Genomic DNA, 140,932 nt, shown 5'->3' on the forward strand with positions numbered 1-140,932 from the left:
ATCAGTTTGGGGAGGATTGATACTTTTATATGATTTAGTCTTCTTAATCATAGACAATCTTCCTTTCTATTGTGTTTGCAAGGAAACAGCACTGGTCCCAAGAGCCAAGATGTGGAAACAGCCTCGGTGTCCATCAGTGGACAAATGCATAAAGAAGATGTGGTGTGTACGCACAACAGAATATTACTCAACCACGAGAAAGAAGACAGTCCTACCACTTGTGACAACATGGATGGAACTTGAGGGTGTTATGCTGAGTGAAACCAACCAGACAAATACAGTGTGATGTCACCTGTATTTGGAATCTAAACAAACTGAGCTTAGAGAGACAGCAGAACGATGGTTATCAGAGGGTCTGTGGGGGGACGGCGGCGATGCAGGTCAGAGGGTATGAACTCATTTGAAGGTGAGCAGTCCTGCAGATTTGATGCACAGCATTGTGGTTATAGTCAACGATACCGGATCGGATACTTCAAGGTTCCCGAGACTAGCTGCTAACTAACCCTACCTATAAAAGAAGTTGAGTACTTTAGGAATTTGAGGGAAAAATTTTGAAAAAAAATTTACTGTCCACTAGAAAAGATCCAAGTTGATCAAGTGTGAACATGCTTAAAAATGAAACCATTTCATATCATTACGAGAAAATAGAGCTTAATTTCTACATTGTCTTATATATGTAAGGCTTTCATAACTATAACTCAAAACATGCAAGCCATAAAATAAAAGGCTGATCAACTCAAAATATATAAAAATGCTTTGCATGGCAATAATAATATTAAAAAAAGCAAATTCCAACAACAAATGAAGATGGTGGACATGTTATTCGCACTTCCAGCGATCAAGAAAGGACTAATGTCCTCACATTTAAGGAGCTAAGGGAAATGGGGAGGTGAGGACCTTGGGGAGAAGCCTCGTGTGCATTTCTCGCTCTGCCGTGTCAGCCTGCGGTCTCCTCCACACACTCGTGAAATGTTCGCGTCACAGAATACAGAGCGAAAAGCCGTGGGATATGGGAATAAAGACAGCCCGGTAGCTTAACATAAGGTTTTAACCAATCTTCCTTGCTTTGGACAAGTGCAAATAATTGAATAAGCACATGTAGGAATCATACAATATTAAAAATTCTTTGATAAATGATACCCACAAAGAGAGAGCATATGTTATCTAGCCATCAAGGATGGCCAGAGCCGTCCTGTCTTCAGCACCAGAGTAAATCTCAGAGAAATGCAAATAAAACACGAATAAAAACATTTTGTGGGTTCTATCTATCATTTGCTCACCATGGAATGAAATGTGCAAATAGCCAGGGTTTAGAGCAAGCACCGATGCCCACAAAGCAACATCCCGGAATGTCAGCCCCAGCCCTTGCAGGAGAGCTTGAAGTGACAGGATTAAACTCAATGAGGCTGGAACACAGGGTGTGTAAGTTAAAGGGGATATGGATATTTATTCAAATCACACAGGGGATTGTAAGTGCTTTTTACCTACAAAGCACTGGAACACAGAAGCGGAATCGCGAGGTGACGATTCACCGACTCACTGTCAGGAACCCCGTCACCCCCTGGGAGTGCGGAGCTCGGGGACTGGGGGTGAGCACGGAGCGGGAGAAGCAGCAGCAGGAGACTGGCCGGGTGGGAGATTCCAGAAAGCTCTTCAGGAAGCTGACTTTCCATCAGACCAGTAACAGTGAAAAGACAAGGAAAACTGTGGACCACCGAGTCCCTACAGAGGAAAGATAATTTGCAAAAAGAATTTGTCTCTCTTTCTCTAAATAGATAAATCTTTTTTTTTTTTTTAAGAATCTGTCCCATTCGACAAAAGAAAGGCAATTCAGGAACAGCCTTGTTAACCCTCCTGTTTGATTATTCCATGTCTTGTAAATAAAATCCCACGAGCCCTATGTATTCATAAGGTTAATTAACCCTCGCAGCCACTTCGTATTTGAAATGCCAGCTGTATCCTCCCCTTGTATGAAATGAAATAGAACAGCAGAGTGATTTGCCCAGGACCACACAGCCTCGAATGGCTGAGCCAGAGTTTGGACAATGTTAGTCCGGTTTCAAAGCCCCCCCGCCCCCCAGCCACATCTGCGTAAGAACCAGGGACACACATAACAAAGCCTCGCTCCAGGAGAGACAGACAGACGGATGTCTATGGACGGACTCTGAGGCTGGCTCTGGCAGAGGGACAGCGCCACGGCGGCCTTGCAGATGATGCCTGGGGTCTGCAGGTGCCTGGGAAGCCCCAGTCCCCGCACGCTGGAGCTGGGCCCCATGCAGACTGGGCGTTTGTTCTGCAAGCCCGTGAAAGCTGCACGCGATTATGAGAAATGGGCCGTTTGCTACAGCAGCTTCTGCCCGGGGTGCGGGGGCGGAAGGGGCTGGGTTTTCCTGCGTGTGCCTTACGGAGCACCCAGCTCAGAGGAGGGATGTCATTTGCCCATGTCCACCCCAGGCTCTGTGGGAAGGGGGCCCCCACACTGTGAGCGGAGCCCGGCATCTCCACTGGGTCTACACCAGCTGCCCCTGGGTCCCTCCCCACCTTGGCTTCCTCCGATAACACCCCCTGGAGCGGTTCCATCTGCGGCTTTCCCCTGATGCTCCCCAGGGTTGATGCTGTTCACCATGGAGGATACGGACATCAAGGAGCGGGGGGCAGAGACACAGAGACCACTCATGGGAAGGGTCACGGCGATTGAGGCCTGGGCCATGAGGAGAAGCCCATGGACTCTTCCAGGCTGGGCTCCCTGTGTTCTGGTCACCCCTGTGGAGACAAAGGGGGCATGCCCCACGGGGAAGCTTCCCCCAGACCGTGGGCTCACTGGGGTGGGGTGGGGTGAGGTGGGGGACACGAGGTGCGTGGACGCCAGCAATGGTCCCCCAGCAGTGATCTGGGGCCTCAGACCTCCTCCCGTCCCCATGTTCTTGGGCTAGATCAGCCTCTGCTGTTTGGTGCCCTCTTTAGGAAAAACGGAAAATTAACTGCATATCCGAGTGGGTAAGGGCATCCCCTCTGCCAAGAGCTCCCCTGATTTGTCATCCGTCCTATACCCCTCCCCATCCCAAAGCCTCCACCTGTTGTGGGTGCAGCCCTGGGCCTGTACAGACTGGTCATTTTGTAACTGGGGCAATGCTGGAGCCCCATGGGTTGGGGTTTGAGCTCTCTTCTTGGACAGGCTCCGCTCTGGGGACCTTCGTGGTGTCTCTTGCAAACGCATGCCTGTGGCATCCCCGCTGAGCCCCAGACGGCGGTGCAAGGGCGGCGGGCGAGGCTCGGCCGGGGTCACAGGCGCTGAGCTCCGGCCCATGCCGGCGTCTGAGCAGGCAAAGGAGAGTGCTGGCTGCCAGGGCGGGCACTTCCCTGCAGCGGGGGCGTGTTTGCAGTCGTCCCCACGGACGGCAGGCCCGGACCTGGGAAGCAGAGAGGCATGCCTCTCTCCAGGTGCAGGAGACTCAGGTCGTGGGCACACAGGTGTTCTTGACCACTGTGTCCCCAACACGTCACAGGGGGTGGGGCTCAGTCTGGGGAGCGTCCGACTCTTGGTTTCAGCTCAGGTCATGATCTCAGGGTCGTGGGATCCAGGCCCGTGTCCAGCTCTGCAGCCAGTGTGGAGTCTTGCTTGAGATTCTCTCTCCATCTCCCTCTGTCCCTCTCGCTCAGGCGCTCTCTCTCTCTCAAATAAATAAATAGTTCAAAAAGACGACGGCAGAGGGCATGGGCATAGCCGACTACTAACAACACAGTGAAGAAGCAAGAGCCGGGGACAGAGGCCTTCAGAAGCCCTGACACCCTGTCCCCTGCCTCCGGCGCCCCGGTCTGGAGGCTCACCGGGTCCTGTGATCATCTCCCTTCGGCGAAGCTCGTCCACGGATGTTCAGTTCTCTCCACGCCACGGAAGATGCCTGAGATGCTCAGGGAGCACCATCTGTCCTATAAACTTCTTTTTGGCGCAAGAGGATGGACCTGCGAATAGATCAGGAGGGGTCTCTGCCTCGTGTGAGTTTACGTAGTGGTAACCGCTAAGAAGGGAAACAAAAGGGTCGGAAGCAGACCCGAGGGACTCAGCAACACCACTCTGGGGTATTTATCCAAAGAAAACGAAAACCCCAACCCAGAGAGGTCTCAGCATCTCTGTTTCGCGGAGGCACCACTCACAAGAGCCGGCCATGGGAGCGATGGCTGAACATTGAGGATGTGGTGAACACACAACGGTGTATCATTCAGCCGTAGGAAAGAACGAGATCTTGCCGCTTGCGATGTTACAGGGTCAGTGATGCCAAGTGAATGAAGTCGGACAGAGAAAGACAAATACCGTCTGATTTCACTCGTAGGTGGGACCAAACAGACAACACAAAACACAAACTGAGTCACAAATACAGAGAACACATGGGTGGCTCCCCGGGGTGGGCAGAACCATGAAGGGGACCAACGGAGGCACAAGTCCCAGGGATGCAAAGTACAGCCCAGGGAACAGAGTCGGTAATACCCGAGTAACTTAAGGTCCCATAATGTGTAGAGATATCGAATCACTCTGATGCACACCCAAAACCAACAGGCCCTTGTATGTCAATTACACTTCCATTTTTGAAAATAAAAAGAGAAGTGAGAGAGAGAGAGATCGAGCTCTGGTGACCCATGCGGGCCGACCCAGGCAGAGCTGACCTCACCGAAGACTTTGGCCCGGGATCAACCTAAGAAATATACTATTTCTCGTCCCGTAAGGGTCCGTGTGTGTTCGAGCTGGGTCTCCCGGTTGCTCAGGACGACCCCAAGAAAGCACACGTGTGACCAGTGTCTCCGGCCAGTGGACTGCAGGTGGCCGGGGTGGACGCCAGGGAGCCAGGCCGCGTGGTCGTCCCGGTTCCTGGGCGCTGGCGCTGCGACCCCGCCTTGGTGGTCGGGCTGTCTGTGGGACTCAGCGCAGTGACCACAGGGACCCGCCCGGTGGGCTCTCACGTTTTATCCAAATGTTCTGTCTGTGTGCACGGGGAAGAGCTCTCAGATTAGATTTGAGGAACTTAGATGAGATTAGATTTAGGAACTTAGATTAGATTTTAAAACGCTGACGGGACTTCTGCCGGGTGCCACACAGCTGGGCGTAAGGGATGCCGGGTTTTCAAAGTCAGACCCTGCCCTTAGTAGCCTAGTAGGGGACACATGGGGACAATGCAGTTTGAATTCTATGTGAGGGTGTTCTCCAAAGTGCAGACTGTAACCCACTGGGGGTTCATGGAATCAATTTATTGGATCAAGAACTGCATTGAAAAATAATGGGAAACGAAAGAAAAATAACCATGAGACAGTAGGCGTGACTCTGAATGCAGTGGAATGATCAGGAAGGGGCGCCAGAATGTGTCTGAATGACCGGGCTGAGGCGTTCCACCTATTTGAAAGTGCTGGTGGTCAGACTTTAAGATTCAGTTCATTAAGTACAACCCTGAGGTGCACACACATGGGTACTGCCCAGATCCTCCCGGGATGAAGGGGTGTCTCCCTGACCTGCTGAAAGCCCCCAGCTGTCAGGCCCTGGCACACAGACTCAGTTGGGGAGAGTGCCGCCCCCCAGGTCATGCCCGTCTCCAGGCAGCCTGCATGGGACCCTGGGGGTAGAGGTCTGGCCCTCTTGCTCCAATCAAGGCGTTGCTGAAGGGCTGCCCAGCTTCTGAGCTGCCTACCCATAGCTGTGGCCTCCATGGAGACTGCAGAATATTCCAGCTCTCCTGCTGCCAAGCCTCCTTCCTTCCTCTCCTCTTAAGTTCCTTCCTTTCCCCAGGGGCACCCCTGACGGACCTCCTACACGTTGCCCTCTGACACGTAGCCTGCTTCCCCGGCGACCCTAGTGGGTCAGCGAGCTAGAGCTGGGACGGGGTCTGGAGCAGGGTCGCCCACTGTCTGCTGGCGACACAGAGTCAGAGGCCCCAGCCAGCTGGGGAGCATGATGGGGAGACCTCCCGGCCGTGGGTGAGGCGCTGGACGGGATGCGTGGCTGGTGTGGTGCGTCAGGTGTCTGAGAAACGTAGGGAGGATGAATCCGTACACGGTGGGGCAGCAGGCGGCCTGACCTGCAGCAAGTCCAAAGGTGACTGACCTTGGCATGGCCAGGGGCAAAAGAAGGGGGTGCCCACAAGGTCACTACCCAGTCCACAATCCAGAGACAGCAAGGCTTGGGTCCTTCAGCACCTTCACTATTAGCATTAACCTCTTGATTTGATTTCAACTGCAATGATTTTAACTGCATCGCATGTGACATCGGATCTCCAGGTTGAAGAGTTTCCTTCTATTCCTTATTATCGTTCAAATTGTAAGTCAGTGTTCTGTTCCACCAAATAAGCATCTCGGCGTCTTGCAGATATGACCACCTGTTGTTTTCCCGTCATGGCTTAATATGGTGAATTATGCTACTATATTTCCTGTTTAGACAGCTACTATAAAACCAAAGTTTGATTTTGTCTTGGTTCAAATGAAAGGAAAGGAGAGGAAAATGAGTACTAAGTCTGTACGCGTGCATTTTAAAAATGCTGGATTGGTCTACGCTGTCCGTTTCCCGGCTTCGTCCACGAGAGGGCCCCAGAGAAATGACACCCCCAGAACAGGGACATCTGCACCTGATCGGGGCTGTTGATACCATTCCCCAGTGAAAGGGACCAGCCGCTCCTGGGTGGACGTCTGATTCTGGAATCGAAGCAGGAAATACCCAAGATGAGCCTGGGGCACCTTCAAGCGCCAGAAAGTCAGAACACGTGAAACCAGGAATCCACACTGACGGGTCTGTTGGAGTGACCTGGAGGCAGCCGACAGGACGCCCGGTGACCAGAGCTGGGACAATTAGAGCAACGAAATGCAGACTACAGAATCAGGTTGTGATCCAAGTATAAGTATTCACAAGTTCCCCGATACAGATAAATTAGTGGAATAAAGAAACGAGTGGGGGAGAAGACCCGAATCTCCAGGTGGAGGAGTTCCGAGCAGTGTGTGTGGACTCTCCACTCACAGGCGTGGGTGCTCAGCGACTTCCTTCCCGACGGCGCAGCGTACGCAGCAGGGGAGAGAGTGACGGTGTGGTGGGGGCCTGACGCGCACCCCGCCAGGTGAGCAAGGCCAGCGTCACGGGGACGCGTCAGGTGGGGAGCTCGGGCCCCGACGCGCTGGGGTGGGAGGGCGCTTCACCCTGGGGTCCTCCTCCCAAGCCCACAGCCCAGTCTGACTGTGGCACACACACCGGACAGACCCCAACTGAGGGGCGTCCTAGGGCGTGCCTGACCCGTCTGCCTCGGAACTGTCCAGGTCATCAAGAACAAGGACAGTCTGGGAAGCTGTTGCAGCCGAAAGCAGCCTGAGGGGACGGGATGTCTAAACGGACGGGGGGTCCTGGCACAGGAGGGGGACACTGAGGAAAAACTAAGGAAATCGAATAAACTAATGGACTTTGGTTAGTAATGAGTAATCATCAGTACCAGCTTATTAATTCTAACAAGAGATTAATAGTGGGGGAAGCGGCAGGGGGGCTACGGGAACTCTTTACGGTCTTGTCACCTTTTCTCCCAAACCTAAAACTGTTCTAAAATAGAAAGCTCATTTACTTTTAAAAAAGTTTCCGGATGAGAGGTGCATCATTCTCCTGATATGAGATTGTGAGACGTTTAGATTCTAGTGCCTACGGGGGCCCCAGGGACAAAAAGATCCAATTAAGCGGAGAAAGTTCCTTAAACATCGGAGGCCAAGGGAAGCCGGTTCTCCGTCCCTCCGACGGCAGTGGGTCCCAGAGAGGGACTGCGCAGGGGACCACCAGGGCACACTGGGGATGAGAACAGGACCTTGAACCGCCTGGGAAAGCCATCAGATCACGCCTGGTGTCTATGAAAGCACCAAGACCCGCAGAAAGGCGAGTTGGGAGTGAAAGCTCATTTGCGGGTAGAGATGCCGAGGGCGCCAGGGCTGCGCTCCGGCGCTGTGCACTGCGCTCGTCCCGAGAACTCCACGCCTGCGTGCTGCGTGCTGCCTCGACAGGCATTTCCCAGATGTGTGTGTGTGTTGCTGGTCTCACTGCTGCACATTTGGGACCACGGGCACTACTATTTAATATTTTTCCTTAAATCAACTTGCTTTTTTTCCCTCTTAGCTCCATTCTGAGCAACAGAATGTCATGGGTTCCTTGTGCTGATTATATTATTATGTATGTATCGCACACATTAAAATAAATACCTAACCAAACCCACCATTAAAAAATGCACAAAGGGGTGTCTGGGTGGCTCAATGGGTTAAGCGTCTGACTCTTGATCTCAGCTCAGGTCTCGATCTCAGGGTCCTGAGTTCAAGCCCCATGTTGGGCTCCATGCTGGGCGTGGGGTCTACTTAAAAAAAATGAATACAGGCTCTCATTCTGTCTACACCAAGAGGCAGAAACAATCCACAGTTTTGTCCTGAGCGATTCAGTACCAAGTTCTTCCTCAAGGATTCAGGGTTCATTCACCATGATGTTTCCTGTCTTCCATCAACAGCGCTGTGAACCCTGCCATTTATTTCATCGGGAGGCAGAAACCGAGGGCACCCCTCACGGGGGTCTCCAGGGAACCCTGGGTGAGGAGGCAGGGCAGGGGAGTGGCACCCGCCCTGCCGAACAGAGAGGACAGCCCCCCTGCCGGGTGGCAAGTTCCCAAGTGGGCCCGACGATCTCCTGGCAGAAGTCACGCCTCCCGGTCAGCAAGCAGCAGCACCCCAACCAAGTCAGGCACCTGCAGGGTAAGTCCCGTCACAGCCTCCCCTTCACATAGAAACCGTGGACAAATTGCTGGAGCAGACTTCCCATGTGAAATGCACATCTTTGGGTCTTTTCAGCCTATTGTCAAATCACCCTTTGGAAAGCTCGTCAGGGGGCTGGTAGGGTCACACTTGCCAACCGTGGAGAGTCAGTGGTTTCAACCTTTGTCTTAAAATTCTGCTCGTTTTCAGTCTTGCACAAGTAATGCTGCTAAAATTCTTCTGGGTGTAGGTTGGCCCCTTGGAAATGGGGTGTCCTGGGGGGGATCGGAGGGGGAGACAAACCATGAGAGACTATGGACTCTGAAAAACAAACTGAGGGTTCTAGAGGGGAGGGGTGTAGGGGGATGGGTTAGCCCGGTGATGGGTATTAAGGAGGGCACGTTCTGCGTGGAGCACTGGGTATTAGACGAGAACAATGAATCATGGAGCACTACATCAAAAACTAATGATGTATGGTATGGTGACTAACATAATAAAATTAAAAAAAAAAGAAATGGGGTGTCCCTTCAGCTTTGCCCATTTTTCTGGCATGTTCTAGGATCTTACTACAGGTTTTCTTCCTAGACTTCTAAGGGGTTCACCCCACTGGATGCAACATGCAACGTTTTCCAAAATTCTAGTTTTGTCTTTAGGATTCCAGTGAAATGAATCTTTGTTGACGGAGTTCTGTCTGGAAGGACAACATGAAGCCAGTCACGAGTCTGGCTGCTTCGATAAACCCTTTGTGCAATGAGCCTTGTCTTCCGAGGCCCCTCAGATTGCTTTTGTTGTCAAAACTTGCAGGACCGTCCGGAGGGGAGGAGAAAGGCTCTAGGGGGTCTTGGGGCTCAGGAGTGTCCCCGGGACACAAGGAGGTCCCTGAGATTCTGAGCCAGCTCTGTGTTTGCCACGAGGCCTCATTCTCTTCTCCAAGAAACAGGTTGGGGCTTGTCTGTGCCTGGTCTGAAGACAGCCAGGATCCCTCAGAGAGACACTTTTGGCTGCCAGGAAGCTGCTGGCTTCTCATTAGCTGAGCTCTGGCGACAACCCCATAACTGGGGGTCACCGTCCCGTAGCTGGGGGGACACTACCCTATAATGAGGCACTCTACCCTATAACTGGGGGGACACTATTCTGTAGCTGGGGGGAACAACCCTATTACCAGGGGGATACTATCCTGTAATGAGGGGGACACTGTCTTAAACTGGGTCACCGCCCTGTAGCTGGGGGGACACTACCCTATAACTGGGAACAATAACTGGGGGTCACCACTCTATAGCTGGGGGGACATACGCTGTAACTAGGGGGACACTACCCTGTAGCCGGGGGGGGCCTGACGATGTCATGTGGTGTGCCTGCTCCCTCCCCAGGGAGTCAGCGAGGGCACCGTCCTGCCCGGGACACCCGTGGGGTGATGAGGCCTGCACTGTGTCCCCCTTGCTGACGGTCATCTCAGGGGGCGAAGTGGCACGAGGGTCCCCGCCTCAGCTGCTGGACCCCACGTTCACATCTCGTCTGTCACCACCCCCCTGGGCCAACGCTGGGGGGCCGCCGACAGGGTCAGGGAGAGCTGTCTGTGGGTCTGCACTGTCGGCTCCGCCAGCAACCAGCCTTCGAGGAGGGAGACCGCCCTCGGCGTCCCCAGGGCCATGTCGGCTCACAGAGGAGCTTTGACTGTTGGGTCTTTATTTCTGGACCCTCCCAGGTGGAGCACTGAATTTTCCTCCAAGAGTAAACTGCTTCTTGGCTTTAGGAAAAGCACCCTGACGGTGTCTCGGAAACACTGGGAATGAGCCACGGTTCTGGGGCTGGGAAGCCGGAGATCGGGGTGCTGGCGTGCTCCGGTGAGGCCCTGGCAGGGGGCTCTCTGGGGCCTCTTTCATAAGGCCGGGAACCTGCTCTCTGGGGTCACCTCCCCAAGGCCCCACCTCCTCACGCCATCACCTTGGGGATTAGGATTTCAACATCTGATTTTGGGGGGACTCAGACATTCAGACCGTAGCAACGGGCTTCTGGGTCTCTGAGGCCAAGGCTTTTTGGGAATGAGCAGTAAATGGCTTTGCTTCCCTGTGTAAAAGGTTGTCTTCAGGTTGGCTTAAGTCACGAAATAATGGGCCTCTGGGGCTGGGGGGATGAATGGCTGTTTTGCTCCTGGGTCTGCGGGGGGCCCTGGATTCCAGGAATGGACACCATCTTATGGGGGCAGCCTTTGGGGAAGGAGAGAGATGTGTCGCTCCCTCTGCTTGGGCCCACACCTTCGGCGCAGCCTGATTCATATTTAGCGGGCCTTTTGCTGTCACTGTGGGAAGGTGAGGGAAAGGTCTACCCACAGGCTTTGCAGGCCCATAGCCCATGGCAGCACCCCTGGGAACGGTCGCCTCAGACAGGAAGGCTGTGTGTTGTCTGGGGACCCACCACCCACTCTCCATGCCTCTCTAACACCTCCTGGTCCTCTGTGGGGGCCCCTGTGCTGTAGCTAACTGGTTTGGGGATGGGCGTGTGACCCAGCAGGAAAATACACACACTAATTTCCTGCTGGATTTACACCAGGGATTTCGTAGGGCTGGGGCCGTAGTGCCCCAATGTGGAGCATGAAGAGGCAGAGGAGCTGAGCAGGGCAGGGGGAGGAGAGAACCAAGTTCTAAGGACATGTGCATACCCTGGATCCAGCCAGACCTGAAGCCATCACAAGCCCTGCACTGTCCCACATGTTAACCAATAAATTTCTTTTCTCGCTTACAAGTTTCTTTTCTTTGGTAAGGCTTTTGGGCAGGGAAAGCAGCACAGACCCCAAACTGACTGTGCCCTCTCCCCAGCAGTGGGGGGGACTGTGAGTGTGGCCAATCCCATCTCAGCTTCCCTCTGCACCAGGGAGGCTGCGATCCCCTGGGGCTTAGCCCCCAAGAGAGGATCCTAGGAACTGAGGGGGGCTTAGGAGGGGATGAAAGAGGAGGCTCCTCATCCCCACCCACCACATACATAGACTCTGCTCCCAGAAATCACATTCTCTTTACTTGAGCCTACTTGTAAGGACCGAGAATGAACAGATCCCTGTCCCGTGAGATGTGAAACAAGATGCTGGCACGCTGCTCCAGGCAGGGGTGGCTGAGCCCCTGCTCACGGTCACTGGTGAGGCCCACCTCACATATGGGACCCTTGCGGGAGGGGCCCTCCAGGGAGGAGCCGGCGTCAGTCAACACCATCCAGGTCCTGACGACCTCTGCTCTCGAGCTGGAGAACCTGGACGGACAAGACACGCGAATGTCTATGCTGTCAAAACACACTGGTTTGCACCGAGCAACGGTGGTGGTCACAGGACTGGATGAGCAGCCCGTGAGGCAGTCCCCACGATGCTTGAGGACACGGGAAGGATGCAGAGCATGTGCACTGGTCAAGTCTGGGAGGACGTGCCTCAGCACATCACGGCTGTCCCTGCTAGACGCAGAGACCACAGCAGATTGTATCTCTGCCTACGTGTGTCTTCTGAGGGGTCTACCTCTGCACGGCCTCCGAACCCCACTCCTGATTTGGGGGAACCCATTGCTGAGTGCGGGTGAGGGAGCCAAGCCCCACCTCTCACTGATATCTCGTCTGGAGGTGGGCTGTCCTGGGCACCCCTGGAAACCAGCAGTGTCCCCGCACTCTGCCCACCAGATGCCAATGACACAGACCCCACCCCAGACGCCATCCCCGAGAATATCTCCAGACAAGGCCTGCTGCCCCTGGGGGTGACCCCTCCCCCGAGAACCACGGCCCGGATGTGTAGTCTGACTCGGGGTCCATCCCCCAGATCCACGTCATCTACAGAGACGCCTCCCTCGGCCACCAGACAGATGGAGCGTCCATCCGTCCCGCCGTGATCGCCGGCGCAACTCTGCACGCGTCCCAGCTTGTCACGGTCAGTGTATCGAGGGCCCCCCACTGGCCGGCTTCCCTCCCATGGCCTATGACTACCTGCCCCAGGAAGGGCGGTCCCACGTGCCCCGTGGCCTGGCTCCAGCCCTTGGCCTTGGGAAGGGAAGGCGGGACTTGCTTTTCTAAACTGAACCTGCTAATCCTTCCTTCGCTGTATTATTAACTAGCAAAGGAAAGGGCAGCCGGGGGGATGAGGAGACGAGAGCCTGTCTGGATCCTGGAGTTGTCTGGAAGCGACGGCAACGGGCCCCGCATCCACACGGCTGCTCGCTGAGTGACACGGCACAAAGAGCACACACTTGGCCCTTCGCGGACATGAGGACAGTAAACACCATCGCCGCAAACAGAAAGCTTTCCGGTCCTCAGCGGAAGCGAGCCGGTGTTTCCCCCACAGACGCCGGACACGGGGAAGAGCCGCCTGCGCCCCACTTACCGCATCCTCTATGCACCGGAACTGCCAGGGCCAGCCGGCGCGGTACAGAAATGGCCGCAGGTCGAACCTGTTGTCGTCGGGGCCGTAGCTCTCCGCGTGGTACGCGGGTGTGAGCGTGGTCATTTTGTGTCTGTTCGCAGCGTACTTGGAGAAAAAGCGCCTCACTCCGTCGGCCACCTGGTGGGCGAGGACACGCGGGGCTGAGGCCCGCATCACACCGCACAGCTACCAGCCCTGCGCGCCAGCCTCCCCCAGGGCAGCGGTGGACGGATGTGCGCCCGGGCGGCTGGCTGGGCCGTCCCGCGTGGGTTCCCGCCCCAGCGCCCCAGGACACCGCGTCAGCGGACCCAAGCGGGGTGCGCAGGAAGACGCACGGCATGAGGCTTCCAGGCGGTTCTGTGGGGACCACCGTGTGAGCCCCAACGGGCCCGACTGCGAGCCAGACAGCAGGCAGGGGCCCCAGTCGGAGGAGCCGACGATGGGGTGCTGTGTCGCGGGCGACAGAGCGCCTCCGTTCCAGGCCAGGGCGCACCGAGTCGCTCCTGGCAGCCAGACTACCCCCGCGGGCACTGTGTCTGTGGCCCCCTCTGCCGAGCGCCGCACGTGCCGTACCTGCCGCGGGGAACACACGTCTCTCCACATGGTGACGAGCTTGCAGAACATGCTGTAGGGCCCGGCCTTGGCGATCTTCCGGAGCCTGCCGTAGACGGACAGCTCCGTGTACGTCATGCCCATGTCCCCCTGCGGAGAGGGAGAGGCAGCAGGCCAGCACTGGAGGACAGCTTGCAGCCCCAGTGCCCACGGACCTGAGACCTGGGGGTGGGCAGGTCCCCACGGGGCCACGAGCAGGAGCATGGGCTCACTCCCCCTCACCGCCTGGTGCCACGGAGCCGGCATTAGGAGAAAGGACCAGCCTGGTTTTGAGGGCTGTGACAGACTGAGCTCTGTCCATGCTCCAAACCCCAGAACCCGCAAACTGTGGGTTTATTTGGGAAAACAAAGGTCTCTGTGGATGTAATTAAGTGAAAGATCTTGAGATGAGACGGCCCTGGATGTGGGGGCTTTTATACGAGACGGAACAGAACGCCCGGGGAGAAACTGCATGATGACAGGGTGGGGGGGCGTGGCCGAAGCCCAGGTAGCCCCGGGGAGCTGGACAGAGGACCCTCCCCTGGAGTGTCCCGCCAGGAGCGTGGCCTGTAGACGACCTGATTTCGGCCTCTGGGCCTCCAGAATGGTGAGAAGGTACGGGCCTCTCGTTTAAGGTGCCAGCCGGTGGGTTTGGCTCCAGCAGGCCCAGGAGGCCGAAGCCAGGACCAAGGCCAGGCAGGGCCCCCCTGCAGACTGGCCCTGCTCCCCGCCCCAGGGAGCCCGCTGTTCCTAAGGACAGACGGCTCAGCACAGATACCTGGGTCACACTGGCCACGGAACGCCCCAGGCCGGCTCAAAAGAGCCAGCCTCACACTGAGGCTCACACAAGCCCCTTTTGCATTTCTCAGTATTTGCTCTAATCCCCCCTCAGCTCCCACTGTGCCCCAGAATATACAGCCAGAGCCACATGAGAGAGTCAGATGGTGACGCTGACATTTCACGGCACGGCAGGACGGCCCTCACCTCCAACCAGGACCCCCTGTGACCAGGCCCTCCTCCCTACTCCCCATTGCCCACCCTGGCCTTCCCTCAGGCCTCAGCTCCAATGTCACCTCCTTGGGGTGGCCTGTCCTGACCCCTATCGGAGGGACACGGCCACCTTCGGGTCACCCGGGTCAATGTGTGGGCAGCACTAGGAGCCATCTGGGGCCCTCATGGTTACTTCCCGCTTGTGTGTCCCAGGGCCTCACATAAAAATGGCAGGCCCAGCTGGCTCACTGCTGAGCCCCAGTGCCTAGCGGGTCATGCCACGGACCTCCTTTACCGCTTTCCTCTGCGTGAGGTGAATATTTTCTAGTGCAACATTTAATTCCCTAGCTTCAACAATAATAGTTGGAGATTTAATACCCCACTTTCAATAATGCACAAAACTAGACCAAAAAACCAACAAGGGGAGAGAAAACTCGAAACCTACAAACTGACTAGACCTAACCGATCTCTCTAGAACATTCCACCCACAACTGCAGAGCAAACATTCTCCTCGAGGCACACGAAACATTCTGCAGGACAGACCAGATGACAGGCCATAAAACTGGCCTCCGTGAATTTCAGAACACTGGAGAAGTCTGCTCTCCGACCATAAAGAAATAGGATCACAAATTCAGTGACAGGTGGAAATCTCAGGAACTCACGAACATGTGGGAATCAAACTGCACGCTCTCAAGTAACTGACAGGTGAGAAGAGAAATCACGAGGAAAATTAGAACGTGCCTGGAGATACGCGAAAATGAAGACGTGGCATCTCTGTGTGGGGCCCAGGGGTGTGGCGGTAAGGGCGGAATTTTTTAAAAAAGAAGACCTCACTTTCCACCTTATGCCACATGGGGAGAAGTGCAAACTGACCCTCGAACATGTGGCAGGGACAAGAAAGAGAAGACAGAAAGGAGCTGCAAAGTCAGGTGCTTCTAGACATGGGCAGCGAACCACCCAAAAGTGAAACTTGGAAAACAATTCCATTTACGGGAGAACAAAGAAGGTAACATGCTTAGAAATAAATAACAAAACAAGTGCACGCTCACGCTCTGAAAGCTACAAAACGTCGAGACAGTAAGAGGCCCGAAGCGAAGACGGTGACATGCCACGTCCAGGGCTCAGAATACCTCATGTTCTCAGGGGGCAACACCTGCCAAATCGAGCTACAGACTCAGCGCACCTGCCGTGGAAATCCCAGGTGGCGCCGTGTGTGCGGCAGAAAATGACACCCTGATCTCAGAATTCATATGGAAATTCCGAGGGCCCAGAACAGCCAAAATTACGTTGAGAGAGAGTGACAAAGTGGGAGGACGCCCACTTGCCGATATCAAAACTTCCCACCAAGCTGCGGTGACTGAGTGAGTGCGGTTCTGGGACAGGGATGGACACACAGGTCAGTGGAACAGTCTGGAGATGGATCCACACCCTTACAGCCAACTGACTTCCACCAGGATGGCGAGACACTCCGCGGGAGAGCTGTCTCTTCAACAAGACGGCCAAGTGGGATCCCTTCCTCACACCACACACAAAACTACCCCCACCAGGTCGCGGCCTTAAATACAAGACTAAATCTACAAACTCTTGGGATGAGCACAAGTAAATCTCTGTGTCCAAAGGCGCTGGAGGCAGAACGGTCAGTTGTCACAGACTCTGCAACGGCTCACGGCCACTCCAGCCTCGACCACGGAAGCTGCACACCCCAGCCTATGGCCCCGACCGGCCCTCATCGCTTGCAAGCCAGCATGGGATGCCAGGGTCAAGAGTGATTCTTGTGAGATCGCGCCCCTGCTACCTGCAAGAGACTTGCCCCACTCACCCCTCCGCCCGGGGGTCAGCCTCAAGAAGGCCGAATCGAAACGTCCAAGGTCAGCAGCGGGACAGGCGCTGAACCCTGGGCTCCCTGGTTGCTTGGGGCAGAAAGGAGGCCATGAAAGAGCCCAGCATGGACATGAGGAAGCAGGGAGATGGGGAACGGTGACAAAGCCACCAGCACTACCTCATCTGTCTGGGACACCCGTCCATCGGTCAAGGGCTCCAGCTCTGCGGTGGCTGGTGCTGCCAGGATGCTGCGGCCAAGACACACGGAGGTTAGCCGTGGTGGCTACTACAGAGCTCGTGAGTGTGGGGAGAAACCCCCAAACCAACTGTCCCAGGCGCAACGACTGGTCTCCAGCAATGCCCCTGTCAACCCCGAGCTGGGGCTGGGCTTTCCTGGGGAGACAGACGTGGATGTCGGGGGGCTTTGTGACCTGGGGAAAGAACTGACGGCAGGGGCTACCCCACGGGCAGGTCATGTGTTCTTGTGGGGCCGTCCTGGGCGATGCAGGCCACCTAGGGGCACCTACCCACTAGATGCCATGAGCACACTGCTACCATCACCTACAAGGTCTAAAGACATCGCCCAAAGTCCCTGGGGGGCCCAGGGGAGCACTGACGCGAAGGGGGCTGCCAGGTCACGGCACCCCAAGTGCCCGCTGAAGGGCGGGACCGTTTCCAACAGGCAGGAGGGAGCTGTGGAAGGGGCCGATGCTGGGTGCAGCTGTGGTCTTGCGGGCGGCACTCACCCCTGCAGGGCAGGGAGCTGGAAGCGCTCCAGGCAGAACTGGACGAAGGTCTTCAGGTCCGTCTTGCTGATGCCACCGATGGGGTTGATGTCCGCACTAGAGCAGTCATATTTGGTCAGGTAGCCGAGGAGACTATGGGGAGAGAACACAGGATTTCCACATGGCTAACCTGAGGGGCTGCAGATCCTGCCTGGGGTCCGAGCCCTTGTCAACACCCGCAGCCAGAGCTCGGCCAGCTGGAGGGTCTCAGACACGCCTGGCACAGCCGGAGCCGTCCGCAAAGGGGCCGAGGCGGCAGATGACCAAGGGGAGGTATTTGGCACTCCTCAGAAGGCGTGGGAGCCGGGAGACAGACCTGGGAATGCCTGGCGTCCAGCTGGGAGCAGCATGTCTGAAGGCCAGGGCTGGCAGAATGGGGGGCTGAGGGCTGAGCCCATGGTGGCCGGGCCACCTCCCCATGCCTGTGAGTTCCTCCTCCCAGATACCTCCTGCAGGGGGCTGAAGAGTGGCCTCCGAACACACCCACAACCTCTACCCAGAACCTGTGAACATGGGACCCCAAGGCCAATGGGGCTGCAGATGGGATTAAGGTGAAGACCTCGAGGTGAGGCTCTCATCCTGGACTGTCAGGTGGCCCTAAATGCACTCACAAGCATCCTTACGGGTCTAGGAGGAAGGTGGGCGGCAGGGCCGGAAGGTGCTGTGAGCCGGGAGGAAGGTAGAGATGCTGCCCCGCAGGCTCTGCTGGGGGAGGGAGGGACCCCGAGCTCCAGAAGGAACCAGCCCTGCCAACAACTTGAGTTTAGCCCAGTGAGATCCATACTGAACTGGGTTCGTACCGAATGGCGAAAGGACACTGTGCTTGGGCCACTGACTCCCTGGTCGTTCGCTACCCACACCGTCCAGGGGACGCCTCCCTCTACACCCACCTCTGGACAGCAGTTCTCCACCACATCCCCAGGCCCCCCCACCGCCCCCACCCTCCCACAAGGTGATTCCCGACCCCGCCATGTGTCCCTGAGCCCCCTTGCTGGTGGCCTTCCAAGGCCCAGCCTCTGCCTGTGTCGCCCAAGCCCACACTTCGACACCAGCACCAAAACAGCTGCTCGTTCTGCCTGATATCCGGCGCCCGGTCTGGCTGAAAACACACCTGTCCCATGAGCATGGGGCCCCCTCCACCCTCACAACTGACCTCCTGCTGCTTGAGAGAAAGACCCAGGTCTCGTTCCTCCTCCAGACTCCTGCCACAGAGCAGGGCCTCGGGCGTAAGACCCCCAGAGCACCCAACAGAGGAGCAGGCAAACCTGGTGCCGCCTTGAGTGGGGCTCCTCCCATCCACCCCGAGGTGGTCGCTCCACCGCTCCCCCTCCTGTTGAAGGGGCGGCTGAGTGGGGACAGGGTCTGCTGGCCAGAGGGGACGATGGGCTCCATCCCACCGTGTGCCTCCTCCAGCCTGCTCCGAGAAGCACCGGGAGCTGACAATGTTCGGCTGGGACAGTGCGCTAACAGGCAGGTTCACGGGCTCCAACAGCCGGCCCCCTCCACTCCCGTGAGCACAGGTAACGCCTGACGGCTGCCACCTTCCTGTCCTCCCTCGGCCCATGTGCCCCTGCCCCCCAAGCCGAACCTCTCGGGGCCGCGTCCACTCCCCTCCTGCTCTCTCTCGAGCTTCGCCGCCAGCTCCCTGCCCTGGCCTCTCCAGTAAAAAGCCGCCAGTGCTCCCCACCCCCCACCTGAGTGACAAGCACCAGCCACCCCGAAACAGCCCCTCTGCCCGGCTCTGGGCGCCTGTCCTCCTGGTTCCAAGCGCACCAGCTGGGTGCTCAGCGGCAGCTTCCTCGTATCGGAATCTGGGCCCCCCAACCCACTCCCTTCTCTGTCAACATTCAGTCCCACAGGCCCAGCTGCCCTCGTAGCTTTAAATGGCATTTCGCCGTCTGCAGACTTCCAGATTTGGGGGTGCGGCTCACACCGGGGCTCCAGAATCCCCGTATGACTGCCCACCACACACCTCCGTGGGCGTGCCTGGAAGACGTGTCAAAGCCGACGTTCCCGGCACTGGACCCTGAGCTCCCCACCCGCTTCCTGCGCCTCCACATCTGGCCAAACGCCAGTCCGTCCTTCTGGCGGCTCGGGTTGGCCTGGGCATCCTCACCCCACGTCTGGTCCACCAGCAAATCCTGTCGGTTCTCCCTGTGATGCCAAAATACACCAGGAGCCAAGCACGCCTTGCCGTCCCCCGGCCCCACCCCCCAGGCAGCGTGAACTGGTTGGTGCTAAGCACTGCTCTCCTTCTGGGAGTGAAAGCCTGGTCCATGCCAGGGGGATGGTGCCCATGTGACCAGCCCCCGGCGCAACCCCTGGGCACGGAGTCTCTGACATGCTTCCGTGCTGTCACAGGTGTGGCCGGGGGAGGAAGCACATTGGTGACGCTCCCCTGGGAGATGATTCTGGAAGCCTGGGCCTGGTTTTCTCCATGTGCCTTCCACTCTACAACCTTTGGCTGTAATCAACCACAGCCATGAGTATGGCCCGATGCTTCGTCCGTCTCCCAGCGGATCACGGGACACGGGGTGACGGCTCATTCCTGCAGGCTCCACTGCACCAGGACGCGGAGTCTGTGGCTTACCCGGCCTCTGCCGCGTGCTCACTCCTCCTCACCTCTCCTTGCGGCTCCTCAGCTCCCGCGTCCCTCTCTCTCTGCCACCCTCGCCCGGCTCCCATGCTCCACACGCATATGCAGCTGGACACGGCTGGCTGCAAAGTGCAACCCCACCTCCGGGGCGTCCTTAGGGCTGGCGCTGCCCGCCTGGTTCCCTGACCTGTCTCGCTCGCTCGTCACCACTCCCCTCAAATGCCCACCACCCGCCCCGCACCCCCGCTCGGCTGGTGACTGCTTCCTGCCTCGAGAGGGCAGTCGCAGCCCCAACCCTATACCCCCCCCCCCCCCCCCCGCATCTGGGCCGTCCGCTCTGCGGCCTCCTGCTGCTCCGTGGACACACTAGCTGGGCTCCCAATAAAGCCGGCCCCTCGCCTGGCCGCCCGCTCCCACCTCGTGACGGCACAGCAGCTGTCCACCCACGTCCCCCTTCCTCATCAGCAACGGCTAGACCTCTCTCATCAAACCTTAAGAAAACACCTTCCCCTGTCTCACTGCTCCTGCCAGCTTCCACCCTGCACCTCCCCTCTCCTGCAGGTGAAACTTCTAGAAAGAGCCGACCCGCGGTCCTCACCCACCACTCTCCTCCAACCTGTCCCAGCTGGGCTCCCGGGACCTCCCTCGGACAAGATGGGGCTTGCAGACAGGTGACAACCGCTCTCTGTCCCGGTGGGCTCTCACCACAGGACATTTGCACAGGCTGTTCTCCTGGCTGCATTTCCCCTCCTCCTTTACAAACCAACTTTTCAGAGAGGCCTTCCCTGGCCACCCTACTTACAAGCCCAAATGCCCAAACTCTCCCCGCGCCTACCCTGGTTTTCTCTGTACGCTTTCCACTTCCTACATACGTGATTAATTTTCCTATTACCTGTCTCCTTCCACTAGAATAAAATGGGAATTAGTTTGCTGTTTTTTTCACAGCATCAAGAAGAGCACCTGACATGGGGCACACGTTTTATCAATTCCTTGAGTGAGCAAATCAGAACGCGACGGAACCAAAGTTAGGATGAGAAGTAACATTTAAACGAGAACCAGCACAGCAGAGACTCAGACTGGAGGCTCTACCCCGGTATGTGAGCAACGGAGGGATCGTAGACAGGGACGCAGCGAGGACAGTCGTCCCAGCGGGGACAGGAAACAAAGACAACAGGGGAAGCACAACTGAAAAGTTTCTGCAGCTGTAGACAGACTTCTATGTCCCCGTAAGAGAGGCCTAGCTTTTAGCCTGGCTTTAAGCACCCAGAAGCCCATTCCCACCCTGGAATAAAAAAATCACTGTTATTTTTTGCTTAAATATTAAATTCCAGAAGACAACGGATAAAAATTGTGATGGGAAATATTGCAATAAAATAATTATGGTAGTGGCACCGTATCAAACATGACAAGTCAAACTCGTGTTCAAAAGCAAACAAAACAGAACACACCAATATTCTCAACTACATCAGGTTCGGGATATGCACCAGCCGTCACACCCCACCTGAAAAATCCTTTCCTTACAGAAACACCAGAGGTAACAAAAAAAGCAATGGAAATTGACAAAATGTGAACGAGAATGGGGAGAATTTTTTACCAGCTAAAGGGTGCTAATTTCAAATTGTCATAAGTAGGAAATAGGATCCAAAAGTACAATAATATTTAACAGAAAACACGTTTGCAGACGTGCAAGGACCTAGAAAGATTTAAGACACTCATGATACAGCTAGAAAGATGGATGGATGGATGACAGATGAGTGGACAGACTGATGGACAGATGGGTGGGTGAGTGGGACAATGGATGGACGGATGGGTGGGTGGGTGGATGGACAGATGGACGGATGGACGGATAGATGGATGAATGGATAGGTGGGTGGATGGACAGATGGACGGATGGACGGATGGATGGATGGACTGATGCACAGATGAATAGATGAATAAATGACAGATACATTTCTTGGCCCCCTCTGCTAACAAGGCCCGCCGGAGAGAAACGGAGAAACCAAGGCTGGAGGAGTCCTCCCAGCTTCCGCTGCTCACCCTAACAGTCAGCTGAAATTTATCTAGAGAACAATAGAGAGACTCTGAGTTTTTTCGACCAGTGAGCAATACAAGAAAGTATTTCAAATCCACATCAGAGATGAGATATCTGCTTGGGAGTGAAAATTGGACAGAGCAAGGACCTAGGACGCAGAGGAACTGCCCAGGAGAGAGATGGGTGAAACCAAGAGAGGTGGGGTGGGGAGACAGATTCCAGACCCAGTGCAAAGGAAGAGCCCCAAGGCGGGTGCAGCTGGTCTGAGCCGGGCCGGTGGCTGGGGAGCCAGAAGGAAACGGTGCTGACCTGTCTCCACATCCGAGTCATCGGGAAGGTTTGAAGTAATGACGTGGCCTGTGCTGCGGGGTGATGTGACCCTCACAATGTGTGTCTTGCAGACGCAGTGAGAACGGGCGGGGGCCTGGAAACACCGTCTTGGGGAGCACGCACCCTTGGAGATCTGGGGTGCTCGGGAGTCGGGCACACGCACCTCTCATCCACGTTGGCCGATCCGAGCACCAGCAGTCCACCGTGAGCACCCCGGGCCCAGAGGCTCAGCTGAGCGAAGAGATAGGCCACGACCATCCTTAGCCGAGCCTGGGGGACACGACAGGAAACGTCACCCTATGCTGGACATGGGAGGACACACGCACACTGGCCCCTGCCCCCCATACAGCTCCAGGGAAAGGGGCTCCAAGTAGCGTAGATTTCTAGCGTCCAGAGAAAGCAGGGTCCTCCGGGCCTGACCGCTGCCACGACACTCAGGAACGCGTGGCGGGCGGCACCGCATCCCAGACAGACGGACCCGGAGCCGGGGAGCCGAGAGAGCTCCGGGCGGGATGGGGCTGCAAAGAAATCTCGGCCCCTTTTTGCACCCCCTTCACAGCCAGCGTTTCTGGAGGAGGGAAGGCCGCTGTGACCAAAAGAAAAGGGAGAGAGATGGGACAGCGCACAGCAGCTGGAGCCCAGGGTCCCTCTTTTCCTCCACCAACCAGCCAGGGTCTGGCTCCCCTGCGGGAGCCCCAGAGCTGGGGTGTGTGGAGCCACTCCCTGAAGATGCAGAACCCTCACACCTGCGTGTGCACGTCTCCCCCACCAGCTCTAACGCACACGCTTGTGCACTCACACGCAAGCACACAAGCTTCCACCCAGGCAGCACTCTTGGACAACCCTGCGTCCTCTAGTTCTTGCACACTCACACACGGGTGCACGCACACCCTCAGCCTTGTCCATGAGGCCCCGGGCTCCCTGCGGCTCCCGCGCGGGGACAAGGGCCTGGCTGGGAGGCTCACCTGCACATTCTGCAGGGCCAGGTTCTCCCTGCTGCTTCCTCCGTGAACCGCGAACAGAGGCCTTTTACCCGTCACCAGGCTGAAGATGCCCATGACGGCCTTCACCGCTGGGTCGATGTTGAGACCGATGTGGTGGCTGCCGGGGAAAGGGCAGGGTGGGTGTGCACGGGTGTGTGCGTGCACATGTGGTAAAACACACGTAACCCCGGATTCACCATTCCAGCTGTGTGAAAGCGCATGCTCGGGGTGAGCTCACGGTGCTATGCAGCCAGCATCTCTATCCGGTTCCAGAACGCGCCTGTGCCCCAGGGAGCCCGGTGCCCGTCTGCACCCGCCCTGCTCTCTGTCCCTGTAGGGTTGCCTATTCTGGGCATTCCCGTGGTCCCTGATGCTTAGCGCCTGGCGGATTTCACCGAGCATCACATTTTCCAGGGTTGTCAAGAGGTAGCAGGTGTCAGAGGGTCCTTCCTTTCTGAGGCTGACAGATACCCCATTCTCTGCCCAGAACTCATCTCGTTTACTCATCCATCCGTCACCCAACAGCTCGAGCTGCTTCTGCGCTCGGGCTACTGCGTGAGCCTGGGCACAAATGTCTGTTTGAGCCCGTTTTCAGCTCCTTGGGGGACGCGGCCAGGAGCAGCACGGCTTGGGGGCTTTAGTTGAGCTCGGCACAGGCAACGGGCAGCTCTGCACTGTTCCCCAAGCGGCAGAAGAAACGAAGAGCCCGAATGGACCGAGGCGCCCCATCGGGAGAGAGGCCGCCCCTCCCCCTTCCCCAGGTACAGGAAGCCCGCTGGGTGGGAGAGGGTAGCGGCCAGCACAGAGCCTGCACACTCCCCAGAGTGGTGAGCGGGGTCCCGGGCTCCTACACGGGGGCGCCCACGAGCCCTGCTGGCTGGCGCCTAGGATGCAAGGATGAAGGGAAGGACGGGTGGCAATCAGACACAGCTAGGCTCTGGGTGGAACGGAAATGGTCTCCCTAAAACCTGGTTCACGAGAGACCGTAGCAACCTGCTCAACCCTGGACACGCATCTAAGCATGAGTGTGGGCTTGGGCGGGGCCTCAGGTGGCGCGGGTCCCGCTGCAGCAGCCCCCCAGTGCCGGCCACCCCCTCTACCTTCCGATCTGCCGGGCCAGCTCCCGGGCTCTGTCACACGTCTCCTGGGACGAGTTCTCACTGGCCATGTAGCAGGTGGTCAGCACACGCCCGCAAAGCTCCCGGGGGTCCTGGGGGGTGTAGCTGAGCTGGTCCACGATGACCCGGACGTCAGCCAGCACCTCCTGGTCTGAAAACCACCAGACGGCGGGTAGCAGGTAGCGGCCCCTGGCTGTGCACGGGGCTCAGAGCCCAGTCCCTCCCTTCACTCAGGCAGTGTCTCCACCTACAGAACCTCTCCCTCGTGTTTCTGGCGGGCACGCCAAGGGGATGTTTGACACAGGGTGCACGGGGGAGGATTCTGACCCGGGTTTGCCTGAGCCCGAGGCCGGGGCCACACTGCCAGCGCCCAGCAGCAGGCGGAAGGCTTGATGGACACGGCCACATGGGCCCGAGCCCCAAGAAGGGGCTTTAATGGCCTGCTGTCCCCAGGTCCTGCTGGGACATCTGAGCACATCTGCAGAGCCTCCTTCCCCCATGATGGCCAGGACCCGGGGTTCTCCTCAGCCCAGTCCCCACCCCTGGAACCTTGCTTAGACCAGCGGACGCCACCTACTTCCGTGCTTCACGGCCTCGCAGACCTGGTGGCACATGGAGTAGACGAGGCAGGCGGTGGCTGCGCTGTCCACCCCGCCGCTCAGGGGCAAGAAAAACCCGGCCTGGAACGGGCCAACCAAAGGCAGGTGTGAGCAGAGCCTCGGAGGAGCAACTTAGCCCAAACTTAGCCCAGCTCCACCCACAGACGGTGGAGGGGAACAAAGATGCGCCACACATTTCAGACGGGTTTTCCAGAAGGAAAAGAGCCCTCTCGCCGTGAAGGGCTGTAAAGGGCATCTAGGACTCGCTCTGCCCAGTACAGACATCAGGTGCACGGGACCAGCAGGCGATGCTGTCTCATCACTCTGAGTGTCATCAGACAGGACTCCAGAGATGGAGCCAAATCTCCGTGTGCCCTCTGGCCTCTGCCTCACATAGACTAAGCTCCTGATGGACGCAGCATGAAAAAAAGAAAATCCCTAGGCTGCCATGGAATCAACCACAAGCACTGGACATCTTACCTGCCGGCTGCGTCTCAGAAAGTCCCAGAGCCAGCACGCGGGTCCGAGGCTGGAGAGCAAGGGGACACGTGAGGTCTGGGAGCCGCTGACCCGGTCTGCAGTTTACCTGGGGGCAGGGGCCCAGGCAGGAGCAGCACCAAGCAGAACTGCCAGGGGGAGGGGCCCTCCCGATTCACCAAGTCTCTGTGTTAAGCGCTTCACGGGAATTAATGCATTTTTGTCTCCCAATGGCCCTGCGAGGTAGGTGATTATCTTTTGGCCCCATTTTGAAACAGAAAAACTAAGACACGAAAAGGAAAGGACAAGCAGGGCCTCTGTGCCCAAGGCCCCAGCACCAGGACGCGGCAGGGCTGGGTGAAGAAGCCAGGCCGACTGGCTGCGCCCCCGACGCCCTCAACCCTGATGCCGCACGGCCTCCTCCTCACTGAATGGCCACCCCGGGCAGGTTCTGGGAACCAGCCGCCCACAATGCTCCGGCCCCTGCCCCCTGGCATGGTGCCCCGGGACCAGCACCACCCCCTCCCTCCCTGTGGGCAGAGGCCGCCCACCTGATCTCCTCCGCGGGACTGTGGTACTTCCACTCGACGGGCTCTGACGGCGGCTCCAGCAGGTCCTCGTGGCACGAGAGGGCGAAGTCCACCTTCACGCGGGGGTAGGGGCTCACCTTGCTGGCCTGCTGACGGAGATTTGCGACAACATGACGCCCCCGCAGCAGCAAGCCCCTGGGAACGGGCCTCGGAGCCTCAGTGGTGCCGTGGCTCCAAGCGGGATGGCTGGAGTCAGAAAGACAGATAGGACCCAGTGTTGGAAGCCTCGGACGTGGGGGGGCCTCTGCTGCGGATGGTCTGACAGGCCCTCCCAGACGAACGCACGGGGTGGCCGTGTGGCCCAGCAGCTCCCCTCCCAGGTGCACACCCGAGAGAAACCGTCCTCACGAGACCTCGTACACACGTTTGGAGAGCATCATTCATCACATAAAACAGACACGGTCCCCGTGTCCTCAGCGGCGGCTGGATCATCACCGTGTAGCACGCCCGTTCCGTGGGCCATTGTTTGGCTGTAAAAAGGCACGAAGCCCTGACAGCTGCTGGACAGGGACCCTGCGGACGTTGTGCTCAGTGACAGAAGCCAGATGAAATTTCATGTACGTGCAACGCCCACAACCCAGAGACCAAAGGCAGGCTGGTGGCTGTGCGGGGCAGGAGGGGGCTGCAGAGCGAGGCTAGCCGCTCTGAGTTTCTTTTGTGCTGACGTGCGGACGGCTGCACAACCCCATGAGGATGCCCGAAACCACTGCACCGCGGTGTGGCACGGGAATAACAGCTCAATAACGCAATCAGTAAATAAAGAATTTAAGAAGAGTCCCCGGGGCGTTGTCAGGCACCAGCGTGTGTCCCTACGAACTCACCGCCAGGTTGCGAGACGAAATCTCCGCCCTGTAGCTTCGGACGTCCTCCAAATCCAACGTTGCGGTGAGGACTTCCTAGAGAAGGGGTTTCAAAGAGAAAGCGTGTCTCCTGTTTCTCCCACTCGCACATGTGATTTGGCTGTTCTCATGGGTGTGCCAAATTGCACAGAGTCACGCCTTCTAAGGCAGGACTGGGGACCTGTGGGCTCCCAGGGGCCCAGGGAGAGGGGACAGCCAGTGTTGTTGCTGACCCAAAGCCCTTCCCTCTCGCTGTTGCCCCCAGAGCCCCCAGTGAACTCAGACACGTGGCAGCCTCAATCATGGCACAGGACCCGATTCTGCCGCGGGCTTCTGCCGCGGACTTCTGAGACAGCTTCTCCCCTCTTAAAACGACTCTCGGGAACAAGGGCCCCTTTTCTGCTTCACTCGTGGCTGTGTGGAGATGAGATGGCCAGAGCTGCTGCAGCCACCCTGTGACCAGGAGGAGAGGCAAGCCCAGATCCAAGCCCACACAGAGGAAGGCCGGGTTGGAGTACGGCAGAGAGGTGGAGCCACAGACCCGGCGATCTGCGCCAGGGGCCTGGATGTGCTGCCTGTGTGATCGCGGCGACACGTCCCTGCCTTCGCAGCCAGATGAGACAGGAGTATTACGAATAAAAAATACCACAAGACAGAAAAAGAATAAACTTTTAAAAAACAGTAAAAAAGAAAAAGTTTGAACTCATTTATATTATTCCTATCTTCATAAAAAATACTCCTAGCCAACTTATGTCACTAGAATATTGTGTCATTGCATGCAAGTCGGGGGCAGCAGGAGCTAGTCCTGTGCACCACTGCGTGACACAGGACACTCCTGCTAACAGGCCTGTGGGCATCTGCCGCTGTCAACACCGGGCCCGACCCAGGCTGGACACTTCCACAGAGAGAAGCAGAAAATGGAGCTCATCTGTCCTTCGGTCCTCCTGTCATTTCCCAAAGTGATGGGCCACCAAGGTGAGCTACCGTACTTTCCATGTGAAAAAGCCAAGGGAAGAGTGAAGCCACAAAAAAACAAAAACCAAAAACTCTGGCTTGAATCTTTTTCATGAGAAGAAGGTCCCATTCCACTTTTCCCCAAAACAGGTTAGCATCAACATAAACGCCTGACCGAGGCATCCACGGTGCCAGCCAGCCCACGAGGTTCAGAAGACCCCGAGGAGCATGTCCTAGGGCACGGTCTGCAACTCTGCCGCTCTGTGCGACGGCTCTGTGCGCCACGCGATCTCTTCTGATCATTTTGGGCGGATCACGGAGGACGTGGCAGGACAGCATGGCCCGAGGATGGTGATGCTCTCTCTCCCTGAACGCTCGGACAAAATCAGATAATTCCAGCCTGCGAGCCCCCTCGGGGAAAAGGGTGGCAACGGTCCTCGGGTTTTCGTGTGCTTACGGATCACCTGGGTATGTGCTTAAATTGCAGATCCCCAAGTATCCAGCCCTGAGGCCTGGCTGGGGCCCAGAGCCTGCAGGGACCCACACGCCTGCTTCTCCTGGTGCAGGTGACCCCAGTCCACTGCCAATCAGTCCTGGGCAAGGTGCCCGCGGCTCTGACATGCGGCCCAGTGTCCGGGCCACATCGACCCGGCCTGAAGACAGCTGAGCATTCCGACGTGGGGGCAGGGTGGTGTCAGGCCTACAGCTGACATGCACACGCCTGGACACGTGGGCAAGAGCGAGTGGGTCTCAAGTGGCCTCACCGAGCTCCCCTCTGCTCCCCTCCTGTGGATGAGGCCCCCCACCAAACGCCCCTCCTCGCTGTGAGGACCGGTGCCTGCTTATTCCCGAGGCGGCTCCAGCTCCACGTCCTCCCGGGGGACCCAGGGGTCCCTTGCTCTGCTGTCACCACACAGCCTGCTCCCCCTGGCGCAGTCACTCCCAGGGGCGTGCGTGAGCTCACTCTTACCACGTCGTCCAGGGAGAACTGGGCCCCCTGCGCAAAAATGCGGCCGTTCATCGCGATCAGGGCGCAGCCGTCGTAGTAGAGCCGGTCCCCGTCACAGCCCTTCTGATTGGCCAGCAGGTAGATCCCCCCGTTCTGAAAACGCGAGTGGCAGCGGGATGTCACCTGCCCTTCCTCGGCCCTCCCGCCACACCATAAATAGCGCCCCTGCAGGGAAACTGCCTGCACGCAGCGGGGACCTGGGGGTGTGAGCCCGTGGCCACTGGACGCCGCGAACCAGGTGCCCTGCTCTACAGGCAGGGGTAGGAGCACCTGCCTCCCTGGGGTGCGGCCAGGGTTAAAGGAGGTCAGGCAGGTGGGGCCCCAGAAGAGGAGCCCGTGCACGTTTGCTGAGCACGGGCCACAACTACGGGCACCGATGCCCACCACGCATCCTTGCCGCCTGGGCTCTGGGGACTCGGGCGTGTGGGACGCGGCGCCAGCTCGCAGCATGCACGCTCCAGCCTCGTGGCCCAACACCTACCTTGGTGGTGGCCATGGTCACCAGATCCACCCTGGCGTGGGCTTTGCGCAGCACGTGGTGGCTGCCCGAGGCGTTGGTGAAGATCTCCACGCCGTCCAGACCCATGTCCACATGCGGGCTGTGGGCAGAGGCGGTTGACAGGAAGTGACAGGCTGCGCGCCCTGCCCTGCCCTCCCAGCCCCGATGTCTCCACAGCCCAAGGCCACGCCGCCAGGGCTGCCATGCACATGGGGCCGAGGCTGACCTGTGGGGCGTCCAGAGCTCCTCGCAGATCTCGCTCCCGATGCAGGTGTCCCAGGTGGCCAGTACTGCGTCTCCAAAGGGCACCGTCTCCTGCAGTCGGAGGACAAAGTGCACGAGATCCCTCGGCCATGGTCCGTCCGGGCTGCGCCCTGACCTCGCTGCCTTTCTTCTCCTCCCAGCCCCAGCGTGGGAGCATTCCCAGCCCGGGCAGCCCGGCACCACAGGGAAGCTCACTAGCCGGATGCTGTGCTCTGCATGGCTGCAGGGCTCACTGTGGCTGTGACAAACTGTCACTCCACTCTTCAAGTTTCCTTGGCACAAATCCCCACGGTCATCTTCGTTATTAAGAGTAAAGGGTCTCAGGGCGCCTGGGTGGCTCAGTCGTTAAGCGTCTGCCTTCGGCTCAGGTCATGATCCCAGGGTCCTGGGATTGAGTCCCGCATGGGGCTCCCTGCTCGGCGGGAAGCCTGCTTCTCCCTCTCCCACTCCCCCTGCTTGTGTTCCCTCTCTTGCTGTGTCTCTGTCAAATAAATAAAATCTTAAAGCAAAAAAAAAAAGAGTAAATGGTCTCATTTAGCTGGCCGTGGCACCGTGCACTTTTTTGCGTCACCCACACTCTCACCAGTCTGACCAGGTGGTCCCACCCCTGTGCCTGGAAGGACCTGAGGCTCATTTAAGAAACCTGAGCAAAGTCACCCAGCTCCCGAGTGGCAGGGCCAGAGTGCAAGTGTGTCCATCAGTAAGAACCACATTTACAAGCCACGCATGGCGGGAGCTCCCCGGGCAGGGGCAGAGCCACCCCGGGCTGCCAGACAGTCTGAGGAGGCCCTGAGCCTACCACGCGCTGACGGGTCACGTGGGTGTGGGATGCTGCGGCGGCACGCTGACGCTCTGGTACAGGCCAGCCTCGGTCCAACTTGGCTACCTCCCTTCATCCCAGTGTTACAGAAGTGCCATCCCCTTGTTCAGCCAAGAAATAATCCCGAGGCCTGGAACACATCCTAGAACACTTGGCTTGGGCTCCCTGATGTGTGAGTTCGACACCCTTTACTGCTGACGGTGAGAGCCACAGTGTAAACCTGGCCCTTTCTTCTCTGATGCGTCCTGCTCCGGACAAGCTCACTGTTCGCTGTGGCTGTGAGGAGAGCCCTAACCCAGGACCCTCGTTGGCCGCCATGGGACTGCGGCGCCCCTGCACCCCTGGCAAACGTGAGCACATGGGCACGGCTGGAATCCACAAATCGTGAGAAAGCTCAGAGCAACAGGCTGGTAAACCATATATCCGAAGCCACGCTCACTGACTACCCCCCGGCCTGAACTGTCCACATGGAGCGGGTCCTGGGCTGTCCTTGCCTTGTTCCTGGACACACCCCTGAACCTTAATCCCGTTACCCGGGCCTTCAATCAACTACCAGGCAAAACCCTTCCAACTGCAGACTCTGTCCCACGTCAGCCTAGTGCATCTCCACTGGGATGGGTTTTAGGACATACTGCGATCCCAGAAGAATGAAATGGGGAGCATCCTACTGTCAGGACCGTCGCAGACACGTCTGTTTCAGACACACACACACACACACACAGTCTGTTCTGGGTCACGACGATTTCAAAGCGTGCTCACTGCTGCAGTTCATGGTCAAATGAGTTTCCAGGTCACTTCGGAGGTGACCAGACCTGGCTGGGAGTCCCTGCCCAAACCTCAGCCGTGCCATCCCTGACTGTCTGCGCAGGAGGCGCCGAGCCCAAGCTGGCCTCTGGAAGGGCCTCGCTCACGAATCAAAGCTCGTGCCAGAAACACAGTCCAGCTCCCGAGCAGAGGTAGCCTCCATCCGGGGGCCAGGGCGGCCACTGTCCTCCAGGGAAAAGGCAGGAGGAAGCCACCGATGGCCAAGAGGCAAATGGAGCCAGGCCCTGGTGGGAATCCGGGGAGAGGAACCGTGCTCCAGCGCAGGTCCGTCCCTAAGCTCCAGCTGCATCCCTGCGAACCCCTCCACCGGAGAGATTCTGTAAATCGCCACGAGCTACCTGGAGTGTAGTCATTAGGGGTACAGAGAACTCGGTGTTGTGGGCTCAACTGTGTCCTGCTCAGATTCCTATGTTGGAGCCCTGACCCCCAGCACCTCAGAACCTGACCGTATCTGGAGCTGGGGCCTTTACAGAGGTGATCGAGGTGACACGGGGTCACCGGGGTGGCCCTGATCCCATGTGACCGGAGTCCTTACCAGAAAAGGACATCAGGACCCAGACCTGCACGGAGGGACGACCCCGTGAGGACCCAGGGAGAGCACGCCGTCCACACACGAGGACAGAGGCCTCGGGAGGACCCCGCCCTGCCCGCGCCTGCACCTCGGGCGTCGGCCTCTGGGACTGAGAGTTATCTGCTATTCAACAACGTCCCCTCCATCTGAGGTGCTTTTTTATGGCAACCTGAGCAAATTAATATACCTGGCGACCAGCATGGGAACTGAGGCAGAACTAGAGAAGTCAGGGCCCCCCTAGAGCACCCTCTCTGTGCCCCGGCTTCCAACCACCTGTGGGAAGTGGAGAGAACAGGGTTCCAGCTGTCACCCCAGCAGCTTCCCGTAGGAAGAGGGTGGACGCGGCCCCCAGATCAGGCTGGACGATCACAGCTCTGAAGGCCGGGCCAGCCAGGTCCAAAACACATGACAGATGTCCAATGCTGGTTCTTCAGACTGAATAGGGAACCACGTAAAGTCTTCCTAAAGTTTTGTAACTAGAACCCCTCCCCCTGCCCAAACTTGGCTTCTTGGGTGGTCCCTTGGCCCGGGCAGCAGTCCCAGCAAGAAAGAGCCCGCTGGGTTGCCTGGGTCGCTCAGTCGTTGAGCGTCTGCCTTCGGCTCAGGTAATGGTCCCAGGGTCCTGGGATCGAGCCCCGCATCAGGCTCCCTGCTCAGTGGGAAGCCTGCTTCTCCCTCTCTCTCTCCCCCTGCTTGTGTTCCCTCTCTCGCTGTGTCTCTTTCTGTCAAATAAACAAAATCTTAAAAAAAAAAAAGAAAGAGCCTGCTAAGGTGGGGTGGGGACCCCTCCCCCAGCTCCCCGGGGTACCCCAGCTCCCCTGGTATCCCAGCAGGTGAGCCGGAGGAGAGAGAGAGGCACGAACAGGCAGAGCATCACTGACGTAAGAGAAAGGAGGCGCCCAGCACGCCCCGGGGTTCCAGCCTCCCTACTTGCACAGGAATCTCTCCCCTTGTTTGGTTTTATTCCTTCACCAGTCAGGGTGGGTTCTGGGGCCTTGACCCGAACGGTCCTGCCCCACATGGTGCCCTGTTAGCCTAGAACAGTGACATCTGGCTGGAAAATGAGATCTACTCCCAGACACTCACCTGCTTTGTCACGTCCTGTATCATCCGGGGGAGAAAATACTCCTCTGTTTGCCTGGGGAGGGAAACACCACAGACCTGAGGACGAGCATCTTGGAAAGCAGGACAGATGGCATCCCAATGCGAGCAAATGCCAACACGGGAGCTTTGAACCCACGAATCGGCAGAGGGCTGTCAGCTGCTCACACGTGCCTCAACTATCCCTTCAGAGAAAGGGAAGTATGTAGGGTGAACACAGAAAGCTCCGGTGCACTTTCCTTGTGGACACCATGGTGCCCAGGGGGCTCCGACTGACTCGGCTTCCCCGCGCCTTGCTGTCCAGAGCTCCTGAGACACGTCACAGGCATTCTCTACAGGGTGGTCACGTTTCCCCAGGGAGAAATCCAGCTGGAATTCCTGATCAAAGTTTCTGAGTCCAAAAGATCACACTGCATTAACCCAACGCACAACTGCAAACCCATGTTATCACCGAGATGATAGTCTCCCGACGGCACAAGACGGACAGAGTCTGATACACAACTTCGGTACAAGGCCTCCCAAGGGGCTACGCGGAGAGCTAGAATGTAAGAAATAACAGGGTTCACAGATCCGACCTCAAATAGGCTGTTACAAGACGCACCACTAAAACGTTTATTTACGTATATTTCTTTTTTCTTTCTGAGAAATGCACAAGAACCTTCCAGGATGACTTTAGCAGCTTTTACTTAAATTGTAACGCTCAGAAATTGGAGGGTGCTGCCTTCTCTCCTGAGCTAAGGACGGGGACAGGGACACTCGACGCTGCTGACCTCCAAGCCGCCCTGCCATCCCACAGTGAACTCTCTATCCACCGTGGGCAGGTTTGTTCTCGGCGATGTCACTATGTCAAAATTCTCTTTAAGGGGAAGACCCCCCACCCCCCACCAAGGTTCCTCCTTTCCTCTCCTTCCCCTCCACCCCCACCAAGACCCACTGAGTACCAGACGAAAGCAACACCACCAGGAGATGGTATGGGCTCACCTCCATGACCACTCTCTGCTCCAAAGCCAGTGAGCACCTCGTAGGTGGCCGGTGAGCTTTTCCAGGGTTCATCAAGAGCCAAAATATCATGAGTAAAAGTCCCGCACTGTAGCCTGTCACCCAAAGCCTAGCTCAGGCTGGTCCGACTTCCTCCCACGGTCCCCACACCTGACTCCTCTGCATGGCCTGAGCCTTTCTCTAGCTGGATGCCCTTTCTTCCCAGCCAACATCCTATGGAAAAAACCTCACTGCGGACTCCTGCCAAGAAACCAGTTTTGGCCATGCTGATTGCAAGCCTTCTCTACCCCCAAGGAGCTACAAGAGCCCCTGTGATCTCTGTCTCACTGTGCTTAAATTTGGGGGTACATCTAAAAACATAAGGGAAATGAGCAGATTCTTAAATTTCCTGCAGTCAAGACCCAGGTTATTTTTTTCTGTTGTCTTAGGAGACCTGAACTGTCATGTGGTCATTACCGAGGTGGGGACAAAGTAACATGCCCAGTTATGGAAACCACACTGGCACAGCGCCCAGAGGGTAAAAATCTCTCGTTTCCACGGTGCCTAAGTGTGAGCTGGCTGCTCCAGCTCGGTGCCCGCCACCACCCCTTCCAGGGGCACAATCAGGAGAGCGACCGTCTGAGGGAGCCACCATGAGGCCCACACACCACACGACAGAGATGGGCGATCCCAGACTCCCAGGAAATTCAGAGACAACATGCCCCAATAAAAGATCTCAAAGAAGAGACGATCAGACAGTGGAAAAAGAAAAAGCAAGCCTGCAAACGGTGAAAAGGATCTGAAAAACTGCAAACGTGCACAGATCTGAAGAACGGAGCCTCCTGCGAGCACGGCACAGAGGACAGATTTAGGGGAATGAACCCCAAGGGAAAATACAGGTACGTGGGCAGAGAGCAGACGAAAGACTGGGGCCTGTGATGGCCGACATCGAAGGCTCCTGGACAAGAAGAGCAAAGAACAAAGGCCTCTGAAAATGTTCCCAAAATTAAAGTCCCGACAGTAGGAGCACCTGGGTGGCTCAGATGGTTAAGCGTCTGCCTTCGGCTCAGGTCATGACCCCAGGGTCCTGGGATGGAGCCCTGCATCAGCTCCCTGCTCAGCAGAGAGTCTGCTTCTCCCCCTGCCCCTCCCCCTGCTCGTACAATCTTGCTTTCTCTCGAATAAATAAATCAATCTTTAAAAAAATTAAAGTCCTGATGGTCAGGTCAAAACCACTGGGCACACATGGTTAGGACAGCAGAGGCCCAGCACGGACGAAGCCCTGCCCGCGGAGGAATGGCCCCGCTGGCAGCTTCGCACCCTTATGGCCGGCGGTCGGTGCACCTGCTCTCGGCCTTGACGTGACTCACACTGTCCCCACTCTGTCCACACCCTGCTGCTTGCTGTGGATGTCCCGCCTCACCCCTGCCTCATCCCTGTGAGGTGCCCACAGGCTCAAGGCACACGGCGGGGGCGGGGGGGCGCTGCCCTCTACAAGACCCCTTAAAGCGGCGCCCTCACCAGGACCTGGCACTCTCCAACCTTTTAATTTTACCGCTTGGGGGGCACAGGAAGAAATCTCACCACGGTGCCTGTTGATATCGGCCTGATTTCTAGCAATATCCAACATCGATTCACACGTTTGTTTTTTGTTTCTATCAAATTTCTCCTTTGCTCTTTGTACCTTTATTTTTCTGTTTGAGTTTCTCTGAATATTTTTTCTGTTTTTATTGATTCAGGAGTCATTTAAATCCCTGAGCAATAACCTTTGGGCATTCGGCAAATATTTGCTGGGTCCCCACCACCTGCCAGCACCCTTCTCAGAACCGAGGAAACCACAAGGACACGGATGCCATGTCAACACCTGCCACGCACCACGCTCAGCGCTTTACACACAGACTCTGTCATCCCCACAACCACAGCCCTACGGGATCACCGCCGTGACTGTCCCCAAGGCGCAGAGAGATCGGGTCGCTCTGCTGGCCCGAAGTGGCCCAGCTGAGTGGCAGAGGCAGGTCTGACCTCCCAACTCCAGAGATACCTGCTCTGTAAGGGCTGCAAACTAGCCCCTGTGCGGGTCAGTCAAGGAGGGTGCTCAAAAAAGGTGCTTTACATACGAAAGCATGAGAAAATGAGAAACAGCTCTCAAAATGAAAAATAAGATAGCTAAATTTAAATTTCAGTAGAGACAGAGAGTAAGATGATGGAACCTTCTAGAATGTGGGAAAGAAAAGCTAAGACGACTAGAGAAATGGTCCAGGAAATCGAATCCCCGGTCAAGAGGCGTTCCAGAAACAGAAAATAGAACAGAAACTCGCCCAGAAAGGACAGCCTTTCCCAAAACTAAGGGACCAGGGTCTCTGCGTCAGAGGGCCACAGAGGGCCTCACACGAGGGCCCAAAGACCCACACCAAGGCCCATATAACAAAATTTTAAAAGACCAAAGATGAAGAGAAGCTTCTCCACGTGCCCAGAAGAAAAGAAAATCATCACATGAGAGTGAAGACTCCGAGTAGCGCCAGGCTTCTCCCCAGCAAGAGCACAAGCCAAAGGCAATCCTATACATGATACGTTTAAAACCATGCAGAAAAGTTATTTTTAACCTAGGATTTTTTTTTTTAATTCTGCAAAACTATTCATCACGTGTACGAGTCCAACAAAGACGTCTGCAAGCAGGCAAGATGTTAAAAAGTTCACCTTTGGTGGATCGTTGCTTAGAAAGTAGGACGTTATGATTTATCATAAGAAATATATTTGGTCTTCCTGGCACTGAGCTCCTAAAGCCCTTGGATTTTCCGGAGATAAGAGCCGTAAAGGTGTTTTTACGTTAACGGTGCCAGTGGGAAAGGCCCTCTGGTTGCCAGGGGAGCCAAGCCAGGGATCAGGAAGTTAGAGCTTTTGGATCCACCTCCAGACCTGGGGAGGGAGCCAGACTGGGGGTTGAGTTCAGTGGCCAAAGGCCAATGATTTCATGAATCATGCCTTGTAACGAAGCCTCCAGAAAACTGCAAAGAATGAGGTTTGGGGAGTTCTTGGGTTGGCGACCATGTGGAGACCCGGGGAGAGCAGCGCACCTCCAGAGCCCGCCCCGTGCATCTCTCCCACTTGGCTGTCCTGATTATAACCTCTTAGAGTAAACTGTGATCTGGAAGTCAACCTCAGAAGGGGGTGGTGGGAACCTCGGGAATATACTAGAAGCCACATGCCAGCAAATGAGCAACTCGTCAGAGACAGTGATGCAGGGGGCTGGTCAGCCCAGGACAGCGAGACGTCCCACAGAACTGTGCAGGAAGAGGGTGGCGAAAGTACAGAAAACCCCGAAGTTTTCCTACACACAACTATGCAGCATTTGAGGACACAACATCGAAAGCTGAACCTGCAGCAGCACCAGTACCACATAAACACCGGGAATCCCAGCGAGAACAGCGGACAGGTTTCGCGCCCAGGGGTGACCATGCCCCCAGGGGACATTTGCCAAAGTCAGGAGACATCCAAGGCTGTCACAGACTACCTACGGGGGAGGCCAGGGAGGCTGCCGCACCACTTGCCATGCAAAGGACAGCCCGAGGCCGCGGTGGACACCCTGGAGTACAGGATGACTCCGGACATGAGATGCCCGATGCGCCACGGTGGATGAGCTTTCTGTAATCAATTGGCCGTACTGTAACCATCAGCCTCAAGACAGCTGTACCTAAAATGTCAGGAACTTGCCCCCAATTCTCACGTAACTCCCCCAGGATGCGGACCACGACACTGCCCAGGGAAGACATGAAACAAGCATTCACAGAGAGGCCACAACCCGTGCTTCCCTGCTCGGGGCACCGGGGACTCACCGGTTCCGTGACCATGGGGTGAACCAGCGCAGTTCCCGATAGTTGCCTTCATTGGCCAAGGCCATTTTGGGTCTGATGAGCAGGATCTTCCTACAGGGAGGAAAACAGAACGGCTCCTGAGATGAACACCCAGTCACAAGGGGCAGCCCACAGGTCCACCCTCCCCTGACGGTGGATGATGACTGAGCTGCCAAGACCCAGCAGGTGTGCTGAGCTGTGCGGGCAGCTGACATCCGGGATCCACCAGGAGAGCAGGACACACCACCCTCCCCTGAACGGCAGCAGCCGTACCCTGGGGTCTCTCTCCTTCTAATACCCGAAGGTGACCGTGGTGGGCAGAGGCCAGGAGAAGCAGTGACACTTGGGTCACCTGCCTGTATGTCGGCCCTCACTAAGGACCGGACATTGCCGGAAGCTGCCTCCTAGCACGTGGCTCCCAGGGAGCATGGGTTTCAGCGACCTTGTGGTTCCCAGGGAGCATGCAGTTCCAGCGACCATGCGGTTCCCATGGACCACGCCGCAGAGCAGCAGAGCCTGGGGGAGGTGGTGCGCCGCGCACTCTCTCCCGACCGCCACCTACCTGTTGAGAAATATCACCCTGCAGTTGTAGCGGACATTCCGGTGCATGACAGGCCTGTGGAGAGAGGGGGCACACACGTGTCTGTGAACAGCAAAATCCTATGTCCGTTTTAGTACGAAGCCTCCTCGAGCCCTGGAGGAGAAGCAGAAGTCTCCCCTCTAGTTTTCTCAGAGGGTTTCTGCCCTGGAATAGGCTCTAAAGCAGGAGAGACTCTTCCAGTGGAGCGCAATCATTCCCTCAGGGCTCTTCCTCTCTCCTGGAACGTTCTCAGACCTTCCAGTGGCTGCCGCCCCATCTGCACGCAGCCCTGTCACCGTGTCACCTCTCCGGCCCCAGCGCCTTCCTGGTTCTCCTTCAGAGCACCTCCTGACCTGTGGCCTGCACCCCTTCCATTTGCCCACCGCTCTGTCTGGACCCCTCCCACAGACATCGCGCTTCACATCTCCCCCCTTGTGTCCTCTGCAGGAAGCGGGGCGCCCCACTATGGGGAAGCTGGCCAGGTATCAAGGACGTCACGATAAAATTACTGTTTTGTTTAGAATCTTATTATGTGTCCAAATAAATATTAGATGTGAAAATAAAATATCTTTATAAGTATGACTTGATGTTTTAAGAATAAAAACCAGAAAAATAAAAATAGGATTATAGGGCGCCTGGGTGGCTGAGTCGGTTGAGCGTCTGATGCTTGATTTCGGCCTGGGTCATGGTCTCGGGCCCCGCACCCGACTCCCAGCTCAGCGAGGTGTCTGCTTCTCTCCCTGTCCCTCTGCCCCACCTCCTTCTCCCTCTCTCAAATAAACAAATAAATCTTTTTAAAAAGTAGGATTATAAACTCCAAGCCAACAGAAGAGAGCGGAGCACAGAAAAGCAACCAAAAAGAAGGGAAACCCAGAGGGAGACAAGAGGGCCCGGGCAGGCCTACGCCCCTGCGGCAGCTGAATCAGGAGGCGCAGGCACGTCCACGTCCTAATTCCTGGAGCCAGGAATTGTAGTGTAAGCCCCTCACATGGCGACAGGGGCTTTGCACACCCTGAGATGGGGAGATTATTCTGGACTACCTGGGTCGCTCAACATAGTCACCAGGTCCTTACACGGGGAGGCGGGGGTCAGAGGGGGAGCAGAGGTGTGGGGGACCACTGCCGGCTCTGAAGGTGGACCAGGGGTCCCAAGGGACGCAGGGGCCTCGCCAAGCAGGATTGCCCCCCAAGAGCCTCTAGGACCCAGCCTGGCTGAACCATTTTTCAGACGACTTCTGATGTCCACAAACATAAGACAAAAAACTTGTGTTGCTTTTGTGTCTTACGTTTGTAGTCATTTGTCACAGCAGCGATAGGAAACATCCAAAATCATGATAAACATGAATAAACTGGGTTAAAAATCCCATCTGTGACCTGTATCTCTGAACCAAATAATACGTATGTTAAAAAAGAAAAGAAAAGAAAAGAAAATAGCAGGAGGGGAAGAATGAAGGGGGGAAATCGGAGGGGGAGACAAACCATGAGAGACGATGGACTCTGAGAAACAAACTGAGGGTTCTAGGGGGGAGCGGGTGGGGGGATGGGTTAGCCCGGTGATGGGTAGGTATTAAGGAGGGCACGTTCTGCGTGGAGCACTGGGTGTTATACACAAACAATGAATCATGGAACACTACATCAAGAACTAATGATGTAATGTATGGTGGTTAACAGAACATAATCAAATTAAAAAAAGAAGAAGAAAAAATCCTGTCTGTGAGCTGCTGGAATGAGGCCCCAATAAACACATGTCACAGCGACGTGGAAGGACGTGGTGGGCACACGCAAGGCTGCGCTAAGAGGAAAGCAAACATGGCTCTACTTCCGTCACAGGCAGAACCGGACCTGGAGATATAAACAGGAACGACACACAAACCCACTGAGGGGCTCTGGCTTTGCAAGGATGGCCCACACACAGGACAGTAGCGGAATCCCACCCGTATGAGCTGCGCCTGGGGACCCGCCCGCTACGTACCCACGCCGTACACTCCTGCCCGTGGGGACCCGCCTGCTATGTGCCCACGCCGTACACTCCTGCCCGTGGGGACCTGCCCGCTACGTACCCACGCCGTACACTCCTGCCCGTGGGGACCTGCCCGCTACGTACCCACGCCGTACACTCCTGCCCGTGGGGACCCGCCCGCTACGTACCCACGCCGTACACTCCTGCCCGTGGGGACCCGCCCGCTACGTACCCACGCCGTACACTCCTGCGCCTGGGGACCCTGCCCCTATACCTATGCCCTACACCCATGTGCCTATCGGCCCTGCCCCCTATACCCACTCCATATACACCTACACCTGCGGACCCCACCCCCTATGCTCACGCCTACCTGCACCTGTGGAACCCACCCCTACGCACCTGTGCCCTGGACCCCACCCCCTAAGTGCCCGCGCCATATGGAACCTGCCCCCTACATACCCGCACCGTATACACCTGCTCCTCTGGACCCCGACGCCTACGTACCCGGCCGCTACACACCTGTGCCTGTGGACCCCACCCCTACGTACCTACGCCATGTACAACTTCACCTACGGAAACTGCACCATCTGGAACCATATGGTCTGCGTGTTGATGTGGAGTGATGTGGTGTCATCCCAAGAATTACCATTAAGTGAAGAAAGTTCCCTATGTGTGACGGGGTAAACACTATGCTCCCACTATGCACAGTGTGCTCCCACACGGGCAGGAGCTTCTCGGGGAACCTGTAAAAGCTGCTTCCTAGAGCTGCCTCCGTTGGGGGACTTAGGGGTCTACAGGCTGGGGGGCGTACAAAACCCACTTTTCAACGTAAGACCTTTTGTATCTTTGAACCGTGCAGATCCCGCATCCCTGAAGGTAGGATAGCTCGCACCCTGAACCTTCCTTGTTTCCTGAGCTTGCCTTCCCGGATGTGCGCGTTGGCACTTACAGTCCCACGTCACAGATGATATCCTGAGTGACCGGAGATTCCAGAAGGGCAGCCAGGACTTGGAGCGAATGCAAGAGGGTGTCCGACTCGTAGTAATGATCCCAACACCCGTAGCCACTGCAGAGGAAGGGAGCAGGCGGGTGAGCCCCAGAGACACACTGGGGGAGTGGGGAGGGGCGGCAGGGGCCCACGGGCCACTGGGGTCAGAACGTGCAGGGGTGCAACCAGCGATTCCACTGTGCAGCCAGAGTTAGGATCACAGCTACAAAAGAGGACGCATTTCCCCAGAAACGAAGAAACCTCTGTCCCTAGGCTCTTTTTTCCTAGCGTTAAGTTACAACAAGAGATTATCTCTTGTGTCAACGTGTCTGCCTGTGGACTTTTTTTAACTTTTAAGGTAGCCAAAATCACATTGATCTACAAAGCTGAACCTACAGAAACATGTTCCTCAGACACGGAAGATCATTAATATCATTCCATTATCACTCACAGAGCGACTCCTAGCTTTTGCTGTGGTTTTTGCTGGTAGCAGACTGGATGGCGTCCCCCAAAAAGCTGTGTCCACCTCCTAACCGCCGGAGCCCGTGAATGTGACCGTACTGGGGAAAGGGTCTTCACAGAGGTTATTAAGGATCTAAAGATGAGATGAGCCTGAATGACCTAGGCAGGTGCTGAATCCAACAGGAGGAGGAGGAGACACGGAGGGGGCCGCGTGAGGACGGAGCTAGGCAGGACGAGCCACAGGACGAGGGGTGGGAGCGGAAGCCAGAGGAGGCAGGACGGATCCTCCCCTGGAGCTTCTGGAGGAAGCCTCTGGCCTCCGGGACTGTGAGAGAGTCAGTTCCAGCTGTTTGAGGCCACCCAGCTTGCCGATCCTGTAACTAACACCCTCCGCCTCATAAAATGACAGGTCCGGATTTGGGGGCCAGGTGTGGGGAGAGCACGGCACAGAGAAAGGGGTAAGGACCTAACCTGGAGGCGTCTGGACAGCGATTATGCCAGGGGGACCGGGCTGCTGAGGGCAGCCCTGCAGTGGGAAGAACAGACAAAACACAAACACCAAGCCAGGACCCCAGGGGCAGAGCTCGTTTACACACCCCAGGACCCCAGGGGCAGAGCAGTGTCTTGAAGAGCAGGCCAAGTGAGGGTGCAAACGCTCTTGGCTACCACGGGACACACAGCCCGAGCTGAAGTCGGGATCCCAAAGACAGAAGTCCGGCTCCCGAGGAAAAGGACGGGAGTGGCCTCAAGGGCGAGCACAAAGACTCCTGGGAGGTGAGACTTTCTGTTTACACGAAGCCCAGAATCCAAAGCAGGGACATGGCCTGAGGAGGAACTTCTGATCCCACAAATGGCCAGGACCTGTACACACGTGGGAACCCAGAGGGCAGCTGACATCTGTCACAAAAGAACCGTAGCTCCTAAGACACTTGCTTCTTTCTGAATACGGGACAAGGAGGAACTGGCTTCCCGATCACCTCGAACGGGCAGAGCGGAAGTGATCACCCACACCCACTTGTGGGGAGATGCCGAGACCAGTAAGTGAAACATGCTTGTGACCAAACGTGAGAGGGAGGGCCTGGGGAGGGTGGTGGCCAGCAGACGCGGCTTGGGTATCAGTCCAGCTGCCGAGTCCCTGCTCCTCTAGTGACCCGACACCGGACTCCAGGCCGGCCCAGCCTGGCCGGGCACTCTGGCTCAGAGGCATTAAGCGGGCCCACTCGCGGGCTTCCGATGCCCCTCAACAGGCCCACACGTCTGCACCTCTGCATGCCCACCCCCCTCCCCGTGTTTCCGCTGTGGGGAGCTGATGCGGACACCTCCACCTGCCCGCCCTGCGGGGTCTGTGTGTTCCGCTCTCACCATATCTCCAGTTCTGGTCCTAGCCTGTATCTTGCTCCTTTGCGTTTGGCAATTTCAATACCTGAGAGAGAGAGAGAGAGAGGAGCAATTTCAGCACCTACACCGTGGTCAGAGGCAGATAAAACACTGCTGTAATAGGTGCGATAAAAAGCCAAACCACAAACAAAAGCACTCAGTGATCTCCCTGACCCCATGCAGCCAAGGACGGGCTCTCCCAGAGACCCTGCTTACACAGGCAGGAAATAAGACACAGGGCCTGCAGGGCTGACCTTAGCACTGGGGAGGAAGCATCCACACCCTGGTAGTTCATTAACGGGCAGATGTGGAAGACCGTGTGCAGGGAGAGGGCAGGACTCGAAGGACCACAGCCTACAGCGGCACTGGCAACCTCTGGTTTGGGGCAGCAGGGCCCAACCGTGCACCTGTGGAGGAGAGGCCACCTGAACAGAGACAGCTCTGGCCACTGACTGCCTCGCTCTAACTAGATATGCTCTGTGCTCTGATAAGATGTAAGCAGACTGAGATTGAAACAAAGAGGCTGAAGGTCTCGGGTACATGGCTAAAAAGATGCCCTCTCTTGCATCCTCCTGTTCTTACTGCAAACTCTTGCAGGGAGCAGCTCAGAACAAGACGGCATGGGGTGAGCACACCTGCAGGGTTGCCACTCTAGCTGTAGGTCTGAGTAGTTGGACCTTTCATGTTCACAGACGGGCTGGTGCCAAGGCTCACTATATGGGCCACCCCCCCCCGCAACAACCACACCCTAGTCTCTAAGATTGCAGGCTCACCCCTTACTCTGCTTCCCTCTAGGGGCTGGCTTCTCCCAAAGTCTACCCATCAGGACAGTCTCTAGGCACCAGACACGGTAACAGCACTCCCGTCTGTCTTAAAGTCTGACTTGCTTCAAGCTCACATGCTCCTTGCTTGCTGACCTAAGTCCCTGGATCTGTAGCAGAACTAACCTACTCTCCTTGAGATTTGCAGACCACTGGCCTCACGGAGTGAAGGACCTGACTCTCCCAGACGATGAGCTCTGACAGCATTCGAGAACAGCTGGGGGGGGTGGGGGTGGCAATGCCAGTGAGTCCGTTCAGGGTCATGTCCACATCTGACTGCCATCTGGGCACCTGCTTCTCCTGCATGCAGCCCCCCTCCCTCTTCCTGCACCGTCCCCTTTGAAACCCTCAGGCTCCCTCTGGATGGGAAAGATGGACTTTGACACTTTAGTTCACCATCTTCCCAGGTTGCCTGGTTCCTGAATAAAGCAACTTTTTCTTTACTCCCCATCACTTGTGTTGATGGCAAGCTGCGGAAACTGAGTTAGGAACCAGTTCTCTGGTAACAAGACCACCTTCCGTGGGACACTTCTTCACGACATCCTCGCTGGTGGTTGACCACCCTCTTCCCTTAAATGCCTCTAAACATGCACAACTCAGCACCTCTCAGGCATCTCAGCCCTAGCTAAGCCACACTGGACCCCAGAGGTATCTGAGGACAGATAAGCCTCAGCCTCTCGTCTCCATCTCTGCCTCTGCAGCCACGCTTTTCCTACCACGAGTGTATACCATGGGTCCCACCAGGAACAGTAAACCACCCCCAATTCGGGGGGGGGGCCTGGGCACTTACGGGGGGGGTTGTCATTACGCATCATCTTATCTGTCCCCAAGCCCAGGGCTGCGACTTTCCACAGAGCAAGGATGTGTGTGCATCACAAGCAAGCAGGGGCCGGCCGGCCTGGACCTTCGCCCCCCCCCCACCCCATGACCCTGCCACCCGGGCCCCACTTGCCCCACCCCGTGCCCCCGCTCCCCCCACCCCGCGTCCCCCCTCACGCCCTGTCCCCCCCCAACCCCGCTCCCCCCCACCCCGGCCCCACTTGCCCCACCCCGTGCCCCCGCTCCCCCCACCCCGCGTCCCCACTCACGCCCTGTCCCCCCCCAACCCCGCTCCCCCCCACCCCGGCCCCACTTGCCCCACCCCGTGCCCCCGCTCCCCCCACCCCGCGTCCCCACTCACGCCCTGTCCCCCCCCGAACCCCGCTCCCCCCCCCGGACTCCCCACACCCCGTCCCACCAGCCTGTCCAGGCCTCTTCTCCCACTCCCCCCACCCCGCCGCCCCGAGACTCACTCTTTAAAATCCTCTGCAAATTGCCCTCGAAGTCCAGGGCCCATTGGTTGAGCGCGCAGGCGGCCACGGTCACCTTCCGGCCCATCCTGGCCGCGGTGGCCTGGGCTCTTCCGGGTCCTCCCGCGGGGTCTGGCCGGCCTTGGGCCGCAGAGCCCGCGGAGCCGCGGCCGCGCCTGCGCAGGAGGGAGGCCCGTCCCCTCCGCCCCACCGCGAAGCCGGGAGGGGTTCCTGCAGCCCCGCCACCGACCGCGGGGGACGGCGGCCAGCCCCGCAGCGAGCGCAACTCCACTCTTTTATTCCACACTTCCCCACAAACTGCACCCAACCTGCTCCTTCAACTTGGCTGTTTGCCCTCGTAATGTTAGATCCGTCGTTTTCATTCTCTTTCTGCAGTTGGGTGCTGCATTGCGGGAGTAGAGCACGCGCTCTCGGCTCAGCGCCGGAGGGCGTCCTCGGCCCCGCGCCCACGCGCGCGCGCGCTGGCTCTGGTTCCTTTCCGAGAGCCGGCCCCTGCGCGGCCGCGCCTCGTTTCCCTAGGCCTGCGAGTCCCGCCGCCGGGCGGAGTGCCGCTGTGCTCTTGCCACATTTCTCACCCGGAGCGCTCGTTCGATCTACTGCGGCAGGCTTTCGCTTTTTCTTAAAGCTCATTCTTTCGTCCATTTAGGGTAGGAATCCATTTTTTTTTTTCCGTATGAATAAGTAACTCTGTCATTGAACAGTCCGTCTTCTCCCGACTTGCGATGCTGCTTTTGTCATAAACATTTTCACATTTAAAATACTTTTTCCCCGTCTCTAAAGTAATGCTTGTTCTTGATGGACAATTGGAAGAAGGAAAGGGAGGGGAGGGGAAGGGGGGAGGGGAGGGGAGGGGAGGGGAGTGAAGGCGGGGGCAGTGCTCCAGATTAAGGCTAAGGAGCCCTGACACCTGACGCACAGAGTGGTTTCCCGATTGGATCCTGACTTTTAATAAACAGCTATAAAGGACATGAATGGGACGATGGGGGAAAACTGAATATGAACAATATATTAGATAATAGCATTGGGTTGATACAAAATTTCCAAAGTGTAATGTATTTTATTTTGGTAACGCAAGAGGTGGTTGCTTAAGTATCTAGGAAGAAGACATCACCTGCGGCTAATTAATGGTTCAGGGAAAAAAGTGGGGGGTGGATACAGAGAGAGAGGGAGGTAAAGAAATTAAACGTGGGAAACTTAGCAGCTGCTGAATCTAGGTATATGGGTGCTCACTTTAGTATATATTCAACTGGTTTGTGTGTTTTGACATTTTTCAAAATAAAAAACTGCAGAAAAAATGTTTCTCTGTGAGGGACACAGAGCTGTGCCAATCAGATCCCTATGCAAACAAGACCTTTGTCCCAAATGTTGGGAGTGGGGCCAGCAGACACCTTCAATTGCCCACCCCTCCAGGGGCTGCTTGGGTTGTACAGCTGCCCTGCCCAATGTCATGTCCTTGCAAGGGTGGCCCTGTCCAGTAGCTGGTCTCCGGAGGCAGGAGTATGTATGTGGCTTGGGCATTCCTGCCAAGCGGGACAACTGTCGTGGGTTCCTATCTGCCCCATTGTGTTGGCCCCAGTTGGGCTTGCATGGCAGTTCAACTTCTCCCTCTTTCCAGCGCTGCTGCTCCTTCCCCCCCCCCATCTCTGCACAGGTGTGATCCTGACCCGAAACTCCATCTCCCTCACTTCTGGGGGAACCAGACCTGCCAGGCCTCCTAGCAGAGCCCTCCCTGACACCCCCAAATCAAACTGCTCTAATCCTCTGCACAGCACCTTCACCATCTGACACTCTACCTATTTGATTGTTGTTTATTGATTATTGCTCTCGCCCCGCCCCTAGTAGACGTGACCCCTAGGAGCAGGGATGTTGTCCGTTTGTGGGTTGCTGTGGACCCAGGGCCTGACACATCAGATGCTCAGCAAGTGTTTGCTGCGCTCCTTGGAAGCCCTATTTGCAGAAAGAGGAAACTGGGGCGCAGGGGAAGCAACTTGCCCGCGGCCATTGGGTGGATGGAGCGCCGGCCCTCGCGCGTGCTCCGCGGGGCTTAGCGTGGGTGCGGGGTGCCGCTCCGGCAGCCAGCGGTCCGCGGGGCGGGCCCTCGGCCGTCAATCCCGCGCCCCAGCGCCGCCGAGTGGTGCGTTTGGTGGTCCGGAGTCAGCTCAGGGGGTGGGGCGAGGCGTGCGAGCAATCGCCGGGCGCAGGGACGCCGGCCTATCAGGACCCGCCTCCAATTGGTCGTCTATCGCATCACGTCATGCTGGGGGCGGAGCTTCGGGGCGGCCCCTCTAGGCCCCCGGCGCGGGGGTGGGGGGCGGCAGCAGGCCAGGAGTTGGGGACGCAGGTGGGTGCGGAGCCAGACGCTCAGGTGAGCCGGCGCGGTGCGCGCAGGTTAGGGGCGCCCAGGTGAGCCGGCGCGGTGCGTGCAGGTGGGGGGCGCCCAGGTGAGCGGCCGGCGGTGGTCTATTCTCAGAAGCGCCCCGGTCTGAGGACCGGTGCCCTCTTTGGCCCATTCTGCAGCTCCTTAGGTAAAGAGAAAGGAACTGGGCCCCACCGGGCGCCACTTTGGGTGCCCAGATGTGAGACACGGGCAGCGAGGGAGTGGGCTGCTCAGTGAAGCGTAAAAGACCTTTTGTGTACTCTTGGTGGGAGCAGAAAATGACGCGCTCTTTCTGAGCGCAATTTGGCGAATTTCTTTTTAATAAAATGTTGTGTATTCTCTCAAAAAATATATATGGATGGTTGGGGGAGGGGGAGCTGGAAACGTGGGGCATGGAGAGGCCTGGTAGTGAAATTCAGATAACTATGATGATAACAGGTAATTTTTCTGAGGGCTGTGCCAGGTACTATTCGAATACGGAAACATTTCTTGGAACCTTATCTGAACAGCCGGGGCGGGGGCGGGGGGGGGGGGGGTCTGGTTTGGGAATTTGTGAATCCAAGAGTAGTAGGGACTGAAGAATACAGACCTGCCAAAGTCAACCTGAGATGAAAAAGAATGATAAACATCAGAATCGGTGAGGGGGTGGGCAGCTGCTTTCCTGGCTGTGAAGACAGTTCTAGAGGCCAGGTAAACCTACCTGTCCACCCAACATCTACCTTTAGGAGTTTATCCCTGGACATATTCAGACAGCTATGTAAACATGCAGATGCAAGAACTCCCATCATGACTTGCTGTATATACATGCAAAAACCAGAAACACCTAATGACTATCAGTAAGAGGATCGGATAAGTCATGATGCACTAATACGGTGGGATACGTGGCAACTGTTAAAACGAATGGACTCAACATGGAGACAAGTCCCCTGGCATGCCACAGCCAAAGGGGCAGGAGGGAGATAAGGCTGTCATTAAAAAGACTACTTGAAAAGCTACACACCCAAACCTTAAACAGGGATGGGGATACAGCTGTTCTTTTCCTATTTTCCGGAAAACAGACTTATGTAATAAAATGATTTAGCAATAACGAAAAGGGTTTTTAAACAGCTCCTGGAGTCCTAAGACCCACAATTCTGGGGACATTTGTGGCTGAATGGGGGTCGGGAGGTCACCTATGCATCCCCCCCACCATTCCCAAAGCATGATGGGACTGATCTTTGGGGTGATTCTTGGTTTACCTGCAGCTTCTCTACAACCCAGCCCCCCCCAGCCCCGCCCCCTGACCCTGGGCCTTCTGCAGTTGTCACTCCCTCAACTCACAGGTACAGTTCACAAGCCTCACTTCCAAATGTAGGGGCTGCTTTGGAGATGTGTGGCTCCCCCAAGCTCTTGGCGCCAGGAGGCTCTGGCCTGGCTTACCTCGAGAGGACTGAGGGCCCACAGGGACCCAGCAGAGCCACTCCTGGGGCGCTTTCCAAGGCCTTCAGAAGTGGGCATGTGCCCTAGGTGGGAAGAAATGCCCAGAGACACTGAGCCCTGATTCTAAAGGGTAAGCTGCAGCTTTGACCGTGGCTCCAGGGTTCTGCGCTCCCAAAGCTGCAAATATATGCTCACTGTAACGCAAGTTTAGAATTCAAATGTAGAGGTCCTTGCCTTTCTTCTTTCTCCAGTCCACCCCCAGAAGTCATTAACCTCCATCCCCAGGGGCCCGAGTGAGCAGAGAGCGCACTCCACCTTGCTCACGTCAACCTCCTCATCTGTAAAAGGGACGTCGTAATGCTTACTCTCCGGTGTCTGTGCAAGAACTCAGTAAGATATTGGGCACTTGGAACTCCGTAGATGCTCAGTAAACAGCCACTGTCTGTAAAGGTTGAATCATCGAGGGATGGCCCCAACAGTATCTTGTGTTCTAATATCTTGCAATCCCCACATCAAGGCATGGAGCCCGATTCCCTTCCCCTTGAAAGGAGGTGGACTTGGGACTCCCTGTAGCCGATAGAATGTGCTGGAAGTGCTGTCACTTGTCTCCTCAGGCCCTCAGAAGGGGCGGTACAACTCCGTGGGGTCTGCTGGAACCATCGCTGGTTCCCTGAACCTCTCTCCATGGCGCTGAGCCACCAGGCTGTGAGGACGCCCTAGCTGGCCCACAAGGAGAGGCCGCATGAAGACAGCCGCTCTGGCACACCCCAACCTGTAACGGCCTAGCCAGTCTCCCCAGACTCCTAATCACAGAAGCAATGAGAAAGGATGAAAAGACTGTTGTTTTAAGCCACCAGGTAGCAGCATGGTTAGGTGCAGGGGGTAACCAGAACTCTCTGGGGCTGGCTTTGGGGTTGCATGGCCCTTAGACCTCTGCTAGTCTGAACCTCACCCTGACGCCCTGCATGAGCCCAGCTAAGCCTTTCTGAGGCCTGAGGGTGCTGAGGATCCTTTTGGCGATAACTGGCTCTCTTTTAGGTGAACTCCGATGGGGTCAGGGAGGGCTCTGAGCACTTGGTGCCATGACCTCATTTCCTTGAGTAAGCAGGTGACGGCTGCTTGTGGATGAGGAAACAGGCCTAGCAGGTGGTCCCACAACTTGGATTCCAAGTGGGCAGCAGGAATCTGTGCTGCTGAGAACTCAGAGCCTTGGTGGTGACCTTGGGGCCTCCAGGACATTCCCTGTGCCAGTCCCCAGATGCCTCTGCCATGCTCCTGGGTGTCTAGAGCATCCCCAAACTTCTAAAATTTCAGTGTGCCAAAAAGCTGCTAAGGGGTGTAAGTCATCTGTTGTGTGGGTCTCCGCCTGTAGATAGTGATACTGTGGTCTGGGAATGCCTGAAGCACCCTCCTGGGCTTGTATTACTGGGGCAGCCCCCTCCCTCCCAGGGCCATCATGGCTAGCCCAGCCCTAGTGGTCCTTATGATTGCAGGGTGCACCTCAGCAACAACCATTGGGGAGCTCTGACGAGCAGGGTTTATTACTCACAGGTCCTGGAGGCCACACAGAATGCTCAGAGCCACAGTGAGGTCATGGGGAGAGAGGGTGTGTGTGGGCCTGGGGCTCTGCCTTCATGGGGGTCAAGGGTAGGGGTCTGGGGTTTCATGGGTTCACTCTATTGGCCAGTTTAAAGCATAAGAGTGGGAATAAGGGCACGGCAAGAACGGAGGTCGCTGCGGTGGTCAGCTGTCTTGGTCACCTAGGGCTTTCTGAAAGGGGACTTACAGGTGGGAGTAGCCTGGTTCCTTCTCTGGTTGTTTGGCTGGTAGCTGCGTCAAGCAGCTCGTGGTATGTTCATTTGAGATGGACGTCTTTGCCGTGAATGCCTTGGCAATCAGAAGCTTAGGGTCAGGCACTTCTACTATGTCATCCTCAAACCCTTGGGGCCATGTCCCTTTGGCTTTGGCCTGTGGAACTCAAAGACCAGTCGAGGGAGCTGAGCAGGCGGTCAGAAAGCCTCATCCCCTTCCCTGGCTGGTCTTCGTCCCCAGGTATGGGACACTAACTCTCCCTCACCCAGCTTTAACAACCACTGCAGATCCTCACATGTGTAGGCATTCATGACCCAAGATACTTAGGAAGGTCACCGGGTCCCGCAGAGTCTGCAGAGAGCCAGGCTCCAAGCCCAGATCACTCTCGATGCTGCTCCATGTTCTTAGGCTCTCACTGGCTCCCAGAATGTACCAATGGAATGTGCGAACTCCAGGGGGCTTGATTCAGGCTGGTGGCACAAACAAGCTTCTAGAAATGTTTCAGATGCATATGTGGCTGCTTGGTGTAAGTCTTCAAAGAAAATACCTTTCTGTTCATTGCTACTCATCAGGTCTGCATCTGCCTATGCTAAGGCTCATGTCCAAGGTGATGCTGCCATGCAGACTTGTGTTCAATCCCTCCATTATCATTAAATACTTACTATTTGCCAGACACTGTGTGTGCTAGGCGAAGAAGCGGGGTGGTAATATTCCCTCCCCCCCCCCCGCCATGGGGTGTCTTCCGCTTTTGAACCCTAAGCTCTTGGGCTTGCACTTCTCACTTGGTTCCAACAGTAGGCCTTGAATAAATGCCATTTGGGTCCTTATCTGCCTTCAATCCTGAAATGTCAGCTCCCTGAACGTCTTCATCATTTTTGTGTCCCTGCAGGACTTTCTTAGTGGGTTGAGGAGGATCAAGTGGGCCTTTTGAATTAAGAGAATCCAGAGATTTTAGAGAGGCCCGATCAAGAAGGAACACTTCCATTCTGCTGTGAAACCCCTAGACAAGACATTGGAGGTAAGCGTGTCTTAGCACCATTGGTCATGGGCATAGACAGTGACTTTTTAGCTTGAAAAAGTAAAGACAGCTGGTACATCAACTCCTGTCTGTGAGTCTTAGGAATAAAATAAAATATACCCCGAACACCTCCCTCTCCCCTGGCTACTTGTTTCCGAGGATATAACCTACCCGTTTATTACAAGATTCAGTGCTCATGACAGAGGAGACTCCTGGGTGAATGAACTCTGTAATCTCAAAATATTTATTTGGGCTTGTTTGAATCTGTAGAAGATACACTTTTTCCCTTCAGCAGCATTTTCTGTTTGGCTTTTTACACTTAGTTCTGAGCCTATACATATCTGGCCCTTTTCCAGTTTTCTGCCAGGTTCAGTGAAAGTGACTCCCACGCACCAAGCTCTGTATTCTGTTTCGGGGCTGTAGAGATGGATGGTCCATAAGGAACTCTTCATCCTGCTTTGTACATCATAGGCAGACATTCCATAAACTTACCTGTGAAAATTAAATTAAGTGATGTGGCTACAGTTCCCACACTACAAATGAAAATGTCTTTTGTCGCTGAAATTTTTTTTAATGAATGTACATTTGTGTTAAAGTAACTCATGTTCACATTTTTAAACAAGTCAGTGGCTTTTAAGACTTACACGTAAAATAAACAGTTCCCCACTTCATCCCATAGTTTTAATTCCCAGAAACAAATACTTTTCATTATTTTAGTGACTTTTGTATTGTTGTTTTTACCTGCTTATTTTTAAATAATTTGCTTTTGTCACGCTAAGCTTTATGTATCCTACACATCTAGTAGTCAGTCGATAGCCAGGTATTACATTGTTATGAGGAAGTTGCTATTAATTACTGTTAAGCCAAGTAATGCACTATAATTATGGTTTGGGTTTTTTTCCCCCTTGTATGACTTTTTATGGTTCCTGGAGTTAATGGTTGCCTCACTTTCCATTCACTAAGGTTTCTTTCTTTCTTTCTTTCTTTTTTTCCATTTACTAAGGTTTCTATGCATCTTTCACTATTTTTTTTTCCCCTGAATGCTGTAATACAGCTGTCATACTATCAATAATTTTTCACAGTCTAACACAATAAAATTCATCATTTCTATTCTCCCTCCCACCAAAGCCATTCCTTTAGTACCAGTGTGGACTGGTTACTGTCTGGTGCACTGCACAGCTCTCATCCCCTTGTCCTTTCATTGGGCTTTCTTTCAGCAGCTCTTTTGGATCCTGTGTCATCTCCTCTGAATAATAGTTAATCTGGGAATAGAATTCTAGGCTGCAAAACAGTTTTCCTCAGAGTTTTTAAAGTTTTCCATCGTTGTCTTCTAAAATCCAACTTACTGCTAGTATGATTCTTAATTCTGGATTTTTCTCTAAAAGCGTTTAATACTGTGTTTTCTTATCATTGATATTTGGAAAACTTCACAATTAGAACTTGTTCTGGAAGTGTAGATGTCACTGCTTCCCCCATAGACAAGTTCAGTTATTCCTCCTTTTTTTTGTAGAGTGATTATTTATTGAATTCACTGTATGTACCAGACTGTGTTCTAGGACTTGGTAGTAGAGCAATGAATGGGACACATGATTCCTGCCCTTGGGGAGCTTACATTCTAATGGAGGGAGACAGACAATAGACATGCATTCAAATTAAAAAAAAAAAGCATTCTACATGATGAAAAGAGTTATTAAGAAAGTAGCAGGGAGAGTGACTTGGCAGGGGGTCTCGGGTGCAGGCAATGTGAATTGGCTGACTGGCTTGTACATTGGTTCAAGATGAATGGCTATAGGGGAGAGGGAGAATGGAAATGATCCATTACTGTGTTAGAGTATCTAGAAAAATTGCTGAAATGTATGATAGCTCTGTTAGAGTATTCAGAAAAAAAATTAGGACATGCATAGAAACCTTAGCAAATGGAAAAAGTGGGGCACTAATTAACTCTAGGAAAAATAAAAAGTCATACTAAGGAGGGGACATTTTACAAAAGACCTGAATGAGGAGACCTGCAAAGCATGTTCTAAGCAGAAGTAACAGGTATCATGAATGAAATGAACCATATTCAAGGATCGTTAAAGATCCTGGGCGCCTGGATTAGAAGGTGTGAGGAGAGAGTGGGGAGGACAGGAGGCAGGAGCAGATTGCAAGAGGTTTCTGAAACATGGATGGCCTGGTTCACATGGTAAGAGGGCATTCTGCCACCATCTGAAGACTGACTCAAGAGATGTCGGAGGGCCAGGTAGGAGAGACTGAAGCACAGTCCCTCATCTCTTCCCTGTCTGGAGTCAGGACGAGGTCATGAGTAGGTGAGTGAAAGAGACCAGTCCTGCAGAGTCTATGAGTAGTGGCAGGTGTGGCAGGGAGATGTGGTGGCTCTTCTTCATGGGACGATCTGAGCGGGATGTATCTCCTTCCCTCAGGGCCCAATGGCTGCAAAATCCCTACACGATGCTTCCAAAACCAAGAGCCCAGACTGCATCGCCAACAGCAGGGCCGCGACTCAAGGACAGTGGGGCCGGGCCTGGTAAGAATCTTGGCAGCCTTCCCAGCTAGAAAATAAGGTGAGGTCTTAGAGGTTGCCAGCCTCTGGGATTTTAGAGACCTATTAAATAAAATTTTTATCATCAAGACTAGTGAAAGGTAAGCAGTTAACCATTTTATAATGTGAGGAATTGAAGAAGAAATGAAACACTGACTAAAACAGGCTGGTCCTGGCTGTGAAGCTCACAGTTGTCTCTGTCCTTCTTGGGCCAGAGAGTGTAGGGACTTGGGAGGGGGTGGGCAGCCCCGTTGCCCAGAACCGGGAAGCCTCTGGCCTTGTGGGTGACAGGCTCTGGGCTTTCTGTGGGTGCCCACGGATCTGTCAACCTCCGTGCGACTCGTGGTAGAGCACACACGTGTAGTGGCTCTTCCAGGCAATGGGGAGGCCTCTGTGCCAAGAGCGGACAGCTGTCTCTGAGGCCCTGGCTACTTTGAACAACGGGGCCTGTACAGAAAGCGTTGTCTGCAAGGTCCCAGGGCCAGGCAGGCCCCGTGTGACTGCCTGCTGTCTGCTGCTGCAGGGAGGTGGACTGGTTTTCGCTGGCGAGCGTCATCGCTCTGCTGTTCTTCGCGCCCTTCATTGTGTACTACTTCATCATGGCGTGTGACCAGTACAGCTGCTCTCTGACGGCCCCCGTGCTGGACGTCGCCACTGGGCGTGCTCGGCTCTCAGACATCTGGGCCAAGACTCCATCCGTGACGAAGAAAGCAGCGCAGCTCTACACCCTGTGGGTCACGTTCCAGGTCAGCCCTCCCTGGCTAATGTCGTTGGGGCACAGTGGGCGCCAAGCGCCCCTCTTGTTGGGATGGCCGTTTGTCTGGGAAACGGAGCCCCGGCTTAGGTTGGCATTCTGCTTCCCAGGACCCCGCAGGGCATTACCTGGAGCCTGACCTACTTAGCTCTGTCTTCTGATAGAAGGCACCTGGCGGCATCACGGTGTCTGACCCACATGCGGGGTGAGGCGCCCCGCAGTTCAGGACCCCGCGCAGCCTTGCAGGGGCATGCATAGTAGGATGGAGCAAGACGCTGTGGGAGGCCGTGAGGCAGGGCTGGCCCCGAGAAGCCCTGTGCCCAACAGGAAGCTTCCAGCCCATGGGAAGGAGCATTCCAGCCCCCAGAGGGATGCTCTCCATTACAGGAGACACCACTCGGCAAAGCCACGGCCCGTGTCCCCAGCAGGTGGCTGCATGCTCCCAGCCAAGTGTTGTGACCCCACTGGCCTTTGAGACCAGAGGGAGTTCACCAGGAAGGGGCTGTTTGCACCAAGAACCTGGTGAACAGGCAGGGTTATTTATTACCCGAATCCAGGGAGACCGAGCCGGGAGAAGCCCCCAGCTCTACCCTGGGTTTCCTCCCTGGAGGAAGGCTCCCACCTTTAGTAGCAGTTTCTTCTCAGGGTCCTGGCTTCTGGGCTCCAGGGTCCCTCTCACTTCCGGTCTCTTGGCCCCTTTGGGTGAAAAACGAGATGGGGCAGCCTGAGTCACAATAGCCTAAGAGTAGAAATGTCAGTGGATGAGTGGCTAAAACAAAGCCTGGTCCATCCCTGCGGCGGAACGTTACTCAGCCATGACCGGGGTGGGGACTCACGTGTGCTCTGGCAGGGATGGACCTTGAGGACGTTCGCTGAGTGAAAGAAGCCACGCACAGAAGGCCACGTGGTGCATGATTCCATTTATATGAAACTCCCGGAATAGAAAAAGTAGAAAACGGGTTAATAGTTGTTGGGGGCCAGTACGGGGAGGGGAACAGGGAGCGACTGCTAAATGGGGGTGGGGTTCCCTTTGGGGGTGATGGCCCTGTTCTGGAGCTGGATGGTGGCGGCGGTTGCACGACCTTGTGAATGCACTAAATGACCCGGGAAGGGTCTAAAAGGGCGATCGTATGGCATGTGAATTCTCTCACTTTTTAAAATGGCCGCAGAAATGTGCGTGGGAAGGATTCGTGCGCTGTCCTGGGGGGAGACTGCTTTGCTGCTTTAGGCAGTAATGAGCTTCCTGCTCGGGGCACCACCGCCCTCAGAGTCCCACCAGGCCTGCGGTCAGGGCTCCCAGAGCCACGAACTCTTCTGGAAGGACTAACCGACCAAAAATCAGGATTTCTGCCGTTCGTGTGGTGCTTTTGTGTGAGTCAGGTCAATGAACAAAGGCAAGGTTGGGTGAAAGAGCCAAGCCCTCTAGGCGGCGGGTCACGCAGCCTTCAATCTCCACTGCAGGTGCTTTTGTACGTGGCGCTTCCTGACTTCTGCCATAAGTTCTTGCCGGGCTACGTGGGAGGCGTTCAAGAGGGCGCCGTGACCCCCGCAGGTAACCTGAGCCCGCGCGCATCCCTTCTCTTCTCCCTGCCTCATTGTCTCATGGGGCCCGTGTAGCCCTGTGCCGATTCCACCCCCCGAGTGTGCTCCCCAACAAAATGAAAGTGAACTTCGCTCGGGCATTGCTGCCGCCCGGGCCCTGCTGGTGTCCAGGGCAGCCCGGGCCTGAGGCGGCCCGGAGGCTGAAGATCACGTTCTTCAGCAAACAGGGCACTGAGCGGCCCCGACCCCACAGCTGGATGACGTAACCCGGCTGCTGGAGCACCTCCCCACCGAGAACGCGGCAGCGGCCACTTGCATCCAGGCTGGGGGACTAGGGGGCACTGCAGAGCTGCCTGCGGTCACCAAGAAGCCAGGAGGAGCCCTGCAGGTGGAATCGGCCCTGTCCCTGCCTGCAGAGGGCTCCCGGGGCAGCGGGAGGATGGGGTGCTTCCCGACAAGTACTGTGGGGGCATCCTCACTCTCTTGCAAACTGCAGCCTGGTGACCTGGCCTGTGCTCGGCCGAGGAGAATCAGAACCAGAGGACTAGTCAGTGCCCTTTGCTTCTTCCCAGGACCCCGAAAGCAGGAGCAGTTGATCCTGGAGCCAACAGTATCACTGTGCTCCTGGCATTTTGACCAGGGGCCCAAGTTAGGGCAGAGGCTGACCAGCTTCAGAACTGCAACCTGGTGTCCCCAGACAGGCCTGGAGCAGGCAGGGCCTGGGCCAGCTGCTGTTTCAGTCGGGAAAACACTTTGATTTTTGCATCTTCCCTCCACAGGGGTTGTCAACAAGTATGAAATCAATGGCCTGCAAGCGTGGCTCATCACGCACCTTCTCTGGTTTGCAAACTCTCACTTCCAGTCCTGGTTCTCTCCCACCATCATCTTCGACAACTGGATACCACTGCTGTGGTGCGCCAACATCCTCGGCTATGCTGTTTCCACCTTTGCCATGATCAAGGGCTACTTCTTCCCCACCAATGCCAAAGACTGGTACGTTCTTCGGAAGCTGGTCAAGCTAAAGTGGAACGTGGATGCTTCCACTCCTTTCTCTACGACCTTGGGATAGGAGGTCGTAAAGCTCTGAGGACTGAGAATCCTTGATGGAGATGCCTAACGGATCTTGTTTGATTCTGGGGAACAACCTTTCTAAATGTCTAGGGGGCTTTTTCTGCCTTAGGAAGAATGCAGTGGACGATGGCCGAGTCCATCTTTGGCCGAGTCATCACCGGTAGGGCTGTCGTGGGAGAGGCCGCCCATTGCCTCCATCGCTGGCACATGAGTGTGGCCTACAACGGTCTTAGTGAGGAGTCTTGTTATCTCAGTGGCTTTAATGTAAGAGCTTCCCAGGGAGAGCCCGACTGGTGGGTGGCGTCTCATGGAAGCTTTAGGTTAGATAGTTGTGAGCCCCCCAGCTAGCCATCTCCTCATCTAGCTCTTTATCCATCCACCCCCCCCACCCATCCATCCGACTCATCCATCCACCCATCCACCCTTCCCTCTAACCCATTTATCCATCCATCCATCTACCTATCTACCGTTCATCTACCTACCTACCTACCCATTCACTTAACCCATCCACCAACCCAATCTACCCACCCATCCACTCACCCACCCACCTGTCCATCCTTCCAACCATCCACCCACCCATCCATCTGTCCATCCACCTACCTCCCCACCCATCCACACACCTACCCATCCACCCACCATGTAACCCACCCACCCATCCACCCATCCACCCACCTACGCATCTATGCATCCGTCCACCTAACTGCCCACCCATCCACCCATCTTCCCATCCACCCATTCATCCCACCCACCCATCCGCCTTTCCAGCCCCCATCCTTCATCCCTGCCTCCCTGAATCCCTCCATCCATCTCTCCCTCCACCAACAGATGTTGATTTGGTTCCTCCTGTAGATGGGTGTAGGTGGTCATGAATAAGATTCTTGTGCTTGGGCCCTATATTTTAGTCTCAGATACATTTAGGGCCCCAAGTAAAGACAAAATGTGTTTCCTTTAACTCTTGCTCTTGGAAAATGTCTTTGGATGATGGTGCTTTGTGACTTGTGTGGTAATTAGGTAATGAGGCTGGTCTTCTGTGGCTCATGTGAGTCATTTTCAGTGCTTTATAATCAGTGACCTGTTGTAGACTTTGTGTATTTTGCTCTTTCTTACTTACTATAACTGAGGGAAATGGACATGAAAATGTTCTTCTCACGAACACAGAAATCCCTGTGTGTCTACAATTTCTACCTGAGGAAGGTCTCCACGTTAGTCATCTTGGCTGATTGTCTGGTCACCCCTGGAGAGGGCCTTGGGGTCAGGAACCAGGGCAATGGATGTCCAGCAGGGTTTCATGGTGGGCCCTGGAGCCGGGCACCTGGCTCTGAGCATGCTGCTTTTACTCACTCTCTGCCTGTGCAAGATTTATCATTTCAATTGCGCGTGGGGGCCCGAGCACCCTGTGAGTCACCTCCAGCCGCGTGCAAACGAAGATCTTCATGCAGTTAAGCCAGTTGTGCGGCTCACCTGGGCCATGCCTCAGGGGACCTGGAGGAGGGTGGGGAGAAGCCTGGCTGTTCAAGGGAAGACTCCCCACCCAGCCTGGGAAGCAGCTCAGGGTGACTCTTGCGGAGCCGGAGCTGAGTGCCAAGTGAGAGCCAGCGAGGCCATGGGAAATGGAGGGCCCGGCGTGTTGTCTGCCTGCGCCTCTGCAGCTGATGCTGATGCCAGGGCCGGGCTCGGCACTGTGTCCACGCACGCACCGGCCCTGTGGTATGGGACGCGCTCCCTGGCTAAATGTATGTGTTGTTTCTATTTTCAAGCAAATTCACAGGCAATTTCTTTTACAACTACATGATGGGCATTGAGTTTAATCCCCGAATTGGGAAGTGGTTTGACTTCAAGCTGTTCTTCAACGGACGCCCCGGGATCGTCGCCTGGACCCTCATCAACTTGTCCTTTGCGGCCAAGCAACAGGAGCTCTACGGCCAGGTGACCAACGCCATGGTCCTGGTCAACGTCCTGCAGGTAGCGGCCAAAGGGATGCAGGTGCCGATGCTTGCCGGGGGCCGGGAAAACCTGGAGGCCAGATCGGTTTTGAGAAACGTTAGCCCGCTGCATTTAGAAGGCAGTCGGCCCCCTTCCCGGGCATCTCTGGGGAGGGGGTGAGTGAGCACGTGGGGATGGATCCTGTCACTGCGGGTCAGGTGCTGCGCTCACCCTGGGGACTCATTTGGCCCAGGGCCTCTTTCCCAGGGGACACGTGTTAACAGCCCAAGCCTGTCCGGGGTCCTGCCCATATTCACAATTTATGGTCTCTGAAGTGTTTTTCCCACACAGTCCCCGTGGCTCTCAGGTGGGAAGGAGGAACAGTGATTCATCTGCACCTTTTCCCGTCTGCGTAGGACACCGGTCACTGGCCGTGCTGGCCACGCTATGGGTGTCTCGGTGCTGCAGGGGCAGCTGGGGGGGGGGCACAGCCTGGGGGACCTGCGGGTGAAGGGCCTCCGGGCCGGCGTGGACTCTGGCATGCAGGGCTCCTTCCCTGTGGGCTGTCCCGAGCCGTTCTGCTGGGAGCGACCTTGCTCTTCTTGGAGCTCCACAGCCTTGGCGTCACCTTCCGGGGCTTTGCTGGGTGCCCCACTTCTCCAGACTCTCTGAGGATAAGGGCCCCCTTACCTAACCCCCATACCGCCCCGTGTCCCAGGCGTGGCGGAAACGTGGGAGCCACCCAGTGGAGCAGGTGCCACCTCCTCGTCTACAAGACTGTGGTTTTCCAGCCGGCCCCGCGGGTGCCCCCTGGTCGGTACATGGCTCTTCCTGTTTTGCAGGCCATCTACGTGCTGGACTTCTTCTGGAATGAAGCCTGGTACCTGAAAACCATCGACATCTGCCACGACCACTTTGGGTGGTACTTGGGCTGGGGGGACTGCGTCTGGCTGCCATACCTGTACACCCTGCAGGTGAGGGGCCGGGGTGCGGGACGCGGCCCCACAGAACATTTGGCCACTTGGTCCCTGCGCATGTGCGGGGCTGCCCTCAGGAGACGCAGTTGAGCATATGCTGAGCGCTGCACACGTGGTGTGCTTGGGGGCCCCGGGGGGCTGGAGGAGGGAGGCTGCTCCCTGTTTCCAGGAAGAAAGGAGGCTTGGTGGATTAGTCAGCTTGGGCTCCGTGACAAATACAATAGACGGGGGGGGAGCTGGGGCGACAGACACCCGGGATGCGGGCGTGGGAGGGAGGGGTCCTTCCGAGGCCTCGCTCCTCGTGTGTGGACGGCCGCCCTCCCCCTGGGTCCTCACGGGGTCGTCCCTGCGTGCGGGTCTGTGTCCCGATTCCCTCTTCCTGTAAGGACTCCGGTCACACGGGATCAGGGCCACCCCATGACCCCATTTTACCTTGATTACCCTCTAAAGACCCCATCTCCAGATACGGACCCATTCTGGGGTTGTGGGGGTTAGGGCTCCAATATATGAATTTGGGGGACACAGCTCAGCATGTGACTCTGAAAGAAAAAGGTGATATGGTGTAGACTTTGGGTAAAAAGGAGTGATTTGGCTGAACTGGGTGGATGGAGGCGGGTATTTATATTCATATCAAATCTTAATGGTTGAAGGATGAGAGGTTTTGTCTCTTCCCTTTATTCCTCAAATACTTGATGAGGGTCTGCACGGCACCAGGCATGTGCTGGAGATGCAGGAGCAGAGGAGACCTGCGTGGGCTCTTGCCCCCTCGGGCTCACGGCTGCTGCAAAAGGCCAGGGAACGGGCAACTTGGTGCAGGGAGGGGGTGCTGGGGGGAACTGGGGGTGCCGGCTCCCAAGAGAGGGCCCGGGAGGAGCCCCCGGCCTGCCTCGGGCAGTTGGCAAATGCCTCCAGAGCTAACCACAGCCGGGCTGAGAGCAGAGTGGGGAGGCCGGGGGAGAGAACATTCCAGACAGGTGGGCTGACACCTGCTGAGCCTTACTGGCGAGAAAACTCGGGATGGAGGACAACGGGCCAGGGCGCGGAGGGGAAGGCTCAGAGGGGGCTCAGAGTCCTCAGGAGAGGCCTGGCTTGCCCCACGAAATTCAGGTATCGAAGTGCTGGCCTGGGGAGCCACAGGGACCTGGGTTCACACCAGTTAGGGGAGGCGGCCTTGAGCACAACCCCAGACATCTCTGAAAAACTAGGGCAGCGCCCCCTCAGTCGGGGCTGGGCAGAGCCACAGGGGCACCGAGCTCGGTCCTCATGCTGTTGGCAACTGCAGGCCCTCCCTCAGGTGTCCCGCGACATGGGGGGGCGGCTAGTGGGGGGCAGAGCGGGGTCGGACCTCGGGCCATGCTCCCCATCTCCCTGCAGGGCCTGTACCTGGTCTACCACCCGGTGCAGCTGTCCACCCCCCATGCCGTGGGCGTCCTGCTGCTTGGCCTGCTAGGCTACTACATTTTCCGGATGGCCAACCATCAGAAGGACCTGTTCCGCCGCACCGACGGCCGCTGCCTGATCTGGGGCAGGAAGCCCAAGGTCATCGAGTGCACGTACACGTCGGCCGACGGGCAGAAGCACCACAGCAAGCTCCTGGTGTCGGGCTTCTGGGGCGTGGCCCGCCACCTCAACTACACGGGCGACCTGATGGGCAGCCTGGCGTACTGCCTGGCCTGTGGCGGGGGCCACCTGCTGCCCTATTTCTACCTCGTCTACATGGCCATCCTGCTGACCCACCGCTGTGTCCGGGATGAGCACCGCTGTGCCAACAAGTACGGCAGCAACTGGGAGCGCTACACCGCGGCCGTACCCCACCGCCTGCTGCCCGGGGTCTTCTGAAGCCCCCCGCCCCCGGGAGAAGCGCCCAGGGTCTGGGAAGAGCATGAGAGTTGGCTCTGCTGGGGCTCCCCGCCCCCCCACCCCGGGGAGCTTCGTCGGAAATGGAAAGAGCGTGGCGCTTGGCGTGTCCTCTTTCCTCGTCCCCGGGGGTGGTCCCGAGGGTTTATGCCACCAGCAGAGACGACGGTCTCTGTGCGGCGACCCACGGGCAGCCCGTGATGCCCGCGTTTGTCCTGTGTGTTGGGAGCCCGAGCGGCCGGACGCACTGGTGTCCCACATGGAACGGACACCTTTGGCTCGCTGTCACTTACCCTCACGACGTAAGGGGGGCCGTGGATACGAGAGGTGCTGCAGTTATCAGCTTATTGCCTTGGCTCCAGAGGCGCTCTTCTTTACCCGCTCTGCGATTGTGGACCGGATCCTGTAGACATCTCTCCTTGGCTGATGTTAAATTTGAGGGACTCTGCACGGAGGAGGGAGGGGGCTTCTCTTTCTAGTTTCAGTGATGTTGCATTCTCTGCTGCTCACAGCCGTGAGGGAACGGCCAAGGCGCGTGTCGACAGCACGCGGACGTCCCAGCACTGGCCGCGGCGCCCGGTGTCCGACCCCCTGGGATCCGGCCACTGGCCTCGGCCTGCCTGCCCTTGGCAGGGTTTCCTCCTGCTTGCCTGGTGACCGCCCATGTTGGCTCCGGCAACCCAGCACACCTGTGCACCATCCGGGGGGCCTCCAAAAAGAGCTGAATCCCAGCCTCGGGGAGGGGATGCCTTTCAGGTGAATTTTTTTACCCTGGGCATTTGCCCACAACCCTAGGATTTTCTTGAAAGCTCTCTTTAAACATTACTGCCTTAGTAGATCCGATAATTTTTTATATTAAACTTCCCCTGTTCAAACTTCTGTGTGGATTTCTGTCTCCCGATGGGGCCTGACCGTACACAGGGGCTCGGTTTCTGGTACATAGAAGGGGCACCCAAGACGCATTTAATGAGCTGCTCGGGCACCGCTTCAGAGCTGTGGATACTCACCAGGGGGATTTCAGGGACTGGTGCCAGCCTGGCTCCACCACCAGCCCTCTGGGGGCTATTGTGTTGGGAGCGGGCGTCTATTCCATGCACTCGAGGAAGAAATCCCAGCCTGCCTGCCTGAAGGAGTGAACAGAGATGCTGGGCAGCAGGTGCCGGCCTTGCCTTCTGCCTGGAGAAACTGGACAGGAGGGGGCTACAGGCGGGGGGGAGGTGTTTGGTGCCGGGCAGGGTCTCCCCTGCTTCCAGTAGGAACTGGCTGAATGGGCAGGTGACCTCCCGAACAGCCCAGTGGATGAGAGCAAGCACGGGCCCCACCCAGGCTGGCTTGGAGAGTGGTTATCCACGCTGCCGCTCACCCTGCCCGTTCATTTCAGCCCCCAGGCTGACAGGGTCCCAGGCATCTGTGTTTGTCACAAGTCCCATGACTGATTTGAATACCGACTAGCCTGGGGAGCCACTGTCCTGGAGGGCCCTGAGTGGAGTGGACCCCTCCTTCTCTCAGACATGGAGTGAATTCATTTCGAGGAGGCCGGGGTGGGCTGGTTGTGAGCTTTTGCCCTGGCTCTGCCGTGGAACAGCTGTGTGACCTAGATCAGGTGACTTACCCTCTCTGTGCCTTGGCTTTCCCATTTGAAAAGTAGCGGCAATCATTATTTTCCTGCCTTGCTTTGGGAGGGCTTCTCAGGCTGAATTTGTAGAAGAGTTCTGGGCTCAAACCTTGGCTCTGTCTCTGTCCACGAGCCCAGTGTTGTGTGTTTGTGTTAGCACTTCTGAGCTGGACTGCAGGTAGATCCTTCTGCAGCACCCTCAGCAAATGCAAGGCCAGGCTTGCCCTCACTTTGTGCAGAAGAGGGCCCGGCTCTGGCAAGCCCAGGGTTAGCCCAGGAGCCCCACCTCCGTGCACAGTGAGATCGGATCATGGGGGCCTCTGTGAGGCGCTGGTTACAAAGTATGGGAAATTCTCAGGGAAGTTGTGAAGCCACAGACCCTGGGCCTTCGGGAACGCGGCCTGCCTTCTGCCTCCTCAGGAGAGGGGCTGCTTGGACCCCCAGAGCCAGGTGGGCTGAAGGCTCGTGGCCGGTGGTGCCACGCTGGGAAAGGCTGCTTCTGTCCCTTGGGCCTCTCCAGGTGTCAGCCGCCTCCAGGACAGGGCTGGTGCAGGAACCCGTGGCCATGTTCAGAGGGGCCATTGTCCAGGAGGATCTGAAACGTGGCACATCCCCCTCCCCACGGGGCCTTGGAAGACAACGGCCCCTCTCCCGGAACCCACCTTACTCGTTCCAGCAGTGTGCGGGGAAATGTTACCACCAGCCTGCTTTCTGATCTTTAGGCAGAGAATGGTCCCTGTGAGCGCTCGCTCTGCCCCCTGAGGGCTGGCAGGCTGCTGGCCCTGTTTCGGGAGGCTGATTCTGCCAAGAAACAGGCTCAGGGTTTAAAGCAACTCATCCCCAGCGACACAACCAGCAAGAGGTAGAGGGATGTTCGTTCGCAATCCTGCTGTAACCAATGGCCACACGCTTGGGAGCTGACGACAATACCACTTTATTTTCTCACGGTTCTAGAGTGAAGAATTCAAACGAGTCTTAGGAGACTCAAGGCGTCAGCGGGGCCATGCTCCCCGGGAGGCTCCTGGCGGGGGGGGGTTCCTGTTACTTCTTCCAGCTCCTGGTGCTCCTGGCTCATGGCCCGGTCCCTCCAGCCCCTGCCTCTTACCCTGCAGCCGTGTGTGTCCTGCCTCACGTGGCCATCTGTGATTACACGGGGCCATGTGGATCATCTCCGGCCTCAGGGTCATTGAGGTAATCATGCTGCCAATGTGCCTTGCGCCCTGTGAGGAGACATTCCCGGGTTCTGCAGATCAAGACGTGGACATCTTTGGGGGCCCCCTACTCAGGCACCCCACCCTCTGTCATGTCTTGCTCACTTTTTCTCCTTTATTCACTCCTAAGGCAATAATCCTGTTGTTAAATTAAACCTCATCGACAGAAGGGGGACACGGATTTCTTTTTTTTTTTTTTTTAAGATTTTATTTATGGGCGCCTGGGTGGCTCAGTTGGTTAAGCGACTGCCTTCGGCTCAGGTCATGGTGATGGAGTCCCGCATCGGGCTCCCCGCTCGGCGGGGAGTCTGCTTCCCCACAGGAAGGTCGTGGCCTGCCGTGGAAGGCGTCCCGTGGGTCTCAGAAGCACCGGCAGCAGGTGCCCCAGGGCTGTCCCCCGCGTGGGCTCGCGGGTCCTCCTTTGGTGCCCGGGCCTCCCTTGCTGCAGGGGCGCTGAGGGGCGGGGCCGGCCGTGACTGCAGGCCCGCTGGTGGGCAGGGCGGCCCCCTCCTCCCAGGGGCCAGAGCCGGGGTGGAGGGGAGGCTGCTGGGGTGGGCAGGCTGGACGGGACGGGTCTGCAGGGCAACGCCAGGGCAGGCCGAGCCCTGCTGGCAAGGGAGGCGGACAGGGTGAGAACAGGCGCCTTCCCGCGGCCGCCGTGCTGAAGACGGACGAGAAAATGTTGCCCGCGCCCGCGCTTCTGCTCCCAGAGCAAGTTCCCACAGATCCCCGCACCTCCAGTGCAGGTCCGGAAATGAGTCCGTAAACAGATGTCCTTCCCGAGCGGCCCGAGTGCCTCTTCTGCCCGCTGACTCTGTGCTGGGCCTCGGACCGCGCGACAGAGCGCGCTGGCCCTGTATGGCCGGGGTCGTGCATTCCTGGAGCCCTCCGGCTCTTCCAGAGGGCAGTCCCGCTGATTTTCAAAGCCAGACATTATGGGGGCTCATCTTCCCCAGATCCCCAGAGGGGTCCCCAGAGTGGGGCTTGAACCCTTCGAGGGAGGACCTCAATGCCGAGACATCCCCCCGCCCGCAGGTCCCCGTGCTGAGGGTTTGGTTGCTAAGAGCCTGCATCTCTGCCCCCGCTACGCTTCTGGAAGTGGCTTCCTCTGCATGTCTTCCGCTGTGGCCGAGCTGTTCTGCTGGCCGTCGGGTTCCTCCCGGAGAGACTGGCTCTACACATGCGGGTTGCTGCAGCTTCGGTGCATCCGTGGGAGGAGGTGAGCTCAGCGTCTTCCTCCTCCACCGCCTTCCCACTCAGCCTGGAACTTACAAGTACTATTAATAAGAAAAATTTTCCATGAAATGCGTGCAGGGAAGACATAGATGCACCCGGGTGCTAACACTGCTGAGAGCTGTGTGGTGGGGCGCTGGATTGATCTCATCGTTGGTTTCTCTGTATCTGTATTCAATGTTAGTTTTCAGGAAGCCCTCGGCGGGGCTCATTACAGATCAGGAATGCTGCATGTGGCTGGGACAGAGAGGAAAGGAAATTCGGGGAGGGGGTCTGGTTTCCACCCCAGAGATGTGCTGCCAGCAGCCCATGGGGCTTGGCTTCCATGCCGCTGTGCACGGGGAGAAGGCTGCTCCAGGAGGGACAGCGGCCCAGGCGTGGGTTTGTCTGCTTCTTGCATCTCCCTTTCTTGCCTGTGGGAAGGCTCTGTTGGAAGCGGGTCAGGAGGAGAAAGGCCAGCCCACGACCCAGCATTGTGGAGTAGAGCATTACACGCAAAATTAAGAAGTGAGTGCAGCGTGACCAGGGGACCTACGAGAATGTGCCCAACACCATTAGTCATCAGAAAAATGCCAACACAACCCCCATGAGCCAGGTCACCTCCCCCAGAAGCAAAGATTCCAGGGGCCTAGAGACCACGCGCTGGTGCATGTGGGGAGCAGGGGGCCCGTCCTCACATGGGATGGGGTGCAGGGGGTCCGGTCCCTGGGGAAAGCGTCTGGCAGCATCTCTCAGAGCCAAGCGTACGTGTGCCCCGGGAGCCGTCCGCGCGCTCCTGCTCTGGATTGCTCTCCCGGGGACAAAAGGTTTATGCTCCCCAAAAGACACACACAAGAGCGATCACGGCGGCGCTGTTCATGAACCGGAAAAACACAAATGGAAACAACCCAGGCGTCTGTCAACAGTGGAAGGGACGAGCCGAGGCTCAGCCGGGCAACAGAAGAGTGCCCAAGAGTGGAGAGAAGCCACACACCCACACAGCCGCCCAGACGTGATGACGCTCACCGTGCAGGAAGCCAGCCTCCAGGGCATACGCCGTATGGTTCCATCTCCTTGAACTCCAAGGAAAGGCTCGACTTACCGCACCGGCGACCGAAGAGCGGAGACCTCCAGGGCCGGGCAGCGGGGTGCTCGATGTGGAAGGGGACCGGGCAGAACTTTCCGGGGCCTGGGATACTCTGTGTCTTGATCCAATTGCACAGGTGCGGGCGAGCATAGAACTCACGGCCCGGCACCCTTAAAGCGAACGCACTTTATCGTATGTACGTTACATCTTTTCATGAAGAAAGGGGAGAAGCCGGGCGCACCTCCGCTCGGGCCAGCAGAGGAGGGGGCAGCTGTGGGCTGGAACACACAGCTGGGCAGGGGGCAGCGGCCGCAGCCACTTTCTGTGCAGAGGGAGCCGGCAGCAGGACAGAGGGTCCCCGCGCAGACGGACAGAAGGGTGGCCCAGAGCCCGTGCTCCCATGGTGTGCACCACTTCCTCCAAGTCCTTTCCGTGACTCATGCTGTCCTCACACCAACCCCGGGAGAGCCGCCGGATGCTCTGCATTTCTGCCTCTCCCGTGGGAGGACACGCCGCTCCGAGTCTGAGTGCTTTTGTCCAGGCTGAGGCGAGAGGTGAGAGCGGGGTTGGGAGCTGTGAGCTGTGCCCCCCGCGCCAGAACGCCTGCACGTAACTGCCAGCCGTGAGCTCTCCCCACCTGCACGTAACTGCCAGCCGTGAGCTCTCCCCACCTGCACGTAACTGCCAGCCGTGAGCTCTCCCCACCCACCCCCGCCCGGCTTCTGTGTATAGCCTTTTATCTATTCTGGAATTTCCGGTCCCTGGGGAAAGCGTCTGGCGTGGAATTCTGTTTCCAAGCCCCCAGCGCTTGGAGCCGCAAATCGAAAGGGAAGGGGGACTTCTCCCGTCGGGTTCTGGGCCCCGGGGATGGGAGTCAGCAGCCAGGGGGCCATTCTGGGGTGTTTGTGGACATGGCAACGGGATCCTCAACACACAGAAGCAAGGCTGTTAAGCTGCTCACCCCCACTGTGTCCCCTGTGTCTGCGTGCCGACGGACAGAAGCAACGTCACCGCGCCTCTAGGTACATACGGAGTCCAGGTGTCCCGGCCCCCTTATTAGTTCAGCTCCGCCGCTAGGATCTCCACGCTGGGCCATGCCCGCGCCTGTCTGCACCCGGGCTGCACAGTCCTTTCCATCAGGGTGCCCGCCGAGCTGGCCTACAGCCTCTTCTGTCCTTGGCTTGTCCAGGCCAGGACACTGGGCCCTCCTCCAGCGTGTCACCTTCCCCTGCCGAGCAGCTCTGCCCAGCAGTCAGGCTCTCTGTCCAGCTCCCAGGGTTCTCCATCCCAGGCGGAGGCCGCTAGGGGTCAGGCTGGCGACTGGGGTCCCTGCTGTCCTGTGGCAGGACGGCTTCCCGGAGGCCACTAGCTGCAGAGCAACCAGGAGAGAGGACGCAGGGACAGTAGGAAGGCGCACATAACAGCCAAAGGTGGCGCGTGGGGCCGTGTCAGGCTGCGACTGCTGTCCGGGGGCAGGGCCAAGGCCAGGAGCGCATTACAGCACAGTGCCATTGTGGTGCGTCATGATGGCCTGGGACGCCAGGGCAAGCTTCCCTGACACCGGCCCGGCGTCCTCGGCTAGGAAGGCAGGCAGCTTCATACCTTCCCGTAGAGGTGCTTGTGTGTTTATTAATGGTGTGATCTAGGAGGTGACCGGGGAGCCCGATTGGGTGGAGCACTTGTTCCCCAGTGAAGGGGGGGCAGGGAGGCCAGTGGGGGGGCACGGTGCTGGCTTTCATGCAGCATTTTGTTTGAGCAGCTCTGCTGTGGTCGCGATGCCTTCACTGCTTAATTAAGGTCTATTGGGCTCCTCTTCGTTTTTCGATAGGAAGAGAAAAATGTCACTGAGCATAACCAACAGTCGCTGAACAAACGCAAAACCCCATGAGACTCGGGCCCACAGATGCCACACCTCTTCCCAGGGAACGCAAAAGTAAGAGGGAGGACGCTCACTCCCAGGGCTTCAGAGAATCCCAAGCTATGTGCACTTTGGGAGTTATGTTTCTCTTGTTTGAAAATCAACAGTTTTGTGTTTTCTACTGATGCTTCTTTCCACCTTCTTCCTCCAACTTTTAAAAAAGACTTCCTGGGGCCCCTGGGTGGCTCTGTCAGTGAAGCATCCGACTCTTGATCTGGGCTCAGGTCTTGAGCTCAGGGTCATGAGTTTAAGCCCCACACTGGGCTCCACGTTGGGTGTGGAGCTTGCTTAAAAAAAAAAACAACCCAAAAATACTTCTTTCCGGGTGGGAATTGAACCAAATGACTTTTGTACTTCTGCGACCCCGTTCACTCTAAAGTCATTTGGGATTGGAAATTTCTGTGGGTGTGTGCGCAGGTCCCAGAGTCGGGGATTCCCAGCAGGACACCTGGGACAGTGGCTGGGCCTCTGTCACCATGACTAACACGGACCGACAAGCCCACGCAGACACTAGGGTTCAGTGACAGATGCGGCTCACACCACAGTGGCCCCTGGAAAATGAAACTACGTTGGAATTTCCTCCCAAAGACACATTTGAAATTCACAAGTGTTTGCATTTGTGCCAGGGACAGCCAGGGCAGCCCTCTGGAGGCGAGGAGATCCCTTGAGGTCTAAGCCCTCGATGGGGCGGATTTTGCCAATATTCGCTTCCCTGTCGCCTCCTATGGGCACTGGGCCAGGCCGCAATTGAAACCTCACCACTGACACGCCGGACAGAAGATGAATTTCGCCTCCTGCATCATCCGGACATGCTTGTGGTGGTGGAGGTGGGGCCAGCAGAGGGGGAGGTCTGTGCCCGGAGAGAGGGGCGAACCTTCAGTCTGGACCCTGGGCTCGGGGGTTGATGCCCTGAAACAGTGAGTGAGGAGCTGCCTTGGGTGGAAAATGCTGGTAACTGGTATGACTCTCGTCCGAACTGAAAAGTCCAGAGCTCTCCAAATTTGAAAATACTGGGAATCTTTTCCAGCCAGAAATAACGTCTGGCACACAGTAGGTCTGCAGCAATTTTTTCGAATGAATGGATCGATGGGCAGCGACATCCACACGGGAAGCATCCTTCCAGGCTGACCGCGGCTCACTGTTGCAGGTGTCTCTGTCAACCCACTCAACCGGGAGCAGGTGAGCTTTTTCTGAAAAGAGCAGCTAGAAAATCCTTTAGGCTTCGTGGGTGGTAGAATCTCTGTCAACTACCCAACTCTGCCATCATAGTGAGAAAGCAACCACAGACAGTATGTCAACAAGTGGGCATGGCTGTGTCCCAATAAAACTTTATTTACTGAAACAGAGAGTGGGGCCAGATTTGGCCCGTGGGCCATAGCATGTGGACCCCTGCCCTACACAGCCTCGTGGCTTCTACAGGACCGAGACCACATCCCTGTACTCCCTCAGGACGCAGAACTGGATTTTTTCGTTAAATACAACAGGATTAAAACCACCTCTCCCGTTTACCACTACATTTAAAACAAATTTAAAAATATTCGTAAGTGATGTGATGAGCAGTAGGTGTTATATGCAACTAATGAATCGTTGAACATTACATCAAAAACTAATGATGTACTGTATGTTGGCTGATTGAATTTAAATTCAAGAAAAGAAAGAAAACGCTTCTATCTTCATGAAAGAAGATGTTGGTTGAAAGACAGTGTCTACAAAATGTTCTTTCTCACAGTTAAGTATATGGAACTTTCCTTACATGTCCACACATATATTTGAAAATGCTTCTATCTTAATAAAACAAGATGTTAGTTGAAAAAAAATAAAAATATTCGTCAAGTGACTATGTATTGTTTTAGGGCTAAATCGAAAAGCGGGAAATACGAACTTCGCTTCAGAAGGGATAGCATGTGAAACCGTTACCTTTCTGGATCTTGGACTTGAGAGCCAGATCCGTGAGAGCTGTGGTCTGGTGAGCAGCCACCAGGGGACACCGAGGGCACCCAGGAAATTGGGCTGCTTGGCACGAAGAGAGAAAGAAGAAACGAAGAAATGAAGAAACGAAGGGTAAAATCTAGAGTCCCAGAGGCATGCCCCGTCCTGGTTGGGTTATGTGTGATCTGCGGCCAGGACCTGGGATCCTGGGTGGATGAGACTGAGTAGAAGCTTTCTTCTGACTCCACACTCCCTGGAAAGCTGTGGGGCTGACATGTATTACTCCTGCAAATAAACATGTATTTATTATACATGTTTAAATAAACATAAATAAAAAATAAAAATTTTTTTAAAGATTTTATTTATTTATTTGAGAGAGAGAGAAAGAGCGGATGAGTGGTGGGGAGGGGCAGAAGGAGAGGGAGAAGCAAACACCTCATGGAGCAGGGAGCCTGATAACTCAGGGCTCGATCCCACGACCCTGGGATCATGACCTGAGCCGAAGGTAGATGCTTAATGGACTGAGCCACTCAGGCGCCCCTGAACGCATCATTTTAAATGTTAACCTGAGGTCCTCTGGAAGCTCGACATCCTCGACATCCTAGGGGAACAAGCCAATGACCCTTCAGGCCATGTTATTTAAATAATTGACCAACATTTGTTTGGGGGAGAGGATGCGTGCTCGGAGGGGCACATGGTGGGGCTGAGCCTCACCTGGGTCTCCCCTAAATTTGGCTCCGGCCCCACCCTGCGTACCCCATGAAGTCCTCCAGGTAAGGGGGCATCTTTCTCCTCATAGGGCAGCTTGTCATCCCTCTGTTGTTATCAAACACACCCCTTGGCTCAAATGAACATAAACCCCCTACAGAAGAATCTGGAATACTATATAGTGGTTAAAAACTAACCACGGGGGCTCCTGGGTGGCCCCATCGGTTGAGCGTCCCCCTCTTGGTTTCGGCTCAGATCTGATCTCCGGCCTGTGGAATCATGCCCTGCGAGGGAGTCAGGCTTCATGGTTCGGATGGGAGACATGACATCTGACAGCGTGATGGTGGAGATGGGGTCCAGGAACGCAGTGGCGTAGAGCCGAAGACTCCCTGAGGCGTACTGGATCCGGCGGGACGCCCACGCACTGGGGGCTCAGATGTGCCAGGGCCCCAGGCTGGCGGGAACCGCACCTGCTTCCCCACACTGGCTGGAACTGCCTTTGGACCTGTGGGACCACTGGACTCGGGTCTTCGGTTCTTTCCATGTGAAAACTAGGGAAAATCTAGACAAACCGAGGCAAGTTGGTTACTTCATGCAGACTTTGTTACTGAAATATGCAGGCTTGGGTTTGTTCGGACTGATTTTGTACCACGAAAGCACTCCAAGCCTCTTGTATGCCTTTTATAAATGGTCCGTTCATTCCAGAGGGTTCCGGGGAAGGTTCGACTTCAGTCTCCTCAGCCACCAAATCACTCCCATGACACCTCTGTTCGGTCAGGCTCCCGGGGGCTGCAGGTTTTGCTGGGTGATTCTGAGCTAGTCCTGAATCTTGCTGAGGGCAGATTAAGTTAGGGTAATAAGGCTGCAAGGGAATTACGGCTTTCCAAGGGGCTGGGCGGTGAGAATGAAAGAAAATGCTTTTTAGGCTGGGGAATCAACAGTCACACCCCACTTCTGGAATCAAAGGTGGTTGCGCTGTGGTGTCTTATCCTGAAGCAGTGGGCATCAGAATCACCTGGACGGCTTCTTAAAACGAGATCGCTGGCCTGCATCCCCAGCATTTCTGATTCCGTAGATGTGGGGTGAGGACCAAGGACTGCGTTTCCAATGAGTGAAGTAAATGCTGCTAGTCTGGGGGCCACACTTTCAGAACTAATGTCATAGTGTTGAGGGAATTAAGTCCTGACTAGGGGGTTGTCGAACTTTTTCTATACGTGGTCACATAGTAAACATGTTAGGCTTTGTCTCAACTACTTAGCTCTGCTGTGGTGGTCCCCAGAGTAGCCGCAGGGGGTATGTAAGTGAATGAGCATGGCTGTGCGCCAACAAAACTTTATTTACAAAATAGTCAGTGGGCCAGATTCAGCTTAGGGGCTGTAGTTTGCCAACCCCTGGTTTAGACCATCACTATGTGACTTCTGATAATATCCTTGGCTTCTCTGTGTTCTCCGTGTGCTATGTACTGGTGAGCAGGTGGGACTTTGAGCCAGTCGACAGCAGGCCACAGAGGGTGTGGGAAGGACCATTTATTTAGAATACAGAGGAAGTGTAGCAGAGTGTATCAGTCACCGGTTGCTGCATAACAAGTGTGCCAAGACTTGGCGGCTTACAGCAGCAACTGTCTCATTATTATTCATTAGTCTGTGGGTCGGCTGGGTGCGTGTTCTGGTCTGGCCTCTCTGGTGCACTGGGGGCCACCTGGTGGGTCACCTGTTGCTGGGTGATTGAAGATGGCATCCTGCACCTGTCTGGCAGGTGGTTGGCAGTTGGCTGGCTGCCTCAGTCTCTTGCTCATGGTAGTCTTAGGACAGCAAGAGGGGGCTCACAGTTCTTCTTGATGGATGCTACCCGCCTCCATCACATGCTGCTGGTCACAGGAGTCACAAATCCAGCCCAAATTTAAGAGCAGGAAAATAGGCTCACCTTTTTAACAAGAGAAGCTGCAGAGAACTGATGGCTGTTTGCAGTTTAGCGCTCAGATGGAGAGGTGGGATATAGGGATTCAAGCTGCGTGGGACTGAGTTTCTCTGCAGCTCTCAGGAGCTGGAGATCTTACCTTACTCCCCTGTGCCCACCTCCTCATCGACAGGTTGAGAGTGGTGACCCCCAGCCCCACAGGGGTGCTGGGGGGCCTATGTGAGCTCACTTAGACCTGCGTCCTGCACGGGCAAGTCCTCTCCGTGTGGCGGCTGGTGTTAACATCTCAACGAACCGAACAGATGCGATAGATGTGGGGGCATAAGGAATTGAAGACACTCGAGACCATCTGAAACATGCTTCTCATGTACTTCTCCAAGGACTGCCCCGCTCAGCCCAGACTCTGGGCTTTGGCTTGTCTGCTCCCTTGTCTGGAATCTGGCCAGATCTTCCAAAGCCAACTCACAATGTTGCCTCCTATTTATAGTCCTTATCATATGAGTTAAAGTGTTTAAAAAAAAAAAAAAAGAACACGAATATGTTTCTGCTGTAAGCTGGGAACTCCTTGAGAGAGGATCCAGGGTCTGGCCCCAAGCCTGAAGTTGTGTCTGTGAGAACAGCCAATCATAACCCCGTGAAGTCATCCGGGGCGTGTTTCTCTCCACTTTTTGTTAGACACCTTGGAAGCCAGTCAGGGTGATTTCCCACTAAAGGAAGGACTGTTAATGGGAAGTGTGTAAGCATTGCATGTTCTGGTCCCTTCCAGCTCTATGTGGCCTCTCGCTGGGACACCGCCGCAGGGAGTTTGATGTCGTTTTCATAAGAAAAAGAGACAGTAGCCACACTCTGCCCAACCTATCTGTTTCCCATGAGGACGAATCCTGTCCCGAGGCGTCAGGGATGATTCGGCTCCATGGGGGGGTGGGGAGGAAGGAGGGCTCCGCCGAGCTTCTCCTGCACCTGCTAAAGTAATGTTCTGAGTCGGGGTCCCATACGCATGTATGGGACTGAATTATGTATTATTACAAAAGGGAGCTGAGATTCTAGAAACTGTGCAGAGAAGCAGACCCATCGCTCCTCTTCTGTAAGGACCGTCTTGAGACAGATTCCTTTTTAACAAATGGACTAGGTGAAGACGTGGTCGTCTGAGCTCAGATGTGCAAGAAATGTGAGGATAGAAATGATCATGTCTGTCTGTGCATCTATCCATGTATCTGCGTATCTCTGTGCACATCTATAGTCTATCCATCCTGCGGCTCACACAAGTCCCTCCAAATATTTCAGCCTACTGACCTGTCTTCCATTCTAGACCACTCCCCACCCCCTACACACTCACCCACCCCATCCTCCTTCATCTGGGAAATTGAAATTACTCAAAATATCCTGAGCTTAAGTCCTTGATGTTCTCATCATGGTCACTGTCCAGCTGTGTATGGCACTTTACAGTTTATAAAACATAAGCCTTTACACGAATGCTCTTCTCTGAGGTCACACCCCTCAAGCAGACAAAGGACCCATCAGGCTCACCAAGTCACAGGCAGGAAGAACCTCTCCTCCTACATCCACAGTGGAGGGAGGCGGGTGGTCAGGCCCAGGGCGCCCGATGGAGGTGCCCCACGTTGCAGTTCATACCACATCAGTCTGACTTGATAAAGGAAGTCCATGGCTTGGCTCAGAACCCATATCACTTGTCGCAGGGAGTTGGACATTATAAGCTATGTAACTGCTCAGAGAGTCGCCTTCAAGAACCAGAGCCATGCTGATTGGTCTCCAGGCCCTGTCGCTCCAGGCTGCCCACTTTATCTGCCCACTTTTCACCTTTATTTAAGGAAATGCAGGGCTCATTCACTTGAACAGCTGGACTCTCCTGCTGGGCCTGGGGTCAGGATATGGGGTCAAGAGCCCGTCCTCCCCAGTGCCTGAGCTGAAGGTGGACCCCCTCGGGCAGCTCCGCATACTCCCTGGGGGACTGCACGAAACATCTCACCCCAGGAAACTTGCTTGTGGCGATTATGGTTTCGAAATTTAATGTGCAATAGCTTTATGTGACATGTTGATTTCCAGATCACAACTGATTACGTAATGATAATTGTTATTGTTGGTTGAACAAGTCCTAGGGACCAGGCATGGTGCTTGCTTAACCCAGCACCCATGAGGCATGTGTCACTGTCCATGTGCGCCAGACAGAAAACCGAGCTCACCAGTAAATGCTCACGGGTTTAGCCCAAACCCACGTGGCTGGAGCACCCGTGCACTTGTGACCGGGCCCACTCTCAGTTCAGCGCGCCTCTCCTGGTCAAGTGATCTCTGCAGGTACGTGCGCTGACTCTGGCCCTCGCCGGAATATCATCGGCTCCCCAGCCAGCGGTAGGCTCAGCTGGTCATGCCGAGGAGATCCACATTCATCTTGGTCATCTTGATGTCTCGCTTTTAATTTGCAAGTGTTGAAACTCCAAGAAGGGACTTGCAGGGATCACAGCGCCTGACCCCAGCCCGCCATCAGCTCCTGTCCCCAACGTGTTGCCGCAAGGCCCACAGGCGCCGCACGCCCCATGCCGTTTACCTGAGTTATGTTTGGACTTAGGTTTGAGTGGCTTAGCTACTCGCGGGTGAGCAACAGTTCATCAAGAAGAGTAAAACAAAGGAAAAAGGAAGGGAGGGAGGGAGGGAAGGAAGAAAGGAGGGCCGCCACCCCCAGGAATGCATGCGTTGGAGCTTCTCTGCTGAGCCTCGTGTGTGCAGAGCTAAAATCTTCGGGCAAAGTTAAAAGAAAATGTCCAATTGAATGAAAAAGGAGCGTGTTCCTTCCAACAGTGTATAACAAGTGACGGGAAGAGAAATAAGGCAGAATGAAGGGATTCATAGTGACCACTCTGGAAAGCCCTCTCTGGGCTGGGGGCCACGTCTCAGCCGCAGTCTGAGGATGAGAAGGGCCCGGAAAGACGGGGATGCGGCCCCTTTCTCACAGCAGTGAGGGCCCCTTCTGTTAGTGTCCCGTGGCTGCAGTAAGAAATTGCCACACGCTGGGGGGCTTAAAACAGCAAGAGTGCACTCTGTCCCGGTCCCAGGGGCTGGCAGCCCGAGATGAAGGTGAGGGCAGGGCTGGTTACGTCTGGGGGCGGGAGGAAAATCTGCTCCGGGTTTCTCTCCCAGCTTCCGGCTGTTGTCAGCAATTTTGGGCATGCCCGGACTCGTGGACACATCACTCCAGCGATGCTCTGTCTCCACATGACCTTCTCCTGTCTGTGTCCAATTTCTTCCTCTTAAAAAAGACCCCAGTCATTGGATGAGGGCCTGCCCTTACGCATGACCTCCTTTAAACCTGATTACACCTGTAAGGACCTTATTTCCAAAGGTGCCAGGAGTCAGGATGCCAACATGCCTTCTCTTGGGGGGACACTAACCCACAACATCCCTCATGGGCCCTTTCCCTCCGCAACCACCCCACACTTGAATACCGTTGCTGCCGTGGGTTTTGGAGAGGTCAAGCACCCCGTCCCAAGCCACCAGCCTCCAGCTCCCCAGTGGCGTGTGACCGACGAGCGCCTGGTGGACAGCGTGGGCGGGGCCAGCTGCTTGTACCATGCCCATGCCGGTGCGACCCTGGGGTCCCGTGGAAAGGGGAGGCCAGTCTGCCAGGGCCCGAGCGTTCCCCAGGCGGGCATGGTCAAATCGTAGTAGGCTGGTGCGGGGCTCTGCACTCACAGAAAGCATCCACGTGGTACCTGGTGACTCGGGAATGCGGAAAATGTCGAGAAAAATGTCCAATATGAAACCACAGATGAAACGTCTCCTCTGTAATAGGCGTAACGTGTGTGCATGGTGAGAAAAAAAAAAACCACGAATATGTTTCTGCTATAAGCTGGGAACTCCTTGAGAGAGGATCCAGGGTCTGGCCAAGTCGTGTCTGCAAGAACAGCAAATCACAACCCCGCGAAGTCTCCGCTGCCCCTGATGAGGCTGTCCTCAGAGCACGGGAGAGAAAGTGACCTCTCTGTGGTTCGTAAGGACTGCAAGGGCAAATACCCTGCGTTCACGATGGCCATCTGCGATTCGTAGGGTCTGGGGAGCGCTTTATCTCCCCCCAGAGTGTGCTCTATTTTCCATGATGAATATATATACACAGACGTTCTCTACCCAAAAAATAATGAAAACCGCCTTAAAGGGACGAAATGTGATGATAAAGATCTCGTTAAAATGCAATATTCAAAAGAGAAAATGGATTGGTTTATTCTGAGGGTAATTAATTTAAAAAAAATCACATATAATAGATCTGCACTAATTTTCAAAATATAACAAGGCAGCTGCAGGTGGTGGGGCTGTGGGTGATCGTGACTTTCTTCTCTGTGTTTTCTCATGTTTTCCAAACCTACAGAGACATAAAGGAGATATCTGGAAGCAAAGGGAGGGGAGGGATGAGGGTCACCCTGGGGCCAGGAGGCCAGCAGGGTCTGCGGGTGGGATTTAAGGGGGGCTCAGGGGGAGCCCGGCAGTGACCACCAGGGCCACCGGCTCCTCCCGGGGTCTCCCTGTCCAAAGTCTCTGGCTCAGTGAATGGGCAAGAGGACCCCCTGTGAAGCAAGTCACGGGCCGTGCCAGAAACCAGTAGAGGCTGAGTCCTAGCAGGAGCATTTTCGCCCAGGAGCTGGCCCCCCAGGCCCGCCTTCTCCAGGCAGCCATGCACGCACGGTCATGGAAACCTGCCCTCAGCACCCAGACAGTGGCTCGACCCTGGCACCCCCCCACCCCCTCTAGGTTCGGGGAGCCACCTGTACTGCCCTGAGTGCCGAGCCCGTGTCTCCCCCGGCACAGCCCCTGCCCCTTGCTCGAGCACCTTGCAAATGGCATGAATAACCACGTTGTGTCTCCTGCAGCCCCATCCGGGTCACGCACGACACGATGAACGTGCCCCTCGTCTGTGACTATGGCTCAGGCTTCAGCAAGGTGGGCTTTTCGGGCACAAAGGCCCCTCTGGCCATGTTCCCCACCATCCTCGGGAAACTTCGGCACGACCTGAGTGGCTTCGACCTCAGGTGTGCACAGCGCTGCTGTGGGCGTGGGCGTCCCGATGTCCACCTGAGGCCCCGCGTTCTGTTCTCTGGGGTGCGGCCCCAGGAGTGGGATTGCTGGCTCATATGGCAAGTTGGTGTCTAAGAAATTCAGATTTTTGTGTCCAGATGTTAGGGTAACTCACTCTTCTAGAAAGCCTATGCAGACTAAACCACGTCTGCAGGCCGGATGCTGCGCTCCTCCTCTGGGCCTTCCTTGGGGGCGGCAGATAGGACGGGCTCCAGCTCCGCCGGCCAGACCCGCATGGCCTTTGCAAGGTGGTCGCCCGCCTCCTTCCTGGGGGCCTTGCCACGTCCCCGCGCCTCTCCCAGCCAAAGCAGCTGTGAGCTCACAACTCAGCTCAACTCGTTGGGTTGACATGAGCCTGGTGGCCCTACGAGGTAGATCCCACAGTGGCCCTTTCCCCTAAAGAGGAACCGACAGCTTGAGAGGGGACTTGTGCATATCCCTGTGTGAGCAAGTGATAGAGGCTGGACCTGCCGAGTTCAGGGCCCTGGTGCGGGGTCACTGTCCTTGGGGAGTTTACCCATCCGTGACAGGGAGCGGCATGGTCACGTGGAGAACCCCAAATATCACGGGGCCCCAGGGGGCCTACGCCTGGGCCCTGCATCACTTGGAGCAAATTAATGGCAGCGTTTCTAACCATGCAGCTCGGGTTAAGACGGACATTCCGAACTGTGACATGTTGGGAGGCCGAAAGCGAGCCTCCCTGCCCCTCTCTAAGTGGGTAAGAGCAGGTGCCTGGCCCCTTGGCTAGCTGATGGGCCTGTTTCTTTGAGAGAGCAGAGCTTAGTGCTGAAAAGTGGGTCTGCGGGGCCAGGAGACCCACATCCAAACACCAGCCCTGCCTCAGCACTCGGGTGACTTTGGGCAAGTTGCCTCTAGAGCTCAGTTTCCTCTTGCACGTAACGGGGTTAACGGAAGCATGCGTGCCCGTTTGGCCGTCACTTCAGTGAGGTGGCGATGGAGACGATGCTGAGGGTGGTGACCGTGATGAGTGTGAGTGTCCTGGGATGGCCGTAACGGGTGACCGCGGGCTGATGGCTTAAAACAACAGAAACTTATTCTGTCCCAGTTCTAGAGGCTGGAAGTCCTCAATCCAGGCGTGGGCAGGGCCTGTGGCGCTGGTGGGAGAGTCCTCCCTGCTCCTCCAGCTGCTGGGGGCTCCTGGTGCCCCTGGGCTCGTGGCCACGTCGCCTGTAGCTTCTGCTCAGCCTCCACGCGGTCCCTCCTCTTCTGGTCTCTGTCCCCACTCTTACAAGGACACTTGTCACTGGGTTTAACCCTCCTTCCCCCCAATAATCCAGGATCTTATCTCAATAGCTTTAAATTCACCACATCTGCAAAGACCTTATTTCCGAACAGTCACCTCCACAAAGGTTCCAGGGGTTGGATGTGGACACAACTTTTGGGGGCCACCCTTCAACCCACTACAGCTGGGTTCTGCCTGTTGTACACAGGCCCCAACTTCGTCTGGCTCTGTGACTCTTGGGCTGGGACACCCACATCAAATGCTTCCCGACAGATGCCGCGAATCTGGGCCACTAGGGGCAGATTGGGAGGTAGCAGGAGGGGGCAGGTCTTCCTTGCTGGGTTCTTGCCCCGTTCACACCCACAGGCAGTGCCAAGGGTCTGCGCGCTCCCAACCCTCCCACCCTCCTGCCCCTCCCCCACCCTCCCCCACCGTCCGCGCGGCGCCCTCTTCAGCTCCGTGTGGGCTCCTCTGAGCTCTCCCTGCTGCCCCTTGTTCTCCACCCCATGATCCTGGGGTCCTACTCTCTGCACCTCAGTGCTCCCTGCTGGCTCGTTCAGACTCCCCACATTGTGTCACCAAAGCCCCACATTCGGTCCTTCTGTTTGAAATCCTTGGCATGGCATATCTTGTCCCAAGAGAGTGGTAACTGGTCCTACAAGGCAAAAGCTGGATGTTGCACCACAGGGGTAGTCCACGGCCCCAGGGGAGGAAAAAAATCCCTGTTAACTGTACAAGGAGTGGGAAGCAGGATTATATATGAAATAGGTTACACACATGATAAAGCATAAAATCACAGTGAGAACGATCAAATTCCTCACCAGAATAGAAATGGGGACCACAGTGAATGTCCACAACCCACCTGAACCTCAGCGCATGGGGTTTTCTGGCTTTGGGTCCCTCGAGTCCCTCGGCCACCACCCTCCCAGGCCTTGGGCCGCAGGAGGTAAGTTTCCATCCCTAAGAGGAGTCCACACCTGACAGGACGCTCCGCGTGGACTCCCAATCTCCACGGCCCCTCCCGTGCGCTTTGGTCTGGTGGCAGGCTGGCCACAAGACCCCTCGTGGGAGGCCCCGTGGCCGCAGAGAGGCAGGCCCGCAGTCCATCACGAGCCCGGTGCCTCCCGGCAGGGCGACGCTGTTCCTCCCCGCCCGGCGGGCCTGCCTTGTCCCCCACCCTCACACACGAGGATTTGGCTGAGCAGGACAGTGTCAGAGGCAGGGCGGCATGGACGGTCCTCGGCGTCAGCCTGTCCTTTCAGGTTATGAAATGCGTTCCCCTTGGCGTCCTCCTTAACTCCCTGCCCCGGCAGCACCATCGTGGGGTATGTGGGACGGAAGACGTCATTCCATGGGACGGAGAGGAGATGGAGCTCAGCGGAGACGGGCAGCTTGCCCCGGGTCTCCTGGCTCGCGCTTCTCCCCCAGTCCAAACCCCTCTGCCTGAAAGACAAACGCCCACCACGTAGCGCTCTGTGCGCGTGAGCTGTGGCGGCCTCGAGAATGGGCCCTTCTCTGAAATGCGTTGCACCATGACGGCCGGGCTCAATTGCAGCCCGACGCCAAGGCCACGCTTCCTACAGACGGCTCTTCGCCAACAAATAAGCATGGCAGGGACACCCCAACAGACCCATTTCTGGGAAACGTGGGGCTCCTTTCATGAGCGACTGGTTAAAGTCCCCAGCAGCCATGCCGACCTGCACGGCGTGCTGGGACACCCCCCCTGCCCTCTCTCCTGTGCCCAGGCTCGGACCTGCACGCCATCCTGCTGCCTGTCCCTGCCCGGACAGGCTCCCTCCCCATTACCTTCACACAGGTGTATTCCCTGATACGATCCACACACTTTTCATCCTGGGTTGGTGTCGGCTTCTTGGTGGACACAGACTTACATGAGGCCCGACCGTCGAATCCCTTCTGAATGACGGAATAAATGGTTTCCTGGGCCGTGAAAGTAGCCAGGTTCATCTTCCTAAAGAATCACAAATTCAATTAACCTGTAGACCCTCCTTCTGCCGATTTTCCAGAGCACACGGAGAAGCCGGTGCCCCTCCCGTCCCCTTCCCTTCCTCCACCGCCTCTCTGTCTCTCTCTTTCTTGCCCTCAGGTGACTCATCTGCGAAGTGGACAAGGCCAGTGTCCTCGGGAGCCTCTTACCTTGCAGATCATTCGCTAAAACCTCTTAGCAGCATCTTGAAATCGGGTACAAGCTTGAGGACGCCATCGCTGCCAGCACTGTGACCTGAAATTGTCCCCCAGCAGCACATCATGGCTCCTGGCCCCTGCTCACCAGGCGCCAACGCATGGGAGCCGAGTGGAGGGGAGTCCCTCTTGAGAGCAGATCTGTCCTGGCCTGTGTCTTTCAGAATCCGTTGGTGGGGATGCAAGAAGAAGACTGGTTCATCGGAGACGAGGCTCAGAAAAAGCGAGGGGAACTTAACCTGCAATATCCCATCTCCCGGGCGACCATCACTAACTGGGACAACATGGAGAAGGTAGGCTCAGGTTTTGCTGGGGCGGCTGGGGGGCGGGGAACGTGCTCACGGGGCGTTTAGTGGCGTACCTGCCAGCCAGGCACCTGGGGTGGGAGGTGCCCCAGCCTCCAGGGCTCTCCGGGAGTCTCTTAGCACTCGGTCCCTATAGGCACTATGTCCCGTTCCTAACCACATGGGTTGTAGAGTCAGACACCTGAGCCTGAATCCTGTCTTTATGACTTATTATCTGTGTCATTTTGGACAAGTAACCCGCCTCCCTGGCCCTCCGTTTCCTTATCTGTAAGAAAGGGGTCTAATTTTTCCTTGCACATCGCACTGGTGTGAGGATTAAAGGAATGATGGACAAGAAGTCCCTACTCAGCTCCACACTTACGATGGCCATTTAAAAACAGCAACAACAACAGAAGATGACACGTGTTGGCCTTGGGACCTCATGCATGGCTGGCAGGAACGTAAAATGGTGCAGCCGCTGTGGAAAACAGCATGGTGGTTCCTCAAAAGTTTAAAAAACTGAAAAGAAGGACAGGAAGAGAGATCTGCACACCCATGTTCAGTGCGGCATTGTTTGCGAGATCTGGAAACAAGCAAGGTGCCCATCAGCAGATGGGTAGGTACGCAAAACGTGCCGTATACCTATGGTGGACTATCACTCAGGCTTGAAAAGGAAGGACATTCGGACACACCCACGACAACCCGACTGGACCTTGAAGACAGGATGCTCCGTGAAATAAGCCAGACAGAAAAAGGACAAACACTGTATGATTCCACCCTTAGTTGGCAGATTCACAGAAACAGAAAGTAGGACGGTGGGTGCTGGGGGAGTGGCAATGGGAGTTAGTGTTTAAGGGGGACAGAGTTCTAGTGGAGGGCAATACAAAAAATTTCTGGAGACGGGTGGTGGTGGTGGTTGCACAGCAATGTGAATGCACTTAATGCCACTAAGATTGATCAATTTCATGGTATATATATTTTACTATAAGAATAAAATTCTTTAGTCCAGCACAGTACGGATGTAATGAATGTGGCTATTTGGACCACTCTGTCTTAGTAATTTTTTTCTAAGGATTTTATTCACTTGACAGAGAGAGACACAGCGAGAGAGGGAACACAAGCAGGGGGAGTGGGAGAGGGAGGAGCAGGCTTCCCGCGGAGCAGGGAGCCTGATGCGGGGCTCGATCCCAGGAACCCGGGATCATGACCTGAGCCGAAGGCAGACGCCCAATGACTGAGCCACCCAGGCGCCCCTGTCTTAGTAACTGAAGGTTCTGATCAGGTCCTCCATATATGGCTGGAGCTTGCATGCTGCCTAGGAAGATGGATTAATTATCGGTGCTGCATAACAAACCACTCCAAAACTTAGAGGCTTAAAACACCGATGGCCACAGTTTTTGTGGGTCAGGCATTTGGAAGTGGCTCAGCTGGGTGGTTCTGGCTTAAGGGTCTCTTGTGAGGCAGCAGTCAGTCGGCTGGGGCCGTACCATCTGAAGGCTCGACTGGGACTGGAGGAGACATTTCCAAGGCAGCACTCCGTGTGGCCGGGAAGGTGGTGCTTCTTGGGGACTTTCTGCGGGGCCATTCAGATGTCCTCACGGCATGGTGGTTAGCCTCCCCCAGAGTGAACAATCACGGGGGCCAACATGAAGGCTGCAACACAGCTTTATGATGCAGCCTTGAAAGCCACATGCCCTCACTTTTGCCATACTCTGTAGGTTGCATGATCCAGTCCTGGTTCAGTGTGGGAAAGGTCTGCACCGGGCATGGATGCCAGGAGGTGTGCATCCCTGGGGGCCATCTTAGAGGGTGGTTGTGGGAGTGTCCCTCACAGACATTCTTCCTATCTGCACAGCTGAGGTGTTGGCTCTGGGTCTGGCTGTAGCCCTCCATTAGTGTGTCACAGGGGATGCAGAAACTGAAGCAGTGTAGGCAGGTCTCTGGAGTGTGTAGCCCATCAGCTTACAGGACCCAGGCTACCTCCCGGGCTGTGGCTTCCACCCTCCCCTTACCTCCCCTGTGCAGTCACTGAGCCCCAGTGGAGCTGACTTCCAGTGTGTCTTCGGCTGGTTCCAGCTCTTGATTCAGTTCCTGCCCGGTCACCAGGACCATTGCACCAATCCTCCCCCGTGGTGCCCGCCCTCCTACCTCGCCCTTCCAGTTCACCCCCACATGGCCTACTGAGTGCCTCTCCTACATCTGATCATGCCACTTCCCTGCTCCTGTCCGTCAGTGGCTGGACATCCAGCCACGAGCCCACCTGTCTGGCTTTTGCTGTTTGCTGGGCGCCATGTTGCTTTGTGCTTCCATGGCCTTGCACCGGTGCCCCCTTTCCTGAGACGCTTCCTCCACTGAACTTCCCCCAGGGAGTGTGTGGCTCACTTTTGTTTTCGGTTCTCCATGGAGCCTCTCTCCCCAGAGGCAGGCAGGACCTTTATCCAGAGTAAGTAACCATTGCTTCTTGAGCAACGTACTGTGCACCAAGCACTCTGCTGGGTGCTATGGCCTAAACTGTGTCCCCCAGTTTCCTATGTTGGAGCCCTGACCCCCAGCACCTCAGATTGTGACCATATTTTGGAGATGGGGTCTTAAAAGATGCAATTAAAGTAAAATGAGGTCACTAGGGTGGGATCTTATATGCTCTGACCGGGGTCCTTATAAGAAAAGGACATCAGGACACAGACCCGCACGCAGGGACGACCCCGTGAGGACCCAGGGAGAGCATGGCCGTCCACACAAAAGGAGACAGGCCTTGGGAGAACCCAGCCTGGCTGACTTCCTGCCTCTGGGGCTGGGAGACAATAAATCCTATATTTTAAGCCACTCGTGGTGGCCACAGGAAACAAACACACTAGGCTTTCTACAAATGTCGTATTTGGTCCTCGATGATGTCCTCATGATCTCTAGGAGGAAGGGAACATTCTCCATTTTACAGATGAGGAAACAGCCCATAAAGTCAAGTCGCTTGTTTGGCACTGTCCTGCCTCGGGGCTCAAGTCCACCCTCCATCAGACGAGGACCATGCCTCAGGCATCTTCATTTGCTCCCCTCCCTGACACAAGGCCGGTACACAAATGGAGGATCTGTGTCCTGTCCGCAGCCATGCTGTCTTTCCTGCTGTGAATCACATAGTGAATCACACAGTTGCATCTGCTACTGCACAAGCCACTTTGCGGTGTAGACAGGATCAGTCCCCGTTGCAGGAGATCGGCCGTGGCTCACGGTGTCACCGTATCGCCCTCTCTTGCCACAGATTTGGCATCACTCCTTCTACCAGGTGCTCCGCATCGCCCCAGAGCAGCATCCTCTGATGGTGACCGAACTGCCTTTAAACATAATATCAAACAAAGAGAAGACGTCACAGGTAAGGGGCCAGGTGGTGGGCGATAGGGTCGGGGAACGGAGCACGGGGAGGGTGGCTGCTCTGGCCTCCTTCTTGAGCCTTGGGAAGGCCCTCAGGGCATCACCTCTTTGCTGAGTGAGATGCCGACACAGCAGAGATCTGTCCCCTTTGATGTTAGCGGTGAGCATGATGGCTACCACGGAAGAGCACACCAAGGGGTCAGCGGGGGGCGAGGTGTTTAATGTGACTTATTCAGTTAGACCTGACAGCCGGGCTATGGGCAGGGCAATTCAAGTCCCTGGGCACAGATGAAGACAGGGGAGAGTCTAGGAGCAGAAGTAGTTGGAATAAAGTCACAGGGCAGGTGGCTGGGAGGCCCGCTGGGTCCTCAAGACCTGACCCCACAGACTCATCCTCAGTCCTGCTACATGTGGGGCCTGTTTGGAGGTCCAACCCTGACTCGAGAGCTCCCAGCTTCCCCCTGGGCCTGCCCCCCAGGAAGGAGTTGGTGGTGAGTGCAGATCGGATTGACCAGGTTGAACTGGATCAAACTGGTTCTCAGAGGCCATCAAGGACAGACTGGTGGAGAAAAGAGCGTGTCTCCCCGGAGGCGGCAGAGTCTTCCTTAGGGCTGGAGGGGGTCCAGGTGGGGAGGGGGCTGCAGGGGCTGCCGCTGGCTGTCCAGGTTCCAGGTACAACTAATGAGGACATCCATGAGCTAATTAAGCAAGCAACAAGTTTCTACCACCTGGCTCAGAGCCCCTGGAGCCCAGTGGCGTCTCCTGCAGTGAGCAGTGACCCAAAGGGCAAGCCAGCAGCCTGCGCTACCACCTGCACATGGTGGAGGCCTGCTCCGTGGCCCAGAAACTGAGCTCCAGCAATCAGAGCACAGGTGTGAGCTGTGCCTCATTGAAAATAGAGCCCTGAGGGGGCCGATGAATCTTCCTCTGCACGTGGACAGGGAAATCACAGAAGTGGGCCACAGCTGGGGTCCACGCGGACAGGGGCACAAAGCCCACGGCCTTGAAATGGCAGGTATCCGGTCTGAAGACAGCAGGTGCTCGTCAGGGACCCAGTGAGCTGGGGAGACAAGAGAGAAGCAGGGTCGTCCTCCGCTCGAGGGGAATGTGCCACCCTCAGAGTGTCTTAGGGTTCTCCAGAGCAATGGGATGGACACACACACACACACACAGATCTGCTTTAAGGAATTGGTTCATGTGATTATGGGCGCTGACAAGTCCCAGGATCTGCAGGGTGAGTCAGCAGGCTGGAACCTTTTGTTCTAGTCAGATCTTCCTTCAACTGATTGGACAAGGTCCGCCCACCCTGGGAAGGGTAATGGACATTACTCAGTGTATCCATTTAAATGTTACTATTACCCAAAAACACCCTCATTGACACCCTCAGAATGATGATTGGCCAAATGTCTGGGATCCCCATGTCCCAGTCAAACTGACACCTAAAATTAACCCTCACACAAAATATTGCACCGGCCACCCAGCCTGTCTCCAGCACTGGCCCACTGCCTGCCTGCCTTTCTGCCCTGGCTCTCTCTGAATTCACCCTCTAACTACATCGAGATCCCAGCAGGAAAACAAAGGGACCCTCACGTCGGGCAATTCTGGTGAGACTTTATTGAAGAGCTTACGTACCAAGGTGAGCCCAAGTTTTAAAACAGCTATAGGAGAAGGTGCAGAGCTCTGGGCCGGTAATGGGGAGCCGTTGCCCCCTAAACCTGGCAGAGCATGGGTGGTTCGCAGCCCTGAGAGGGCCTCTGCCAGGAGCTGTGGCCTTGGAGGGACCCGCAGGGAGGGAGCAGGGGCATCCCATCTCCCGCCTCCCTCAGACCTCCTTCTGGGGTCCCCATGGGTAGAACCCAGTGGGTCGCCCAGGGAAGGGGAGCCTCTGGCTACAGGCCAGGGCAGAGAGTGCTCAAGAAAGGTGGAAGCTTCTGCAGGCAGATGGAAGGCAGCCTTCTGGAAGCTGGAACAGACTGAGAAGTGCAGGGCGGACTTCTCCCAGAATAAGCCTGTGCGTTAGCAGGATGTCGGGGGCCAGGTCCCAGCAGAGAAGCCAGTGGGGGGAGCAGCCCAGGGTGCAGGGAGGAGCCGGACTCTGGCCCTGGCTCCCCCAGCATGTGTGACCTTGGGTGGATTCCTTGTCCTCGTGGTGTCTTAATTTCCCCCTCAGAAGGATGATAATGGTCGCATGCTGGGGGGTGTCACGGAAACGAGATGAGTCAATGCCATGAAGTGCGGGTCACCTTGCTTAGAGCCTGATGAGCATTCAGTAAATGCTGCCTCAGTGTTCTCATCTGTAAGGTGGGAGTTTGACCACAGGATTCCTGAAGACCCTTCCGAGCTCTGTGACCTCATGCCAGGCCAGGGGAGCGGAGGTTGGTTTTTGTTCTTGTGTTTTCAGGGGGTGGGGTCTCTAGTTGGATCACAAAGGCTGTTCTCCCACCTGGAGTCCATGCCCCACCTCCTCCACCAGGATGCCAATTCCGGGGGCACCGGAGAGTGACACAGAGTCACAGACGCTGCTGTGCCCACCCCCCTGTCCTTCAAGGTGGTGCCTGCATCCAGGCACCTGGCTGTCCACATGTCACATTGCAAATGCACGTCTGGGTGGTCTCAGCCTGGGGACTGGTGCAAATAGGCGTGAACCAGTCTTCGCATGAACACGTGTTTTTTCTTCTCTTGGGTAAATCCTAAAGCCCCCACAGATGGCTGCCCCTAGACAGGTGTGTTGTGACCCTCGTGGCGAGTCACACACTCAGGGGTGGACCCAGCTCTGTGCAATTTTGTTGTCTAAAGGGCTGTCTTTACTGGGTTTTGAGGTCTTTGCTAGAGGCCAGTTGGTTCTCTTCTTGAGCAGCCCACACCCCAGCCTCTGCCCTTATAGTCCCGTCCCACTCCAGGGCCATGGTACACCTGCCCTATTTGCCCCAGACCTGGGTACCAAACAACAAGGGACAGCCCCATGCCTGGGAGCCAATCCACAGGGATCCCTCCAAACCCAGCTAACCACCCCACTGGCCATCCATAAGATGCCCCCAACAGCTCCAGCTGGCTGTCACCTTGTCCCCAGGTACAACCCTCTGGTGGCCCCGTCTGGCAGACTTGGAGCTGTACCTGACGGAGTTTGCCATTCGGTTGTCCGAGGGACTGAGTGTTGGTCCCCCCATCCAAAGAAACTCGAAATCTTGTGGACCCCAGTGTCACCATCTTGCAGGAGAATCATTCCCTCGCTCAGCCACCTTCGTGGGGGCAGTGCCCAGCCTCCCACCCCTGCCACCTGACAATTCTCCCTATAACATTCTTGTCCACTGGTCTCCCGTGTGGACGAGGTACGGTCAATGTCCATACCTCGGGGTGGGGCGCCATGGGCAGCCAAAGCAAGGATGTGTCTCCCCTGTCCGCGTCTTCCACCCTGTGGACAGTCAGTACCTAGGACAGTGTTCTTGACCAAGCCATGTCTGGACTAAGTGTCTGGCATGCAGTTAACACATAGTAACTGATAGCTTTCGTGGTTTGTATCATAAAACAAGTAAATCATCCCAAGTCCAAGTGTTGGGATTCGCGTAAAGTCTGCCTATCCTCCAAGAGCAGAAAGAACAAAAGCGTGGAGAGGACAATGCTGGTTTCACAGAGGCACTGGGAGTTCGGCATCATCCCCATCGTGGTAACGTGGTGGCCCAGAAGATGACGCGATCCCCTCAGTCCTGTGACAGTCCGTTAGGTCTGCCCCGTAAGGTCCCTGGGAAGGATGTGAGCCCTCATAACAGGCGGGGAAACAGAGTCACGCAGCTCCTGGGGCAGAGCTGGGATGAAGAGCGGCATGCTCCCTGACCCCGTTGTCCGGCTTTCCGGGGGAGCCAGGTGCCCCTGCAGATGGGCTCCGTGTTCCCCAGAAGTAGCGGAAGAGCCACCTGCTCTTCTGTCCACTGGCCCGGCTGCCAGTGTTCCCCACTGCTTCTCCACAGATCCTGTTTGAGACGTTCAATGCGCCCGCCCTCTACTTAGCCAACCAGGGAGTCCTTTCTCTCTACGCCTCTGGCCAGACCTCCACTGAGTGGCCCTCTTGAAGCCCCGCGAGCCCACACATGTCCCCTTCCTCCCTGCCAAATAATAAATGAAGAGAAGGGTCCACAAGATGCAACCTGTACAGCCCTCCTCCTAACTCCCCTTTCCTACCTCCAGGATAAGCAATTGGCTTCCCGTGTTCCTTAACAGCTCTATCGAGGTGTCATTGGTACATGACAAAGTCAGGGTGCCTAAGGCATGCAATTTGAGAAGTTTTGATGTGTGGATACCCTCATGATAAGGTCAAGATAATGAACGTATCCGATACTCCTAAACGGTTCCCCCCACTCCCCACGCTGCCCCCCTGCAATCTATCCTGACACGAGCTTGCATTCTCTGGAATTTTGTATAAATGTTGTTGGGTATGTATTCTTTTTTTCTATGGCTTTTTCCCTCTCAACATAATTATTTGGAGACTCATTTGTGTTACTGCTAGTATCAATAGTTCATTTCTTTTTATCGCCAAGCAGTAGTCCATTGCGTGAATGCACCATGCTTTGCTGATTTTTTACCTGTGGATGGACGTTCAGGTTCTTTCCAGTTGGGAGCTATTATAGATAAAGCTGCTGTGAACATTTGTCTATAAGTCTTTACGTGGACATACGCTTTCGTTTCACTTGGGGAAAAATACCTAGAAGTGAAATGATTGGGTCAGATGGTAAGAGTATTTTAACTTTTTAAAAAATCCGCCAAACTAGCTCCCAGGGCGCTTGCATGCCCAGCTTGCATTCCACCAGCCGCGTGAGAGTGGGGTGGCCAGTCATTTCCGTGGTAGCCCTTCTAGCAGGTGCAGAGGGCATCTTGCTGTGGTTTTGACCTATAGGTCCCTGACCAGCAGGGATGGTGAGCATTCCTTTATGTGCTAATTTGCCACCCCTATGTCTACTTTGGTGAAGTGTCTGTTCAAATGTTTTGCCAATTTTTCACTGAGTTCCTCACCTTTTTTTTTTTTTTAAAGATTTTATTTACTTATTTATTTGAGAGAAAGAGAAAGAGCACAAGTGGGGGGTGGGGAGGGAAAAGGACAAGCAGACTCCACGCTGAGTGTGGAGCCCAATGTGGGGCTTGATCCCGGGACCCTGAGATCATGACCTGGGCTGAAATCAAGAGTCGGATGTTCAACAGACTGAACCACCCATATGCTCCTGAGTCACTCATCTTTGAGTTTTGAGAATTCTTTTTTGCATTCTGAGTACAAGTCTCTTGCCAGGTATATGTTTTGCAAAGATTTGCTCCCAGTCTCTGGCTTGGCTTTTCATTTTCTTCACCATGTGCTTTGAAGAGCAGAAGTTTTTAATTTCAATGAAGTCCAGTTTATCCATTTTTTGTGTGTGTGTGGATCGTGCTTTTGGTATAATATCTAAGAAACACACACTGAACCCAAGGCTCTTCTGCTATGACTTCCTCTAGAAGTTTTATAATTTTCAGTGTTACACTTAGTTCTGTGATCCATGTGGAATACAGTTTTGTGTATGGCATATGGCATGAATGAAGTGGTTTTTTTAGCGTGTACATACATGTCCAGTTGTTCCCATGCTATTTGTTGAAAAGACCCTGCATTCTTCATCGAATTATCTCTATGCATTTTTGGGAAAACCAGTTGTCCATATACGTGTGGGTCTATCTCTATGGCCTGTATTCTGGCCCATTGATCTGTCCGCCTGTATGTTGATACCACACTGTCTTGATTACTGGAGCTTTTTAAGTCTTGAAGTAAGATGTTAGAGCTACACCTTTGGTCTCTTTTTTTTTTCTTTTAAATAACGTTTTGGCCATTCCAGGTTCTTTGCATTTCCATATAAATTTCAGAATCATTTTGTCACTTTCTACCAAAAAACTATCTTTGGGTTTTGATCAGAATTTCATTGAATTTATAGATCAATCTGGGGAAAACTTACGTCTTAACAACATTGTGTCTCCTGACTAATAAATATGGTATATTTCCTAGGTCTTTTAATTTCTTCTTGGTGGTGATTTGCAGTTCACAGTGTAAAAGTTGTGGAAATCATTCATTGCATTTATTCTAAGTACTTCATATATTTTGATTCTATTATAAATGGTATCTTTATTTCAATTTCTGATTGTTCAGCGTAAGTATATAGAAATACAACTGGCTTTTGTATACTGATATTGTATCCTGGCACCTTAACTAAACTCATTTATTAGTGCTGCTAGGATTTTCTACTTAGGCAACCATGTCGTCTATAGTTTAACTTCTTTATGTCCAAACTGGGTGCTTTTTATTTATTTATTTTTTCTTGTCTCGTTGCTCTCGCTAGAAATCTCCCCTACAATATTAAATAGAAATGGTGGGAGCAGGCATCCTTGCCTTGTTCCTGACTTCAGTGGGGAATCATTCAGTCTCTCTGAATGATGAAGTGCATTGTTAGCTGTAGGTTTTTAATTGATGTCCTCTCTCAGCTTATGGAGGTTATTCTGTATTCCTAGTTTGATGAGAGTGTTTTTCTTTTTAAATCATGAATGGATGTTGGATTTTGTCAAGTGCATTTTCTGCCTCTACTGATAAGATCGTGTGGAATTTTCTCTTTTAGTTCTTTAACATGGTGAATTACATTAATTGATTTTTGAATGTTAGAACAACCCTGCATTCCTGAGATAGAATCAATTTGGTCATGAGATGTTATCTTTTGCATACATTTGCTAAAATCTGGTTAGGAGTTTTGTGTCTGTGTTCGTGAGGGATCATGGTCTGCCATATTCTTTCCTTGTGATGTCCTATCTCTCAGGGATCATTGAGACCATCCTTTGTTGCTTGATGTCCAATATCTTGAAAACTATTGTTTCCTGTATGTTTGTTTTAGGTGTTTCCGGTGTGTATGGGGGGACCCACTCTTTGTTTCCTACCTTAGCTAGATGAGGAGGTCTTCTTGACTCATTTTTGCTTCATTTTAAATATGAAGTCCTTGGTTACCAGATCCCAGTGTGAAAGAAGCCAACCAGCCAGATCCCTGATCCACTCTGGACGGCTTCACAAATCACCATTTCACACAAAGTGAAGCCTGTATTTCCATGACCACATCACAACTTTTGGACTAGCACAGAGAGATGTGGTTTGCTTTGCTAAAACGTATGCCTCCTCCACTGCATCCAGCCTCTTTGACAACTCAAGTGCCACCCAAAGATTCCCAGTGCCTGCATCGATGCACAGTTTTTTAGGGAAAAAGCTGTTAAGAGCAGAGTATTCTTCTTCCTCTTTTACCCTTTGGCAACTGCTGCTAATGTTTATATGTCTGGTTTAATAAGAATACTTGCAGGTTTTCTGTTCAAAACAGTTGGCCCTTGGTCTGATCTGGGTAGGCTTTATCCTAGCACACTCCCCTACAGAGGGAAGTTTGCTCCCCAGGCCCTTTTACCCCCCCTCCAATTATATCCCCTTTACCACCTCTTCCTGCAGACTTGACAAGTGATAAGGGATGTCATGCACCCTGCATTATGATGCTGGTGTGTTCTCTTGTCTAGGAACAACTATTGAATCTGGAGAAGGAATGACATGTTTGTGCCCATCACTGATGGCTGTCCTTGCATCAGTCGACTGTCCAGATGGACACGGCAGGCCAAGACCTAACATTGTACCTCCTGCAACTATTGACAGACAGTGGGCACTCATTGGTGAGCACAGGTAGGGCATTGTTATTCTTAGCCAGGTGAACCAGTCCCTGGGGTGTAGTATCCTGCTTGGTTTACTTAACCTACAGCCCTCGGTTTAGCCTAGGCTACTTGAACATGATTCAAGCTTTCCAAACAACTCCATCGGTATTTAGGGATATTTAGTGATTGTGATGATGGTGATGGTGAGGATGAAGATGATGGTGATGGTGAGGATGAGGATGATGGTGATGGTGAGGATGATGGTGATGGTGAGGATGATGGTGATGGTGGTGATGGTGAGGATGATGGTGATGGTGATGGTGAGGATGATGGTGAGGATGAGGATGATGGTGATGGTGGTGATGGTGAGGATGAGGAGGATGATGATGAGGATGATGGTGAGGATGATGGTGATGGTGAGGATGATGGTGATGGTGAGGATGATGGTGATGGTGATGGTGAGGATGATGGTGAGGATGAGGATGATGGTGAGGATGATGATGAGGATGATGGTGAGGATGATGGTGATGGTGAGGATGATGGTGATGGTGAGGATGAGGATGATGGTGATGGTGAGGATGATGGTGATGGTGAGGATGATGGTGAGGATGAGGATGATATGATGACTGATGATGGGTTGAGATTTACAGAGTACTTACTTTGTGCAAAACCCTTGGCTGAGCGAACACTTCCCATACTTCCTGTCATTGCTTCATGCTATGACACCCTGAGGGGGCTCACTTACCTCCACTGTAAGAGGAAGAGGCTTCGGAGGAGTAGGTGACTTCAACATCACATGACTAGCAGGTGTATCACCTGGAACCAAGGGATTCCAGATGAGGATGTGCCTGTCCCACTTTTCACCCACTTCCTGGGCTGGATTCCCAGCCTTATCACTTGCATGACACACATTCCCAACAAGCCTACGGTCCTGCATTATACCTCTTGATCTTCCCAGGCCAGAGGTCTGTGTCCAAAGCCACACAAAGTACGGAACCCTTCGGAATAGCAGCAATTGGAAGAAAGCAAGGGGAAGTGAGAAGTATCGGCCAGGTCAATTTTATTGACACCTCACGCTTAGCAAGATCTTGTGTGCATTACGTCATCCCATCTGCACGGCAACCCATGAGTGGAGATTAATCCCATTCTTAAAGACGAGGAAAGGGAAGATTTACAAGAGAGTGAACTGGCCTAAAGCCAAGCTTGGTAAATGGCAGAGGTGGGATTTAAACCTGCGTTTGTCTCACCAAAGCCCAAAGTAGGTGAGGAAGGGGGAAATATCAGGAACTCTCCTGATCTCCAACATCCCAGAAGCCAGGGAGAGAGAAGGGAGTGGCCAACAACATCAGTTTCCGGAGGGAAAGAAGCCGAGGAGGAACTGAAGGGTGCGGCAGGGTTCTGGGAAGAGGAAGACAGGACAGATGCAGGCAGAGCCGTGTAGGTGGAGTGGGTGGGGGTCGAAGTCGGATGTCAGTGGGCTGAGACTCTGGGGGATGTCTAGGCGGGCAGGTGCTGGGACCTCCGATCCAAATTCAAAAGCAACGATAGACAAAATATAAAACCATAACACCAAAAGACATAGCGGGGTCTAAAACCCATGGTCAGCCCCCCAGAAGGTGGGTGGGAGGGTGTGACCTTCCAGATGTTTCCAGGTCAGGGGGCCTGGCCGGCTTGGGTGGTTCTCCACAGGAGGGGGCAGCTGTGAGCTGTTTGCAGCCAACATTCACAGCAGGTGGGGATGGGGGCATGCACAGCAGCCCCTACTTTAATAGATACCAAGACTGGGTTTGATTTTCCAACCCCCTAAAAACACACACCATACGTAGTAGGATATCAGCATAAAATGCAGACATTTTCCAAATGCTGACATCTTAGTTCAGGACATCCCTGCTCTACCATTCTTGTCCGCAAGCCCGGGTCCCCAGCACATGTTACAGACCAAGAGGTGCTGGGATCTGAGACGGGCACAGGAATGGGCTTACGACTGTGTCGCCGTGTCCCCACCACGAGTCGCTGAGTCTTCAGGAAGATGCTCCCTGGGGACAGATTGCTCCTGCGAACCATCTCGGGTCACGCCCTTTCCTTTGCCTTTCCCCCATAGGTGACTGGGAGTACATCCGGGACATAAAAGAAAAATGTTGCTATGTGGCTTTGGACTTCGACAAGGAAAAACTGAAAGCTGACTCTCCTTCCTACGCACAGAAGTATCAGCTGCCCGATGGCCAGGAGATCACCCTTGGGCAGGAGAAGTTCCTCTGTCCCGAAGGGCTTTTCCAGGCAGACATCATGGGTGAGGGGAAGGAAGGGACCAGGGGTGAGCCCAGACGTGGACAAGCGGGGCCACTGTAAGGGGGACGGAGCCCAGTAGCCAGGAGGGGGCGCTGCTCTGAATAGCAAGTTGGTGCCTGTTTCAAAGGTTCCTGTGACTTCAACTCTCACTTATTAAGCGTGTGACTTTGGCCACCACTGTTCATGGGCTGGAGCCTTCAATCCTCCCGCATCTGACAGTGTTCTGTGTTATAGACGAGGAAACCCAGTGCAGAGCACCAAGTATTTGTCAGGTGTTCTACACTAGACTATACTGGACTATACACCTGGGTTCTACGTTGGACTATACATCTTCCAACTTCTCTCCCATTATGTGTTGTTCATACTCTACCTATTCAGAAAATAATTTGAAATATACAAATGGAGACAAAGCAAGAAGAGCTGAAACCAGAGATTTGGAAGGTACTTTAAACGTTTGGTTGATCTAGAGATTTTTTTTTTTAAATTCTGGTACAGTTAACATACAGTGTTGTATTAGTTTCGGGCATATAATATACTGATTCAACGATTCTAGACGTCACCTGGTGCTCACCACTATAGGTGCGCACACTCCTTCATCCCCGTCACCTATTTCCCCTACCCCTCACTCACCTCCCCTCTGGTGACCATCAGTGCGTTCTCTGCAGTTAAGAGTCTGTTTCTTGGTTTTTTGGTTTGTCTCTCTGGGGTTTTTTTTTGTTGTTATTGTTGTTGTTGTTCATTTGTTTTGTTTCTTAAATTCCACATACAAGTGAAATCATACGGTACGTGTCTTTCTCTGACTTATTTCACTTATTATTATTACACCTTCTAACTCCATCATGTTGCTGCAAATGGTAAGATTTCATTCCTTTTTATGGCTGAGTCGTATTCCTTTGTGTATACACACCACCCCTTCTTTGCAGCGCTGTTTACAATGGCCAGACTCTGGAAGCAGCCGCAGGGATCTAGAGGTCTTAAACGAGCACTGAGTTGGCTAAGCTCCCCGGCAGGCATGGCAGGACAGGAAAAAAGTGATGGATTGTAAAATCCCCACTGACTGGGAAGATTTCCAGGTCATCACGGAAAACCAATTATTTCCTGCAATCAATTTTTAAAAAGAATAATTGGTGACATTTATAAGGGACAGAGGGGAATAAAAAAGCCCAAGCCAATTGCCCGGGATTCATACCCCGTAAGGACATGGCTTTTACCCCTAGTGTGGGGGAGCTGGGCTTGCCTCTGCTTTCCCCGTTGGACTGTTCCGGGGATAAAGGCTTCAAACATGGCCCATGCCCCCAAAATATTAAGTGGACACATGCCACCGTCACCGAAGGGAGTTCTTCACCCACAGTGTGAACGTTGTCCTCCAAGTATGGGTAGATCCCAGCGAGCAGGGGCACAGCCAACACTGTGATGAGAGCGGAGTGTTCGTAGCCCAAGCTCATGCTTGTTGGGTCTGGCATGTCCTGGACGATTCCAGAAGGTCCGCCTTTTCAGACTTTATGTATATGGACTAATGACGAGTCCAGAAAGGGTGTTAGGTCAACAATCATTCTGCAATATATACAAATACCAGATCATTCGGTTGTACACCTGAAACTACTATAATGTTGTGTGCCAATTATACCCCAATACAAAAATCAACAAACATTTTTTTAAAAAGGAGTAATCAGCATAACTTTTCAGGCCACCTGAGCAAGGACATCCATTTCCTAAAGTAATCGATACTGTGGCGTAAAAAATGAATAATCATCGGTAACATCTGGATATACATCATGTCAGATGAGGGCGGAGAACTGATATTTATTCAGCCATTAGCTGTTGCGTCCCACGGTTGTGCTGGGCAGTTGCACACATCATCTTGTTGAAATCCGTAAGGGCCCTGGGGTCGAGGTACCAGGGTCCACCCGCCGCACTCGGAGCTCAGTCGGTGCCTCCCGAGCCCTCGGCTGGGAGGAAAGAGCCCGAGGGTGCAGCCGGCCTAGCGCCTGGCCCCTGAGCCTCTGTCTTCCTCTGCCCGCCCTGACAGGGAGAAATGGCCCAGGCACCCACATGAAGGCCTTCCAGAGCATCAGCTCCTGCAGCTCTGCCCTCTGGAATGTTCCCTTCGGCCACATCGTGCTGTCCGGTGGCAACGGCTGCTGTTCCGGCTTGCGCTTCCGGATGCAGAGGGAAATATCCGCCCTGGTCTCCCCTACCGTTAACGTGAGGGTACGGTCCCCCTGGCCCACCCTTTGGGGGCTTCCTGGGCTCATTCCACAGATACTTCTAGAACACCAGGGTTCCTGGTGTGCCAGGCACGTGGTTGGGGGCCTGGGGAGGTATCAGTACATGAAAGTTGGAGAATCCGTGGCTTACATTCTAGTCAGGGGAGGAAGCTGTAAATGGTTTGAATCAACATCCTGGGGGCTGTCAGCCATGGGGTAGGGGGGGCGGCGAGGCAAGGACGGGTGAGGGGTTGGCAAGGCGGCAAGCAGATGCTTGAAGGAGCAGGGGAGCCTCGGGGATATCTGAGGCCCTCCTTGGGGCAGAGGGAGCAGCCCCTGCGGCGGCCCAGGGGTGCGCTTCCAGAAGGAAGGGCTGGGAGGGGCTGGCGGGGGGGCTGAGACAGGAGCGCGGTCCGAGAGGCTGTGTGCGGCTTCTGCCTTGAGCGGAGCCAGCCCGAAGGATGGCTGGGGCTGCCGCGGGCAGGGCTGACTGTGGGGGCAGGGCACGGGTCCCCAGGGAGGAGGTGGCTTGTGTGTCCCAGCGGTCCCGCCTGAACAGCGGGGGGGGGGGGGGGGGCGCTGTGGCTGCCGTCCCTGCGGCGGGGCAGGCGGCGGGGCAGGCGGCGGGGCAGGCGGCCGGACGAGTAGCTGGGGGCGATGAGAAGTGGCGGGGCACCTGTCCGCGGGCAGGCCCAGGACTGTCACGGAGTCTGGAGGTGGGACGGGGGCTCCGGGTGCATCCTTTGGAGGCTTCGGCGGGGGCGAGGGGCTCTAAGGCCAGGGGGACCTCAGGGAGGGGCGTAGAGTGGCAAGAGGACCAGCTCCGGCGGCCCTGAGGGGGAGGGGAGGCGCTGGTGCAGACACAGATCGCGTTCCGGGGCTGGTGCAAAGACCCAGAGGCTGGAGGAAAGCCGGTCACCCTGCCCGGCTCTGCCCTTGCGCGGGCTTCCCGCCCTCCTCTCGCCACCATGTAAAATCGTTATGTCTGTATTTAGTTTTCAATAAACGGCCTTTATTTTTTAGGGAAGTGTTAGGTTTCCAGGAAAAGTGAGTAGCAAGCGTTCCTATGTACCCTCCCTCCCCTGCCCCTCGCACGCGCCGTCTCCCCTGCCACACACCTCTCGCTCGGGCGAGTTTGTCACAACAGACGAACCGATATCCACGCGTCATGGCCGACTGAGGTCTGCAGCTTAGGGAAGGCTCCTCTCGGGGCTGTACACCCCACAGGTGTGAGGGATGTGTGATGCCCGGTGTCCACGGTGACACTATGACACAGAGTCGCCCCCTGCCCTGAGGCCAGGGCCGTGTCCACCCGTTCGCCTGGCCTGGCCCTGGTGGCCACCGGTCCTCTTGCTGTGTCCCCTGGTTGTGCCTTCTCCAGAATGGCGTGGACTCGGAATCCTTCAGACTGACTTCTTCTCAACCCCATTTTCCAAAACTGCTTTTCTTTTTTTCTCTTTAGGAAAGTAGTTCATGGTCCTGGCAGAAAACATATAAGCAAAGTCTGGGTCACAGTTTTGGAATTTCTGGCCGCATTCGCACAGTGAAGAGCGTACCTTCTCATCCGGCCCTGTAACTGCACCGAACCAGCTCGGGCACAAGCCCAGTCCGGCTGGCGGGTCCTTCCCCCTCCATGACCCTGGGCCAAGGGCCGCCCTCCCCTGAGCTGTCCTCCAGCTTTGCTCTTTGCTCCCTTCTGGCCTCACGGCCTCTGCTGCGCAAGGTGTCCTGTCTCAGAACCAGGCCTCAGGCAGGCTGCAGGCTCCCAGCCACATGGGTGCCCTTCATGGGCGCTTCTGCTGCAGGCTTGCGGCAGCCCCTGCCAGGGAGAGCCAGCCCCCTGGTGCCCCATGGCCCATGCTCACGGCTCCCCTTTGCTTCCTCCCTGGGAGGGGTGAGGTGAGGGCACTCAGCACACCCGGGGGGCAGGGGCTGAGCTGCTATGTTGGAACTTCTGTCCCTCCAGACCCGTCAGCACCATTTCCAGGGACTCTGCACGACACTCTGCAAGACCCTCGTCCCAGGGTCCAGAGGCAGTAAGCGCGGAGGGACTGAATCCCTCATTCCCTGTGCTCCCCATCCCCGCCAGCGGGACTTTAGATCTGCTCGTAGGCAGGGCCCTCTCAGAGAGAGAGAGAGAGAGAGAGAGAGAACTTTCTGGCTCAGTCCTCAGCGTGTCTTCTGCTACCTGCCCAGAGCCCCACCCGCCCTCCCTGCCCAGCCAGGGGCACAGCTTGAGAGTGAGCGCAGGGCCTCCAACCGTGTTCTGGGCAGCGTCTCCCCCTCCTTCCCCGGAGTAGGCAGTCACTGGGGAGTCACAGGGAAGAATCGGGAACCCCGAGGAAGGGCAGGCTCACCAGCTAGCACAAGTGCACACGAGCAAGTTCTCTTCCTTGCGTGGTCTCAGCCGTCTTTGTATGGATCTCGCAGAAGGCGCAGAACACAGGAAACCATGACCCGCCCTCCCTTCCTCCCACACGTGCAGCCCTCTTCCCGAAAGGCTAGCTGTCACATGCGTTCCTGTTAGACAAGTGTCCCCACCACGCAGTTGCTGAGTCTGCAGTGTCCTTCCCATGGGCGTAAGCTCATGCAAAGATGTCCCTGATCTTGGGAAGCTACCGTGGGCCTGCCTCGTCACCCCCGAAGCCTGCAGCCCCCTTACTCTGTTGCACGAGACGTCTCGATCCTTCACCCTCAGCCTCTCTGTGGAGGCCCCACACCCTTTGGGTGCCGGTCACTGCCTTCCTCTTGGCTCTCGGGGCTGTTGCCCGCAGTGAGCCTTCACTAAATGCAAAGGGAGAATACGGCTTAGCCCAGAATGGAAGGAATGGGAGTGTCACCCCCACCTGTGTGCAAAGTGACCTGACACCTCTACCATGGGAATCCGGCCGGCTGGCCGTGGGCTTTGTCCTGCCCCCCTGCCCCTCGGCTGGGCTGATCTGCGGACCAAGCTCTTCCACCCACCCCTCTTCTGAGTCCTCGGAAACTTCCCTGTATGAAGCTGGAAGGTACACCTGTTTCCCATAACTGTGTCGGGACTCAGCCCTGCCACCGCCTGGTTCCCTCCTGCCCACATTCTCCCTGGAAGGGACGGGAGACAGAGCACACTGAAGCGTCCATGCAGCGCATTAAACCCTTCCTCTGAAGGAGAGAAGGGTTCTGCCCCTACAAGGAGCTCATCCCCCTTCAGAGAAGAGCTGGTTCCCACGGGGCCAGCTTGGAAAATAATCATTCCTTCCAACAGCCCGAAGCCTGCTCTAACAACGTGCTTGGGAGAAAACCTGGGTCATGATTTCCCCTTATTTCTTTAGAATGGTTTTTTCCCCCTTAGGATTCACTTCCAGATGTGGGTTTCCTGAGCCAGAAACGTGTGCACAGTTTGTGGCTGTTTGAACCTACGCCTAAGTTGCGCCCGGAAGTAGCCAGTCTCCTGGCCATTGGGCACAGGGGAGTGTACCCGCGTCTGCTCGGCCTGGGGATGGTGTGGTGCTCTTCATTTATTTATTTACTTCTGCCTTTTTGGAAATGGAAGTATAGTTGACACACAGTGTTACATTAGTTTCAGGTGTGAGACCCAGTGATTCTGCAAGTCTGTCCTGCTTACTGTTACATTGTGTTTACCTCGTGGCCACCACCTGCCACCGTGCAGCCCTACCACGGTGGCCCTGACCGTGGGCCCGGCGCCCCTCACCCCGTGACTTAGTCCTTGCATCACTGGACGCCGGGCCCTCCCTGTCTCCGCCACCCGCTTTGCGTGACGCCATGGTTTGTAAGACCCTTCCTAACTGGATGGATGGAAAGCAAATTATTGTTCTCATTTGTATTTCTATAATGACTACTGAAGGTGACTCATTCCGCAAAGGTTTCCCAGTTGTCTGTGGTTTTTCCTCTTTTTCTTTTCTTTTCTTTCTTTTTTTTCTTTTTTTAGCATATTTTTGCTTATTTCAACCCTTTGGCCATTTTTCTGTTGGTCGTGTTGCATTCTTCTGAATGCGTAAACCATCCAAATTTTGTGCAGGCTTTTGTTTGCTTTTGTGTGTGTGTTCAGAGAAGACACAGATGGGGTAGGTGACTCGTCCAGGTGACAGCCTGTTGGTGGCAGCAAAGACAGGTGGGGACTCAAGGGTGCCGGGGACTGGCTCTCTCCTCTGCCCGATGCCTGACCCCGAACGTGCTCTTTCCCTCCCTTCTGACTCTTTCTTTTTTTTTTCTTTAAAATTTCTGCAAATATTTCTTTCCTTAACCAATAGCAACAGATGCTTCCCAGCCAGGCAGGGTTCTGTGGTGTGACAGAGCTGGCGAGTGACAGTAACTGAATCTAATAACTCATTCTCCCTCATCCCACATCCACCCGGACCGTGGGCTTTCCAAGTTCTGCTCCAAATCCCTTTTCCCTGCTGACTCTGCAGCCACATGTTTGCCTTGCTGTTTTAGAACAATAAGGCTGTCCTAGCTTGGTGTATCTACATGCCTTCAGGAAAGTATGACAACGTGTGAGGATGGCAACTGCCTGTCCTTGAGCAAGTGCATTGAACCTTGAGCCGCAGTGGTCCCACCTGGCAATGGGCGTGGTGATGTTTGGCTCCTCCCAGCGCAGAGGGGTCCGGTCTTGGGTCTGAAGCACTGCTCTCTCCCAGAATCGAAGGTGAATGTTCACATGGCAGATGTCAGTGAGTGCTGAGCTTGAGTGGGAAATGGCAGGGATTTGCCCAGGTTGTTTGATTGCCTGTGGTTTTTGTTGTGCTCCTCTGTATTTTCTAATTTTTCTACAAAACCCATATGCCTTCCACATAGACTTTGGATAACTTGAAGATGTGTCATGTGTTTTGGAGTGAGCCTAAGGGCCAAGGGGGCGTCCTTTCTGCTCTTGCCTCTTTCATCCTGTTGTTTAAAGCTACAGACAAGCATCCTCAATGTTTGGAATAACCTGTATTTGCCCGGAGGGAAGAAATGAGAAAACCACAAGGTTTGCTCAGGGACTGCTATTGTATGTCCCAAATTTAGAGTAGTAGTTTGATTCTGGCTTCTTCCCCTCTCTCCCCCCGACCCCTCCACACCTCCACACCTCCCTCACCCCCCGCCCCAGCCTCCCTCTTCCGCTCTCCCCTCCCTCTGCCTCCCCCACCCTCCCCAGGTGTCCACCTGCCCCTCTTCCATATACAACGCCTGGCTGGGCGGCTCCATCCTGTGCTCGCCCTCCACCTTCAAGGACATGTGGGTCACCAGCAAGGAGTATAGGGACATCGGTGCCTCTATCGTCAGTAGGAGAGCCCTCTGATTTGTGGCTTTGTGGATCCCATCAACGCCAACTCCAGGCTGAGCCCCAGCTTGGCTGGATTGCTCAGAGCTCAGAACCAACTTGAACGTGAAGAAGGACCTTTCCTCCCCAGACTTGCGTGAAAGGGATCAATAAAGGACAGGTGCTCTCTGCCTGGCCAAGGCTTGCAACATCTTGGGAACTGCTCACAGGGCACTCACTTCGTTAACACAGGGTGGTGAAGGGGAGGGGACTTCTGCGGACCCCTGGGGACCGGTCAGCATGGCTAAGTGTGTGGCAGTAGTGAACATCCCCCAGGCTCAGGGCCATAAACCAAGGTCTGTTTCCTACCCATGCCGCATGTCCACGGAAGGCCTGCGGGGCTCTCTCCTGCATCATCCTCACTCCAGAATCTGGCCGACAGAGCGGACGCTGTCTGGAACATTGTCATTTACTGTGGGTCAGCATAAAAGTGCCCTGGTGGGTTTTCATGGGCCATAAAATGCTCCAGCCAGACAGGGACACAGGGCACATCTGCTCAGTTAATTGGGCAGAACGAGTCATACGACCCAAAACCACCTCAGGGACTGGGAAGTGCCATCCCACAGGGAAGGACAGCGGAGATGCTCTGGTTCAGGAGGGCACCCTTAGGGCGGCCGCCAGAGCACACAGGATGCGAGGGGCTTGGTGTCCTTCAGCGGCTTTAATCCTCATGCGCCCGGCTCTTAGACTGGTTTATGAAAGCCCATTTCATGATTCAGGACCTGAAGCTAAGACAGGCTGATCAACCTGGTCAAGGTCATTTAGACAATGATGGGGAGTTCAAATCTGTGGATAAACCTTGTAGGGGTGCAGGGGGTGATCAACACGGGAGAGTAAGGACCGCAAACGGTGGAGGAGCAGCTCCCCCACCGAGGACAAGGTTTCCGTGTGGACGGAGCCTTGGGAGAGTCCCACACACGGATGCCATCTGATGACATTTCTGAGCATCGAAGGTGATGAATAAATTCTAGACGCAGTGAGAGAAAAAACAGCAAACAGGTAAACTCTAAAGTAGGGCTACCAGGAAAAATCCAGAATGCCAGTTAAATTTGAATTTCAGAAATATAGCAAACAACTCTTAGAATAAGCTATTCCAAACATGGCATGTGTTTTTATTTGCTAAATCTGGCAACTGTACTCTAAAAGAAAGAAGTCCAACTGCATCAGAACTCCTATCTGCAAAGCTGGTGCTGGAAGACAAGAAGCTGCAGGAAATTTCCAGCCTCGTCCAACGGCTTGAACCAGCTGAGCCCGAACTCCATATGAGGACTCATTTGTTGAAAAGCCAGTAAATCTAACTTTTATTTAATCTAGTTTGTAATTAAAGATGATTCTTTAAGGCAGACAAGGTCTGGGACACAATCTCATGACTTGTGGGGGACACTTTAACCTTTTCCTTGTCTATATTTGAATTCTTATTTTGCACTGGGGCTTAGTCGCAGATGTTCTTCTCCGAATACCCAGCTTTAGGGCATGTATCCTCCTGAGGATTGGTTTCATTCATTCATTCTCTCATTCTTGCAAAAAGCCCCATTCCACAAGGATTTGTGGGGCGGGCAGGGTCAAATCAGGAGGACCTACATTGGAGTCCCAACTCAGGCACAATCTAGTTGAGAGACCTAGAACAGCTCATGTCCCCTCTTCAAGTCTCTGTTCTGCCATCGGTGAAAGGGGGTGTCACACAACTAGCAGGTTTTGCAAGGTTTTGCTGAGGAAGGGCTCGGTGTGAGGCCCCTGGGAGCACTCCAGGTTTCAACATCTTCACCATCAGCACTGCAATTCTGTGCCAGCTCCCCAGGGTCGGAACCAGCCGGGCTGAGAGTGCCTCCAGCCAGCTGTTCACAGCTGTGGCATGGCTGTCTCTAGCCACATCTCAGCCGTCAGAACAAGCAGCGGGCTTGGATGGAAGGAACACTCTCTGCTCCCCAGGTCCTTTTCCTACATCTGCTCTCCCGATCTTCTGGCAAAAGTCTGCAAGCACTGACTTGTAGCAGGTCCCACGCTGGATGCTCAGCATGAAGAGATGAAAAAGCATTGTCCCTGCCTCCCCAGAAGTCAGCGAGTGGATGTCTAAGAGAGGCTCTGGGGTGCAGGGGATGCTGGCTTGAGGCTCAGAGAGGTTAGCGTATTCCCACCCCATGTGCCATGTGGCGAGAGAGAAACAAATCACTACCAACACGTCCTGTAAAGGCACCACGTCTCACCTGGGTGGTGGAAAGTCCTCCTGGGGAAGCAGGAGCCGAGGGGGTTTTAAACTAAGAATAGAGTGCTACCAGAATGCAAGGAGCGGCAGGGTCGCTGGAACCAGGCTTTTCCTGGGCACCCAGGCGGCCAGGCCTGCACGTGCCAGAAACGGCCAATGTCCTGGGGCTGGGGATCTCCAAGGAGGGCTGGTATCTGTCTGCTTGTCTGTCTCCGATTCTGGTCTTCTCCACATGGGGATCTCCCCCTTGGTCAAGCTTCCTGGGCTGTTCTCGGCTTACAGCCTCCAAGCATGTCCCCAAAGCCTGCTTGGAGCTTGCTTTCTCAGGACAGAACGTGCAAATGGGAATAATGGGGAGGTGTGGAGAGCGTTAAGTTGTCTGTGGAGCCCCGGAGGGCCTTCTCGAGAAGTTCCCAGCCCCGCCCCCAGGAGAGACCGTCCGTGCCGTTTCTTCCCGGCATAGTTCAAGAGGGCACTACCACAATCTTCCAGGAGGTTCAGCAGGGCAGTGGAGGATTTTGTTCCAGAAGCGGTGTCCAGACATTGGCACCTACACATTCCACAGAATGGCATTAGGGGCTTCCAGCTGAACAGGGGCAGCTGAGAAGGAAAGAAGCCAAGGTCTCTGGGCTTGGAAGATCCCAGGCTGCTGGGCCACCACCTGGGGGCGGGGTTTGGGGAAAGTCTAAGGCCACCTGCACACCCACCCCACCGTCCCCTGCCCCAGCCGTTGCCCCCATGAGCTGGGGGCACTTCTCCTCCCTGAAGCCAGGAACCCTGGCACCCAGAACTCACACATAGTCTGGACGTGTCTGGAAGGCAGACGGGCATGTTGTCTTCCAGTTGGGTGTCACTCAGCCCCCTCCTGCTGTGTGTCCAGGGCTGTCAGGCATGGACTATCCTCGGTGCCCTGAGTGGTACAGGTGACAGGGCGTGCCTGAGCCTGGGGGCCCACATGGGCTCAGAGGCTGGATGAGATGGAAACTCAGACTTCCTGGGGACCACAAAGTAAGGTGTGGGTCAGGGAGCCCCTCAGAGCCAGGAATGAGAGGTGATGGAATGTGGAGTCTCACTAGGGACCTCCTTTCCCAGAGGAGCTGCGTGGCAGGGATCCCTTAAGGTAGGGGTGAGAGCTCATAGAAGTCACACAGGAAGTGCCCACAGCCAGACCACAGCCATAGACCACAGCAGCGACACTGACTGAGGACGGGATGGTGTCCTCATCCCGGACAGTCAGGTAAGGAGCCATCTCTTCCCCCTCCCTCCACCCCATGCACACTGGACTACCCAGTGCAGCCAGGAGGGTGGGGCACGATGTTAACAGACCCTTCCACTCTCCTCACGCAGCTACTGCCCTGGCAGAAATCAGGGCTGGAGCAGTGGGAGGGAGACATAGAGGGAGAAAGACCTTGAATCAAATATGACATTTATTCACCCACCCACGCACCCATCCACCCACCCATCCATCTGCCATCCATCCACCCATCCATCCATCCATCCATCCATCCACCCATCCATTCATCCACCTATTCACCCATCCATCATCCAACCATTGTTGCAACCATCTCCTCTTCTCTGCACTCACCCACCCATCCAAACATCCATTTATCCATTTCTTACTTTGCCTGAGCAAAACTCATGGCTAAAACAGGTGGGAGAGGGGTACTAAGGGAGAAAGGCCTGAATCAAATAGGACATTAACATGTTAAAACTAACAGGATCAAGTTGCAGAAAAAATAATGAGGCTGCCTCAGCCCTAATAAAAGCATAACTTGCCCTATGCCCGCCCTCTACATGTTACCTCCCTTGGTCTGCACTGCAATCGTGGGAGAAGGAGGAGCTGCAATGATCCCTATTTAGAGGATGCACACGGAAGCACCTGAGGTCACACTGCTAAGATTCAATCCCAGGCAGTTGACTGGTATCTTCTCCTCAGTAACCAGAAGTATCTAAACAGCAGTAGAATCAGGGTGAGCTCTTAACCCAGATTATGTGCTGTTTGATGGGAAAGAGCAGCGGTGAGACAGGGTCTGACAGCATAGTCAGAAGCAATTACTGGGAAAACTATCCATATTTATATCTCAATGAGTCAAGAGTCCTCAGTAATGAACTCCACACACATGTACCCAGAAATCTGGCTTGCCTGGGTTCCCCAGAGCAGTGTAACTCTCAGCATCCAGCAAGTGATTTATAATAGCTACTCGAGCGTAAGTTTCTATTAAATACACAACAATTAGTGATCCTAATAGTCCATTACGACTTAATTGGATGCTGAAAATTGCTTTGTTAAAAGCCAGTTAAGAGATTGGAGTAAGTAATTATAAATTCAGCTTCCAGATGACTTTCCTCTTCCTGGAGAATCAGTCCTCACCCTCAGCTGGGTTTTCAGTCCCAGCCCGAGGTGTGACATGCTACGGGCAGCTCAGACCCTAGGGCAGTCACTCCCCAGGAGGTCATCTTGACTTCAGGTCTTCTGATGCTCCTGCCTGGGCAGCAGCAATGACGGAGGGTGGTAGGAAGTCTCAACGGGAGCCATTCTGCTACTTCCAGGGCTTCCTGGCCCAATTGTAGTTTCAAGTTCAGCACCTCTCCCCAGCTGATGCAGGAGGCCACTGCAGAGCTGCAGTGGCCTCCTGCATCAGCTGGGGAGACTGAAGTCACAGACTGAAGTCTGTGCACTTCAGTGCTGGCTGCTCAGGAATAGAGAGGTCGGTCTAGAGATGATACAAGGGTACTGCTTTCTACTTTTTATTTTCATCCATCCACCTGTTTGTCATCATCCATCTGTCCACCCACCCACCCATCCATCCAGCCACTCATCCATCCATCCATCCATCCACCCATCATCCATCCATCCATCCATCCATCCATCCATCATCCATCCATCCATCCATCCACCCATCCTTCCATCCATCCATCCATCCATCCTTCCATCCATCCATCCACCCATCATCCATCCATCCATCCATCCATCCACCCATCATCCATCCATCCATCCATCCATCCATCCATCCACCCATCCATCCATCCATCCTTCCATCCATCCATCCATCCATCCATCCATCCATCCTTCCATCCATCCATCCATCCATCCATCCATCCATCCATCCTTCCATCCATCCATCCACCCATCCATCCATCCATCCTTCCATCCATCCATCCATCCATCCATCCATCCATCCACCCATCCATCCATCCATCCTTCCATCCATCCATCCATCCATCCATCCATCCATCCTTCCATCCATCTATCCATCCACCCATCCATCCATCCACCCATCCATCCATCCATCCTTCCATCCATCCATCCATCCATCCATCCATCCATCCACCCATCCATCCATCCATCCATCCATCCATCCATCCATCCATCCTTCCATCCATCCATCCATCCACCCACCCTTCCTTCCACCCATCTATCCATCCCTCCCTCCAACCAACCATCCATCCATCTACCATCCACCTATTTATTCTTCCATCTTCACTGATCCACTAAATACTAAGGTCATGCTGCATAAGTGCACAGGTTTGCAGTCAAACTGTGTGTATCTAAAGCCTGTTTCAAATAGGCTCTGTGACCTTGAGTTTAACTTAACTTCCGATATGGCACAGTTTCTTCATCTGCAAAATGGGGAAAATATGGGGCTTAGAAAAATCACCTTTTGGGTAATTGGTGCTCAATAAATGTCAACTGTTGTCATTACTGTTGTTATCACCAAATATTTACCAAGAGTTATAGCGAGCCAGGTGCTGTGCTTTTATGAGAAATGCAGAAAATGTTCTGAGGTTCAGAGGAGTTCTGCGGATGGCTTTATGGAGCTGCAGCATGCTCAGGGCTGTGTCATCCTCAAGTTTCTCAGACGTGGGGAGAAGGAAGCTTAGCGGTGGAAACTGATAAGTAAATGGTTTTCACTACTTTAAAACAAGGACAACACTGTCATCTCTTCATGTTTCGTCTGTTAAAGTCTTTGCTCAGGGCTGGTCATTCTCAAACAGAGCGTGACACCGTGTGACCCTGAACAGATCCTAGGGAAGATCCTGGTCTCCAAAATAAGCCAAACCCAGGTGATGGTCAAGGCGTCCTCTGACTCTGGCCAAAGTCGGCGTACAACAAGGCTTCCCCATCACAAGGCTGCTCCCTTATAGAAGATGCTGGATTTGCGAATGCAGCCCTTGAAGGAAGGGGCATACCTTATGAGGAAAACAGATAGTTTAAAAATAAAAACCATGCCATATAGTGGTCAAGCTGACTTGACAAGTATTACTGAAGCCTTCCCGTTTGCTCCCTGCCAGCTGCAGGGATGGGCTGGCCAGCGGCTCGGTGGTCCCGAGAAGAGAGAGGAGGGGGGTGGAGCACCGGTCTGGCCCGAGCTCGCGGTGGGGCACAGGGCGCAGGGGGCCAGCACGTCGGGTGAGGTCACAATCTCAGGCGCATGGAAACCTTTTTGGGGTCCTCTAGAGCGACGGAAGCCTGAAATTTAATGAAAAAGTCTGTGTAATGCAGCTGAGACATCACTGGCTTTTCCTCCTTTCACAAAACAACCTTCTTTCTGAAGGAGGATGGAGTAATGGAGAAGAGGGAGCTTGAAGTCCTGGCTCAGCTCGGGCAGGTCAGCTCTGAGTTTCCCTCTGCTCAACAGTCCTGGGACCACACGTCTCTCTCTCTCTCTCAAATAAATATTGTTATATTTAGTCAACAGATGGACTTAATAAGTTGACTAAAAGTGTATTTAAGGTGCTCAGATTGGGGGTAGAAAGTTCAAGAACTGCCCCTCCCCAAACCTGCCCAGATCAGGGCCCCTCCAGAGTGTGTTGCATGCCTGTTTGAGCCCATCAGAGGATCTCTGTCCCTGGCCAGCTCAAGCCTTAGTGGGTCCGCATTTGCAAAAGCCCCGTGTCTGTGCCCTGATGATTCTCACCTGCACGTTGTCTGAAAACGGGCCACACTCCCCCTTCCTCCCTCCTTCTGGGTAAATTTAGACAAGAGCTCACATCTGTTCCAGTCGGCTGTGAACAGGAGGCTGGGCGTCTGGAAGGCGGCATTCTGGAAAGACGGGTAACCAGAACTGGTTTCTCCAAACACAAAAAAGTATAACCCTGAGCTCCACTCCGTCCAGTGCACTACCAAATTCAGAAATTCAGACCCGGCTACCATACCCTCGCCATATGGCCTGCTTTGTTCTAAGGAAGGATTTCACACTGATTTTTGCTCATGACAACTATTGGACCCCAAAGTTGTTGACTTGGGGTTGATCTGCCAGAGCCTCGGGGAACGGAGGCTGTTTGGAAAGTGGAGAAAGAGGCAGGTGGGAGTGGAGGTCGGGGGGCCTGTTCTAACGTTCTCTGGTGTCTTCCTCGTCTGCATGTCCCAGAAGGCCTTGCAACAAGTGGGCAGGTTGTGATTCAAGTGCTAGTAACGGATACACTTGCATCTAATTGGAAGTGCATCTAAGGCAGGGGCTCTAGCCGCTGAAGTTCTTACAGGCAAGCACCTGAGCGGGTGGCTTCTGGGAGCAGTCTCCGGACTTTCTGATGGTAGCAGTGGGGGCCTGGCGCTGGAGCCCGAGAATATAGCGGCAGCTTCCCAGCTGAGCAGGCGACATCCCCTTAGCAAAGACGAAGAGCTTTGTTGGCTCAGTTTTGCTTTCAAACTTGTTCCCGAATTTGCAGCTCAGAATCCGTTTCCTCAGCCTTGGTAATGCTCCCTTTTGTCTTGTACTAACCCCTGGTAATTCCTTCCTATTTTAACCAGCTGGCGTGGACCCTGTTCTCCGCAACTGAGCCCCAACAGAGGGAAGGCAGGGGCGCCCCTTCTGAGAGAAGGGCTATCATGTTCACCAGCTTCTCAGTGGGGCTATGACCCGAGAAAGGCTGGAAGCCCCGCCCACTGGTGATCCGCCGGAAGCTCTGCGGGTGCAAGGCAGGTGTCTGGAGAGGTTTGGGGAAATGCTTCTAAGAAGCTCTACTCATTTGTATTCTGCCCATCTGGAGTTTCAGATCCTGGGTCTAATTAACGCACTCACCTGCAGCCATTTCGTATCCAATTCAATTCAACACATTCAATGACATGTTTAATAAATATGCACAGAAGAAGCATTCACCAGGCCCTGTGCTAGGAGCTGGGGAAGCAGAAACACCTGCCATAATTCCTGCTGCGGGGGGGAGCGGGGGAGGAGTCTTAGCCACTGTCTATGGGAGAGAAACCCCACAAAATGAACCATGACCATTATGGCCATGGTGATGTGTGCAACCGCCGGTGGGTAACGCCCAGGATGAGAAAGCACCCCAGAAAATGCCTGTGAACACCCACTGTGGCGGGGGTCGCACATTCTGCCCCTCCCCCAAGAGGCAGAGTCCACTTCTCCAACCCTGGAATATCGGTTGATCCTGTGACGAGCCTGGGATGATGGCAAGTATGAAACAAGCCAGGCCTCAAAAAGCACTGGTCAGCTTGCCCTGTACGGCGGAGATGCTGCCACCGCCGTACAGACAATGGGCACGCCTGGGCTGGTTGGAGACACAGAGCCTGGTAACCCCGTTAAATCCCGCTGACCTTCAGCCAGTCCACAACCAGCTGCCCAGCGTGGTTGTGGACCCCCAACCACCAGCTGGCTGCAGACGGGGAGTGACCCCGGCCGAGCCCAGCAGAACAACCACCCGGCGGGCCCAGCCTGCGGTTGGGGCATGAATTTACGAGCTGATAAATTGCTGTTCTTTTAAACCACCAAGTTGCGGGACCGCTTCTCCTACTCTGTGCCCAGATCGCTCCCTGGCAGAATTACAATGGTCACGGGCAGAATAGTCTCTGCTTTCCGGTAACTAAGACATCACACCCGAAAATGAAATTTGCATTTGGAGTAGGGCCCCGACCACCTGCATGGTGTTCATCTTCTGGAACCTTCTTCTCGGTCTAAAAGCGGTTAAGGATGGCTGATGGCCCCAGGGCTGTGCGGATTGACCCTCTGGTATAAAAAGCCATGCTCCAAGCAAACACAGAGACGGCCGTGTCTGAAAGACATTCCATCAAGGTCAAGGACGGGTGGCCGGCCATGAGGCATGGGTGCTATTGGCAAGACCCCCCTGCTGACGTCCTGCTAATGTGGCCCAGAGGCTGGTGGATCTAAAAGGGCATTGGCTCTTCCTTAGGCAGACCCGGGTTTGAGTTCCAGCCCTGCCACTCAGTGTGGACACGATCTTGAGCAAGCCAGGTCACCTGGCAGACCCCCCGTTTGCTGGCCGGCTACCTGGGTTGACAACACCATCTCCCCGGTCATCGGGAGGTGGGAGCCAAGGGCTCGGTATGCACATGCCAGCATCCTCTGCTCCCGGGCTCGCTCAAGGCTCAAGGTCACCGTAGTAACCTTGAGCCTTAGTAACCGTGGTGGCCATCCGTGCCTCTGACAAGCTGGGTGGCACTCTGGGTGGGCCTGGAGGACGTGGTGCTGAGCCAACTGAGCCAGACCCCGAAGGACAGACGCCGCACAATCTCACTTACATGGGGAATCTAAAAAGTCCTACTTGAGGAAGCAGAGTAGGTGGTGCCTGCCAGGGGCTGGGTTTGGGGAGGTGACGCTCAGAGGGCACAGGGCGGCACTGGTGCGGGACCTGACGGACCGCAGGTGGCCAGAGTTAAGAGTTCTGTACTGTATCCTTGAGTGGCGGGGGGGACAAGCCTGTCCCCCTGAGGATCCGAGAGCAGAGTACAAAGCAGCTGCTGCAACACAGAAGCGTCTTTAAAACCGCATGTCTTCTCTTTAAAACGTGTGCAGTTAGTACTCCTCTCCAGCTATTTAGGGTAAAACATTTGAAATTGCTTCCCAATTAAATGACCTAGCTCTCCCTCCAAAGAAGAGTTGGAGGAGAATGAACGTTCTGGGAAGCTGTACCCCTCGTCCTGGAGTTTCCGGGTCCCCCCAAGGCAAACGCGCCCCCGTCCGAACACAGCAAAGACGCCGCATGAAGCACGCTTATCGAAAGCTTTCCAAACCCGAAATCAGCCGGCGGTATTTTTGCGTTGGTGCAGGTGCCAGGGGGAGACCGGACGATGCTGTCGGGAACTGCAGGGACTTTTTGAGAGTTTAGGGGAGGACTCAGGCAGAATGTTGGGGTCACTGTATTTCTTCTCACTTCCCTCCCCATCACAGAGCCTGACTGGCCTCAGCGAGCCCATGGTGGGGGGTGGGGGCAGGAGGCTCCTGAATCACCTGCTCAGAGGCCAACAGTTCCTCCAATGGGGCTGCAGCTCTCCTCGCAGAGACAAGGGCCCCCTGTGCTGTGAGTTTTGGGGGTGCTTCTGAGCGCTGGCTGGTGCCCGGGCCCTGCGGGGCGAGGGCAGGTGGGGGGCGAGGGCTGGGAGGCCAAGAAGAAGCCGGTTCCTTGGGCGAGGGGCTGACCAGCAATCTGCCCGAGAGGCCGATTCACAACGGAGGCACATTGTATCGAGAGAATTAACCGCAGGCGGCCAGCTCACAATGAAGCCCGGCGCTTCGCCCAGCTTTCTGCAAGACGGACCTCTCACGAGGAGGATCCCGAGACCCTGCGGTTGGGAGCCCTGAGTCAGCGTGCAGAAGGCGGCCTGACCTGAGAGAGAGCGAGCTCTAAGCCTTGAGACTTGGGGGCTGCTCACTGCAGCGGCCAGCCTGCCTGCGGGAGGCCTCGGGTGCACCCCACTCGGCGGGCCAGGGCTGGGAAGCCCCCCGTGCTTTGTGCGTGCATGTGGCGGGCACTGGGTGGCCTCGTGGTGGACCCTCTTTGGGGGCAGCTGTGGTGTAGACTATAAACAACCCCGCACCTGCCCCGGCATCTGCAGGCCTGGGTTCGAGTCCCAGCTCTATCTTATGGCAATGTGGGCCCACCCGCCCTCAGGTGCTGGACACGGGTCCTGGGGACATGGGTGTGAGAGGTGTGTTGCCATCTGCACAGGGCTGTGGACACAGGCGTGAGGGAGCAGAGTCCACCCTTGTCCTGCCTCTGGAAGCTATGACATCATCCAGGTGTGTCGTTGGGCACCTGCTCCCTGGCAGGGGATCTGGTCCCACAGCAATGAGACCCCGACCAGAGTCCACTTTTAAAATCAGTCGTTCCTGCTGGAGCAAAGACTCATGAGGAGTCTGCTTGTGCATTCTTTCACCTCACGTGGGCCCTCCCCGTTCGCTGGTCACATCCGGGGACACCGGCCCGTCGATCTGTGCATCCAAACCAGTCAGGGACCGTGTGAAAGGCGATGTCCAGCTCTCCTTCTGAAAACGCCTGCTTGCCGGACGGTGAGCCCAGAGGAGCGGCCACCCTGGGCTCCCCAGTGAGCTGCGCAGGCATGTGGGGGCTCTTTGCCGCCCCCCCACCCCGGCCCAGCCCTATTCACAATTATTGTTGAGTGAGCTTCACGAGCCCCAGGTGGGGCCGCAGAGCCTGCCCGCAGGAACTCACGTCCGTCTCCCAGCCCTTGTCCCGGGGAGGCCATTAGGCCGGGCCTACAGAGCATGAGCCCGGGCGCCCACCGTTCGGTTCGGAGCGGCTTCCATTTCCTGCCTGCGAGACCAAGACACCAGACAGACCCCGCGTCTCCCAGACCTGGTCCAAATAGCACAACAAGGCCATGAGGCCTGGAGGACACACAGGGAGATGCTACCCCGGCACGCAGCGAGGACTGAACAGGGTCACCCTGGCTCCCGGGGCCTGGTCCAGCAGCCTGGAGTCTGTCTTGCTCTCCGAAGATAGTCTTTGCTGGAGGATTTCCACCCAGCTTGGTGCCATGCGGACAACACCCTCGGGCCATTGGAAATGCAGACTGTCCCAGGCCTGCAACTCCAGACTGGGATCCCGGGGCCTCCGCACAAGTGAGTGTGCCTGTGCTTAGCCCGCCAGTAGGTGTCACCCTGACACAAGGTTTGCAGGTGCCACTCCAGCCTGACTTTGCAAAGCCGGTGAAGGTCGGCAGGGCCATTGTCTCCCAGCATGTGTGGGAAGGCACCGCGGGTGTGCTGGTGTGGCCCCGGAGGAGGGGTGTCCATGTGCCCGCGCGCGCGCGCGCGTGTGTATGTGTGTGTGTGTGTGTGCACGCGCGCGCACGCGCCTCTCGGTGTCTCTGTGCATTTAAAGAGGGGTGGGCAGCACAAGCACATTCCCAACAAACATCCTGAGGGCAGAGCACCCAGGGACATCTCTGGCCAGGACAGTCCCCCGGGAGGTGCAGCCTTGCCGGGACTCAGTTTCCCCGGCCGTCACTGAGAGCGGTGGCCCCAGCACGGTGCAGGGTGAGGACTGCCAGAGAAGGTGTGGGACAAGGGACCCCTGTCCCTCAGTGAACGTCAGTTGTCGTTCTTGGTGTGGTGTGTGGTTATCCCGCATTCGGCAAACTTTCCGAGCCCATTAGGGGCCAGGCACGGAGCTGGGGCGGGGCTGGGGGGCCGCTGGCTCATGCAGCTTGAGTCTCCGGGAAGGGACCGGTCAGTGAGGTGAGGGAGGCAGGCTGTGGATGGAGCTCTTTCCATGGTGCTGAGGCCCCTGATGCCACCAGCTGCCCCCCAGTGTGGTGACAGCGGCCCCTGGCAGGTGCCTCCCAGCCTGTCCCCTCGCCCTGCCCCGAGTTCTAAAACCCACACTTTCATTAAAGTCTGAGCTCTTGAGCCATTTCAGGGTAAAATCCTGCAAGGACGCTGACCAATGGGGCACGTGAAATGGTCAGGTTTGCATTTCAGAGCAACTTTCCAGCAGCTTGGAGGATGCTCTGGGGAAGGCCAAGGCAGGACGCAGTGTCCAGAGATGGAGGCCAGGCCTGTGTGCGCAGCGTGGGGCCTGGGCATGCACCAGCAGGCGGGCGGCCTCCGGGGTGGGTCCGGTAAACATTTTAAGAGTGCAGGTCACTGTACTTACAGTGACCACTGCTGCCCGGGGTATTCCTGTAGCTTCGAATCTTTCTCTGAAAGAGAGTCGTAATGATGGTTTCACTGAGCACTGGGCCTGATTCATTTTCTGATGGGAAATTCCAGGACACTCAAGGGCCCTCCCTGCATCCAGGTCCCACTGCTTTGCCCAGTCCCTGCAGTACCCTGGCTGAGTGCAGACCCCATTGCTCGGCCCCTCATCCCCCCTAACCGCCGGAGGGGCCCGGCCTCGGCGGGTGGATGGGTGAGCATGGCAGGCCAGGAGCCAGGGTGCTGTGGGTGGGAGGGGTGGCAGGCAATGTGGGATCCATTTCGGGCCGCCCAGGTGCCAAGGTCTGGAGTGCGGATACCTCCGTGCAATGTGACGTGCCAAAGTCAGAGCCCTTTCCACCAAGAGCTGGGGGCTGAGAGAGGGCAAGCTGGCTGTCGTCCTAGGCGGGCAAGCAGAGTCGAATCCAGCCATCCCATATATGAATTGTGGCTTCATGCGCTGCAGGCAGGGGACTCGGACATCCCAGCTCCCCCCCGAGGCTGTTCTCCCATCTGCAGGCTGGGGACAGCGTCAGCCCCGGGGAGGTCCAGGAGATGTAGCCTGCCAGGTGCCCAGCGCAACGTCCAGCTCTGGGGTCCAAGAGCGCCATGTGCATGCCTTTCCTCTGCCCTCTCTGAGGGCCAGCAGCTGTCCCCAGTCCCAGCTAGCAATCCCAGACCCTGGGAACACCCTGAGGACACCCCTAGGTACAGGCTGTGCATGGTGATGCCACAAAAGCTTCGCGATGTTGTCACTGACTTAACCTGTTGTGTGATCGATCACAAGGGGACGGACTCGGGCTAGAGCTGGCTGGTAGACGGATCCTCACATGTGCGCTGGGGGCTCCGCATCCAGCCATAACCCTCCCCGCGCCGCCAGCGAAGCCACAGAGACAGCAATGACGTTGGGAAGTAGGGGCAGTGGAAGGAGGCCCCTGGGTACAAGTCCACCCCCCCCAGACTCCCTGGGCAACTGGGCAGTCCTGGGCCTCCCTGAGACTCAGTTTCCCGGGTGCATGCAAGGCTGGCAGGCAGTCTCTCAGACCTAGTTCCCCTTTCAAGGCATCCCTGCGACATTTCGGGTTCAGGTGCAAACATGAGAGGCCGCAGGGCGCCACCTGGCAGGCGGAAGGAAGCCCTCTCCCTCGGGGCGAGGCCCCAGCTTTCAGTCGCACCCAGAGGGAGAGCCGGAGCAGAGCCCGAGCCTCCAGGTACACGGCGTCAGCGGCAACCATCGGGAGAGCACGTGTAAGGACGGCCGTGCCATGCGGAGGGAGTGACATACTGAGGAGCCCACGTTGCTGTCAGCGGCCCCAGAGCCGATGGGCTCTGCCCTCCCGGGACGTTCCCTGGTCTGGCCCCAGACAGCGGCCCCCGCACGCCTCCTCTGCGGGAAGGCAGGTCTGCAGTGGGCACACGGCGGCCCGCCATACAGTGCCATAGCAGGGGTCAGGAAACGGAGCCCTGAGGAAGGCCACGTGCCGGGCAAGTGTCCTAAATGACGCCCAGCGTCCCGGGGACAGTGATGCCATTGGGTGATGCACACACTGCTGGTTAGCTTCAGGCAGCCTCTTCCTCTTGGCGCGGCTCTCAGGTTACCAGTCCTGTCTTCCCCCAGGAGACAGGAAGGCTGGATGAGGTGGGGGCAGGGCGCAAGGAGGGACCGCTGTCCCCATCCGGCTCAGTGGGCCAGGGCCTGCCAGATGTGGGACAGCTGTCCGTCCGGCCTCGGCCGCGGATGTCAGGACTAGTTTCCTCGCTCCTTCCCCGGGGCTGACTGCCAGGCTAACCCCTCTGCCATCAGCGGCCCCTCCCAGCCCCCAGCGGCCTGGGTAGGACAGTGTGCCCACTAAGGGCTTTGGGCCTCCCAGAATCGGAGGGTTTGAGCCAGGAGGGCCCCAAGAAACAAAAGCAGAGTGTTAGGAGAGGTGCGCAGGCGGCGTGTGGGGCGGAAAGAAAGGGTGTGACTCAGCTCTGGGCTCCCAGGCACGGCGCTGGATTTAGCTACTGGACCCATGTTCTCATCCGTGAACCAGGGACAGCGAGATGGCCTTTGCAGGGCTGTGAGAATGAGGGATACGCACGAAGTGTGTGCCATGCTGACACTGGGCCAACAGTGAGGGCCCGGGGATTTGATGGCGCCCTGGCTTGCTCCACCGCAGGCCCCTCGGGCTCCACTGGCTGGTCCAGAGCCCCGTGAAGCCCACCAGCCCCTGCACCGGGGCTCAGCTGAAGAGCCCGTGCCCTCAGACCCGAGCCCGAGCAGGAAGTCACACTTCCCGAGGGCCCGCCCTGTGCCGGGAAATGTGCCAAGAGCTTTTCAGACACGTAGACCACTTCAACCCCACGGGGACACGGGGCTCAGGATCCCCAAGATGACTCAGCTGCCCAGGATGTGGGGGCAGATGTCCAAGCCCCTTCTCCTGGCCCAGCAGTCACCTGCCACTCCCAGCCGGACCGCGCTCTGTGCTTCTGAGCAGAGACCCGAGGTCAGTGGAACCTGGCCGGGGAGTCAGTGAGCAACCGGCCTGCGAGGCGGGGCATCCAACCCCTTCTGTCTCTCAACAGATAGCCTCACATCAACCTGGTAAAGTTCACACCCTGCGGACCTTCCCAAATGGCTCATGGGGCCTCCGAGGGGACCCGCAGGCCTCAGTCTGCTCTTTGTCTTAAAAGACAAGTAGTTTAATTATTGAAAGGTGTGCATGCTGTTGCCTCCCCCCATCTCCTCCCTCTGAGCTGCTGGCCGGTTTTAGGCAAAGCCCCAGCCGAGGACCCTCTCAGACTTGGCGCTCTGTGGCCCAAGCTGCCCTTGAACCAGCACTGGTGGGCCTGAGTGTGGGGCTCATAAGCCCCATTCGGCTTAGGAGGCACCTTCATGGCAATTGGCTCAGGTGGCCCCTCCAGGTGGGTGGTGCAGGTGAACAGGTGAGGAAGTCCGAGGCAGAGAATGGTTCCTGCGACCCCACCCAGCCCTCGGAGGATGAGGATCCAAATCTGCCCGCGGAATCCGGGCTTCTTCCTTCCACGCTCAGGTTTAACTTAGGTTCCCCAGAAGGGACCCTGTGAGAACCACACCTCCAAGGCCCTCTGAGCACACATTCCTGCAAACTGAGCAGCTCAGGGGGTTTACTTCTCCTTCACCAAAGTCACTGCCCTCCTCCGGATTGAGGAGTCAGGTCATGGCTCTCTGACCCCCTGCACGGATGGCCTCACTTTTGTTTTTTTCCCCAAACCCATGTAGAGGCACCTGGGATGGAGGGATAGATTGGGTGCATGGGTGGGTGGATGGATGGATGGATGGACGGATGGATGGATGGACGGATGCATGGATGAATAATGGATGGATGGATAGATGGCTGGATGGACGGATGGATGATGGATGATGGATGGATGATGGATGGATGGATGGATGATGGATGGATGGATGGACGGATGGACGGATGGATGGATGGATGGATAATGGATGATGGATGATGGATGGATGATGGATGGATGGATGGATGGATGGATGGATGGACGGATGGATGGATGGATGGATGATGGATAGATGGATGGACGGATGCATGGATGAATGATGGATGGATGGATAGATGGCTGGATGGATGAATGGGTAGACGGATGGATGGGGGGCTGGATGGATGGGTGGATGGATGATGGATGGATGGATGGATGGATGGACGGATGGACGGATGGATGGATGGACGGATGGATGGATGGGTGGGTGGATGGACGGATGGACGGATGGATGATGGATGATGGATGGATGATGGATGGATGGATGGATGATGGATGGACGGATGGACGGACGGATGGACGGATGGACGGATGGATGATGGATGGATGGATGATGGATGGATGGATGGACGGATGGATGGGTGGATGGATGGATGGATGGATGATGGATGGATGATGGACGGATGGACGGATGGATGGATGGACGGATGGATGGATGGATGGATGGATGATGGATGGATGGATGGATGGTAAATAGGTAGGTAGGTGGATGAGGGATAGAGTAGAGCTGGAAGCAGATGGGCAGATGGATGCTGTAATGGAGACACCCCCCTCATTGCGGGATCCCCTCCCGCTGCTGCCCCCAGAACCCTCCTCACTGCCTTTCTGCAGACTCGGGATGCTCTCACTGTATCCCCCCAATGCAAGGCTCCCCTTATGAATGTGATGACGAGGCCCGTGGTGTGCACTAATGAAGATAACTGTGCTCACTAATGACGCACTTCATCATGCCCGGGCTGGGAGCTCACGATAAGCAGAGCGAAGCAGACAAGTCCCACTGCTGGGAAGCCTGCAGCTGCTGCCCTGCCCAGTCCAGGCTGAGAAGGGCCCAGGTCCGAGACAGACTGCATCCGGAAGGCACAGGCTCCTCGGGTCCTGACTCTACTGATGGGCAGCTGTGTGACCTGGGACCAGCGGCCGAACCTCTCTGAGCCTCAGTCCCCCCCTCCAAATGCTGGCGCAAGGCCCACGCTGCTCCCTCAGTGTGATGTCACCAACAAAGGAGACCAAATGCTCGGTCACCTGTACGGTGCTTCGCAAATTAAGACATGTTGGCTCTGATTACCCTGCTGGGTGATGGTCCCAAGACCGGTTGTAGGAACAGGGAGAACGGTGACGACAATGATGATATCAAGTGACAATTGTATTATCTCCCGTTTGTTAATCGCGCCATACTTGGGGGCTCAGCTGGGTGCTTGCCATGCCTTTCATTTTACCCCCACATGTCCTCATGGGGAGATACTAATATCCTGTAGTGCAAGTGGGAAAAGCAAGCCCCCAGGAGGAGAATTTGTGGGTGCAGCTGCCAGCGTCAGCGCTGGAATTTGGCCCTGGCGCCTCTGGTCCCCAGTCCCTGGCTCTGGGTCACTGCACCCATCCGTCTCCTTGTGCCAACTGTCCCACGTCCCCAGAGCATCCTGAGGTCAGCCTCGGACTTTCCAGCCACAGGAAAGGCCCCTTCCCCTCTAGCCAAGCCTACAGGGCTCCTGTCCCATCCCACCGTTGGAAATACTGCTTCTCCCCAGAGAACCAGGGTGCAAACTGCAGGCGGGGGACCCACTATATCCCAGGTGTGACTATGGAGCTCCTCCCTCCGGGGTCTCAGGCACCGTGGGTTATGGCCCCGGCTCTGCCCTGTCTCCCAACTCAGGACTCCTCACCAAGGAGGGGCTAGCACATCTCTCGGGCCTGGCTCCCCCTGCAGATGTGGAGTGACAGAAGTCTGCCGGGTGGGGGTTGGACAGCCAAGCCTGAGATGGAAGTGTTCCCGTCTGGACCAGACAGACATGGATCCCCAGAGAGCAGACATGGGTCCAGCTCAGGAACCAGACAGACCAGTGGGCTGGTGGGCTGGGAGGCAGAGGAGGGTCCCTTAGGGACAGGGGGCCGTTGGTGGAGAGACTGGCCTTGCCGAGGGTGACAGGGACTGTGCGACCCTCACTGGGAACCGGTCTAATCCACACCAGAGCATCCCCCTCCTGGTGTTACTGGTTTCCCAGCACCTGAGGTGGGTAGTCGTCCCTCACAGCAGTGAGTGCCTTGCATCAGCTGTCACTTAGAGATGCTGCCCATCATTTTCTCCTCCTGAAGGGCCTGGTGCCACCACTGCCCGGCCGGCTGGCTGCACTGGCCCTGGTGAGCCCGGCCTCTGGGATGCTGCTGTGGACGCCCACTCAGAGTGGGCGGCTATCAGCAAAGGGCCAATGGGAGATGGAGGGGCAGGTGCGGAAGCCCCCACCAGATGAGACCACCAATCGCAAGCCTGGAAGACTCCCAACCTCTCAGGTCCAACATGACCTGGCGTTCCCTCTGCTTCAAGGTGGAGGAAGGTAAGGTAATGAGTGAGGTCACCATGATTAATGGGTGAGGCCAGCTTGTCCCAGAATTGAAGAGGAAATGGGTCGTCTCAGAGGACCTGGGAGAGAACATGCACATATCACCTCTGAGTCTGCACACATCATCAGCCACTGGGAAGACACTTCTAGAAGGTTTCAGGAAGCAGAAGTTGGCCTAAAAGCACAAGATGGTGGTGGATGGCAGGTGAAAAGACCAGGTGTGATGGGAGCTGGCATAAGGGACCGAGTTAGAATATTCTCTTTTGCTTACTCTGTCGACAGGCATCCACACCATGAATAAGATTTGGGTTAATCTAAATGTTTGCTGATTTTAATATATAGAGAGAGACTCACACATATATGTAGATTCAAAAAAGGCTTTAGATAAATGCTTGCATGAGACCCTTGAGCCGTTGCCAGGATGACGTGGAGAAGCAGAAGCAGCTCAGACTTTGAGTTTGTTCCTTGAAAGGGCTATAAACCCAACTAAACAAGGCCAGAGGGAAAAAGGGGATTTCTTTGTCTTGTGTAACTGAAAATTCCAGACATTGATCTTGTGTATCAGTTAGCCTTTGCTGGGTAACAAACCATCCCCAAACCTAGTGCCTTAGAACCACCATCATTGAATTATTGCTCAGGAGGCTGAGTCAGCTGGGCAGTCTGGCCATAAGCCGGGACCATTAAATTGGGGACCTGGCTCATGAGATGGTCAGTTGGCTCTGGCTGTCTGTTGGTGCTGGCGGTTGGGGGGTGATGGGGCGATAGGGCCACATGTCTTGCCGTCTAGCAGGCTGGCCCAGGAGCAGCAAGAGAGAGCAGCCCTACGCATAAGCACTTTCCCAGCCTCTGCTGGTGCTTTATTTGCCACCACTGCATTGGCCGGAGTAAGTCACAAGGTCAAGCCCAGTTTCAAGCAGGTGGAGGAGTAGACTCGGTCCCTTGACTGGGGGAAAACTCGAAGGTCACAATGCAAAGAGGCATGCTTACAGAGAAGGGAAGAATGTGTGGCCATTTTTGCAATCTACCACATTGTGCTTCAGGCTAGGCTGGATCCAGGGATTCAAGCAACATCTTTGGAATTTGATTTTGCTCCCTATCTTGGCTCTGCTGGGTAGCATGCTGGCCAGTAGCAGCTCTGGGACTAGGGCGTGAAAGACTGTCTCTCCCAAGGTTTTGAAGAAACTCCTGGAATTGACTCTTCCTGGCTCTGATTGGGTTGTGTGCCCATTTCTGAGCAGACGTTGCATTAGAGGAACGTGAAACTCTGATGGCCTCCTTCAGGGACCAGAAGGGAGAGTGAGCTCCACCCAACCACATGGACAGAGGAGGAGTGGTTGGCCAAGAAAACCAGGTGCCAACATCAGACGCTCAGTAGGTGAATGAACGCAAACACCCAGAGAGTGCCGGACAGCCACATGAAGTGTCTGTTCATATACGTGGCCCATTCTTGTGTGGGCTGTTTGTCTTTTTATTATTGAGTTGTAGGAGTTCTTTATATATGCTGGATACATGTCTGTTGTCAGATAAATATTTTGTGACTATCTTTTCCAAGTTGGCAGGTTTCCTTTCATTTTCTTAATGGCGTCTTTTGATTTGATGAATAGAGTTTTCGATTGTGATAAAGTCTAATAATTTAACTTTCTTGTTGCTATTACTTGCTATGCCCTGTCTGAGAAGTGTTTTGCCTACCTCAAAGTCACAAAGATATCCTCCAGGTGTCTCTTCTAGAAGGTTTACAGTTTTTGTTTGTACATTTAGATCTGCCTTGAGTTTATTTTTGTGTATAATGGGAGGTAAAGGTCGAGTTTCTTTGTTTCAAGATAGATATCCGGCACATCCCAGCTGCCTTCTGCATCAATCCATATCTGGAAGACACCTAGAAAACCCCAGTGTTTGAATGTGAAACAACACATTTCTAAATGACCTGTGGGTCAAAGAGGAAATGATGAGGGAAATTGGAGTAGGGAAGGGACTGTCCTTGACATCACCTGTAGGACGGGGACCTCCGCAACTCTGCTTCCTGCCCTCCATCTCCAACCCCTCTCCTCTGCCCCCACACCCCCCACCCCCATCCCCGCCCACATCCCCCCTCACATCCATGCCCTCCAGCCCCTCTGAGGCTCCTTGACAAAGAGGCCAGCCGCATGCCCCCCAGAACACACAGCAAGATTCACAGAATTGGCACTGTCGTGGAGCGGCCGATATTCTAGAGAACCATCTGAGGTCAAACTTCACCTTCTTTTAAAAGCCCTGTATTTGTTTAAAACTGCATCCATCCACTCAGTGCTTGCACTCTGAGAACTCCCCTCGGGCCCCGGGGAAGCAAAACCACCACAGTCCTTGTTCCCATGGGGCTTCTAAGTGGGGGGTGCAGACGAAAACAAATCAGCAGATAAATAAAATAATTGCGGGCCTGTGTGTTCTGTCAAGGAAGCAAGAACCTCCTAAGATGGCCAGGGAGCTAGGAGGACGGGGCCAGCAAATACGCCCCGCGTCATTTGGCGGATCTTATAAAAGCCCTTGCCCTCTCCCTGCCTGATGTTTCAGGGAGCACTGTGTCTCCACGGATGCCGAGAACTGCCAGGAGGCGGAGATTGCCTTGGAAGCTCACAGGCACAAGCCCAGGGTCAGTTCGGGGCCCCCTCAGGGCCATCTGCTTGTCCCATTTCTGCTTTAGATTATGTGCCCCTTGCACACGGCCGGCCTCGTTCTGGGTAGATGCTTGGGGCACCTTAATGCCATTGAACCGAGTCCCCGTCCTTGGGCCCTGGTCACCCGAGAGAAGGGGCTGTGGGGACAAAGTGGGAGACTGTACCAAGCACCTGCTCTGAGCGGCCCCACTGCAGGGATCAGGGAGTCAGGGCATGAACTGCGGTGGCTGAGCCTGAGAAAACGTTGCCCTTGACCCCTTCAACCTCAGGGCCTTCAGGACTGGACAGGAATGTAGGGACCGTTCGATCTGAGTGCTTGGACCAAAGCTTGGGGTCGCTTTGTCACACCCTCCATGAGGCCCTCCAAGTGCCACTTGATTACCTCCATCAACAGGCCACTCTCTGATTCCCAGGGCAGCCACACCAGCTTGGGAAAAGGCGGGAGCTTCAGGCGAAGGAAGCACAGTGTGCTGGCTCTGGGACAGAGTCCTCATTACACACAGAACACTAGCACTTCATATTTTTCTGAGCATGCCTATACATTTATCAGAAAACTGCATTTTCTGTGTCACTCTATAGACTAGTCAAAAAAGCCAAGCAATTTTTTTCTTCTAAGATCCTGGGAGGAGTCTTTACCTTGCGTCTGGCCCCTCCAGGTCTGGTGAAAGCTGGGGGCCCCTTGCATGGACTCGGGCAAAGCAGGGGGGTTGAAACTCACGGCAGGTGCTCTCAGACCCAAGGGCCCAGGTGGGCAATCTGGGCCAGCAAATCTGCTCACACACCACCTATTTTGAGAAATGGGGACATCAAAAATAGCAAGGCCCTAATTCTGTAGCCTGAAGCTCTCATCTCGAGAGCTGGTAATAAGCTAAGACAATAACTCCAAATCCTATGACATTTTCACAATGGGATCTTTTTTTCAGTACTTCAAACTCTTTGAGAGAGAAAAAAACCTGGCTAAATGGTCTTTGAAGACAGAACAGAAGTTACCAGCAGCTTTGGGGCAGAACAATCTGGCAAAGTCGTGAAGGATGGCCCCGTTTGCACTTCCACGGGAGGCTGGCATTTCCCGGCCCAAGGGGATCTTATGCCCTGATTTGACGTGGCTGCCCATAAATCTGCAGGCAGGAGCAGAGGTTGTCTGGGGAAATTCTGGTAGAAACAACTGAAATCACACAAGTTTCTACTCGTGCTTGGTCGATCATGCCCCAAACCCAGGCAAAGTCTCTTGCTTCAGACAAACAATCAATATCCAAGAGAGCAGAAGGTTTATGAGTCCTAGAACTCAGGGTGCTTTGGTGATGGTTCTTCCTCATCCCAGACATTTCCTGGGAGACAGGGTTTGGGCCAGGCCACGTGTACGTGGAGTTCACACCAAGTGAAAGATATTTGCCAAAACCCACGACAATAAGGGGCCTTCTTTCTCCCGTTTTCCGGATTTCTGAGAGCACCACCTGGGTGGATACTGTTCCGGAGATGCTTCGCCATGACACCCTGGAAGGATGCCCTTCATCAATCATGAAATATTGATCAAACCCAGGCTTTGGGCAAGACTGGTGGCGGACGTGAGCTGGGTTTCAGACAGCACATGGTACAGAGGGAGGACTGCACGCACGCACGACCACAGCAGGCAGCCTGCCGCGGGAAAGCGACGAGGGAGCCAGCGCCTGGAGGCAAAGCCTCGAACAGACGAGAGGCAGAGGTGGCCTCCGCCTCCGAGCGAGGGGACTTGGGTGTCAGGGGCAGGGACAGAAAAATAAAACATAATCACGCTTGACTCACAAAGCAAACGATGTTTACCTAGTTGCAGTAAGCAGATCCTGAACAATGATTTGTCCCAAATCGGGGAGGCCGCCACTTGGAGAGAAATCACTGGCAAAAAGGGAGGTAGACGCCTAACTATTCTGCAGATGTCGCCTACAACTGATGGATCAAGGGGCTGCCAAGAAAGCAGTGGTTTTGTTCAGAAGTATAGATGACATAGATGCATGAAGACTTAAGAGTGGAAAGCAGACGCCTCTGAGGAGTGGGGAGGGGTGGGGACTGTTGTCTGTCCTTACGCACCCCTCAGCGCTGGTTGACATGCATATTCTTGTGTGTGCACACATGACCTGCACGCGTGCACACACGCGACACATGACACACGGTACACACGCATGACACGTGTTTCCACACGGCACACCACACACGATGCACAGTGTGCACACACGACTCATGACATACACGCATGGCACGTGCGCATGCGACACACACATGGACGCACGACAACACGCATAACACACGTGCACATGCACATGACATTCGCCCTGCACACATATGACACATGCGCACATGCACGACGCATGGCATGCAACACAACGCACATGTGACATGCAGACACACGAACGTGCACACACGTGACTTGTGCACACGCATCCTACTTGGCTTTACAGACACATCAGAGGGAAGAGGGGGCAGCCCGCCCGCCCGAGGGGAGTGTGATGGCCGGCGATAGGGCCTGACAAGGGGAGGGGATGTCGGCGGGGCATCTCTGGGAAAGCCCAGATCCTCCCATCGCCAGCCAGGGGAACGTGCCATTTTAAACCCTCGTTTCTCCTGTAAACTTTGCAGAACCATGAAGAAACCCTGAGGCCTCTGGGACAGGGTGTGGGATCCAGGAGCCCCCGGGGGCCCGGGCTCACGGCTCTGCCTCCACCTTGCCTTCTGCAGCCCTGCTGCCCCCCGGGGCTGCTCACACGTCCCAGCAGGAGACCGGGGGGGGGGGAGGGGATGCGGGGCACGTGACCATCCGGCTGAGCAAGCCAACTGTGCTCCAGCCGGTCCTGAGCTCACCCCTGGGGGTGACCGAGCCTCCCCCAGGCCCTGCGTCTGGCTCGCCCGAGTGGCTCCACGTGGGCCCTCGTCACCTGCCGCTCGGGGCTACAGTAGTTTGCTGCCGCCCACGCACGCGGCACAGGGGTGACTGTGGGCCCTGTGCAGGAGAGGGAGGGAAGTCACAGTGGCTGGCCCCTCCCACTCCTCCGAGGCCCCTCAGGCACCCTTGGGCCTGGGCCTGTCATCCTGAGCCAGGGCTCGCCTGGACATGGCTGGGAGCCAGTGACGACGTCGGCTCGGCCTCAGGTCGGCTGAGGGCTGTGGGTCTCGCTGTGGCAGGAACGGGGGCCACGAGCCCCAGCTGGATTGGGACCACAGGGGACTGCAGCCTGGGTTGCACCTGTGCCTTGTCATGCTCAGACACAGGCGGTGAGCTGGGGTCCCCACTGCAGGATCGCCACAGGGCGACGTGGCCTCCGCCCACACTGCTGCTTCCTTTAAAGCAGAAACAACCGTTATTTCCCCGAAAGTCCCACCCGGCTCCAGGTTCACGGTGACACTGGCCAAGCCACGGCTCTCTTGGGAGGCCTCAGTGGGATAAGAGCCTGGGTCGGGCACTGAGCCGGGCATGAGTCCAGTCCCCAAGCCCCAGGCCTCAGTTTCCTCCATGGAGTGGGGAGAAAATCCAGCTCCCAAGATTCTTGTTCTACGAAGGGCTTCAAAATGAGAGAACGTGCCGGGAGCCGAGGTCCCGGCTGGGGTCGAGGCCGCCCTGCTGCCCCGTCTGCCCGCCCACCGCTCTCCCCGACAGGCTGCCTTACGCCTTCCCATCCTCTGGCATTTCCCTGGGCCTCTTCCTCCCCCCGCCCCCAGGCTACCCCTCGATGTGACAGCCAATTCTCTGAGGTGAGCGCCGGCACAATCACACATCTACAAAACACCACGCTTCACCTGGGGCAAGCGTGGCGGTATGTTCTAGCACGTTTTTCTCTTGGCAACACAGGGCAGCCCAGAGCAGCTAAAAGAGCCGAGCTTGGAGCTGAGACTACAGAGAGCCATCCTGCCGAGGCTCTTAATAGCTGTGAGCCCTGGGGCCCTCGCTCTGAGCCAGCTCGGAGCAGTGGGGACAGGGCAGGAGGGGGACCTGGACCTGGAAGCTGGGGGCAGTGGTGGTGGGGGGAGGACAGGAGACACCCTGGCCCGGAGCCTGCAGATCCGTCTCAGCCCTTGGGAGTGGGCGCCCAAAGCTTAGCTTGGGAAGAAGGACGGTATTCACGGTCTCCGCACCATCTGGAATCAGTGCTTTGCTTTGGTGCTAATCTCTCTTTCACGGGGCAGGTGGCCTATGGCTGCTTGGATCCCAGTTTTCTGAGAGAAGGGGTGCATCCCATGACAAGAACCTCCAGCGCAGTCCTGGGCCCCGAGAGCTGTTCCTTCTGAGCTCTTCTCTGCTCCCGGTGAGGATGGAGGACACGGATTCCCCTCCCGGCAGGTATCTACCCCACTCGCCGGCCCAGCACCTCCGCCACCTGCAAGCAGGCTTTCTTCCCTGCCCGGCACCAAACCCCTTGTCAGCATCACGGGCCCCGCACCGCACACCTGCCAGTTCCCATGTCTCCTTCTCTACCCCACCAGACTCCCCGATCACCCCCTTCCGGACACGCTCTCCCCACGTGGCTCTGAGACACCAAAGTTCCGTGTCGGAAAAATCAGGGAGGACTTCAGAAAGGGCCACTAACAGTGGTGACGCCACCACGTCCCCGAGACTGGTGTCTGGTGCGCCTTTCTGCCAGCCTCACCCCACTGAGCTATTTAATAAGCTGCAGAGAAGAGTGGCCAAGAATTCTTGTGGAAAACAGAATAACACGAACAATCCCTGTCCACGGAAACACAAATCCACGGTGCGTGCTGGAGTGGACTGGTCCTGCCCTGTGGCTAGAACTGGCCGAGGTGCAGGGAAGTGTGTCCATGATGCTCGTGGGAATCTCCTGCAGACTGGTTGTAACATCTGATTGGCCCCTCGGTCATTCGTGAGTTAAACAGAATCTTCGCTGTTCATTTTACATTCATGAGACTCATGATTTTTGCCTTTTTAAAGCATTCTTTAGTGTGCTTGCTTGCTCCTTGCCCCAGACATGTCCTCCATCCCTGAGCCTTTCTGCCCACAGCCCCCGGTGGTCCTGTCCAGCCACCGACCTCATGACTGCAGGTGTCCAAGACTGACCTCCGTCCCCAGCCCCACCCTCCACTAGAGGCCCCAGGCTGGTGAGTCCAGCCTCCTCGCCACGGCCACCAGGCCACCTCACAGGAGTCTCACACGGGGCATGTCCAAGAGAGCGTGGGGTGCACACTCTCCACCCCTCAGACCAGTTCTTCCCTGGGCTCCCCAGTGTGACTAGCGGCTGAAGCCATAAATCTTGGAGCAGTCCCTAATTCCTCTTTCTCCCACACCCCACATTTTATCCATATATCAACTAATCCTGTGGGCTTTCCCCTTAAATAGACCCCCCCGCGTGACCTGGTGGCAGCCTGAGCCCAATCTGTCCTCCAGCTGCAGCCTCACCTACTTCTCCAGCCCATGCTCCTGCCTCCTCCCCTGCGCTCACCGCTCTCCTGGCGTGCGACCTGCACATGCCTTCCCAACCTCAGGCCGTTTCTGCTCCAGACATCTCCTGTCTTCCCTCAGATGCCTGCAGGGAGTTGCTCTCTGTCTTTGGACGTCAGCTCAAATGTCACCTACCCAAAGTGGTTTTTCTTCAGCTTCCTTTAGAAACAGCACCCCTGGGGCGCCGGGTGGCTCAGTAGGTTAAGCAACTGACTCTTGATTTTGGCTCAGGTCATGGTCTCAGGGCCCCTCCCCCTGCTCCCGCTCTTTCTCTCTCTTTCTCTCAGAAAGAAAGAAGGAAGGAAGGAAGGAAGGAAGGAAGGAAGGAAGGAAAGAAGGAAGGAAGGAAGGAAGGAAGGAGGGAAGGAAGGAAGGAAGGAAGGGAGAGAAAGAAAGAAAGAAAGAAAAAGAAACAGCATTTCTATCTCTCTCCAACCCTTTTGCTTATGAGCTTTTGTTCATGGCATTGGGCACCATCTCCCATTATATGACATCTTGATGAACTTTTATTGTCATCTTATGCACTAGAATATAAATACTCTTGTCCGTTTTGTGCACCACCGTATATCCAGAATCTGGAAGAGTACCGGGCAATAGTAGGTTGTCAATAAATATGCGTTGGATGATTGATTGCTTTCTCTACAAGAGACAGCTCTCTTACAGGTGGATAGAAGCATAATAGGCACCAACGGGGGCTCAGAAATGAAACACAACACTGCAAGAGAGGAAGAGGTGTGAGCAAAGTCAAGTGGGCAGGAACAGTCTACTGTTAGGTACACTTGTCTGTCCGTATGTGTCCCTCTTTCAGTTCAATCCAACAAACCTCTCTTGAGGGCCTACTATGTGCCAGGCACTGTTCTGGAGCTGAGACAGACATGAATAAGACCCAGTCTAGCCCTTGAGAAGCTCAGTGTGGGGAGAGGAGCTTGGGATGGAGGCGACTGACAACCAGGGAGACATTGCTCTGGCAGAGGCCCCATGCAAAGAAGAGCAGAGACATGGGCCAACCCAGCTTGTGAAGGTCAGGATGCCTGGCAGAGGAGCAGCTTGAGTTCTGAAGAATAGACAAGAACTTGAAGGCAGAAAAGGAAACAGTTTAAAAAAAAAAAAAAGAAGTCGTTTTATGGACTGTAATACTGGCTGAGAATTGTATCAGTCAGGATAATCGAGGTTATGCTGAAGTAACAAACATCTCCCAAATCCCAGTGGTTTCAGACAATGCCAAATAATTTCTCGCTCAGATTACATCTCTGTCACCTGTCAACAGGGGTCAGGGACAATGAGCAGGGAGGCTCTGCTCCCCATCGTCCCTCTGGGGAGATGGGATGGTTGTGTCCTTGAGCGCTGCCGGATGCCAGGCAAAGGAGGAGGGAGCTCCGGAGTCCCATGCCAGCTTGACCTACTTCTACCCCCAGCTCATGGGTCAGACCTTGCGCCACACTCCCCACTCCCCCAAGAAGACAGAACAGCAATCCTGCCACGTTCAAGGACAGAGCAAACAGGGTCATGGGCATCTGGCATGCGTGGGTATTCCCAGGGCTGTGGCCTGCCCACCCCAACCTTTCCTTCTTCTGCAACAGAAGCCCAGTGGGGCTGGCATTGGCCTTCAGCCCAGTGAAAAGCTTTGTTTCCCAGCTCCCACCCCTGCGAGGTGAAGCCACATGACAGAACGGTGAGCAGCATGTTAGTGGAGGAGCTAGATGGAGCTTCTGGGACATGGGCTGCACCTCCCTGCCTGCAGTCTGAAGCGCACATCAGTGTTACAGGTGACTCGGCCATCATGAAGACACACGGCGACCAGCGCGAGGGCCACGTCTGCATCCTCGGAGGGCTGAGCGGATTGCTCGCGCATGTCACGGATTACCGCACCGTCCCTCAGCTGCTGCTATGTGAGGAGAAAGGTCCCACCCCGTCCAGGGCTCCGTAAGCCAGGGTGCGTAAGAATCACCCAGAAAGCCTGTCAAAACCTGGGTTCCTGGACCCAACACCCAGAGATTCTGATTCATGGGTCCATGAATTTTTCTAATAAACTCCCGTGTGATGGCTGACCATAGCCACGCGGTGAGGAGCAAACCGAAGAGGGCGAGGACACAGGCACAACACTGTGAGCCGGAGAGGGAGGTACAGGCGGCTGGGAAATCGTGGAAGCCACAGGTATGAGCTAATTAACCCACGAGCCCTCCGTGGCTGGGGCCGTGTTCTATTCATCATCAACACGCCGGCCACATTAACCTTTCCTCCCTCCGCACCCCCGCATCCAGCCCGCGTTCTAGTCCACCCGAACACTCACTGCTGGATGAGCAGAATGACATCATTCGCTCTGCTGTTCACTTTTGGATGCCACGCCAGCCGGGCGCCGTGTGCTCTTCCCCAGGCTGGGCCTGGCATGGGCCTGGCATGGGCCTTTCGGGCCTGCTCCAGGTGATGCTGAGCTGCCGGTCCACAGACCACACCTGGAGTCACAGAGAGCCGGGGGGCCCTCTCCAGCTCTCAGTATACACATGGGGGCTGAGACCAGCGTGTGGCCCTCTCTGCAGGCTAAGGGACTCTGTGGGGAATCACCCCCGCCCCCGGAGCCCCAGCTCCCTCTCCCCGAGTCACAGCAGACCGCATGGGTCCACTCTGCTGTGATGACTCATGGCAGTTTCCTGAGTTAATTTCTCGGAGCAAACAGCTCAGGGCCACCTGGTTCCCTTCTTTAAATCATAGCCTCCCTGTGCCCTTCGTGAGCGCCCTGATTAGGAGGCTGCGGAGGAGGGTGGTCCTCCAGCTCTGTGTCAGCGGCAGCCGGCTACTCTCTGTTAACTGGACTTCTCAGCTCCAGCTTCCCGGTTGGGAAGATAGCGCGGACCCTTTTCCCTGAGAGCAGAGATTTGGGACCCTATGCATCCTCTGGGAATGGCTCATCATCTCCTGGGGAGCACTCAGGGGAAAGGGCACTCGGGTGGGCAAGGGGAACAATGAGCAGGTTTGGCATCAAGGACGGGTGGACACTGGGCTCCTTCAGCCCGGCCTGGCGCGGGTTGTGGCTTCCTCCAGAAAAATGTGCGTGCAGCACTGAGCCCAGCACGGGCGGGAGCCTCTGCACATCTGGACAGAGTGAGCTCCAGATCAGGGGCAGAGGGCACAGGGGAGAGGGGCTAGAAGGGTGAGGGAGCACCAGGGACTGGGCGGGGCTCGCTGTGTTCTGTGAGTGGGACAGTATGTCCCGTGTGTCCCACGGAAGAGCAGGCTGGGGCCGAGGGGCTTGCCCAAAGCCACACAACTCTGGCAGTGTTCAAACTCAGGGACCCCCCAGATCCCAAGCAAAAGCCCCCGGGGGGGCAACCGGGTGGGGCGCAGCAGGTACGGCGGAGGTATAGGGCTCGGGGGAGGGGCTCAGATACAGGGAGCAGGGACGGCTGAGACACGGGGCTCGGGCACAGACTCAGGTTCAGCCTCGGGCTCGACGCAGGACAAGATGCCGACCCCAGCTCTGCAGAAGGAGCAGGTGGCTCAGAGGACACAGAGGTCAACCGCAGAGGAGAATGGGTCCTGCCGGGTTCCATCATGGGTCCTCAGGGGGACAGTGACATTATCCCTGAAATAGGGAGCGGTGCAGGGCGCCGGGGGAGAGGATACACCAGGTTGGGTGTGAGCGTCGGGGGGTGGGGGCTGGTGCCTGAGTCTGAAGGGAGAACCTGGCTGGAGACCGGCCCCCTGAGCCTTCGTGCGTGCGTGGGGTCCCTGCCCTGCGAGGGTCCAGAGCCGGAGAGCAAAAGCAGGAACAGGAGCCTGGTGACAACCGATGGGGCCAGGAGCCCACCGCAGAGCCTGAGGACAGGGGCGAGTGGAGGAGGGTGAGCGCACAGGGCTAGGAATGCCGGGGACCGCATCCCAACAGAAAAGCCAAAGGACTGGGAGGGGAGGTCGTAGGAATTGGGAATGGGGTCAGCTCTTCAAGAAGCTTGGCTGAGAGAGGGCGGTTGGGGTTTCTCTGCCTCTCTCTCTCGCTCCCTCCCATCTTTCTCTGTCTCCTTGTGGATCAGGATCAGTGCATCTGTCAGCTGGGGCAGCCATGACACAGTCCCACACGGCGGAGACTCACTGTCCCCCATCCTGGAGGCTGGAAGCCCAAGGTCCGGGTGCCGGCAGGGCGGGGTCCTCCGGAGGCCTCGCTCCTCGTGTGCGGATGGCCCTGCTCCCCCTGGGTCCTCACGGGGTCGTCCCTGCGTGCAGGTCTGTGTCCTGATCCGCTCTTCTCACTAGGACCCCGGTCACATGGGATCAGGGCCATCCAGGTGACCCTGTTTTACCTTAATCACCTCTGTAAAGGCCCCAGCTCCAGATGCGGCCACATCCTGTGGTCCTGAGGGTGGGGCTTTAACACAGGAATCTGGAGGACATGTTCACCCCTCTGCAGCCCCCATTCCCAGGAGAAGTAAGAGCACACTCCTCCTGGCTGTGGACGACCAAGACCGGGGGTTATCCTTGACTTGCTCCCTCCCCAGGTCCTCCTGGGCTGGCCTCTACCTCCTCCAGTGCAGACCTTGAGTCCGGCACCTCTTGTGCGAGTACCTGCTCGGGCCTGGTGGCTGCAGGACCCCCAGCTGCTCTGCTGGCCCCCACTCTCGTCCCCTCCCCTCCATTCTCCACACAGCCATCCTTTGTAAAGTGCAAAGCGGGTTAGATCACTCCCTTCTGTAAAGCCTTCAGTGCCTCTCCATTGCTTTTTGGACAAAGGCTGAAATTCGGAGTGTGCCAATAGGCCCTGCCTGGTGCGACCCATCTGCCTCTCAAGCCACATCTGAATGAGTGACCCTGTGTCCTGCACCCTGCATGTCAGTCATCTTCCCATTTCCTGGATGTCCCGAAGCCACTTCCCTCACCAGTGATTTGGCAAAGACTGTTGCTTCCTCCTGGAACGTGCTCCCCACCTGCTGGTGTCGGCTTAGACACAACTTCCACCAGAAACGTCCATGCTCTCCCATCCTATCGCTAGGGCAAGCCTGTTTATGGAGCACCTGCGGCGTGCGAGACAGTGTTGCAGAGGTCGGGATAGAACACGCACCACTGAAGGACAGGTAACAAACAGGTAGATAAAACACCTAAGTCAGGCGATGCTTTGTAGAGAGCAGCCCACCTCTTGGAGGAAATGGTCTTTTGGCTGAGACCTATTAGACAAAGGAGCCAGGTATGTGAAGGCCAGGAAAGAGCACCAGATGGCCAGAACAGCCTGTGCAAAGGCCCTGAGGTAGGGATGAGTGTGGTTTGTTTGCAGAACAGAAGACCATGTGGCTGGCCAAAGCCCATGGAGACATGGTAAGAAGAATACCCTCGAGGATGGGACGAGAGGCCAGGCTGAAGCCTATAGGGCTTGTAAGCCCAGGCAAGGAGTCTGGATTTTACCTGCACAAAATGGTGAGCCACTGGTGGGTTTTATTTGTTTATTTACTTACTTTCTTATTTGAGAGAGAGAGAGAGAGTCAGGGAAGGGACAGAAGGAGAGAGAATCTCAAGCGGACTCCCCACCACTGAGTGTGGAGCCCGTTGCGGGGCCCCATCCCATGACTCTGAGATCATGACCTAAGCTGAACCCAAGAGTCGGACGCTCCACCGACTGAGCCCCCCAGGCGTCCCTCCACCGGTGAGTTTTAAGTAGAGACGGGACACGATCTGGGTCATGTGTTAAAAAAGATCACTCTGGTCATCGTAAGGAGAGAGTGTCCGGTGAGGAGGAACCGGGGAGACCTGTCAGGAGATTGTTGTCGATGCCCAGGACAGACTTGACAGTGGACATGGAGGAACGTGGACCGACTACGTCTATGTTTTAAGGTGAGACTTAGGAGGCCCCGTGGAGGCTGCATGAAGGGGACAGGAGGGGGCAACGCACAGATAACTCGGGGTTCTGACCGGAGCACCCGTCACGGACACCCCCAGAGCTGCTTGTTCATAATGGTGGCCACGTCCACCACAGGTCACGTAGAGCGTCTGCTCTGGCATGCTGTCCTCCACCAGATGTCAGCTGCCCGGCGGGGGCCCCTCTCGGTCCCACGCTCAGTCACAGCGGCAGCCCTGGCACCCAGCACAGAAGGCTCGGCAGGTGCACAGCAAATGTCCCCGAGGGGACCAGTGACGGAATGGTCCATATTGGGAGGCCAGCAGCCCTTTGGGCAACGTGAAAGTCAGCTACAGTGGGGACTCGTTTTTGGAATGGTCATTTACATATAGGATATATTCACAGAGCCCAGGGAGCAATTAGAGTAATGAGCCCAAATCGTGCTCCGGGACAGCCTCTTTCCCAGGCGTTGCCTTTAAATGCGGCTGCTTTGTCTTCTTAGCCAAGAGGTAGTAGCCACGGTGCTTCCCCAGATCCCTAGGAAGAGGCCGTAGACTCCTTTAAGTTCCCAATACCTGCTTCAGGAACGGCTCAAGTCACGGCTGGCGATCCTACGTGAGTCAGGAGGAAAACAGGCTGGGGTCCTTTCTGATTCCACTTGGCTACAGCTGACCCATGTGGCAGCCACCAGGCTGTACCCTTTGTGCGCCACGTTTCCCAGGGAGAGTGTGTCCAGGCCTCACGGTTTGGGAAACGGCCTCCCTTCCTCACCTCTGGGTGATGCATTAGAACTAAGAAGAAGCAGGGCGCCTGGGCGGCTCAGTCGGTGAAGTGTCTGCCTTCGGCTCAGGTCATGATCCCTGGGATCCTGGGATCAAGCCCCACATTGGGCTCCCTGCTCGGTGGGGAGCCTTCTTCTCCCTCTGCTTCTTCCTCTGCTTGTGTTCCCTCTCTCTCTCAAATAAATAAAATCTTAAAAAAAATAAAAGAACCAAGAAGAAGCTTCCATGTCTGTCTGAAGGGAAAGTAGGATGTTGAGACTTTTCAGGCACATGTGTTTCCTCTTTGGAAAATGACTGCTTGCGGCAGCGGCTCGCTCGGACAGAGTAAGTGTGTAATGAGTCTGTGCTGAGTGGTGCTGGGTCACAGGCAGGAAGGATCTCAGGCACCGAGCAACAGGCTCTTTGGAACACGAAAATGAGCCCTAATGACCCAGAAAGGTGTTTATGTTTCATACTGGGCTCCTGATGATGGAGTACGTGACAATGTTTGCAATCTCGTTATTGAGACCGCATCGATTCTGGAACATGGCTGGGTGTGCGTGCTCTTCACTGCTGAAAAAATGGCTCGTCTTAATAAGCTCTGGAGCAAAGGCAATGGGCTTTCAGGGATGCATCGCATAAAAGCCATTTGGCTGTCCGCAGATGTCCCCCAAAGCGAAGCAAATGTACCTTGTGAAGATTCAGAGGAGGCCAAGGTGCGGGGTGGTCCCAGAAGTATGAGACATTGGGTACGTTGGAATCTCCGGAAAACAACCAATAATTTTTTTAGTATAAGCATGTCCTGAATATCGCATGGACATACCTCATGCGTTTTTTAAAAAGAGATTTCAACGTAATTGGCTGCCCTGTACTTTACCTGGTAACCCTGCTTGGGGAGCAAAGCTCTTCACGGGGGAGCTTAAATGCGTTTGACATACTGTTTCTGAAGGTTGACTTTTTGTTTCTGCAAATGTTAAACTCTTCACAGAAAGGAGGAGACCAATTTAATAAGTAATCTAACAAGCTCATGTTGAGCGGGGTAGCTTCGCAGAAAGGGCACATTTTCACCAAACCCTGCAGGGCAGGGACCCTTGTCCCACTTTGAAGATCACCACGTAAGGCTCAGAGAATGGTCAGAATTACTCTAGCTCAATCAGCCAAGCACCCAAGGTTCTTGAGTTGTAAGCAAGAGAAAAATGGATTCTGACTAGAATGAGCAGAATAGAAATTTATTAGAAAAATCCCGGTCAGGGGCTCCTGGGGGGCTCAGTCGTTAAGCCTCTGACTGTTGGTTTCCGCTCGGGTGGAGATCCCCTGGTCATAGGATCGAGCCCCACGTGGGGCTCTGCGCTCAGCGTGGAGTCGGCTTCAGATTCTCTCTCCCTCTCCCTCCCACTCACTCTCTCTCAAATAAATAAATAAATAAAATCTTCAAAAGAAAAAAAAATTAAAATAAAGGGCAGCAGGCCACACTGTCAGAAGGAAGGGGAATGCTGCTCCAAAGCCCTGCGGTAGGAGTTGCCGAACTGGTCCGGTGAGGTGGCGGCAGCAGGACCCTGAGTGCCAGATGTCACAGCCAGGACACCTGCAGGCTGGCCCGGGTTACGGCACATTGACCGGACAAATGATTCAGGGCAGATGCATCTGATTGGCTGGGAGTTCAGGGGCGGCGCATCAGGTTGGCTAAAAAGGTCGGGACAGTCACATCTGATGGGCCACGTGATTCTGGGCAGGTGCACCTGATAGGTCAAGTGGTTCAGGACAAGGACACCAGATTGGCTCGATCGGGCCACATTCCTATGCCCAGTTCCCAGGAAGGCGGGAAGCCAAGGGTCTTGGGCGCGAGCGGAGAAAAATTGCACCACCAGCAGCTGTCCTCTATGCGCCGCTGGGAGCCGCGGGCTGGAAAACTGAAGGGAGTCCAAGCTAGCCCGAGTCTGAACCCCCATCCTCTCCCTTTCACCTGCTCTCCCTCAGTAAACCTGGCTCCTGGGTTGGGCTCCTGGGTGGCCTGGGGGGCCATGGGCTCTGCTCCCCCCTGCCACCGCCCCCCCCCAGTGCCACACAGCTAGAGCTCCAACTGCAGGGCATATCTCCGGCACTGCTGCCCGTGGAATGAGTAAGTGGGCCACAGAGGCGTAAGCCCCCACAGTGACACCCCCTTCTGGTCGGGTGTCTCGTCATCCCGGCAAACCTGTGGACCGCACAGCTAAGCCACAGCCGTATGTTCTGGTCTGCCCAGATGGTCCCCGCCGTACACCTGTCGCCCCCGCCTCCTTATGGGTGGCGCTGCCCTCGTTCCCCAGACCATCTAGTCTGGATGGCAGATGCTCACCCCGCAGACGGAAACTCCTCAGGGAAACACCCACGAAGGGGCTTGTCACCACACGCTGCCATTTCACCGTTGTGTCCCTGGATGTGCACCTTGCTCGGAGTTTGTTTTTCCCATTTGGGTGTCCCATATTTCCTCGGTGGTTTTCCCAGAAACATAAATGGAAGTTGGCGAGAAGGACCTCTGGGTCTCGGCTCACATCATCACATCTCCACTGCAGCTCGGCACAAGTTGGGGATCTGTCTGCACTTTACGCAGCCAGTGTCGCTTCTCTGTCCCCTGCGCATGGCGAACGCACCGATCTTCAGTGCGGCAAATAGTCATGTTTTCCCCGGAGCTGTCTTCCGGGGGCTGCTGCTGGTTCCTGGCCACAGAACAAGTTTCCAGGTCTGTCCTCCAACTTCCAGGTTCTGTTTAGGGTCTGGAACAGCGAGGGTTTGCGATGTCTACTCTGTTAAAATCAGCGGCGTCCCTGCCTCCCAGAGGGCTGAGCTGGTGGCTTAGCCGATGAACACTCACCCGCTCACTGTGTGAACCCCCAGAGGGCAGCCATATGCCCGATGCATCCCTCACCCCTCACCCCACCTTGTCTCTCCCTCCTCGCCCCTGGAGGCCCCAGCTCAGCCTGAGCTCTGCCCAGGACAGGCAGGATAGCCAGCCCACCAAGGTGGCGGGCTCCACCCAGCCAGAGGCCCCCAGCTCAGGAGGACCGAAGGACCCCAGAGGACAGCTGGTAGAAGCCTGCACTGGCAGAGAGTGTCCCTGCCTCCGTCCCATCGTGGAGGCTGAGCTCTCACCTTCCCGTGTGGGATTGACTACAGGCTCCAGGCCGTCAGCCACGGCATGAGTCCACCCCAAACCCGGGCTGCATTAACAGGAGTATTATGTCCAGGACAAAGGAGGTGAGAGCCCAGCTGGGCTCTGAGCTTAGAGTTCAGAACAGCGTGGAGATGTTCACTTCCCAGCACCAGACCCTGGAGGGGAGGCAGAGTGTTAGCAATGGATGCAGAAAGAGTGGCCTCAGGAGCAAGGAAAGGCAGGGACCGTTGAGCCTGGATTTAAATTGGTTCAGGGGAGTATGAAAACTGGGTTCCCTGGAAAGCGGCCCCCAGTCACAAAAGAGTGAATGAGCCTGAAGCCACAGGCTGGCGGCTCAGTTCGGTGTAACAGCAACCGGGCAGCCGAGCACCGAGCCGGGGCCAGCTCCGGGACGA

General features: G+C 55.6%; 3 protein-coding genes across 5 annotated transcripts; 2 read left to right on the forward strand and 1 right to left on the reverse strand.

Moving 5' to 3' along the window:
* Positions 1-5,239: 5,239 nt before the first annotated feature.
* NADSYN1 (NAD synthetase 1) lies at positions 5,240-45,675 on the reverse strand. 3 transcript variants are annotated; one of them, XM_088018066.1, is made up of 22 exons: positions 45,229-45,675; positions 43,101-43,161; positions 41,238-41,354; positions 38,312-38,365; positions 37,732-37,821; positions 32,906-32,957; positions 29,566-29,654; positions 29,322-29,439; positions 28,802-28,933; positions 26,860-26,934; positions 26,000-26,124; positions 25,452-25,500; positions 24,950-25,052; positions 24,355-24,523; positions 23,237-23,372; positions 22,435-22,541; positions 17,275-17,406; positions 16,707-16,776; positions 13,700-13,828; positions 13,088-13,264; positions 11,880-11,979; positions 5,240-9,014 (listed from the first exon to the last, which is right to left on the reverse strand). In XM_088018066.1, the coding sequence occupies exons 1-21, from the start codon at positions 45,311-45,313 to the stop codon at positions 11,929-11,931; spliced, it is 2,121 nt and encodes a 706-aa protein (XP_087874192.1). In that variant the 5' UTR covers positions 45,314-45,675; the 3' UTR covers positions 5,240-9,014; positions 11,880-11,928. The 3 variants fall into 3 exon arrangements, with proteins under 3 accessions (XP_087874192.1, XP_087874191.1, XP_087874193.1); XM_088018065.1 differs by lacking the exon at positions 5,240-9,014 and having other exon boundaries at positions 11,730-11,979; XM_088018067.1 differs by lacking the exons at positions 5,240-9,014; positions 11,880-11,979; positions 13,088-13,264; positions 16,707-16,776 and having other exon boundaries at positions 13,730-13,828.
* Positions 45,676-47,525: 1,850 nt separating this feature from the next.
* On the forward strand, positions 47,526-63,395 carry DHCR7 (7-dehydrocholesterol reductase). The gene is made up of 9 exons (XM_028118163.2): positions 47,526-47,611; positions 51,744-51,872; positions 54,293-54,396; positions 54,935-55,157; positions 56,627-56,717; positions 57,487-57,700; positions 59,536-59,740; positions 60,544-60,675; positions 62,053-63,395. Exons 3-9 carry the CDS (start codon positions 54,299-54,301, stop codon positions 62,515-62,517), a joined length of 1,428 nt encoding a protein of 475 aa, XP_027973964.1. The 5' UTR covers positions 47,526-47,611; positions 51,744-51,872; positions 54,293-54,298; the 3' UTR covers positions 62,518-63,395.
* Positions 63,396-79,031: 15,636 nt separating this feature from the next.
* Positions 79,032-103,748, forward strand: LOC148162581 (actin-like). Its single transcript, XM_088017406.1, is given in 12 exon segments — positions 79,032-79,143; positions 82,816-82,946; positions 83,611-83,692; positions 83,858-83,865; positions 86,191-86,301; positions 90,266-90,342; positions 93,838-93,875; positions 93,878-93,904; positions 93,907-94,005; positions 96,076-96,264; positions 98,293-98,474; positions 103,605-103,748. Coding segments are annotated over 12 exon segments (1,200 nt in total).
* Positions 103,749-140,932: the final 37,184 nt, after the last annotated feature.

Source organism: Eumetopias jubatus, unplaced genomic scaffold (assembly GCF_037043125.1).
Source record: "Eumetopias jubatus isolate StellerSeaLion01/CBP00866 unplaced genomic scaffold, mEumJub1_p1.0 scaffold_13, whole genome shotgun sequence".
Classification (NCBI taxonomy): Eukaryota; Metazoa; Chordata; class Mammalia; order Carnivora; family Otariidae; genus Eumetopias; species Eumetopias jubatus.

Coding starts and splice junctions, on each gene's coding strand:
- NADSYN1 (XM_088018066.1), bottom strand. CDS start 45,313: ATGGGCCGGAAGGTGACCGTGGCCGCCTGCGCGCTCAACCAATGGGCC. Junction 25,501..25,999: donor AGTCCCGCGGAGGAGATCAG/GTGGGCGGCCTC, acceptor CTTGCTCTCCAG/CCTCGGACCCGCGTGCTGGC. Junction 23,373..24,354: donor CTGGCCCGGCAGATCGGAAG/GTAGAGGGGGTG, acceptor TTTCCCCGGCAG/CCACCACATCGGTCTCAACA.
- DHCR7 (XM_028118163.2), top strand. CDS start 54,299: ATGGCTGCAAAATCCCTACACGATGCTTCCAAAACCAAGAGCCCAGAC. Junction 54,397..54,934: donor GGACAGTGGGGCCGGGCCTG/GTAAGAATCTTG, acceptor CTGCTGCTGCAG/GGAGGTGGACTGGTTTTCGC. Junction 59,741..60,543: donor TCCTGGTCAACGTCCTGCAG/GTAGCGGCCAAA, acceptor CCTGTTTTGCAG/GCCATCTACGTGCTGGACTT.